The following is a 144,179-nucleotide window of genomic DNA, read 5'->3' on the forward strand; positions in this document are numbered from 1 at the left end:
TTAGAGTCAAGAGGTAAGGAAGCTTTCATCAATCGCCCTCCCACCCTGAGAACACCATCTTGCAGTACTGGGTCAAGTTGGAACAATGGATGACAATGTGGCAATTTGCCATGACTCAATTTTTGCATCTCATCTTTGAAGGCATTCTTTTGTGCCAATCTTACAAGCACGATACTGGCCTCTCATGTCTTCAACATTTATGGGTTGAACGGTTTTGTATCTTGCTAATTGCTGGATACGAACGATAACTTTCAATGCTGTGTGCCATTTTGAAAACCGCTTAAACCTCTCCAAAAAATTCTCATCTTCTACTACCTTTGTGTGTAGTACTTGTGTCGTTCTGATTTCAGGATCATCAACAAGCAGCTCTGGAGTTGTCTTTGGTGTGATAATTTCCTTTTCCCAAAGAAACTTGGGTCCCGTTAGCCAATTTGAGTTAATCAGATCTGACACCTTGAGGCCCCTGGAGGCATGATCCGCTGGATTTTCCTCTGAGTTTATATAATGCCACTGAGCAGAGTCAGTTGTTTCACGAATTCTTTGAACTCGATTCGCCACAAAAACGTGAAACCTGCGGGCTTCATTGTTAATGTAGCCTAAGACTACCTTTGAATCTGTCCAAAAATATTCTTGATCAATTTTGAGCTCCAGCTCCTCCTTTAACATGCTACTGATCGCTGAAGAGGTCACCGCAGCTATCAACTCAAGCCTTGGTATGGTCACGACTTTTGTGGGTGCAACCCTTGCCTTGCCAATAACAAAGGAGCAGTGCACTTTGTCTTCACTCAACACTCGGATATATGAGCACTGACCATAGCCATGACTACTCGCATCTGAAAAGTGATGGAGTTCAACCCTCTGGACAGTCCCTAGATGTTCAGGAGCAAAACATCTCATAATCTGGAGATTTTGCAGGTTCTTTAGTTCGTTCAGCCAGCTTGTCCACTGTGGCATTAACTCTTCAGGCAGAGGTTCATCCCATCCTATGCCCTTTTGGCACATCTCCTGCAGTACCTTTTTACCTAATAAGAGGAAGGGAGCCAGGAAGCCTAGTGGATCAAACACAGACGCCACAGTGGAGAGAATTCCTCGCCGTGTTGCTGGTTTTTCATCCAGGACAACCTTAAAGGAAAAGGTGTCACTATTTACACTCCACTTTACTCCCAGCATGGTCTGAACTGGGAGTTCATCAGAACCAAGGTCCACATCCTGAACTTCACTGGCTCTTTCGCTGACAGGAATTGACTCCAAAACCGTTCTGTTGTTGGACATAAACTTGTGTAGAAGCAATTTCCCTTTTGCACACACATTTCGGGCTTCTTGGATTAGTTTGACAGCTGCGTCCACATTTTCTACACTAATGAGCCCATCATCAACATAGAAATTCCTTTTGATGAAGCTGGCTGCTGCAGGATACTCTCTTTCATTTTGACATGCAAGGTATTTCATTCCATAATTCGTGCAGCCAGGTGAGGATGCTGCCCCGAAAAGATGGACTTTCATGCGATACTCCTTCGGCTCTAAATTTGTATCGCCGTTTTCCCACCACAGGAACCGCAAGTAATCTCTGTCTTCCTGGCTCACATGGAATCTGTGGAACATCCTTTCTACATCACAAATAACTGTGACTGGATGTTTGCGAAACCTGCAGAGTACCCCTGTAAGCCCATTGGTGAGATCAGGTCCAGTAAGCAAGTGATCATTTAAAGCGGTGCCATCATACTTGGCAGAGCAGTCGAACACAACTCTAATCTTCTCTGGCTTTCTAGGGTGATACACCCCTTGGTGAGGAATATACCAGACATTTCCTGCCTTGGGTTGATGTTCAGCTCTCTCAGCATCACCATCATTGAAGACACTTTCCATAAATTTAACATAGTCATTCTTGAATTTGGTGTTTTTCTCAAATTTTCCTTTCAAACGTTTCAGCCGCACAAGAGCTAGCCGCTTATTTTCTGGTAATTGTGGGCGTGTCTTGAAGGGGAGGGGCATCTCCAGGTGTCCCTCTGTATTCTGGTGAATTTTTCCATTCAGTAATTGCATGAACTGTATATCGTCTTGCGATATGCTCTTTTCCTTTGGGTTTGTGTCTCTAAAGTCTGATTCAAGGGCTCTGATGACAGCAACAGGAGTCAGTATTGGAAGTTCCTTAACAGATACACGATGACACAGACCTGTGACTTCTGTCGACTTTACAACCTGTGGTGAACTACCAACAATACTCCAACCCAGGTCAGTCCTGATGGCATACGGCTCATTATTACCTCCTGTGATGACTTGTCGAGGCGCTAAAGCTCTTGAGCAGTCATAACCTATCAGAAGTCCAACCTTACAATCCAACAGCTCTGGTATTTCCTGTGCTATTTTATTCAGATGTAGCCACCTTCTTGCGGTTTCAGAGGTAGGAATGTGGGAACGGTCAAGTGGGATGAAATCTCTGGTATAGGAAGGTGGCAAATTAATTAGGCCATGAGAGGAAAACCCCCTAACTCTGAGCCCACTAACTCTTTCACTTTGAACGACAGAATCCTTTCCCATTATTGTAGTAAGCTTTAACTTGACAGGCTCTGAAACTACCCCCATCCTCTCACATACCTCTTGGTCTACAAAGGTGTTGCTACTCTGGGTATCTTGTAGAGCATAAACTAAGGTCTCTCTTTCAGGATTGTCCATTGAAGAAATCCATACAGGCACTATCATTGATGTGCTCCCACCGTTACCACTGTCTATGCAACATGAAAGGGAAGATGTGTTTTCTTCTGTTTGCATAACACGAGAAAGTACTGCAGAAGACGGACGGTCTTCATGAAGTGGTGTTGGATGATGTTTCTTGCAAATACTACAAGTAGCTTTACTCTTGCAATCCTTTGAATTGTGTCCTTTCCTAAGACAGCCAAAGCACAGGTTATTGTCAAATATGAACTTTCTCTTGTCCTCCACAGACTTACTAGCAAACGTTTGACATTTGTAGATGGAGTGACTTTCCCCACAACACCTGCAAGTGACTAGGTATGAACATAAAGGAGCTGCGCTTACTTTATTGGGTCTGTTTGAAAACGCTGAGTTGCTTCCCTCAACACTGTATGTTTTCGGCACTGTGCTTGGTTTGTCTGATGCTTTCACATTTGTGATGAATGCATTAGCCTTTGAGCGCTTAACTTCTCTAGATGGCCGTTCTTCAGAGAGCTTCAAGGCGTGAAAGGATGTTACAGGGTTGCAGGCTATTTCTGCTTCTTGAGCCAGAAATTCAGCAAACTCCTTGAAATTAGGGTATTCCTCGGTTTGTCTTAACTGGATTGTAACATGGCGATTCCAACGAGATGTCACCCAATCAGGGAGCTTTTGTAGCATTTTTCTGTTCTCTTCACAGTCATTTAACACCTGAAGCCCTTTGATGTGTGGCATGGCATTGCTGCAGGCAGTCAGAAAGTCACTTAACTCTCTCAGTTTAACTGACTGGCTAGTTATTCAGTTTTTCTCTAAAAGCACTCTGAATTACAAATGGATGGCCATACCGAGAATTCAGTGCTTCCCATGCTTGATCATAGGCTTTATCGTCCTTTCTGTAGAAGCTTCCTTCCAATACAGATCGTGCCTCACCACTGACATATTTTTGTAAATAGAACAACTTATCAGCTGAATTTGTGCATCGCTGTTCTATCAATGCCTTGAAACTTGTTCTCCACTCTAAGAACTTAAGTGGGTCCCCTGAGAAAACTGAGGCCTCAGGTGCAGGAAGTCTGCTGAGAACCATTGTGTCATGTAGGGCTTGTACTACTGAGGCTTCCCTATCAGAATGGGTTGTTTTTTCCTCTTTAATCTCCTTAAAAGATACTGGAGAACAATTAACTACCTCACTGCGTGCTGTTTTACTTTTGTTATTGGGCTCATCTGAGTCAGCTTCAGAGTATGCCTTGAGCTTTGCAGCTATTACTTGAATATCTCGCTCATTTTCCAATCTTTTAAGTTCTTGTCTTTGAACAGCAATAGCCTCCTCCATCTTTATCTCTGCCTGCTTTGCAGCCAACTGTGCAGCAAACTCTGCTCGTTTTGCAGAGATGCTTTGCTGTTCTGATGAGTAGCTTGAACGGTGACTACGAATAGTAGACTTGGAGCTTGTAACTGAAAATATTGACTTAGCATACTCTTTGTCAAGCACCATACGAATTCTGGCCTCTTCTGCACTAGCATCAAATTCCTCTTGCCCCACTTCACTCATACGTACTTTCATCAGCCTCATCAAATCGGTTGTTACTGCTGTACAGGAATCAATTTTTCTTCTAATCTCAGTTGAAGGTACTGATTGAGATCGCATAAGTTCATACATATTTTTCACTTGAGTTTCCAGCCCTTCAACACTATCCATCATGTCACCCAAGTCTTGGTCAGAGCACTCATCCTTAAGTTTTGTACGTGCAGTTCTTACTTGTTCTTTCCAGCTTTCATACAACTTACTGAATTTACTCTCCTTCTGAGAAACTTCTTGCTGTTTAAGCTCTTGCATTTTTGGAGTTAATTTTCTCTCTCGTGAAGATTTCCTGGGTTCATCTCTTCTTGAAGTGGAAGCAGTAGGTTTTGCTATTTGAAGTGACTGTATTTTAGCATGAATATCAGCTATGAGTGACTCTAATCTTTCCCTTTCAGCATCATCATTTTGAAATCTTAACTGTTCATTTAAGCTAGTCAACTCTGCCTGAAGGGACTCAGTTATCTCACTTGATTCATCATATTGTGATTTTTCTCCATGAACTGACATTGCAAAGGTTTTTTTAGCATAACACTTTTGTGAACCTTGTAACTTCACCACTATGTCAATTGTAAAGCATACACACCAATTAGGCTGTAAAAATCAACAATATAAATACAAATAATTTATCTTTACTTTTTTCTTTTCTTTTTGACATAAAAATGTAAAAGCAGCACAGTCTAATCTGCTGTTAATTGCAGAGCAGCACTCATCTGCTTGTAACAGTGATGGAGTTAAACAAACACTGTTCTCTGTAGCCTGTAGAAAGGATACTTGCAAAGCTGTAGTCTACGCTGATAAATGTCGCCCTCTACTGGTCCGGTCGCGGTACTTCCCTGGCGGTGACAATTGCGTGCATAACGGTAAGCCTCGTCTCTGACGCTTTCTCTTTCCACGCGACAGTCCCGCGATCGTGCTTTCTTTTCGTATCCGACGTCTCTTCTGTACGTGATGCGCCCGCGATCTCTTCTCATCCAGCCGATGCCGTTCCACTCTTTAAGCTGTCGGCTGTGGCGTCACGTTTTCACTATAGCTGCACTGGTCTGACGAAATAAAGGCCACGCTTCATACAGATGTCTTCTGTTGTTTATTTACTCTCTCTTCAGTAGACACCATAGACACCGTGAAAACTACAAGAAATAAAAACATATACAAAATATGCATTTCTCAGTCCTTTACAAGTCTCTCGTGCCAATGTCCTATGATATGCAAGTGAATGACAACAGAAAATATGAAAATCCAATCAACATCATGAATAGCACATCACATCATGCACGTAAAATAATATAAAACAACATTATAAAATATATATAAAGGTAAATTACCGTGTACGCCTCTCAAACCATGCAGATTAGGCAATTCTTTTCCAGACTACATGTCGTTTCTCTGCATCCATGTTCATTGACCCCAAAATGACGCAGACCCGCTCCAAACTGAACCGGGTCATGTGACATCACGTTTTCTACGTAAATCCTCCTTAAAGAACCCCTAACTTTAAACACCTCAAAGGGCATACATTATAAATACCGGCTTCTGAATATCGTTTTGATTATTTTTAAATTGAATGAACTCAAATTGACATTAATTTATAACAAAAAACATAAATACAAATTTCAACAACAAAAAACACATGTCCTTTGACAGTTACAAGATTCATCAGCCAATCAGATTGATTTATTTGTTCTTGTGGGTGTGGTCTTTAGGATATGTGCCAGTCGAGGCCTTCTAGCTGGCCTTGTCACAATCACACTTTTAGTGACGTAATTTGAAAGCGGAGAGCGCGAGATCTGAGGAGTCAACTGTCACTGCTGGTATTGCCGTTGAGAAAGAGATCCTTATGGATATAAAAACAGGTGATGTTCTGCATGATCTTGTGATTGATTTATTAAATAGGAAAGGAGGGCTGATTTTCACTTCAAGTAAATTGTTAAGTTATTTTCACATCATTATAGCAACATCTGAAGTGTAAATTAGGCTGCTTGAGCATTCAGTGTCTGATCAAGTTTTGAAAAGTAACCGTGTATCCTGAAAAAACTACATTTATTGCAAGCAAAATTTAAATAGCAAATATTAGACATCCTTTTCTTGGTATTAGACCTGCTTGGGTCTGGCTTTCGTGCGTGGACGTGTTTTTAAAATGTCAATTGGTATTATTAGTTGACTGCCACGTAATATATGATGGGCATAGGGTGTCTTATTCATTGTGAAACTGTGTTTTCTTAATGACATGAATCACACTGAAGGACTATATTTAAAATGCATTGGCTGTGGCTGTATATGGCCATATGCCAGATTTAAATATTAGACTATGTAATAATGGCAACAGGCCTAATTATTGAATCCTCGTTTGTGCTTTTAGCTTACAGATTTATTGTACATCTAAGTTTTATTGCATTCTCTGAGGAAAAAAATTATAACACAAAAATAATTAAGGGTCTTTCAATCCCCACAGCTTTCACCTAAATATATGATATTTTTGTATGCATTTTTATTATTTAAATTTTTTTGTTGCTAACTGCATATTCAGTTATTATGCACAAAAATATTTACATGTAATTGCATTTCAAATGTAGTAAACACAATTACAGATGTACTGTATATAATGATGATTTGTGAGTTTTCACTGCAAAACAACCCAAAAAGATACAGCAAATTGCATTGCAATATTTGAGAAAAGCAGCAGCAAATTCAGCCATTTTGTAATTCCAGCTAGCCTAATTACTTGGCCATTTCTTAAATACAGCGTAATTTGATAACCAAACTATAGTTGTGGCAATGTATCTATTACGTTGCAACAAGCGGAAAAGTGAAATTCCTTTATTCATTGCCATAAGACAAAGGACCCAAATGCAGCGATGACCGTTCAATGGTTTTATTAACAAAGTTCTCAATGTCAAGATAAAGTGCACCTGATTCCGGCGGCAGAAGGCTGAAATCCAGTGAGCCGCAATGTGCTAGTGAAGGGTGTGTTCGTATGATAAATGTGTGCTTTGTGGAAGTCAGGAACAACCCGAAGAGAGTCCATTGATTGCGAAGCAAAGCCCAGATGATATTGTCCTTGAAACGCAGGCAGAGACCGAGGAATCCTCCTCCACATGAACACATGAATGAGGGTGATGGCAAACAGGAAGGTAACCAAACCTCTACAGAGTGGCAACCAACAGACACACGAGCATGCTACAAGAGAGAACAGTTAACATGAAAGAGAACAATAAATGGGCAAATAAGGAGGTGACACACATTGAATAAGTAGGGAGTGCAATCAGTGTGGAGCAGATGGTAATGGGCAAGTAAACCATTGCTGTGATCAGCATCTCCCCGAGATCTATCACCGTTCCCATGGAAACACTGATTGTGTGCCGGCTCCACCAGTGTGACACGAGGGAGAGAGAACAGTGAATCTGAGACTTTTATTTGTTCTGTTTGTGTGTCTTATATTTGAGAGGGTTGTCACACAATGCAGAGAAATAAGTAATAAAAAAGATACCAACGCACTATAGGCTATTGAAGGACTGGCTTTGGTAAGCTCGGACGTTATCGGTTCTGCTGTCAGTACTGGAGAAATTAAGAAAATACATTTATTATTGCTATAAAGAGAAAGTTCTTTTATCTCGCCAGCCATTTCTATGTATAATAATATGAAACCATTTGTCTGTGATGCAATTTAGCTATTCGCAGTCAGAGAGAGAGAGAGAGAGAGAGAGAGAGAGAGAGAGAGAGAGAGAGAGAGAGAGAGATCTCGTGCACAGCGAGCACAACAAGAGCCCCGCTTAATGAGTGACAGAACTAAACGTTCAAACGTGGCCTGGTTTAGATCTGTGATATTAGTCTGATTTTATTTTAGATTTCGCCTTCCAAAGATTATAAAAATAATATTTATACATAAGCCGCATTCTGTCTAGCAAAACTTCCTTCCCTTCACAGCGGTGCACTGACATTCCTCCCTAAAACTCAAACTTAACGTCAGAATCAGCACGATCGGTGATTGTTGTAAAATGCAGTCTAGCTACTGTTGCTAAACTGAGGGACGCGTTTAATAATAAAAAGAGCACAAGAGAGACCGTTCCCAAGGCGGCGCGCGCTCCGAAACACACAGCAACGAGACAAGCAAAGTATAGACTACTTTGGGTTTCATGTGCGCGTCTAAACGATCAACTATACACAAGAATATGTCAAAACGACCGGCTTGGAGATTCACTTAAACACAGTTTATGTCTTAAATGGACGTAGTTATGGAAATAGTTGGGAGAAAATATGGCGCATCAGGAGTCTATTAGACTCGGTCTTAAAGGGGAAGCTGTCTATTAAACATGTGACGATTGAGCCATTACTGCGAATCAAACAACAAAAGGCAAAGAGAAAATCACTTACAGCCCTTGAATGAATAACTTCTGCATTAATAAGCATTAATCTATCTATGATAAACTATGCAGTGTTATTTTACAATTGATTACTTTATTAGATTTCTTTTTAGACCACACCTGAACAGTAATGTTAGTAGACCTTCCTGAAATTAAATCACTGTGCCTATATAACGTTTATCTTTGTTTAATATATATAACAAAAAGAACCGTTAAGAATACCGTTAAAGTACCGGATCGATAAGCAGTATCGGTAAGAGTAATACCATTAAAACCTTAACGATACCCATCCCTAGTTATGCCTGTGCTTCTCTTGGATGCTCTGAATATTGGATTACGTGTCTGGATTGCCCCTTAATTAAAGCTGCATTTGGATCTCAACCTTCGTGTCTCGGATCAGTTCGGAACACCTGCTTCGTTTATTTAATATATTTGTTATACATTATTTATAAAATATGTTTTTACATTATACATTTTTAATTTAAGTGTACAAGTGCAGATTGGTCAAGTGTTCAATAAATGTATTTGTTGAGAAATGTTGTCTATCTTAAGTAATTATTTGTGTTACATTTTATCTTTCAAATAAAAGGTTCAAATAAGAGGTTAAAAACAAGCACATATCGGCCAAAAAATCGAATGCAGACTCAAAGTTAATGTACTTCATTTATTTTGACAGTGAACAGAAAAAAAAAAAACAGAATTGCAACGAAATTACAAGCCTAAATGACTTCTGTACTCATATTAAAATCTACTATCTATCTATCTTAACACCTAATGCCATGAATTACATTTGTTCATTTAATTTAAAGCCGGTTAATGGATGAAGAAAAATGGTAAATAACTTCATTACAATATAATCTTTAGAGCTACATATATTTTTCAATAAATAATTATATTAAATTCTCAAATTAATCAGCAAAAAATGTAAAATTACAATTTAAAATTGATGATAGATAGATAGATAGACAGACAGATAGATTGATAGATATATATGTGGACAGACAGACAGACAGACAGACAGAAAGACAGACAGACAGACAGATAGATATATTTAGCATGCATTGTGTGATTTAGATCAAAATTTACTTGTATGTTTTTTTCTTGGGGGTTAATCACATGGACGTGGCTATTGTGGGTCACGGTCATAGCGCCACCAACTGGCAGCAGGAAATGTGGAACTTACAACAGACTTTGAAAATGTTCTCTTACATTTAACCAAATTGCTTAAATTGTTTAGACACAGCTGATGGAAAATGTTGTGAAGTTGTAGTCAAACTGGAATGGTGGCACATGTCTATTACTCATATGATTAGGGTCCATGTTTACATTAATGTTGAGTTGTTGCTGTGTCCTCCTATTGTTTTCCAAAAGTGGAAATGGACCCATGATGCTTGGGCCCGTCTGCTCGTAGCTATATTTTAATTTATTTTTATTATTTTACTATTCATCTTTGCTAAGATTTTAAAATCTTTTTTTCTTTCTTTCTTTCTTTCTTTCTTTCTTTCTTTCTTTCTTTCTTTCTTTCTTTCTTTCTTTCTTTCTTTCTTTCTTTCTTTCTCACATTTTCTCCCTCTGTCTTTCTCTCTTAGATGGTGAAGGGAGACATTGTCCCCCTCCACCACCATTGTATCAAGGTTAATATGAGTTGTTGCTAGGCCTCTTTCCTGAAACAGTGGATTTCTTCTGTAACCACTCTTATGCTTTGAGTGGCAATGCACAGAGGACGTGTCAGCCTAAAGGCACCTGGACGGGCACCCAGCCCATCTGCATTAGAGGTCTCACTTCAAATCAAATCAGAGTTCACTGCAGTTAGAGATAATGCACCTTTGTAGACATTCTGTCTCTGTCAAAAAAATTTTTTTGGTGAATTCGGTAAAAACTTAATTGCATTCTCTGATAGAGTTGTTTATTTGCACTTCAGAAACTCTAGGGGGAAAAAAAGAAAGAAAAAAAAATCTTTGCCATACTACAATTATTGCAGCCACAATCAGTACCACTGCTCCCTATAAGCATATTACACAGTCTGCCTAGGGCACCAATTCCTTAGGGGCAGGGACGTATTACTGACCGGGCCAATGCCCAGGGGCCCTTGACTGCCCGGGGGTGCCCTGGGCTTTAAGGCTGCGCAATGTATTTTGGTGAAACCAGTTATAACCTATTACTTTTGTTCGAATAATTTTTTCATGAAACTAAAGGGTTTATCACAGTATATTTTTAGAACTACAATTTTTTTGTAGTTTTAAAAATTATTTAAAATTATACATGTGTTTTGATCCTGAAGGAAACTGCTGCATCACACATTTCTTTGCCTAATTATCTGTTGTGGATGTTGTATTCTCTGAATGAAGACTTTTTAAACAACTATGTATAATTACTACATATACATGCACGGCTAATTCAGATACAAGGAAAACATTATTAGTTATAAAAAGTACTTCTCTCAGTTGTTTCCAAATCTACACTGAATTATTGTGAGATATGATGCATTAAAACAGATTTGATGCTGCCGGGTTTTGATTCAGAAGCAGATCTTTTCAGATCATTTTACTTAACTTTGAATTAACTGTATGCTTGTTATGATTTCTATTGAGATAAACCGCTAATTCTTTGTTAATTTCAAGGCAAGTGGCTTATTTTGAGTTTATTATTCCAGAGCAGATTGTTTGCTTCTCTTGTGAGATCTGGCAACACTGCAATTGGTATTTCACACACCACATAGTGCAGAGTACTGTCATTTTAAAAAGAACGGTATTAACCATTCTTTTATTTTGTTCTAACAGGTAACTATTTGGAAAGCTCGCACCACACCTCGCACAGGGTCGGCGCCAGGACATACGGAACGAAGGGGCCTCGATGTGTCACTGGGGGGGCCTACCTCTCCCACCCTCAATAATAATAAAAATAATAATACACCCACTTTTAATTTAAATAACAACAACAACCATCATGCCACCATCTACCCGACGTGACGATACAGAGCAACGCTGCCTACAGCATTCTCATAAATAATAAGGACCAGCACTGACTATATAATCAATCAGTAACAAAGACAAAAAAGCAAAAACACATCCTACCTTTAGAAAAGCTGCAGTCGACGAGTGGAAGTGTTAAACTTCCTTAGAACAAGGTCTTTCCATTTGTTGCGTATTTTCTTTGTAAGGTCCCGCTCAAATGCAAGTTGCACAAGCCTTACGGGTGTGGTTTAGGGTGACCACCTGGCTATTGCTCTGTTGCAGGTCAGCAGACCTGATTTTGCGGGACAATGCGGGACACGAGGGAGAGATAACTTACTATTATTGTATTAGGTACCTGCACTCTCCTTTTTTAGGGTCACCTGTAACTGGTTTTAACCATGTATATATTTTCTCCAATTATTTATTATACGAACAAAGAAACATTTTCTTCTCGGGAGCTACGGACAGACCCATTTTTCTGTTGCAGTTTTTTTCCCCAGCGTTTTCCCGCTCTGGCAAGAAAAAAAGGCTGCACTGCACATGTTCAGAGTTTTCTTATTAACTTTTTTTTATAGTGAATTTGTAATTAAAGGACGATGAAATAAAATGATGCCGAAATAATAATAATAATAATAAAAAAGATAATACAGACAAAACTGAAATGCGGGACACTGCTTATTGCTTGCAGGAAAGCTTCCAATTTCGAATTGGAAGAATGCAGAATGCGGGACAGGTGGTCACCCTAGTGTGGTTCATTACTCGTTCTTGAGCACAGAAAATGAGTTCTCACACATAGCGGTAGAGGCCCTGAATGTGACAGCGAGTTTAAGTGCGGACAAAACACTTCAAGTAGGCCTACTTTGTGATGTTCATAGAGAAGTCTCCTAGTAGTCATCATCTGCTGGCTTTCCTCCGTTTTGATTCTGGAGATATATTGCTTTGCAACAATGCACTCCGTTTCCACAATGGTAGAATTAGTTAAATCCATGATGGGCTTTATGGACTTTACATCCGAAAAGGTCTCATTTTCTGGGTCAAGAGCGGCAAGTGCTGCGGCAAACTTTGAATTACGTTCACTGAAACGCACTTCTATTTCACCAAGAATATGATCCAAAGCACTGAAGTACAGCCTGCGTAGCTCCACTTTATCATTGAAGTTGGCTCCAGTTGTTTCTTCAATTACATACTCAGGTTCTTGTTTACCTGTCGACTCCATTTTGCTGGGACAGGTGTATCTTTCGTGCTCGCTGTAACTGTGTACCAGAGAATGCAGAATTAATCTTCGCTGCGGAGATTGCGCACACATACATACAAGCTGACGTAATTTAGTTAATCGCCTGTCAAGAGTGCAAATGCAAAGCTTATTTAATCATGGTAAAACTAAATACATTTACAAAATAGTAAAAAAAAAAAATATATATATATATATGTATATATATATATATATATATATATATATATATATATATATATATATGTATATATATGTAGTTAATTATAATATGTCAGGAATAAGAGGGCACAGTGGTAGCCTGCCTGTTGCTGAGACTCAGCGGCTGAAATCGCGTTACGAGGCAGGGTGGTGTGCTGACCAGAGGTGAGGGGGCACAGTGACCTAGGTGGCCGGGCCAGGCCCCCTGGGGCCCCCTGGGGCCCCTCATGGCGCCGACCCTGACCTCGCATCTCCATCGCACCAGCCCTAGCCATAAAAATATACTCAATCCATTTTAAATACACTTTTGTTAACTCGAGCAGCAATAGAGCAACGTTAATTTCATCAAGCAAATAGCTCTCATGTGTGTGAATCTGACACATTTAGCTAAAGTCCTCCTTTTGTTTATATTCATTGTCTTGACTCACTCATGTTTTCCTTGTCACATTGATGTCAAAAGAACGGTGCTACCAACTTACCTAGTCCTAGTTACCTAAAAATCCTCTGCAGAAACACTATTCAGCTCTTCATGGTCATTCACAGCCTATATCATAATAAAGTCTGATGAGCATTAAACCATACTGAACTTTATGTATATAGGTTTCTAATGTTGCTAAATCCTTACTAAATTCCTCAAATGTGTCCACTTTACATTTAGATACATTTTTATTGGTTACTAATGTTGAGTAATTCTGATTCTGAATAAGTAACATTTATCACCTATATTGCATTTAAGTCCCCTTTTTTATTAATGTTATAACCCCATATCAATGATTTATAATGCATTTGTAAATTACTTTTTAATTAATTAATTATTTAACCCCTTCATAAACCTGTGACAAAGGGAACATTACTTTAAAGTGCTAACGGTATAACTATTAATATACAAACGCACGGGGTTACTTACAGTACTGTGGGTGATATGTGAATAAGATGTAGGTTTTACTCTAAAATTGTATAACTGTTTAGAGAATTCACCCTTTGTTTGTAATGTGTCTGTGCCTTTACTCTGTGTGTGTGTGTGTGTGTGTGTGTGTGTGTGTGTGTGTGTGTGTGTGTGTGTGTGTGTGTCTCCTATGCCATCCTACCTCGATCTAATTCTCCAGACTTCTGATTAGTATTCTCACCTGTTCCCCTATCAGCTATTCATCTGTATATACACTGGTGGCCAAAAGTTTGGAATGATGTTCAGATTTTGCTTTTTCGGAAGGAATTTGGTACTTTAATTCACCAAAGTGTGACTGATCACAAAGTATATTCAGGACTTTACTGATGTAAAAAACAGCACCATCACTATTTGAAAAAAAGAAGGAATTTTTGATCAAATCTAGAGAGACCCCATTTCCAGCAGCCATCACTCCAACACCTTATCCTTGAGTAATCATGCTAAACTGCTAATTTGGAACTAGAAAATCACTTGCCATTATATCAAACACAGTTGAAAGATATTTGGTTCATTAAATTAAAACTAGATTAAAAAGTTTGAGTACAAACTTTAAGTTGGCTTGTGAAAGTTTGGACCAGAAAGTTTGAAGTTTAAAGTAGTTTGAAGTTTAAATTACTTTAAATTAGTTTATAGTTTAAAGTAGTTTATAGTTTAAAGTAGTTTATAGTTTAAAGTAGTTTGAAGTTTAAAGTAGTTTAAATGAGTTTAAAGTAGTTTATAGTTTAAAGTAGTTTATAGTTTAAAGTAGTTTGAAGTTTAAAGTAGTTTGAAGTTTAAAGTAGTTTGTAGTTTAAAGTTTAACTTAGTTGCTAGATAGATAGATAGATAGATAGATAGATAGATAGATAGATAGATAGATAGATAGATGGATAGATAGATAAATAGATGGACATACAGACAGATAGACAGATAGACAGATAAATAGATATTGACCCTCAGATAGATAGAGATACAGAGATAGATAGATAGACCCTCAGATAGATAGATAGATAGATAGATAGATAGATAGAGAGAGAGAGATAGATCGATAGATAGATCGATAGATAGATAGATAGACATTGACCCTCAAATAGATAGATAGACAACAGACAGACAGAGAGACAGATAGATAGATAGATAGATAGATAGATAGATAGATATTGACCCTCCGATAGATAGATAGATAGATTGATTGATCCTTGCTACCCTGAGTCCCATGAACAAAGCCAGAAGTCTTTATGTTGTTCTGTTGCAGAGATATGTGATTTGTTACTCGGTTGCTAGGGTAACCCCATCTGGTTGTTAGGCAGATACCATAGTGATACTTATCAAGTCTTCTTGCCATCCTGATTGAAATAAACCAACCCAGAAGTCTCTACGATTTTCTGTTGCAGAGATATGTGATTTGTTACTCGGTTGCTAGGGTAACCCCATCTGGTTGTTAGGCAGATACCATAGTGATACTTATCAAGTCTTCTTGCCATCCTGATTGAAATAAACCAACCCAGAAGTCTCTACGATTTCCTGGTGCAGAGATATTTGAATTGTTACTCGGTTGCTAGGGTAACCCAATGTGGTTGCTAGGCAGTTACCATAGTTATACTTATCAACTCTCCTTGCCATCCTGATTGAAATAAATCAACCTAGAAGTCTCTATGACTTTCTGTTGCAGAGATATGTGATTTGTTACTCGGTTGCTAGGGTAACCCCATCTGGTTGCTAGGCAGTTACCATAGTGATACTTATCAAGTCTTCTTGCCATCCTGTTTGAAATAAATCAACCCAGAAGTCTCTACGATTTTTTGTTGCAGAGATATGTGATTTGTTACTCGGTTGCTAGGGTAACCCCATCTGGTTGCTAAGCAGTTACCATAGTGATACTTGTCAAGTCTTCTTTCCATCCTGATTGAAATAAACCAACCCAGAAGTCTCTACGATTTCCTGGTGCAGAGATATGTGATTTGTTACTCGGTTGCTAGGGTAACCCAATGTGGTTGCTAGGCAGTTACCATAGTTATACTTATCAACTCTCCTTGCCATCCTGATTGAAATAAATCAACCTAGAAGTCTCTACGACTTTCTGTTGCAGAGATATGTGAATTGTTACTCGGTTGCTAGGGTAACCCCATCTGGTTGCTAGGCAGTTACCATAGTGATACTTATCAAGTCTTCTTGCCATCCTGTTTGAAATAAATCAACCCAGAAGTCTCTACGATTTTCTGTTGCAGAGATATGTGATTTGTTACTCGGTTGCTAGGGTAACCCCATCTGGTTGTTAGGCAGTCACCATAGTGATACTTATCAAGTCTTCTTGCCATCCTGATTGAAATAAACCAACCCAGAAGTCTCTACGATTTTCTGATGCAGAGATATGTGATTTGTTACTCGGTTGCTAAGGTAACCCCATGTGGTTGCTAGGCAGTTACCATAGTGATACTTATCAAGTCTCCTTGCCATCCTGATTGAAATAAATCAACCCAGAAGTCTCTCTGATTTTCTGGTGCAGAGATATGTGATTTGTTATTCGGTTGCTAGGGTAACCCCATGTGGTTGCTAGGCAGTTACCATAGTGATATTTATCAAGTCTCCTTGCCATCCTGATTGAAATAAATGAACCCAGAAGTCGCTCTGATTTTCTGGTGCAGAGATATAGTTATTGCTAAACGGTTGCTAGGGTACTCTGTTTAGTTGCTAGGGAGTGGCTTGACCATTGCCAATCATGAAACTCCAAAGGCTGCTTGTCAGTATGAATGATATAAACCAACTCCCATGCCTCTGTGACATTCAGAATGGAAGATATCCCTCTATGGATTTTGGTTGTTAAGGTGCTCGACAATGGTTGCTAGGGAGGGGCTAGGAAGTGTTGAGGTGATTCATGATTGGCTGTTTGCTGCCCCGAGTCAAACGAGATCACCCTTGTGTTTCTATGACACTTCTATCCGGAGATATCCCTTTGATATCTTTCATTAGAAGTCTATGGGAGTTGTTGCTAAGGTGCTTTAAATTGTTGCTAGGGCGTGGCTTGATAGCTTCACAATGATCCCGAGAGACTGATTGGTCGTCTGAGTAAAATGAGCCCGCCCCTTGTCTCTATGACACTGTGATCCAGAGCTATGTTCAATACAAAATCCAGGGCTGACAGGCCCTTTTTGTCTGTGTGTGTTCCCAAATTAATGACTCTAATGAGCCGGTTCTTTTGACTCTACAGTGTGAAACATACAGTGTGACCAGTGTAGTCTGATTCCCAAATTAATGACTCTCTAATGATCCAGTTCTTTTGACTCTACAATGTGAAACATACAGTGTGACCAGTGTAGTCTGATTCCCAAATTAATGACTCTAATGAGCCAGTTCTTTTGACTCTACAATGTGAAACATACAGTGTGACCAGTGTAGTCTGATTCCCAAATGAATGACTCTAATGAGCCAGTTCTTTTGAATCTACAATGTGAAACATACAGTGTGACCAGTTTAGTCTGATTCCCAAATGAATGACTCTAATGAGCCAGTTCTTTTGAATCTACAGTGTGAAACATACAGTGTGAGCAGTGTAGTCTGATTCCCAAATGAATGACTCTAATGAGCCAGTTCTACAGTGTAGTGTTAAAAAGTTTAACTTAGTTGCTAGATAGATAGATAGATAGATAGATAGATAGATAGATAGATAGATAGATAGATAGATATTTACCCTTAGATATATAGAGAGATAGATATAGATAGATAGAGAGAGAGATAGATATTTACCCTCAGATATATAGATAGATAGATAGATAGATAGATAGATAGATAGATAGATAGATAGATAGATAGATAGATAGATAGATAGATAGATAGATAGATAGATAGATATTGACCCTCAGATAGATGCTAGCACGTTTTTAGCATGTTTTAGCGTGTGGCTAGGAAGATTTTAGGTCATTACTTTTTGGCTGCTTGATAAAAGAAATCCTCTGAGGGAGAGAGAGAGGGAGAGATGCAGGGCTGACAGGCCCTTTTTGTCTGTGTGTGTGAAAATGTCAGTTGGAATTTGAATTTCTGAACATTCCGCAATGTTAAGTCAATTGGAGTTTTTTCCGAGTTTGATCGTCATTTTTAGGAAAACCGTAAGTCCGATCAGTTAGAAAAGATATAGCAACTCGAGTCAGAACAGTTTGAGTGTCTGAGCCGAGTTTGGAGTATGTGGAGTTAAAGCTCTAGGAGGAGTTAGATATAGAAATTTCACCGCTAAGAAGAATAAGCGGAATAATAATAAGTTTAAGTAGGATTTCAGTAAGTTGGCTTTCACAAGCCAACTTAATTAACATTGTTTTTGTGTTTTTGTTTTTGAGTTGCCACAGTGTGCAATAAACTGGTGTGTCTTATGGTCAATATTAGGTCAAAAATGGCAAAAAAAAGAAACAGCTTTCTCTAGAAACTCATCAGTCAATCATTGTTTTGAGGAATGAAGGCAATACAATGCTTGAAACTGCCTTAAAAAAAAATAGATTTCATCCAAAGGTGTAACTACAGTCTTCAAAGACAAATGACAACTGACTCTAACAAGAACAGAAAGAGATGTGGAAGACCAGATGTACAACTAAACAAGAGGATAAGTACATCAGAGTCTCTAGTTTGAGAAATAGACGCCTCGCATGTCCTCCGCTGACAGCTTCATTGAATTCTACCCGCTCAACACCAGTTTCATGTACAACAGTAAAGACTCTCAGGGGTGCTGGCCTTATGTGAAGCATTGCAAAGAAAAAGACACTTTTGAAACAGAAAATCATAAAGAAAAGGTTCGAGTGGGCAAAGAAACTCAGACATTGAACAACAGATAATTGGGAAAGAGTGTTATGGATCTTAACCCCAGTGAGCTTTTGTGGGATCAGTTAGACTGTAAAGTGTGTGAGAAGTGCCCAACAAGACAGTCATATCTATGGCAAGTGCTACAGGAAGTGTGGGGTGAAATGTCACCTGAGTATCTGGACAAACTGACAGGTAGAATGTCAAGATTCTGCAAATCGGTCAATGCTGCACGTGAAGGATTTTTTGATGAGAACTCTTTGAAGTAGTTGAAGTTTAATTGTAATTTTTCTTGTTATTAATGTCCTGACTACACATTGTGATCAGTTGAATGCCACTTTGGTGAATAAAAGTACCAATTTCTTTCCATAACAGCAAAATTTGTACATTGTTCCAAATTTTGGCCACCAGTGTATAGACTTCCTAGTTCAGTCAACCTTTGTCTAGTCCCCCATTATATTCACTGTGTGTATATATCTTCCTAGTGGTGTCTAGATATCCTCATTGTGGATTACTAGATTTGTTTTCCTACCATTATTTTCCTGTTATTGATTGTTCTGTTATTGCTTCACCAGTTGAGTCAACAAAGTCCCGCGATTGGATCCTACCTTCGCTTGGTTCAGTTCCTCTGTGACAGCATCTTCATAAATATTGACATAAGCTTTTGACCCTAGGATAAATTTCAAAAATTCATTTTTGTGTGTATTTATTACTTATAGTCTGTCGAGAGCCCAAGGTGTCTGTGCTGGTCAAAAAGAGAGTTCTACCTCCACAAATTACATCCAGGTCTAAATATCTGCACCATTACAGCTGAATCGTCTAGGTTACGTATGCAACCTCAGTTCCCCGATGGAGGGAACGAGACGTTGTGTCAGAGAACGACACTAGGGGTCTCTCTTGAGTGCCGATATTCACCTCTGTACTATGAAAAAAGGCCAATGAGAGTTGGCAGCCAGTATTTGCATGTCCCGTCCCCGGACATACGGGTATTTAAGCGGCGCAAATACGGGAGTTCATTCAGGATTTTTCTGAGGAGCCGGAAATGGTCCGGCCACAACAGGGGCTCGGCTCAGCGGCGTGGCAAGGGGGCACAGCGTCTCGTTCCCTCCATCGGGGAACTGAGGTTACATACGTAACCTAGGCGTTCCCCTTCTGTCGCTCTCTTACGTTGTGTCAGAGAGCGACACTAGGGGTCCACTTAAAAGCGCCATGCGCTGAGCCGTGTAGGTGATCCGCTGATACAGGAGCGAGCAGGTATTCCTACGTGCAGAGCGACCAACTGTATCAGCCGCGCGTACCCTTCCCCAATGCCCCATTTAAGCCATCAGGATTCCTTATCGTTACCCGGAGGAGGGAACAAGGTGACGGCCGCCAACATGGGAGCGGGCCAGCCTGGCTGGGCCTCTTTTCTCTCTATGTTTCTCGCATAGAGCAACTACGGCCGGGGCCCTTACGCGCATTGAGGGAAGGGGGTCTTAGCCCTTGGTAGGGCGGGGAAGACCCTGCGGAGGCCACACCTACCGGAGGGAGGCAAATTTGAGTGGCACATACATCGCATGGCCTATACCTAGGCCTTATCTTGGAACAGTAGTCTTGGTGGTACCACCAGCCTCAGAGAGGGGGAGCATACAGCACGGCACCTGAGGTAGCTGTGACTGCCTAAGGGAAACACGGCGTCAACTCACGTGAGGGGACAGAACCGTGGTTTTACACACAGGGGAGTCCGAGCAGGAGGCCTTACCTGTGGGGCCCCTATACCAGTACAGGGTAGCTAAGCGGTACCGCAGTGGTTTGGGTCGGCGAGTCCCTCCGCGAGAACTGCGACCCGCAAGGGCTAGGGAGGAGCCAACCAGTGTCCCAAGCCTGGGATCTCCTGGGAAGAAGGTGCACTGTTTCCCCTGGTTAGGGGAAGGAGCTGGGTGCAAGCGATCCACCTGGTCAGATCATCGGCGTGTCACCGAGTTCTACGGGCTCGGTACCTGAGAGAACACGGGACCGAAACTGACTCAACTTCGGAGATTGTAGAATCTCGCAAAAGTGTTAGGTGTTGCCCAGCCCGCAGCTCTACAAATGTCTGCTAGGGCAGTGCCCCTAGCCAGTGCCCATGAGGGCCTAACACTCCTGGTGGAGTGGGCTCGGACCCGCAAAGGGGGGCATGGCCTGGGTGTGATAAGCCAGGGAAATGGCATCGACAACCCAGTGGGCGAGTCTCTGCTTGGAGACAGCGTTCCCTTTCTGCTGTCCCCAAAGCAGGCGAAGAGCTGCTCAGAGCGTCTGGTGCTCTGTGAGCGGTCCAGGTAAATACGTAAGGCGCGTGCCGGACACAGCAGTGAGAGGGCTGGGTCTGCCTCCTCCCGGGGCAGCGCTTGCAGGTTCACCACCTGATCCCTGAAGGGTGTGGTAGGAACCTTGGGCACGTAGCCCGGTCGCGGTCTTAGGATCACGAAAGTGTCTGCCGGACCGAACTCCAGGCAGGCGTCGCTAACAGAGAACGCATGCAGGTCCCGACCCTCTTGATGGAGGCGGCGCGATCAGCAGGGCAGTCTTGAGAGAGGGCCCTGAGTCCAACTGAGTCAAGCGGCTCGAAGGGGGTCTCCGGAGTCCCCTCAGGACGACCGAGAGATCCCAGGAGGGAAATAGGTTAGGCCGGGAGGGAATCATCCTCCGGGCACCTTTTAGGAACCTGGCGATTAAGTCGTGCTTGCCAAGAGACTTGCTGTCTACCGTGTCATGGTGGGCGCGATAGCAGCAACATACACCTTGAGGGTGGAGGGGACAGCCTCCTCTCCAGCCTCTCCTGAAGAAACACGAGCACTGACCTAACTGCGCACTTCTGCGGGTCTTCGGCTCGGGAAGAACACCAGTTCGCGAACAGGCGCCACTTCAGGGCGTAAAGATGCCTGGTCGAAGGGGCTCTGGCTTGGTTAATAGTGTCTATGGCGGCTAAAGGTAGGCGGCTAGACCCTCCGCGTCCGTCCAGGGACCAGGCGTGGAGTTTCCAGAGGTCTGGGCGCGGGTGCCAGAGCGTGCCCGTCCCTGAGAAAGAAGGTCCTTCCTCAGGGGAATTCGCCAGGGAGGGGCTGTCATAAGGAGCGTGAGATCCGAAAACCACGTCCGGTTGGGCCAGTAGGGGGCCACCAGAGTGACTTGCTCCTTGTCCTCCCTGACCTTGCATAGCACCTGTGCAAGAAGGCTCACTGGGGGAAAAGCGTACTTGCGCAGACCCACGGGCCAGCTGTGAGCCAGAGCATCTGTCCCCAGGGGAGCCTCTGTGAGGGCATACCAGAGCGGACAGTGGGAGGTTTCCTGGGAGGCAAACAGGTCACCTGGGCCTTGCCGAACCTGTCCCAAATCAGCTGGACCGATTGGGGGTGGAGCCTCCACTCTCCGCCAGGCAAGGTTTGTCTTGACAGCGCGTCCGCTATCACATTGAGGTTGCCAGGGATGTGAGTGGCGCGCAGCGACTCCAGTCGCTGCTTACTCCAAAGGAGGAGACGACGGGCGAGCTGTGACATGTGGGGGGAGCGTACTCCGCCTTGGCGGTTTATGTAAGCCACCACCGTGGTGCTGTCTGTCCTGACCAGGACATGTTTGCCACGAATCATCGGAAGAAATTTCTTCAGGGCAAGGCGAACGGCCAGCAGCTCTAGGCAGTTGATGTGCCAGCGCAGCGAGCCTTGGTTCCACCGGCCTGCGACTGCTGCGCCCGTTGCACACGGCGGCCCAACCCAATTTGGAGGCGTCGGTTGTAACCAGAACGCGACGGGACACCTGCTGCAAGGGTACCCCTGCCCGAAGAAAGCAGAGGTCTGTCCAGGGTTTGAAGGTTTGGAGGCAGGCAGTGGTAATTTCCACGCCGTGCGTGCCGTGGCGCCATGCTCGTCTCGGGACTCGAGTCTGGAGCCAGTGCTGAAGTGGTCTCATATGCATCAACCCAGTGGCGCGACCGCCGCGGAGGATGCCATATGCCCCAGGAGCTGTTGGAAACGTTTCAACGGGACCACGGTGCCTGGCTTGAAGGAAGCGAGGCATTCCTCGAAGAAAGGTACTGGGGGGGCGAGGCTGTGAGCGGCGCCCCACGCCCAAAAACCAATCGTCTAGCCGTGATGGCTGCGGGGAGGATGGAGGGTTCCAATCCAGGCCCACGCTATTGGCTGCCCGGGAAAGCATATCGGACATCTGCGCGTCGGCCTCCTGCTGGGCGTGCAAGCCCGAAGGCGGCAGCCCAGAGGAGCCCTCAGCGTCAGAGCCCACGCCCTCCGATGTCGCGGCGAACTCATCTGCTTCCATCGCAAGAGGGTAGGCAGACTGGCAGACTGGCCCGTCCCCGCCACCTCGAGCGGGGACGGGAGTCAACGAGCGTGCTGGGGCGCGGGTGGTCGGAGGGGGCGTACCCGGCGGAGCTGAACCCGCTGCCATCCCCAAATCACCTCCATCGCCAGCCGCATCGTCCTCAATCCCGTGGGAAGAAGGAGCGACGCGGGGGGCGGCTGGAGTGGCTTGCTTACGGTTGTAAGCAAGCCGTGACCGCAACGTTGTCATGGTCATGTTCTCGCAATGAGAACATGAACCATCCACAAACGCAGCCTCGGTGTGATCGCTGCCCAGACACACGAGACAACGCCTGTGGCCGTCGGAAGCGGAGAGTACTCTACCGCATCCAGAAACAACACAGGGGCGGAAAGGCATCTTTAAAAAGACGGCGTCCTGAAAAGGACGTTCAACGCCGCTGTGTTTTTGCTCTTTTAGAGGAAATTACTCTTTTAAATAAAATCACTCTTTTATGAATGAAAGACTCGTGAGAGATCTTTCTATCTGCAACTGTCGATGCGCTCAGGGGCAGGAAGTGCACAGCCGTGCAACCAGGAGAAAGCCACTGTTGTGCGCCGCAGAATCCAACAGCATGCAGCAGAGGATAGCAGGAACTCGGTGTGTAGTAACGCAGCAGACTGCAAACACGACCATCGGCTCCGAAGAAATTTTCTGAATGAACTCCCGTATTTGCGCTGCTTAAATACCCGTATGTCCGGGGGCGGGACATGCAAATACTGGCTGCCAACTCTCATTGGCCTTTTTTCATAGTACAGAGGTGAATATCGGCGCTCAAGAGAGACCCCTAGTGTCGTTCTCTGACACAACGTAAGAGAGCGACAGAAGGGGAACTGTTACATCAACACAGATGTAGATGAAAAGCATGAAACATCATGGATCTTTTACTTACATGCTCTCTCTCCCTTTATAACACTCTGTTTCAAATATACCCAATAAAATTACTATAAGTAGACTATATGACTAGTACGCTGTATTCCAAGTCTTTTAGTAGTAAAAGGTAGTTTTTTCTTAACTCACTGGATATTTTCCCATCCACTGTAACTTTCTAACTAACAAACCAGGTTTGAATATGTTCAAGTAGTAATGAGATTTGTGTTTTGGAAGAGGAGAAGATTTTCAGCTTATAATAATAATGACTTAAATTCTGCTAAACATTTAGGAAAATTCCTCCTTTTGTCTTCAATGGGGAAAAAAAACATCCTATGGGTTTAGAACAACCGAGGGTGAGAACATGTTGACAGAATTTTAATTACAGTTAGATTTCTTACACTTACACTAAAGTGATACATTTATGTGGATCCAACAATTGTATGTAAGTTTCCCATATTTTAGGGTGAACCTATGAAAGTGGGACAGGAGGTTTTTATCAAGTGAAATTTATTGAATGAAAGCGTCACATACACACTCACACACACACACACACACACAAACCTAACCCTCACAAAAAAAACTTTCTGCCTTATTACATTACAAAAAAACTTTGTTTAGTATGTTTTATTAAGGGATTTGAATAATGGGGACACTAGAAATGTCCTCATAAACCACATTTATAGTATAATACCCTTGTAATTACCAAATTGTAACTCACACACACACACACACACACACACACACACACACACAAATTTTCCACTTTTAAAATAATAATCAAGTCATCAAAACTGAGAAATAACACAAATGATAGTATGGGAATTATTTAGTGACAAAAAAAATTAATAAAATAAAATTGGTAATTCCATGTAAACTCAACTAGAGGTCCCCGCCTCAAAATGTTTAGTTTTTAGATTTGTTTTGTTATTTTTACTTGTGAACTTGAATATCTGATGGTCAAAGCCAAAATTGTAAATGCCATTGATCAATAATTCATGATTTTAAGGAGGAGGCGGGTCAAAGTGCATATACATTTGGAGAAAAACTACAGCTTAAAATGTTATTTCCCTGTGAAATCCATATGAACATTTCACTCGGGGGCACTGAAGGATTCAGAGAAAATTCATGTATATCACATGTGATTGCAGACCATCCCACCAAGTTTTGATCCTTATGATTTATGGTTCCCCTTCTGTTGCTCTCTCCACGTTTTGTCAGAGAAGCGACACTAGGTGTCTCTCTTGAGCACCGATATATACCTCTGTCTTATGAACAAAGGCCAATGAGAAGTTGGCAGACGGAATTTGCATATTCCGCCCCCGGACATACGGGTATTTAAGCGGGGCGAATATGGGAGTTCATTCAGAAAATTTCTTCGGAGCCGATGGTCGTGTCTGCAATTGCTGCGAGTTACACACCAGTTCCTGTCATTCCTCTGCTGCATGCTGTTGGACCTTATGGCGCACAACAGCGGCTTTCTCCTGTTTGCACGGCTGTGATGACCGACATGACCGTGATTTCCCGGGCAGCCAATAGCGTGGGCTTGTATTGGAACTCTCCATCCTCCCCACAGCCATCATGGCTGGACGACTGGTTCCTGGGGTCTGGGCGCCGCTCACGGCCTCGCCCCACCCCAGTCCCGTTTTTCTCGGAGGTGCGTGATGAGCTGACGTCTTCGTGGAGAGCACCCCTCTCCACTCGTCACATCGCCACCTGCTCATACGCCCTCGCCACCCACCGTGCCACAGGTACACGGCGATTCCCCAGGTGGATCAGGCAGTTGTGCTCCGCTTATGCCCCGGAAACCTTACCACCCGGCGAGGCCGCCCTGTAGAGCAACATCCTCGCTGACAGCGAAGGCCTACAGCGCCGCCGGACGCGCTGCTTCCGCCCTGCATGCCATGGCTCTCCTGCAGGTCCACCAAGCCAAGGCACTCAGAAACATGCGCGGGGGTGGCCCTGATCCCGACACGCTGCAGGTACTGTGCTCAGCGACCGACCTCACCCTCAGAGCGACGAAGGTCACAGCGCAGGCGCTCGGGCAGGCGATGGCCACGCTCGTGGTCCAGGAGCGTCAACTTTGGCTGAACATGGTCGAGATGCGTGAGGCCGACAAGACTCGCTTCCTCAATGCCCCTGTCTCCCAGTTTGGCCTCTTCGGCGACACTGTCGAGGACTTCGCCCAGCAGTTCTCCACGGTGAAGAAGCAGACGGAGGCCATCTCACACATCATGCCCCACCACAAACCTGCTGCCATGGGCCATGCCCAGTCTGCTCGCCGAGGGCGCTCTCCCGCGGCAAAGAAACCTTCTGCTCCGCCTCAAAAAAAAAGAACGGGCCCAGCTCTCAGCCCCAGCATCGAGCAACCCGCGGGAAGCGCGCGCCCCCTGTCGCACGGACCCCCTCGAGGACCCGGAAGGCTCCCAGGTACTCCTGAGTCCAAGACGTTAGCTCCGGAGGTGATAAGACCACTCCGTCCCCCGGTGGAGGGCCGGGAGGAGAATCTATTCTCAATAAAAGAGCTATTTCCTTTGTCTCTGGGTCATCTGGCCCGCAAATGCCGTTCTCAATGCACTTTGCTACCAGATCTCAACAGTCCCTGCTTCCTATACGTGGTGTCCCCGCCCTCAGCCATATGACTGTTCCCCGGCCAGCCGGTTCAGACGAGTCCAGAGGACACCAACACCAGACCTCCTCCTCAGTCACGAACCCATCCCCTGCCAGGTGCGCGGAGCAAGGAAAGTGCTTTGAGTCTATTCTCAGCACCGGAGCCTCGGGCCGCTTCAATGCCTCCCGACGCCACATTACCTGTTCCGCACCGCTGCGAAGCCCCGCCGAGTACGTCCAAAATACTCGTCCCCTTGGTGCCCCTAGCGCGGAGTTTAGAGGCGTGGCTCTCACTGCCCAACCCATCACGCTGGCTGCACCGGACCATTCGACTCGGTTACGCAATTTAGTTTGCCAGGCCTCCGCCCCCTTCGTGGGCATCCATTTTTACGCAGTACACGGCGAACATGCCCAGTCCCTGCGTGAAGAAATCACCTCTCTTCTAATCAAAGACGCGATAGAGCCTGTCCCTCCAACCGAAACGAAGAAGGGTTTCTACAGCCCTTACTTCGTTGTACCCAAGAAAGGCGGCGGCTTACGACCGATCTTGGACCTGCGAGTTTTCAACCGCGCTCTGTCCAAACTCCCATTCAAAATGCTCACCCAGAATCAAATTCTAGATTGGTTCGCAGCGGTAGACCTGAAGGACGCGTACTTCCACGTCTCAATCCGCCCTTGTCATCAACCCTTCCTAAGGTTCGCGTTCGACGGCCAGGCGTATCAGTACAAAATCCTCCCCTTCGGCCTGTCTCTGTCCCCCCGCGTCTTCACGAAAGTCGCATAGGCAGCTCTTGCCCCGCTCCGAGAAGCCAGCATACGCATACTCAATTACCTTGACGATTGGCTCATCCTGGCCCCCTCGCGAGAGTTACTATGCGCACACAGAGACCAGGTGCTCAGGCACCTCAGCCACTTGGGGCTTCAGGTCAACTGGGAAAAGAGCAAGCTCACCCCGGTTCAGAGCATCTCTTTTCTCGGCTTGGAGTTGGACTCAGTCTCAATGACAGCACGTCTCTCCAGCGTGCTCAGTCGGTGCTAGAGTGCCTCGCTTCCTTCAAGCCAGGCACCGTGGTCCCTCTAAAACGATTCCAAAAGCTCCTGGGGCATATGGCATCCTCCGCGGCGGCCGCACCGCTGGGGTTGATGCATATGAGACCACTTCAGCACTGGCTCCAGACTCAAGTCCCGAGACGAGCATGACGCCATGGCACGCACAGTGTGGAAGTTACCACCGCCTGCCACCAAACCTTCAAACCCTGGACAGACCTCTGCTTTCTACAGGCAGGAGTACCCTTGCAGCAAGTGTCCCGACGCGTTCTGGTCACAACCGACTCCTCCAAACTGGGTTGGGGCGCCGTGTGCAACCGGCGCGCAGCCGCAGGCCGTTGGAACTGGGCCCCGCTGCGTTGGCACATCAACTGCCTAGAGCTGCTGGCTGTTTTCTTTGCCCTGAGGAAGTTTCTCCTGTTAATTCGAGACAAACATGTCCTAGTCAGGACAGACAGCACCACAGTGGTAGCCTACATAAATCGCCGAGTACGCTCCCTCCACATGTCACAGCTCGCCCGTCGTCTCCTCCTTTGGAGTCAGCAGTGACTCAAGTCACTGCGTGCCACTCACATCCCCGGCAACCTCAATGTGATAGTGGACGCGCTGTCAAAACAAAGCTTGCCCGGCGGAGAGTGGAGGCTCCACCCCCAGTCGGTCCAGCTGATCTGGGACCGGTTCGGCAAGGCTCAGGTAGACCTGTTTGCCTCCCAAGAAACCTCCCACTGCCTGCTGTGGTATGCCCGGACAGAGGCTCCCCTCGGGGAAGACGCTATGGCACACAGCTGGCCCGCGGGGCTGCGCAAGTACGCATTTCCCCCAGTGAGCCTTCTTGCACAGGTGCTGTGCAAGGTCAGGGAGGATGAAGAGCAAGTCATTCTGATGGCCCCCTACTGGCCCACCCGGACTTGGTTCTCGGACCTCACACTCCTCACGACAGCCCCTCCCTGGCGAATTCCCCTGAGGAAGGACCTTCTTTCTGAGGGACGGGGCACGCTCTGGCACCCGCAACCAGACCTCTGGAACCTCCATGTCTGGCCCCTGGACGGGATGCGGAAGATCTAGCCAGTCTACCATCGACCGTCATAGATACTATCTACCAAGCCAGAGCCCCCTCTACCAGGCATCTTTACGCCCTAAAGTGGCGCTTGTTCGCATATTGGTGTTCTTCCCGGGCTGAAGACCCACAGAAGTGCGCGGTTAGGTCAGTGCTCGTGTTTCTACAGGAAAGGCTGGAGAGGAGGCTGTCCCCCTCCACCCTTAAGGTGTATGACACCGCTATCGTGGCTCACCACGACACGATAGACGGCAAGTCTCTAGGTAAGCACGACTTCATTATCAGGTTCCTAAAAGGTGCCCGGAGGCTAACTCCCTCCTGGCCTAACCTGTAGAGAAAGAAAACGTCATGGTTACTGTTGTAACCTCCGTTCCCCGAGGAAAGGAATGAGACGTTGTGTCGAATTAAGTGACACAAAGGGTCTTCCTGGGACTCCAAATGTACCTCTGAACCTGAGAAAATGCCAATGTCAAGTTGGCAGACAGAATTTGCATGCCCCGCCCTGGACATACAGGTATAAAGGGAAGGGAGTGCCAGTCAGGATTTTGCACTGAGGAGCCGAAAATAAGGTATGGCTGTTTACTGTGGTAGGTCTAGTGCTGTGGCAGGAGGGATCAACCATCAGAATGGGGAAAAATGTGATCTCAGTGATTTAGACTGTGGCATGATTGTTGGTACCAGATGGGCTGGTTTGAGTATTTCTGTAACTGCTGAGCTCCTGGGATTTTCACACACAACAGCCTCTAGAATTTACTCCGAATGATACCAAAAACAAAAAACATTCAGTGAGCGGCAGTTCTGCGAACGGAAATGCCTTGTTGATGAGAGAATTGTTGGAGTTGCCAGAAAGGCTACGGTATCTCAGATAACAAATCTGTACAATTATGGTGATTAGCATTTCAGAATGCACAATACATACAACCGTTAAGCGGATGGGCTACAACAGTAGAAGACCACATAAGGAACTTTATTAGGACCATAGTGTCCCTAATAAATGGTAAATGGTCTGCACTTATATAATGCTATTTTAACCTTGGCAGTTTTCAAAGCGTTTACACTGACTCATTCACCCATTCACACACACACACACACACACTCACACACCAATGAGAGCAGAGCTGCCATGCAAGGCACTAGTCTGCCATTTGGAGCAACTTAGGGTTCAGTGTCCAAGGACACTTCGGCATGTGGAGTCATATGGACCAGGAATCGAACCCTGTGATTAGTGGGCGATCCGCTCTACCACCTGAGCCACAGCCGCCCCAAAAGTGCTCAGTTTTATTATTATATACAGTATATAAAAATGTTCTACTCCACTGTCCATGTTTGACAAATACTAAAATATGTTTGTTTTTTTTTTGCTCTTAAAGATGCCATTTCCTTAGTGTTTTGTTTAATTGTTCAATTATTTCATAAATAGTCTAGGATACCTATATCATGTTGATAAAGCAACTATTGAGACACACGTACGGTAGTTTGTGAACAGAACTTTCACAGATGGCATAATTGTAGTGCATGCCCTTCCCCCATTTCCAGTTTTATAGCTTTATTATTTAGAGGCTTAAATGCATCTTTAACAGAACAGTTTTCATGTGATATTTGGGAGCTTTATGAAGTAGGAGTGATTAATATAATCTCTGAGCTCAAACGTATCCTCACTCTCCTCTCTTCTTATGTTTAAGTTCTGTACTGCAGTTATAAAAAGAAACTCATTATCTCAGCAACAAAGCAGACAATGCGTGCGGTCATGTAAACTCAATAAACCGCGTTCCTTTATCATCAAAATGCCATAAACAGCTTATGAATAACCCGATCGACACGGGTAGATTTTTGCCCATTGTGCCAATTTACCACTACACTTTACCCCGTGTTCTTACCGGCTCATCCAATGTGACGGTTTGACGTCAAAAGTAGAGAATTTCAAATGTCATGTAACGAGGAGAACTTTTTTTTCAGTGAGTATATTGCAAGCAAAGTGTATTACTTTTTAGGCTCAAGGTAAATGTAATAATTATATATATATGTATATATATATATATATATATATATATATATATAAACAATAATAATTCTCAACTGGATTGCATAATTAAGTGCATGTAATGCCTTGCTCCTGTCAGCATAGCTAAATGCTCATCTAAACTGTGTGAAATGTGTGTTGTGTCTTATGTTGTTACTATAATTTCATGAATAATTTCAAAATAATAATATATTAATAATATTCCTATAAGATCATTTCACTGGTTTGACCAAAAACATTGAAAAACACACAATAAACTTCATATAGACTTCAAGTGCACAATAAAAAAGAGGAGTGGGGCTGTTCATGGAAGGGAAATCTGTAATATTGTACATATGTGAAATTACATTTTTATTTATGTTCTATCTTAGATAGCCCACACAGTGTGTTGTTGGCAGTGACTGGAGCAAGTGGATGTCAATGTGAAGACGTAAGGGGGGATGTGAGGCGGAGCAGGCGGAGTGTAAACACAGCCTATGTGCTCTCACTGAGGTAGTCTTCCTTCAGTGTGACTGTAGATGTGCTCGGAGCACCGGATTATCCAAACAGAACGCTGAACGTGCATCTCTTCCCACTGCGCGCTCCCAACGTGTCACATCTCACCAAAGTGCATGAGAGAAACCGAGCAGAGAGTGAAGAATACACGAACCCTTTCTTGAATCTGCCAGGTTGACAGCAAAGGTAAGTTTCTGCATGTCTGTTTTCAAAGTGGCTCCACATAATGTGCCAATCATAGATTCACTCATGCATTAGATTCACTGATGTTATCTGAATGATGTGTGTTTGAAATTGTTTTTTTTTATGAAAAATCCTCAAGGAGTAGACAGGATTTACTTTGGAATTTGTGTTATAATTTGGAACCAATCATAAATTATCCTAATTGGTTTCAAATAAGAATCTGGAAAGGAAAAAAATAAGATCCTACTGGAAATATTGAAATTCTGAAAGAAATACAAAATTGCCTTTTCACTTTAACCAGTATGATCTTATTTGATTGTTAGAGGATTCTTATTCGATTCTGTTGAGATACATTATGATTGGTTATAAATTATGATGGAAATGCCAATAACAATCCTGCTTCACACTTTTTTTTTTTTACTAGGAATGCTTGACTTATGTGTCATTTTAAAATAAATGTGAAGGAGCTTTCATGCAGATAATCAATTATGTTCATTCTGTTGGAGTTCAAAAGACTCCTGAGTGGCAAAACATTCAGTATAAGCCCTCATTCATTTTGTTCATGTACCTATGTGTGCGTGCATGGATGCATAGCATGTATACAAATGTGTTTATGGAGTCATATCTCTAGAGGAGTATTATTTGATCTAAATCTCTAAACACAGAATCCAGTCACAAATACAAAACTGAGTTATAATTGATGATGAAGTCCATTTTGCAGTCTGTTTCATATGTTGATTTGTGGATGGATGGAGCATTCTGTGTGAAAAAGAGACACCCCCCCCCCCCCCACCGCCCCCACCCCCGTCATATCTATGCTGGAGGTCAAAGGTCAGCCGTGAAGGCGGGTGTAATGGGGGGATGTGAGGGTGGGGGGTTGATGTTCTAGGCCAGGATCATTGTAAAGTATCTCCAGGGGAAATGAAGCACACTGTGTATGTCTCTTCACAGAAGCAATTTCAAACAGCTATAAAGACTAATGAGGCTTCATTTGTTTTGAATGTGGGGGTGCTATATAGTATTTATTATACTGAACATTCATTTGCTATTACAAACAGTATGTGAGATAAGAGGAAAAATAAATGAAGTGACGGGCTATGTTTCAAATGGAATATTAGCATACTTCTTACAGCATACTACACAGTATACTGCCTATTTATTTAAAAATAGTATGTGAAATAGTGATGCAATGATAAATGTTTCAAGCAATATTATGCAATGCAGATTATGTTTCTATCCAAGTTGTGAAGTTATTTAATGCAAAATATCGGAATATTACAAAAACAACTTGTGAGTAAAGCAGCATTTCATTTTTGAGGAAATTTGTGCAAAAATAGAAATAAAAATGGACATAAAACCCACTGTGGCTTTTTTGTTAAATCCAATAAATTTCTTGCGGTTTAGAGCACGCAGACAAAATGCTCAGACAAACTTCATGTTTACTAGAGTTCAGCGAAAGATGCCTTATGTCTGAGATCAAAACATGTCAGTTTTGGAAGGAAATAGCAGCCAGTAATTTTGATGACAATTTATTTGCATGTCTTCTTACCGAATAAAAAATGTATCTACCTAGAGCATATATGTTTATTTTGGAAACTTTATTCACATCTTGGTGTTTCCATCCAGTCTTTTTAGGCAATATCCCAACATTTTTATAATAATATGTGGATGAAATCCCAGCTATTGTTGTCACATGACCTCATCATGTTGTATCAGCGAGTGCCGACAAGTTATCAGAAAAAAATATCCAATAATGGCAGTCTGATCAAATAATGACTCAAGAAAAAGTGGATAATATCATTTCTGGCTCATTCGTCACACTGGAAACGGAAGGTCAAGTAGAACGCTTTCCATTGTGGTACACAGTATTCCACACGATGTGCTCTGTTGCATACTGCACATTTTGCCAAGTGTTATAGGTCATCTTGGTACTTCATGCATACAGAAAATGTGCATTCTTTTCACAGTAAACATTCTGTATACTTTAGGAATAGTAACATATGTTATTTCAAACATAACTATGGAGTAAGCGCTTGTGTATGAGGGTTCTGTGGGCATTTTATGAGTTGAACATTCGTGTACTCACAGCAGACTAGTGAAGTGTGAGAAAAGAGCCTAATTAAAAGTGAGAAGCAGGATGCTGAAAGAAAGATGGATAAACAGAAAGAGAGAGAGAGAGAGAGAGAGAGAGAGAGAGAGAGCAGAGAGAGAGAGAGAGAGAAATGTAAAACAGCTTAAAGGATGTTAGAAGTGAAAAAATTGGGGAAAAAAGGCTGGGAGACAAATAAATGTGTGTGTGTGTTTCAGGCTTAAGTAATCTTCCTGGGAATACGCCTCTGCTGCCAAAGTGCCATCCAGTTCCATTCTCTGTGCTCTTCATCACTCTCTATCATTCTTTCTTTCCTCCCTCATCCCAGCCCTTCCACGACCTGTGTAGAGTTCAAATGAACGTGCTCTTGAGAATCAGTAGAGATGGTGTTTTGCTCCTTTGACTGTCAGATCTCTTGTCATCTGAAGTGTTAGAATCATTCCCATGGGCCACACAGACACAAGGTTTCCCATAAATCTGTGTGAGTGCACCAGAACACAGATGGATTCTCTCACGGATGGATTCTCACAGATATATCTCTCTGTGCACGGTCCACATACGACAGACGACTTTCAGAAAACATTGTATCCTTTATTATAAATCACAGCGCATTTGCAACCTGACATTTTCTTATTCAGAATACAACTGAATTGCATGTAGCCCAAAACCAAGTCTCTGATATCAGTAAATGGTAAATATATTAGGCAAAAAAGTTCTAAACATTCATCAAAAGCAAAATATGATATAGCTGTTATTGCTGAAATTTTGAGATTGACTCATAGGTTGTTAAACATAGGTACAGCGTTTAGCATAATCAAATATGAACTAGAAAAAAATTTGCCAAAGATTTCCAGTAATAATTACAATCAAAAGTAGAATTGAGAAACTGTTGTTGGTCTCATTTGAGAAATGTCTGATCTTGCCTAAAGTGTTGGCTCCCAAGATTGCTTTCTTTAATTAAGTTATAAAACACAGCTTTAGCATAAAAACAAGACATTATAGGCAAGAAGATAATGTAGAGTCAACCTTGTTCACTCATACACAAATCATTTGTACAAAACATATTGTACATACCCACACTGCCCCCACGAATACTGGGTCAGTAATTTAGTTTGGCTTATCAATCCCTCATAAATGATTAACACACGAATCAAAAAAACATTAAACACAAAGGAATGAGCTACAAGATCATTTTAATATGCAGTGTTAGAGAAGTGCAGATTATTGTGTTGCGTAAAGTCGCTCACACCTCCTTCAACACACTCCCAGAATAGAACTGTGTGAATCAGTGTGTTAGATTTGATATTACAATGATCTTACTCGAGGCTCGTGTTGCTTAAACAATGATAAGTAAAAACAAAACGTGAAAAACATATGGATTTTTCAAAAGGACCTATCCCTTTTCTGCCTGTTTCTTGAAGAATTTTAAGGGGAGCACATTTTATTCAGGGCTTGTTGGCAGCCCCATTTGTCCCTCAGATTCATGAGGCCTCTCTCTGAAGTCTCTAATGGGCCTGTAAGGTAGCTTTGTGAGCATCTTTGTGTGCGCTGCCGGAGATTGCAGGGCATTAATTTCACTCTTGAGTATGTAAATAAGTAAATGTGTGGGAGTTACTCACTTCATCCGAGAGAGCTTTATCACCCTCTCTTGCTCTTCACGGACAAGCATGAGAATCTCATAATCACACAATGCCAGCTCTCACAATAGCGCCCTATGCCTATCTCCAGCAGCTTCCGGAGGGCCTCCGTCTCTGTGTCTTTCTCCCCCCCTTCCCAAACAGCCCCGGCCGAAGAAGCCGGGGAACACAGGGGCATGTTGTGTTTACCTCCGGTCGCATCCAGCGGAGCACAAAACAATCCCGTTCATTGCCTGTTTGTCAGCTCTGCCATTGAAAGCTGTAGAAAAAAGAGAGATGAAACAATGAAAAGCCCCTCCTGAACGCTGCACTAACAGTTTCCCAGCTCAGGGAGCCTGTGAACAGGCACAGAGCCTCTAAACTGCTCCATTATTCTCAGCACTTGGCATGATGCAAGATCTGCTTGTGTTTGAATGGCCAAATCCACACAGAGGGCTTTTGTGAGGAACTTGGCTCAGCGTACATGCACTGGTTCATTAAGATTTTTTATTCATTTGCTCTGTCCACCCATCCGTCCGTCTGTTCGTCTATCTATCTATCTATCTGTCTGTCTGTCTATCTGTCTATCTATCTATCTATCTATCTATCTATCTATCTATCTATCTATCTATCTATCTATCTATCTATCTATCTATCTATCTATCTATCACCTGTCTGTCTGTCTATCTATCTATCTATCTGTCTGTCTGTCTATCTGTCCACATATCTATCTATCACCTGTCTGTCTGTCTGTCTGTCTGTCTAACTATCTGTCCGCCTGTCTGTCTATCTATCTGTCATCTATCTATCACCTGTCTGTCTGTCTGTCTGTCTGTCTGTCTGTCTATCTATCTATCTATCTATCTATCTGTCTGTCTGTCTGTCTATCTGTCCACATATCTATCTATCTAACTATCACCTGTCTGTCTGTCTGTCTGTCTGTCTGTCTGTCTAACTATCTGTCCACCTGTCTATCTATCTATCTATCTATCTATCTATCTATCTATCTATCTATCTATCTATCTATCTATCTATCTATCTATCTATCACCTGTCTGTCTGTCTGTCTGTCTGTCTGACATAATGGTTCGGCCTGTCTGTCTGTCTGTCTGTCTATCTATCATCTATCTATCACCTGTCTGTTTGTCTATCTAACTATCTGTCCACCTGTCTGTCTGTCTGTCTGTCTGTCTATCTATCTGTCATCTATCTATCACCTGTCTGTCTGTCTGTCTATCTTCTATCTATCTATCTATCTATCTATCTATCTATCTATCTATCTATCTATCTATCTATCTATCTATCTATCTATCTATCTATCTATCTGTCTATCTATCTATCCATTTGTCCATCAATTCTGTCTTTATCTGCTGTCAACCAGAGCCATACAGAGAGAGAGTTGCGACAACGGAAGTTCAAAATGCTTGATCGTCACTTGATTCACGTAGACTTCAGATAGTTCCAGGAAGTGCTTTGGCGGGCATTTCAAACTGTTAGAGTAGAGTGACAGAACTGCGATTTCTGGTAATTAGTAGTCAATAAATGCATTTATTTTATATATTTATGTAACACACCGACATATGTATGTAGCATGAGTATGTTGTTACAGCGATGTTGTTTTTTTAAAGATCAAATCAGCTAATATTTGAGGATTAGTGTTCGCTTACCGTTATTTGCCTCAACTTATTTCAGGCTAGGGTTTCTGTTGCCTTTTTATGTTGCCTCATGTTCATTGTTTTCACTAATCTCATGGTAAATAATGTCATATTTATGACTTTTCAGATAGTACAGAGACAGGCTGGTGACAGGTGATGTCCAGCTCGCACCACACAATGGGTCAATGAACTATTAACTATTAGCAGCAGTTACGCAAGTGTAAAATTTAGTGAAATGAAGCTTATTGTTTACAATTCTTACAATTCTATATATAGTAATATAATTATTTATGTATTATAAATATTATATATCTAATGTATAATTCTTACAATACTTATTCATATACACAATATATTCATCTTTAAAACAACTTAATCATACTCGTATATAAACTGCCGTTCAAAAGTGATGAGGCTGAAAATTCAGCTTGGCATCACAGGAGTAAATTACATTTTAAAATACATTAAAATAGAAAACAGTTATTTTAAATTGTAATAATATATTACGATATTACTTTTTTTTTTAAACGATGGATGAAACTGAATCAAGAGAACAGATTTTACAATTAATAGGGTGTTCGTTACTAACGTTATACAGCTCCAATCCTTGTCTAATCTGTTATCCGATAACATCCCTTATCTCCTAATTTAATGAGTAATACTCAACTATAAGGTTTTAATTTACAAGTTATTTTTATTTAGATGTACTGATAATATACAGAATAAGATAATATTATTCTTTAAACGTCTCACCTTTTAAAAGTGCGTCGCAAACGGTTTGTTCTGCTGCATCTCTACGGCGCGGCATGTGTTTGCTGCTACTTCCGGGAACTATTGAGACGTTTTTGCTGTAAACCACGAGCCGACATTGCTGTAAAAAAAAACGTTCCATTGGAGTCAATGGAGTTGTCGCAACTCTCTCTTTATATGGCTCTGCTGTCAACATAATGATGCCAAATAATATAGCAATTCATCATTGATATCTCTAGCCTCCGTAGCTTTCTGTTTTACTACCATTTGACTACACTGAGTGTGTTTACATGCTCATCAATATCCTGATAACACCTGCACAGCAGCAGCAAAGCCAGCGTCTTTCTCGCTATTGAAGACCTGCAAGTAATTATATATAAAAAAAGAAGTTACACAGTGGCTTTATTAATGAAGGAAAACCTATGACCACATTTAGAGCACATACAGATTACTGGGTTCTAGATTTATTTGATAACAAATATTAACAACACATATTTTACACTTGAAAAAAATCATGATATCAAGTGTGTTGAGAGGGGTGTGGGGGTGGGGCAGAGGCCGTGGGGAATGAGCAGAAGGTTTGCTTGTTTTTTAGTGATTAGGGAAAGACCATCAATCTTCAGTGCTGTTATTTCTGTTTAACCAGCCCTCTCACACAATCTCCTTCATTTGAAGAAACATTTATTTTCCTGCTCAGGGTTGTGATGGTCACTCTCTCTAACTGTGTGTGTGTGTGTGTGTGTGTGTGTGTGTGTGTGTGTGTGTGTGTGTGTGTGTGTGTGTGTGTGTGTGTGTGTGTGTGTGTGTGTGTGTGTGTGTGTGTGTGTGTGTGTGTGTGTGTGTGTGTGTCTGTCAATGCCACATGTGGCCAAAGCGGTAAAGTGTTCTTGGGGCAAGAACACTTAAGAAGTCACGTGTAAGCTCCATTTTCGTGGAGCACTCTGTGAAGCGAGTTTCTGTTGTAAATGCATATATGAGGAATTACTGTTTTATAAAGTCTACAACCCAACCCTATACCTAACTTTAACCATTATTGTATGAAAATGTTAATGTTAGATGTGCAAATGCAAGCGGCCATCACTGATTATGCGATCGCGATTACTCCCTGATCACAACGGGATTTGATCCACTGTGTTCCCCGCTGACGTGACACGCATCCAGATGCGACATGCTTCTCGGTGCGCCACAAGGGAAAGCAATTGAGCTGGAGCTGTTGCAGACATGTCTGTGAGGACATGACAGCGGTCTGTGAGGCGGCATAATGCCACTGATCCTAGTGTATCGGAACTATCGGAAACAACATGCCGGAGTCCTGTGTGATCATGTTGGTATAGGATGGTGGGGGTTGGGGTGGTTGATTTAATGAGCTCATGTGGGGTTTAAGCTGAGATGATCAAATGCTGTGTATTTAGTATTCACTAAAGTCAGATAACAGATGGGCCTTGTTTAATGATAGCTGCGCTTAGCTGTTGTAACATATTGATTTCAGCATGAGATGAGAAAATGCCATCAATAATTAAGTTTACGTGCACTTTTTGAGCTGTTCTGTTAACGGCAAATAAAAAATAAAATAAAATGTTTGCAAAACTGTCTGTGTCCTGTTCGTTTCCATTCAAACGGCATTTTACTAATAACGTGACATTTCTTTAACACGTCGCATATGTTTAGTTTTAGTGCAACTAAAAGAGCGGTTTCTATATAGAATTTTGTGTATATCACAACTCGTGTACCTTTGGCATCCCAGATGTCCCCACATTTGTGTAAAATGGAGAGAGTATTGAGAGAATTGACCATTTTACTGTCATTTTAATTTCACATAATTGCAATAGTAGGCTATATCAGAAGACATCATTAAAATGGAAAAGTAGCTTGTCCGTATCTGCAATTATAAGAAGTAATTGATTGGAATACCTGGAATACGTCCATATCCCTTTTCTCTGATGTCTATTTTTTATCTGTGTATTAATTATTTTGGCACTTTTGTTTAATCCCCTTCACACTGAATGTTATTTCTCTTTTTGCCTTTCTGTTTGAAAACTCTTGTCTGTAATTGCAATACAATACAACAAAGAAGTGTCTTCTCTTTGGCCAACATCCACTTCAGATATTCTGAGAACGTAACCATAAATAAGGGCGTTTTGGTAAAAGATGGCGTAATCTTTACCAGCGTGTAAACACGCAGTCAATAAAAAGTCTGGAAAAAATTCTATCAAGAATAAAGCTTATGTCATTGTCTTTAAAGACATTTAGAAAAACTCGAGTCTTCTCATCAGTCCAACTGTACCTCTCTGCTATACCTTTTGTTGTAAGGACAGATTTGACAGATGTGCCATGTTTTTTTTTTTTTTTTTCAAATTCAAATTTTTTGTGTAAATACCATTTTTCTCAACAAAACGTGTTTCCAAACTAGATTTTCATGTAATTTGAAGTATCGAGATATGATTTATGCTCTAAATGTAAATGAAAAAATATGTTGACGCTTGTGAAATTTGTGTTTCCATCTGCTATATCGTAAACATATAGTAAACATTTTGATGCACTAAACCTTTTTTCACAAAACAATCCTTGGATGGAAATATAGTTATAGACTGATTACAGACTGACATCTCTTCAGTGGTGGAAAATGGATCTTTTTTGTGAATATTCCTGAATATATTATTTTTAGTTAATATCAATAGACAGCATTTGTGTACCAAATGATTTAGACCTCTTCAGTGTGTAAAAACAGAAAACATGTTTATAGTAATAAGCTTGCAATGGAAGTCTATGGGGCAATCCATTCTGCAGGGTGTAAAAGCAAAAATGTGAATGATTATATTTATTCAGTGCTTCCTGCATATCATTTTTACAAACATTTGATACTTATATGCTGTAAACTTTTTTAAAGCATCCTTTTGATGTGGGACTTCTTTTCTAGACAGCTGAACATTACAGATGGAATTGTTCTGGGTGGAGTTTGCACCATGTAAACAGTGCTTTACGGATTGTTATATTATGTGACTTTCCGGAATCCTTGTGCGGACACCAAGCGGAAGTGATCAGATTAACTTTTTTAGATTGTCATGACATGAGTTGAAGGATTAGATATATCTTTACACAGGTAAGTGATTCTAACCAATTTCATTCTACCACTTAAATGTTATGGTTATACTTTTAAAACTGTGTGATAGTTGAAACATTTATTAATGGTGCTGAATGACTTCTATTGTAAGTACATTTACTGTAAATGCATTTTCTGTTTACAAACTGAAAAATAACATGCAACAGATGCTTTCCATAGACATTACGTTAATGACCTGGAACATACCTGTGGGAAATCTTTGTGGGATCTGACAAAACACATGACTCGGAACCAAATGTGGAGAAAGAAAATAAGAGAGAAAGTGAAAGACAGAGCAGGTGAAACAGTGATTGGAACGGCCCCTAAAGAGCCTCGGTGTGAGCTCACTGTAGATGAATGAGAGCCTGATAACCCTTCAGCCAGAATGATCTGTGAACACATCATTACAGCTCACATCTGAAACCAGTGCACATCCCACAACTCCCTAATCAGCCTCTCATTACAGCCAGAATGAGATTTCACACACAATGAAAGTGCGTCCATGCACACCGATAGAGTGCACATATGGGTCACATATGGGTCAATCATGCATGTGTATTGTTTTCTGGGCTGAAAACAAAAAAGACAATAAAAATAGTTAGTTATGATTTGTCTGTATGGAAAACAGTATACTGTTTCCTCAGCAAAAGCTCAAATTCTGTTTTGTTTTTGGAAGGATTTTTTTGTTAGTGTTGAATTTTATTATAATACATTACAAACAAACTAAAAGTAGTGACACTACTAACTCAAACATTTTCAGTAGCATGACAGTAGCTCAGACTACAATTACAGCTGCCACAATGAATTAATCAATTATAGCAGTCCATGTAGGTCTACTAATGTTACATACGATTTTTAACATGTTTGAGCAGTGGTTGAGCATTATGACCAATCACAGACGAGTTGCCCCCTTCCATGGATAATTTATTCAAAATATTCGTTGTTTTAGTGCCACATAATACAGCTCTGATTATTCAATCAAATGATATCATCTGCTATAGACTGCTCTGTTAGATGGTAAAATGCCCCCTTAAATAGATTTGATGGAGTTAGTAACTTGTTTACTTGTAGTTTATCTAAACTTTTAAATGATGTATTATTCAAATACCATCAGTATTTTATTTACACTATAAAACGTTGTAAATATAATGTGCTGCATTTTTTACATATTGAGTTTTTAGACACTCCAGACAGACAGACTTTTCAAGAAAATAATCTTTATGGAGATTAATCAGATTTATTTGTTTATGTGCGTAAAACGCTTGATAAAAACCGAATTATTAACTACGTGCTCGCTGTCATGTTGACTCTTTTTCCTCTAAAGGTTTTCCATTTATCACTAAATGATTGTTAAAGAATATTTAGCACCCAAGATGGAATTCATCTAGTTTGATATTAAAATGCATTGTGTGTGTTAGTGTGATTCAGTCTGGAAAACTTAAAAATGCTTTATTGTCCTTGCCATTTGTTTTGACCTGGTGGGAATGTGTGTATCCTTGTGAGTGTGTGTGTGTGTGTGTGTGTGTGTGTGTGTGTGTGTGTATGTGTGCGTGTGTGTGCGTGTGTGTGCGTGTGTGTGCGTGTGTGTGTGTGTGTGTGTGTGTGTCCTCCAGCAAAGATTTGACCTTTGTCTAGACATTCATGTTCACTGTTGCCCCGAGACTTGACCCTAGAAAGGTCCTTGACCTAGAGAGGTTATGTCACCACAGTCATGACTTGAAATTTACCTTTGACCTTTACTAGCTGGTGATGGGAGATGGCACTTGGCATAGGTGATTGTTTTGATATAAAAAAACTAAACGTAATTTACCATGAAAAGTTGATTTTGGCTGTTTTTTATGCTTTAAATGTTTGATTAGTATAATATTAAAGTTTAGATGTTACTTTTCCCTTCACTATAGCCTAACTCTTATATAAAAATGGTTCAAGCTTTAATCTATCAGCTTTCTCAGACACTTGATGGTTGTGCATGAGCAATAACACATCAAAATATCCTGAATGTTCCAAAAACATACACTTTCTTCATGAATGATATAACCTGTCAGAGAATGACAGAGATGCAGTTTCATTTAGCTTTTCACAGCTCAGTTCACACATTGCAATCACACTTTTGTTTGCAGGTTCTGGAGAAGAATTCAACTTAATTTATGACAAAATATTCATATTTTAAAACATTGATGACTAAAAAAGACAATCTTGTTTCTGTGTTATTTTTCATAAACATTCAGACAGTAAGTCAGAAGTGGAAGAAAACTGTCTTTATATAAAGCAATGAAAGCAGAACATTATACAATTACTGATTTTTATTGAAATGCTAAAGAAATTCTGGTGATTAATAGCTTTATATTTACATTTCTCCAGTTCTTTATTCTATCATCTGCAGTAGAGGTCCCTCACTTTTAATCTATGAGTGTTTGTTTCAAAAAAGGCCAAATGGTTGTAATAGCTCTCATAGAGAGAGAGAGAGAGAGAGAGAGAGAGAGAGAGAGAGAGAGAGAGAGAGAGAGCAAAAAAAGAGATTCCTCACTCCAGGAAGGTTGCATAAAATTGGTATAATCGCTGTTGATTCTGCGGCACAGTGGGCTGCTATTCCTAAAAGATTAATTCATCCCAAAAGAGAGCAAACAGAGGAAGAGGAGAATGAGTCCTCATCCCCCTCCCAGCCCTTCCGCTCCTCTCCCACGGTGGGCATACGCATGACATCAGTGGCCTGAATGGGGCTGGCATCCTTCCCCATCCCTCTCCATGCCACATTGAACCCAAAAGGGACGGGGTAATGGCAGTGCCACTTTTTGGGGCAGGACAAAAGCCCTCAGATGGGTAACTGGGGAACTTCACATAGACGCAGCCAAGTGAAAAAAGAGTGAATTCTCTATTACCTTTCACTGGCCTCCTGTAGCATTGCAGTGAGTCACATCAAACACACAGACACACACTATGTGGCTACAGCATTCCACCTATGATGGCTCTCAAGTGCTGCCTGAAAGAGAATTTAAACTCAAGGGAGTCTGTCATGATATCCTCAGAGAGTATGTGAATTCCCTGCGGTCCGTCTGTTGTCCATTTGCATGCCAAATTCTTATAAGGGTTTTGATCATTATGACAGTTCATAGAAGTGAAACAAATTTTCAAGAAATCCCAATATGTTTGCATTATTACTGAATGCACAAATGATTTTAGTCTTAGTCTTATTTTAACAGTCAGTATAGAAGTATTATTTGCGTTCATTATGTAAGTCTGCCAAATGCATAAATGTAAATGTAAATGTACATACATTTATCATTACAGTATATTTACTATTAAACTATATTACTCATGCTTAAGATCAAGGATTTGGACCCAATTCATATTAGGTGTCTTTAACTACTACGAACTTAACCATTTTAAATAATGTACTTATATGTACATAAATGCTGTTTCATTGTAATTCAATTTTAAGTACTTGCATTTAATTACATTTGTAGTTACACTGTTAACTTTACCCCTAACCCAACCCTTACCCCAAAACCTAACTGTAACCCCTAATCCTAACCCAACCCTTACCCCAAAACCTAACTGTAATCCCTAATCCTAACCCAACACTTACCCCAAAACCTAACTGTAACCCCTAATCCTAACCCAACACTTACCCCAAAACCTAACTGTAACCCCTAATCCTAACCCAACCCTTACCCCAAAACCTAACTGTAACCCCTAATCCTAACCCAACCCTTACCCCAAAACCTAACTGTAACCCCTAATCCTAACCCAACCCTTACCCCAAAACCTAACTGTAACCCCTAATCCTAACCCAACCCTTACCCCAAAACCTAACTTTAACCCCTAATCCTAACCCAACACTTACCCCAAAACCTAACTGTAACCCCTAATCCTAACCCAACCCTTACCCCAAAACCTAACTGTAACCCCTAATCCTAACCCAAAACTTACCCCAAAACCTAACTGTAACCCCTAATCCTAACCCAACCCTTACCCCAAAACCTAACTGTAACCCCTAATCCTAACCCAACCCTTACCCCAAAACCTAACTGCAACCCCTAATCCTAACCCAACCCTTACCCCAAAACCTAACTGTAACCCCTAATCCTAACCCAACCCTTACCCCAAAACCTAACTGTAACCCCTAATCCCAACCCTTACCCAAAACCTAACTGTAACCCCTAATCCTAACCCAACCCTTACCCCAAAACCTAACTGTAACCCCTAATCCTAACCCAACCCTTACCCCAAAACCTAACTGTAACCCCTAATCCTAACCCAACCCTTACCCCAAAACCTAACTGTAACCCCTAATCCTAACCCAACCCTTACCCCAAAACCTAACTGTAACCCCTAATCCTAACCCAACACTTACCCCAAAACCTAACTGTAACCCCTAATCCTAACCCAACACTTACCCCAAAACCTAACTGTAACCCCTAATCCTAACCCAACCCTTACCGCAAAACCTAACTGTAACCCCTAATCCTAACCCAACACTTACCCCAAAACCTAACTGTAACCCCTAATCCTAACCCTACTCTTACTCCTAAACCTACCCGTACCTCAACCTCAGTAGCAGGAAATGTGGGTATTTTGCAGAACAAAGTGTTGTTACACAGTAAATACGTAGTGTTGTATGTATTTAATGTTAGTAACTTAAGGCCACCTAATATAAAGTGTGACCAAGGATTTTAACAAAACTATAACCTTTAGTATTAAACATAATTCATCCCACATCGTTTGTGCTACAGGCATGAAGGATACCTCAAATCATGCAGCTTGTTGTGTAGAGGTGTGCTATTACTAAGCAATCAGATTTTCGCCTGCCAAACAATAAAACAGGGGGGAAAATGTATATAGATTTACATTGAAGGAGGGGTCTGATCCGTTTTGAAGGAGGGGCCTGATCCTTTTTGAAGGAGGGGCCTGAGTCATTTCTTGAAACTAGAATATCTTAGAGACTTGGGGTAGTGCTTACTGGACTTCCATTGCCCAGCAAACATTGAGAACACCATACTGTAACAAGCACAGAGCCATGCCCTCACAGCTACCCAGAACACCTAAATGTGCATCATGATGGCAAGATTGGCATGAGGAAGCACCACTCATATATTCTTCAGAAAATGATGCTGTTTTGATATAATATAGCTTACTTCCTTTTTAATATTAGTTGGCTTTTGTTGTATTGTGAGAGGGTAAGGCATGTGCCCGTCAAGTAATGATTAAATAAGTTTAAAGATTCATGCATACATTAAATTTATCTCAAATTGGTATATTTAGTTTCTTTAACTTCTGTTTGTTGGCCCTGCGATGGACTGGCGACCTGTCCAGGGTGTCCCCCGCCTTTCGCCCAATGTTAGCTGGGATAGGCTCCAGCCCCCCGCGAACCTGTACACAGGATAAGCGGTTGACGATGGATGGATGGATGGATAACTTCTGTTTGTTTGTAGTGTTTTGTATGTGTGTGTGTTGGTTTGGCCAAAAGGTGCATTCAGCAGAGTTTAGTTCAAGTTCACAGAGACTAGAGGTGACAGATCTGACCCTGATGTTGTTTATACCTTTTGTCCAGCGGGTGGATTGGTAACCACTGTGCATAGATTTGTAGAGTTGCCTGGAGTCACACATTCTGTCAAAGAGTCATTTTAATTTTGGTGTATTTGTTATTTTCACTTTGTAATACTTTTACATGTTCATCACAGCATATCTATTCAAATGGTTCAAAAGTTTCAAATAAACAATATGACTTTGCCACACAAACAATTCATTCGAACAAACATTTGTGAGAAAGAAATAATGCAATAGGAGCAGTGTGGATTAATGAGAATAGTCTGCACACCACAGCTCCACAAATTCCACAACTCCACAACTTCCCACGTTCCACCTTAGAAGACATTTCGAGCCAACGGCTCTTCATTAAACATGCCAATATTAAATAAATGAATGCAGTGTTAAAAATGAAAACCTCATTAAGCATTTAATTTCCACTAAGTGTAAAATATTTGCCAAAAGTCATTGACATGATAAACAATTCAATTATTCCATTTTCATTTTCACTGTGACAGTGCTTCACCACTGTCAGATTAAAAACGAAATGCAATTGCTGATTTGACATTCCATTTTCATAAACATTTTTAAGGCAAGACTGCCAGTATTAAAATGAAAAAGCAAATGTGAAAAAGCAAATTAATTTTTTTAAAGTTAGCACAACAAAAGTGTCAGAATTCAAAATTAAAACGCAAAGTTCAGTTTCAAATATATTTTTTCGATTTCAATTTTCATTTTCAAAGCCGAGGATCCTTTAATACAGTGGTTCTCACATTAGGGGACACAGAGAGGTTGCAAGGGATATAGATGTATATAATAGATTGTTAATGATGAATAAATGATCAATTGTATGCCGTTATTGATTTCATCGATCAATAATAGTAATTAAACAAAATAAATGTGAAAGATTTATAGAATATACCATACTGAGGGTCTTATTTCAATGAGAGGAACACACCACGTATCCCCAGGCAATAGGACCCGGGGGATGCAGACTTCACTTTATCCACTGTATTAACATGAGAAGCATCTGTTGTTTTCATATCTGTTTATGTTTCATGAAGTTAGACAACAAAAAAGACATTATTTACAACTTATGTATAACTGTGTGTGCTTTCACGTATACTGTATGGAGACCTTTCCAATCGCTATAATGTTTTGACATAGTTTGACTTTATAGTTTATGGTTGTCACGATACCTGCTGTGTCACAATACCCAGAAGTATACCACTCGTGCTTATAGGCGGAGCGTGTGTAAGGCTAAGCACAGGCATGCCTAATATTGAGTATTAATGAAGATGGATATGGAGAGCGAATTCTGATTGCTGCTCAGGTGTAATGTTGCTCGTAACTGCTGGTCTAGGTCAGTTTTCTCACCTCAAATTCAAACATTAATTACAAGTGAGAACTGAAAAGCTGAGTCTAGATCAGTGTCTCTTGTGGAATTAATGTTACAATGCATCAGTGGTTTCGGCCGATCACTATGAGTACGCTTAAGGACAAAGTTTGAAATGTTATTATTTTTTTATTTTTACATCCATATTCAAATCAATAAGCATCCCAATTGAAACGAGACAACACCAAACTACCATATTCATTTATTCACATTCATGCACAGCATTGCATGTCAGTCCAGTTCAACCCTGTCACAGACACCTATAGACAAGCATCCCGTCATTTTATTTTAAAAGAGGTGTTTGCAGACATTTTCATCATATCAGTTGTAATTCCTCAAATAATGATCAAATGATGAGGAAGAGTGCTATAACATGTAATTTATCCAGATGCGCGGTGTTGTCAAGCGCACATTTGGAATGTTAAAGAGATGATTCAGGTGTCTGGATCACAGTGATGCTGTACAGTCATGGGGGTGTGTCAGGTAACGCTGGTCTGCTGCATCCTCGTCTTTATAGCACTCAGAATCAGGCCACAAGATCATAATTGCACATACAAATTGCTTTCAGCAGCTATTTCAAGCATAGGACTGGGTTTGAGCTCTGAGTTCCCCCTCCTGGACTATCGGACTAAAGTGAGAAATGTTAAGTCAATTTGAAATAATTGGTATAGGCATTATGAAATACAAAGGTGGAGATTGGGAGGTGGAGGGATGCTAAAAGTATCATTGCCGGAGCTAGGGAATAAGCCGCTTATAAATCCTTGCAATATGATTGACAGGCCTAGGTGAACAATATTCACTCACACTAATGTTTGGAAATGAATTTCATGAGTTTGATGGTATATAGTCCTAGAGATTAAGGTAAATGTATTTGGCGTGCTGTCCCCCAAAAAAGATGTTAAATAACTTGTGGACAGCAAGTCACACATGGCTTCAATTAAGTAGTATTTGATTGTGGAAAATGATTGTAAATGGATTATCATGAATTCCTTCCCCCAAAGTGCGCATCTACTTTAGATGTTGACCAGCCATGCAAGCCCCGAGAAACCCGGGACCAAAGGCCGGACCCGGGTGCACCATTAAATAGCAAGGACTGGGTGGTTGCCGCTTGCAGAGATAGCCTCATTTAGGATGTGCTCAGGGACAAGAAATAAGGGAGATTGAAATGGATAGGAGGGACTGGGACCGCAGTTGTAAGATAGGACAGTTAAGCAGAAAACACACCACAGATGCGGTGTCATGGGATGCTAAGTAGGACGGCCCGAGAGACACGCAGGACAGGGCAGCACATTTGTACTGCTAAGGAGATGTATTGAGCTAATAGCAGGAGTACCTCGGTTCCAGTGTCAAAAGACTTGCAGTAAGGTGCAATCATTGTTTATTTCGGACTTCATACAGTGATGTGCACTTCAGGAAAAGAACGTTTTAAATTGATTCGTTTTAACTGTGCAAGGACAATTTGATGCAATAGAGATATAATGGCTGTGACTTTCTTTTGATTGTAAGAAATGTTTCTGTGAATGAATCGCAAGCTCGAGGCAGAGTTGCTCGTATGTAGATTAGAGTAACTTGAGTGAACAATTACATCCTTATTAGACATCAGTTTCAAAGGCAATTCGTCTCTCAGCTCCACTAATTTGAAATATCAGCCAAGATTAAATCAGCTGGGGGATCGTATGTTCCTCTGGCTGTACAGTATGTGATAAGCCAATATTATTTAGCTCTTTTGAAAGTATGGGAAGAATAGTTGCAAGAAGAATTTAAATGTTTCACCTGCGTGTGCTTGAAGGGTTTGAACAAATCTGCTATTGGAGAGATAGTCTATATCATTAGAGGATATTAAGTACTGTAGTTGGGAGGAAGAGTGCCCAAAATATGGTTAAATTAGCTGCGTAGCAAGATCTCAGTATCATTGAGTGTGACAGAATCGGACTCAGGAAAGTAAGGTTTTAGATTGTGTTCCGACAAGGGTTGAGTGAAGTCAAGCCAGAGTAGATACTGTTGTGAATATTGTCGGGATATGATTGACAAGGCTAGATGAACAAGCTCCTCCTGAACTTTCGTTTGCAACTTCATTAAAACAACATGTTCTCATGGGGGAACCTGCAGCAAACCTTTGGCAACAAAGCTCATTTGCATGTGAAAATAATCAGTGACTAATTTGCAGAAAGTTTGCAGCAAATTTGCAAAGAACTCACAAATGTTTGTTAGGACTGTGATGTGACTGATAGCCTGTTGCGTCAGCAGAGTGGGAGATCTGAGTTGTTGTCCTGGTTGAAACTAGGAAATTATAATGTTCACAACAGTGACAAGCAGGATTCAGAAGTTCTATTTTCCCTATAAGATTACATTTTTACTCCACTGATGGTTAGGTTTAGGGTTGGGGTTTTAGGGGGGGAGTTAATAAAATATCCATTTCTCTTAACTGAATTATATAATTTAGAGATAAAACAACTGGTTTTACAACTTGTTTTTGGCACCCCCCATTGGGACATCTGGGGACACAATCACCTTTGGCTTGCTCAATGGGGTCTATATACAATAATTCTTTCCTTTTTTAAAGCACAATCTAGAATCACGTTTTATCAAACCACACAATGATGACTGTAAGACAGTAAAGACAGTACAGCTTTATTTTCTGTTGTAGTATAATTTTCTGTAAATCTGCTTTGAAAGCTGTTTTGACTTGACATTTCAACTAGAAAAACTGGAACTCACAGGTGCCCTTATGTTCAAAAACACTTCCTGTTTCCGTCACTGGGGGCAGTGCTTCGAATTTCAGTAACCACAGACAAAGTTAAGCTGGCTCTAACTAGCAAACTCATTTTGGCTGAGGGTGTTGCACATGCAGATGGTTTTTCAGTCAGATGTATGACACACTTGCCGATTAAAAATGTTGGAGGGGTGACATGTAACGAGTCACAGCAACTATCTCTCTCTGACAAAATAACTTGAGTAAAACTGCAATTGCTGTAGAGGGGTGTTTTCAGACCTGTAACTTGCTTGATTGTTCTGAAATGGGCTAAAATAGTTACAATGTTGCATTTTCTTCATGGTACAGTTGGCTTTCTCTAGGTTATATTTTAAAATGCACCAAAACTGTAAATTGTCCATAAACTTTATTTTATCTGTCATTATTTGCTTATACCTTTCTGCAGAATGACATAATCACTATGATTTTAATCAGCGTTTGTGATGAAATGCAGAGTGTGTTTGGTCAGTTCTTCTCAGTGACTGAATGCTTTTTTTTTCTCAAACAAAAGGGTTGCTCTTGGGAGCCCCATCTTTGAGAAAAGGCCAATGGCAATTGGCAAGTGGAATTTGCATGCCACTCCCCCAGACATACAGGTATAGAGCTGGCTCGCAACCACTTATTCAGGTTTCAGACCTCCGCCGAGGGCGCCATGTGCCCCAGGAGCCTCTGAAAATGTTTCTCACCCTGAATGACTTCAGGCAGTTCAGCACCAACTGCATGTGCTCTCTTATGAGGCGCACTATCATAGAGACTGAGTCTAACTCCATCCCGAGGATAGAGATGCTCTGAACCGGGAAAACTTGCTCTTTTCCCAGTTGACCCGAAGCCAATCAGCCAATCGTCGAGATAATTGAGGATGCGAATGCCCACTAACGGGGCAAGGCCTGCCTCTGCAACTTTTTTGAAGACGCGAGGTGACAGGGACAGGACGAAGGGGAAGACCTTGTACTGGTACACTCGGCCCTCGAAGGCGAACCACAGAAAGGGCCTGTGCTGAGGTAAAGCAAGATGTGGAAGTACGAGTCCTTCAGGTCTACTGATCTTGATGCCGAACACAAGCCAAAATGCATTTCTGCATCAGCATCTTGAAGGGGAGTCTGTACAAAGCCCGGATCAGAACTCGCAGGTCCAAGATTGGCCGCAACCCACCGACTTCCTTTGGCACAATGAAGTAGGGGCCAAGGGGCTGTAGAACCCTTTCTTCATCTCGGCTGGAGGGACAGGCTCTATCGCGTCCTTCTACAGAAGTGGCATTCAGGGCAGCGGCGTTCTCACCCTTCACCGTGGTGAAGCGGACACCGCTGAACCTGAGCGGGTGCCTGGTGAACTGAATCGCATAGCCGAGTCAGATGGTCCTGGCCAGCTATCAGGACGGGTTGGAGAGCCTAGCCACACTTCCTCATGGCAAGGGGCACCAAGGGGACAATGGCTTCTAACGTACCTGCGGGTGGGGCCTCGCGGTGGGGCAGAATAGGAGATGCCACGACGAGGAGCTTAGCGTCCCGTGCTTGTGGCTGTGCTGAGGGGAACCTTGAAGCACATATCTTGCTCTGCATACCCACCATAGGACCGCTCATCAACAGGGAGGAGGGAGACCGTCCACATGTCTCATCACAAATGCCTGATGTGAGTGTGCCGTGGCTGGGCACGTGAAGGTGAGGGGCCCACTTTCGTAGCGCTCTGGCTGCAAGTGTTCGGTGTCCGGCTGTTTTTTAATGTAACTGTAAACACCAGCTTTGTGACCCAGGGAGTTAGGAAACCGCAATTTTTTTTTAAATGTTTGTGTGCAACCCTTGGATGTGCGGTGAAAACAACACAAAAGTTGTTCTCCTATCGGACCTCCACCGGGGGATGGAGGGGTCTGGATACCAGCTCCAGGGTTCCAGTGGACCTCTTCCTCCCTGGGTTGTCCATCTCAGGGGTGCTTGGGGGCCTTCCTAGGGCTCTTAGTGCTAGACCGTGAGGCGGGGGGCATCCGTTTCCTGCGGGGGACTCTACACCGGGGCCGAGCGTTTGGCTCAGGCTGTGGTGGAGCCGCCTGAGTTGAAGCAGCAAGGGGACGCCCTCAGTGGTGAGCAGACAGGGTACGGGACCTTGAACGATATGTTGGATGGCCTCCGTCTGCTTCTGCTGGGTAAAGTCCTCAACAGTGTCGCCGAATTGTCCAATCTGGGAGACTGGGGCATTGAGGAAGTGGACCTTGTTGGTGTCCTTCATCTCAACCAAGTTTAGCCATAGGTGTTGCTCCTGGACCACCAAGGTGGACTTCGCATCCCAAGTGCCAGCGCTGTGACCTCATCACCCGGACGGCGAGATCAGTCACCGAGGGCAGCTCAATGCCTTGGCCTGGTGTACTTGGAGGAGGCTCCGCAACTGCCTTAACCACCTGAAGAATCTCCGTGTACCCCCAAGTCATCTCCAAAACTTGCATAATTAAGTTCACTTTACTTAGAATATAGAATGAACTTAACTATTTAATTTAAGATGGAAGTAAACTTAACTCAGATTTGCTATTTAAATTTAGTTGTTTCTTTATGAAGGTAAAATAGTTCCTAAATGATTTGCATGTGCAGTGTAAGATTTGTAAAAGCGTAAATGAAGTTACAAGCATGATAGAAAAATGTGCATGCTCTGAGAAGGTTTTGTAAAGGTGCAAATCAAGTTGCAAGCATAAGAAAAAAATTTTAGCAATACTTTAATGCTTTCTTAAGTGTAATTCATGTGTTGTGGATTTGCAATTTCATATTAAAACAAAGAAAAATTGGTGTGTATTCATCGGACATACTTTGTTTTTGCGCTTATACTTTTGGCACTGTTTTTGCAAATTGAAAATGGAGAGAAATGTAATGAAAATACAGAGACCCCGTTACATGCCCATTTTAAAGGGGGTGTTAATATGTAAATGTGTTCATATGAAATTACAGATTCACAACACATGAACACTTATGCAAAGCATTAAAGTACTGCTAATAATTTATTTTTATAATGCTTGCAACTTGATTTACACCTTTACAAAATGTTCTGTGTGCACCAGGCACGTGCCATGGGCTTTGAGACCGGGCAAGCATCAAAGATTTTTTAATACACATTATTAAACGTTGTTCCCAAAACACATTATATGGGTGAGTGTAATGTCATGGAAATGTTATAGACATAAATTGTTGCCTTAGAAACCACCAGTCAATGGAAAAACTTATGTCACAGTGATGAACTTCATGACCAAATTGTTTTAAATTGAGGACAGTAATATTGCTCATTTCACACATTAAAGATTGTCATATATTGAGTCGAGCATGTTTATGTCCATTAAATCATACAATGAACCATAGTGCCAGAAGAGCTTGTTCTGACATACAACAAAAAGAAAATATTACCAGTTATTGCCAGGCTATATGTTTCAACATCATAGGCCTCACACATCAAGCTTCCCACAGTTCAGAACCACTGGAATGGACAGCAGTAATTTACTAATCTGATGACCAATGATAACAATCATAACTTGAATGCAAAAGGCATATGAAATGTAGACACGGCAGTCTACATCCCTTAATATTACAACATAAATTAACCTTATAACAATGAAACAGACAACACAAGAAGGACATGATTGCCATATCACCACTTCATAGCCTCAGACTAACTAGAAACTATGACCTAGTATCTGCGACCTTGTATTAATAACACATCATTTTTATAAATATATATTAATTTACCATTACTTGAACACATAATCCATGTACTCTACTTGCAAATGAACATCTCTGTCACATTGTTGTAAATGTCGCCCTCTTGTTGAAATTTTGATAGCCTCTCTTTCTCAATTTTTTATTGAAATTAACTTTGCCAAATCCATGTAAGTCATCGATGCTTACACTATGTCCATTTTAGCACTTAATAATGCATTAGTTACGTTAAGATCAACTTGTTGACACAAAACAAAAATCTAGCCTATCAGAAAATGTGACTGAAGGAAGACTTCTGATTGGCTTACTCATTTTGGTAAGCGTGCTTACCTTGGCCATTTGCAGTAATGGGCTTGATTCAGTTTGAATGAAGGTGCAGTTTTGAATAAAAGAGCGGTAAGCAATGCTTTGAATCAGAGAAAGCATAACATAAAGCGCTTATACCTGATGGTGGCGCCAAAGCAAATAAATGAATATCTGTCTGTGCTGCTCAACTGTGATGAAAGAGTACAAATTTGAATGAAAACAGTAGTTTATATTAACAATTATATTTAAATATTTCATAGTGTCATTTTTCTTTTCACCCTTCTGTTTTAAATTTTCGTTGTGGGAATGACATCCTTTTCTCTTTTTGTGTACAGGTCAATATGTATACTTGGAGGTGTCCAGGATCATTTAACTGATCAATGATAAATCTAACAGTTTCATTCAAACTTGCAAATTTTCATCTGCAAAACCTATAATATTCAGAATAGGTTTTAGATGCCTTTCACTTATAATGTAAAATGTCTTTATGCCAGCTACCGCACTACATATTTGTATGTCATTCCTAATTCAAAATAAAATGTTATTTCATTAATCATCTCCATTTTTACTGTTTGTCCATGATCCGTTCATATATGAGAGGGGTACAGTTGGTTTTAGGTTCGACATTTGCTGGATATTCACCTACAGTGTGTAAGGGACAGTCTGAAATCTCCACACACTAAGCTAAAACATCACTGGCCTTAGAGCATTTATTCAATTGACTTGCATGTTCTATCATGAAACCGTCTCGGTTACTGACGTAACCTCCGTTCCCTAATGGAGGGAACGAGACGCTGTGTCACTGAGTTGACACTAGGGGTCGCTCCTGCGGAGCACGGCCATCTCTGATTTTGAGAAAAGGCCAATGAGAATTGCCGTGTGGAATTTGCATGCCACTCCCCCGGACATACGGGTATAAAAGGAGTGACACTGCAAATACACATCAGGTATCGCATTGAGGAGCCGAGCCAAAGACCCGGCGCTTTCAGCGGATGGTTCAGTATTGTGGCTAGCGGGAACACAACGTCTCGTTCCCTCCATCAGGGAACGGAGGTTACGTCAGTAACCGAGACGTTCCCCGTCTGTCACTCAGTCGACGTTGTGTCGCTGAGTTGACACTAGGGGTCCCATGGAAAACGCCACAGAGCTGAACCAGAGTTACGCAGAAAAGCGGTGCGAGACAGGCAACCCTCTGTGTGCCTTGTAGCCAGCGCAGCAAGCCGTCGCATAACTACCCTCAACACACTGGCAGGCATGAAGCGGTCCCCTGCACCTAGGGGGAACAGCTAACTGCTCAGAAGTATAAGGACTGGCTGGCCCAGCCAGGGCCTTCTCTCTATTTTTCTCCCCTGTAAAAGGAATGCAATCGTTTGGCTGGGGGCCAAATATAAATGGTCCAAGCTGGGGGGTGTCCCTCCAAAGAGGAGGACACCGCGGAGACCACACCCGGCCCCGAGAGGTGGGGGGGGGTTTAGGTGGAATACACACACGGTCTTACCGGCTAGCAGCGGAAGCACATCGTGTGGAACGGCACCGTGGTAGACCCTACCCAAAGGTGGGGAGGGGTTACTACAAACACGGCGACCCAGGGCAGAGGACCCTCTGTCCAAGGAAGACGCGGTTTGCCGGTAGGGAAACCATTTTGTGGGATATACATCACACGGGGTTGCTGAAGGGGGCAACCAGCACATGTGGAGCACTTACCTCAGCACGGGGGCCTAGTGACGCCAGTACCAGGGCGGCAGTGAGCCTCTCCGAAGACTCAACGGCCGCTAGGCTAGGGAGGAAGAACGTCCAGGGTTCACACTTCCTGCGAACGCAACTGGGGAAAAGAGCGCACGTCTTCACTCAAGGGAGGGGAAAGGCGCTTTGCACAAGCGATACACCCGGCCAGCTGACCCGAACTTACCTGTTTGTGTCACCTGATAACACACGGGATGAAACTGGCTCAACCCTGAGGTTATAGAACCTTGCAAAGGTGTTGCCCAACCCGCGGCTCTACATATGTCTGCTAGAGAGGCGCCATGGGACAATGCCCATGAAGCCACAACGCCCCTGGTAGAATGGGCTCATAGGCCAGCAGGGGGCGGCACGTGCTGGGCGTGGTATGCCATCGTGATGGCATCGATGACCCAGTGGGCGATCCTCTGTTTGGAGACAGCGCTTCCCTTCCGCTGTCCGCCAAAGCAAACAAAGAGCTGCTCGGAGCTTCTAAAGCTCTGCGTGCGGTCCAAGTAGATGCGAAGAGCATGCACCGGACACAGCAACGTAAAGGTTGGGTCTGCCTCCTCCAGGGGCAGCGCTTGCAGTTTCACCACTTGATCCCTAAAGGGGATCGTGGTAACCTTGGGCACATAGCCCGGTCGGGGTCTCAGGATGACATGAGAGTAAGCCGGACCGAACTCTAGCCGTCAGGAGGGCGGTCTTCAGAGAGAGCGCCTTTAGCTCTGCTGACTCAAGGGGCTCAAAGGGAGCTCCCGAAGGCCCCGAAGGACCACGGAGAGGTCCCACGAGGGAACGAGGCGTGGCCTGGGGAGGTTAAACCTCCTCGCGCCCCTCAGGAACCTGATGATCAAATCGTGCTTCCCTAAATACTTACTTCCACTGCATCATGATGTGCCGATATAGCGGCTACATACACCTTCAAGGTCCCTCCAACCTTTCCCGCAGAAAGGAAAGCACTGATCCAACTGCGCATCTCTGGGGGTCTTCACCATGGGGAGAACACCACTGAGCAAACAGACGCCACTTCAGGCCATAAAGACGCCTCGTTGAGGGGGCTTTCGCCTGAGTGATCGTGTCTACCACCGCGGGTGGTAGGCCACCTAAGTCTACCGCATCCCGTCCAAGGGCCAGACATGGAGATTCCAGAGGTCTGGTCGTGGGTGCCAGATGGTGCCCTTCCTCAGGGGAATTCGCCGGGGGGGGCTGTCGCGAGGAGCGTGAGGTCCGAGAACCAGATCCGGGAGGGCCAATAAGGGGCCACTAAGAGGACCTGCTCCCTGTCCTCCCTGACTTTGCACAACGTCTGTGCAAGTAGGCTCACTGGGGGAAACGCATACTTGCGAAGCGCCGGGGGCCAGCTGTGTGCCAAGGCATCTGTGCCGAGGGGGGCCTCGGCCAGAGAGTACGAGAGTGGGCAATGGGAGGATTCCGGGGAAGCGAACAGGTCTACCATGACAAACCCGCTCTCCGATGCCGCAATCGAAATCTCATCGTCGTCAGGTGCTCCAAACGTGATCGCGGGTCTGCTATGAAGCGAGCCGGCAACCGCGCCCCAGCGCTCGGTTGGAGCATACGAGCGTGGCGGGGAGTGGGAGATCCGTGGGGTTGTACCTGGTGGAGAGGCTCCCACTGAGGTCCCCATATCGCCCACAGCGCTAGCCGACACCGCCTCACCCGTAGGTAGAAGGACCGAGTCGGGGAGCAGCTGGGGTGCCCCACGCTCTTACCAGTGCGAGGCGCGACCGCAGCGTAGCCATGGGCATGCTCTCGCATTGAGAGCATGAACCATCCACGAACGCTGACTCTGCGTGGGTAGCACCCAGGCACAAGAGGCAGCAATCGTGGCCATCAGATGGGGAGAGAGAATGACCGCAACCAGGAAACACACACAAACGGAAAGACATCTTGAAAAAGACGCTTCACCGTTTGTGCCACTCTTTTAATGTTTTTTTTTTATATATATATATGTATACGAGAGTATAAATGTATATATAAACGAAGTTATTCACGCCATAACTCTTTTATCAGCTGTTGAAGCGCCCAGGGGATGTATGCTCAGCACAACGTAGTATGCGAGGGGGAGGACCGCTGGAAAGCGCCGTAAAGCCAACAGCTTGCAGAGATGACTGGAAGAGCAGAGGAATTCAGTTCTATGACTGCTCTCTTGGCTCCGAAAAAGATATCTGATGTGTATTTGCAGCGTCACTCCTTTTATACCCATATGTCCGGGGGAGTGGCATGCAAATTCCACACGCCAATTCTCATTGTCCTTTTCTCAAAATCAGAGATGGCCGTGCTCCGCAGGAGCGACCCCTAGTGTCAACTCAGCGACACAACGTCGACTGAGTGACAGACGGGGAAACACTGTTACTGAAAAACATTTCACATTATAAAGGTTGTAGAAGGCTGAAAGTGTGATATGAATTTACAGTAATAAGTTATATTATGAAAAAAAGAAAGTCGATTAAAGAAAGATTATTTTCACATTCCAAAGATTGTAATTAGTTTCCAGTGCATAGACTGACTGACTTTACAGCATGTGCAATTAAACGGATGCAGTATTCAATTATATTATAAAAAATATGACACACCAAAATGTATCTAATTTACATTTGCACATTTTAAAGGCTGTAGGATCAGCTGTGCAGCATCCCCTTTGAATTTGGGTTGAGTTTAATGTTTTTATAAATAGTGTTTGTTAATGCTTATTATATGGAACAACAATTCTCTGGTTAGAGTGTTTTTCTTACAAACAATGAGAGAACAGTCTAACCCTAATTCAACACTAACCTCACTTGTGCATGATCATGATCCTCAATGAGAGCAGGTTACCTGGAAGCCTTTAGAATGTGCTCATTAAGATGAGTTTTGTTTATAATATTTGAAAACTGCATCTGTATAATTGCACATGCTGACAAAATATCACATGTAGTAAGTCTATCAGCTAGGAACCTTCGACATCCCCTGGAATGTGAACATGACATGATCATTTTAGTCAATTTAAAAATAAATTATACTTGAATACTGTACTCATTTTATTAAACTTACTGTAATCATCTCAGCGGTAGTAAGTGAGTCTATCCACTGGGAAATTACTAAAATTTGGAATGTGAAAATACTGTACATTTTCTGGGTTTTTATGTTATGTATAGTGGGTGCAATTTTCAGACGGTCCCTTGCGTACCTTTACATTTTCATTTATGCAATAAGTGATGCACTGATGAAAGTGCATCAGTGCATTTTCAGTCATGCCTCAAACAGAGTTTGCAAGATCATCCCAGACCATCACAGACACGGTTTCATCACTTTACCTTATGGGTTCTATTGGCTATGATGCATGTAGACAGTTGTGCTTGAGATGAACAGTTTAATATATTCAGATGCAATGTGTTGGATGTCCGTTATGTGTAACCCCTGAAAATTAATTTTATAATGTTGTGGAGCTTGTCCATTCTCTTCAGATTGAGTTTCAAATCTGCCCCAACCTTCAATAACAGTTCCTTTGACTGGTTCACAAGCAATCCACACTGAAGACACATCCACATCCAGTTTCCAGTATTATCCTGCACTGAAATGCACATTGGTCAAAAAGCATATAAACGGTCAAAAGACATCCGTCCAGCATGTGATTTCATATCCAAACAATTAAAAATAGCGCAGATGGGTGAAAGAATTCGTCCATGATGCATTTGAGCTTAAAACAGCAAGAGACAGCAGCTGAATGACTGAGAATCGCTTCTCTTCAGAGTTGTAACTTGACACCATGTCTTTTAAAAGTGGCCTGAGATCTGTATCAAGCAGTCAAAGACGTCTGTTTGTTCATGTTTAAATAAAAAAATTATTTAAAATAGTCCAGATGAGTCACAGTAAGGCCTACAGAGGCAGCTGCCTTCTATGGCAACATCCTAATGTACTGAACTTCAGAAATATTAGCGATTTAAAACATACACAAGTAACACTCCTCACGCAATTGATTAGGAGATTGCTATTGATTACAATACAGGTGATGCGAGAGGAATTGTATATGTTTTTTATATTATTATAACTAATTTGTTAAACAAATTATATATTCATAATCAAAATGTATCGGGCTCTGTTCGCCATCTTGGTTTACTTTTCACCAAGCTCATTACAGTTCTTTCTAGGATTCACATCTCTGTAAATGATACGCACTATACTGCCTTAGAATTTGGCAGCATATCTTTGTAAGCAGCATATTAAGGTACCTACCTACCTTCTGAAACAGTATTCACATCAGAAGCGTGCCTTTGATGCCGAAAATTGTTGCCCTCGGAGACAGCCCACGAGGTTTTGTTCAGAACAGATCTATTGTTTGCATATCCTAAAAATGTGTCAAGGTATCAAAAATATTGACATTACTGTGTAAATCCCATTTACCCTTTATGTTAGTTTTTATTCACTGTAAATCTGTTTCTCTCTGATGTTCAGACAGCATGCCGAAGCACGTGGAGGTACGAATGCACGAAAGCCACCTGGAGCCCATCGAAGCCCGGCCGCGCTCCAAATTGGGTACAATATGCCAGAAGTTGTGCAAGAACCTGCTGCTCACGCTAACTGTGTTGGGTGAGTGTCCTTAAACCACCTGTCCACATATCACTGAGAAAATAGTAAGGAATAGAAATGAATCGCAGAAATATAAAAAATGTCACAGTAAACAGAGTATGCTTTGGATAATGTGACTGGACAGAGAGGCAAGTTTAGTTGTTGAATGGTTAGGATCAGTACAGTCAACAGTTGGTGTAAAGCAAGAAAAGAGTGACAGGGAATTTTAGTATAAACTTCATGTGCTGCTTGAACTTCCCCTTAAAGACTAGTATAAAGGATAAAAATGGTAGGAAATTAATACTTCTGCAGAGAGACTGCAGAAACACATGCCTTAATTTACTGCGTCTGAGCTCTGGTTATTAGCACTGAATACAGAAGAAAATGTTTTAAATTTTGCATCGATTAAATAGTGTAAAAGGTCAATTTATGAGGTTGTTATCTTGTGCTGTGGTGTAGTGGGTGCTGAAGAGGTAGTCAACCCTACCTCCTTCACCTGTCCAAGTCAGTAAAACCATGGTATGGAATATTTAAAACTAAAATCTATTTAAATTAACAAGTTTGCTTATATGTTCTTTTTATTAATAGTAATATGTTAAGTGTTGTGTAATATAATTAAGTAGCCTAATGTTATTATTAAACTATTATTTTATAATATCTGAGTTGTAACCTGGGGTTAAATTAGAATTTTGAGGAGGGGAAACCCCTAATCCTTGTGTTCCATAATGTGCTCTGTTCTCAGTTTTCCTACAAATTAATTCACATTGAAAAGATCTGATATATTATGAGAGAAAAAGTGAAAAAACATTTGATATAATTATAGAACAACAGGTAACTTGGCCTGGGTGCAGTCACTATTTTCACAATTTAATAACATAAGTTGTGTTTATTTTAAAATATGTTCATGTTTGGCAGCAAAGTACATTTACTGTGCATATTAAATATGACTCGCGCTGCTTGCACATCAGTATTTCACTGTTAACGCAAGAAAAGTCCCACCTCCTGTCCTGAAACTAGACAACATTCCTGGCAGAGTGTTCAGAGGATGTGCAGACCAGCTGGCGGACATTCTTACAGACATCTTCAAAATCTCTCAGAGCAGCGCCATCGTTTCAACATGCTTCAAGGCCACCACCATCGTCCCCATGCCAAAAATGTCTTCAGTGTCCTGCCTCAAGGACTACCGTCCCGTCGCACTCACACCCATCATCATGAAGTGCTTCGAGAGGCTCGTCATGAGGGACATTAAGACCCAGCTGCCCCCCTCACTAGACCCACTGCAGTTTGCGTATCATCCAAACCGTTCAACAGACGACGCCATCGCCACCACCCTCCATCTGGCTCTCACCCACCAAGATAAAAAAAACTCTGTTCGAATGCTGTTCATAGACTTCAGCTCAGCATTCAACACAATCATTCCTCAGCACCTGATTGGAAAGCTGAACCTGCTGGGCCTGGACACTTCCCTCTGTAACTGGATCCTGGACTTCCTGACTGGAGGACCTCAGTCAGTCCGGATCGGGAACAGCATCTCCACCACCACCACCACACTGAGCACTGGGGCCCCCCAGGGCTGTGTGCTCAGTCCACTGCTGTTCACTCTGCTGACTCACGACTGTGCAGCAATGCACAGCTCGAACCACATCATTAAGTTCGCAGCTGACATGACCGTGGTGGGTCTCGTCAGCAAGAACGACGAGTCAGCATACAGAGAGGAGGTGCAGCGGCTAACGGACAACCTGTCTCTGAATGTGGACAATACAAAAGAGATGGTTGTTGACTTTAGGAGAGCACATAGTGAACACTCTCCGCTGAACGTCAACGGCTCCTCTGTGGAGATCGTCAAGAGCACCAAATTCCTTGGTGTTCACCTGGCGGAGAACCTCACCTGGTCCCTCAACACCAGCTCTATTACCAAGAAACCCCAGCAGCGTCTCTACTTTCTTCGAAGGCTGAGGAAAGCACATCTCCCACCCCCTATCCTCACTACATTCTATAGAGGGACTATTGAGAGCATCCTGAGCAGCTGCATCACTGCCTGGTTTGGGGCTTGCACCGTTTCGGACCGCAAAGTCCTGCAGAGTATAGTGAGGACAGCTGAGAAGATCATCGGGGTCTCTCTTCCCTCCATCAAAGACATTTACAAAAAACACTGTATCCGCAAAGCAACCAGCATTGTGGATGACCCCACACACCCCTCACACAAACTCTTCACCCTCCTGCTGTCTGGCAAGAGGTACCAAAACATTCAGGCCCTCACTGCCAGACTGTGTAACAGCTTCTTCCCCCAAGCCATCAGACTCCTCAATACTCAGAGACTGGACTGACACACACACACACACACACACACACGTGTCCTGAGTTGCACTTTAATTATTGTCACTTTATACCTGGCTGCTACCTCAATAACTGCTATGTCCATAGAACACTATCTCATAGTATGTTACGTTTACATTTGGCATTTTTAGAAACTGTCATCTTTTGCACTACTGTGTACTGGTCAGCGCTGCACTGTCTCTTACTGTGCCTATTGTCCTGTTCATTTTTTGTAATTTATTGTACTGTCCTGTACTTTTTGCACACGTTTGCACATGCACTTTATATAGAAATGTTATTTAGTCTGTGTAGTCTCATGTGGTTCTGTGTTTGTCCTATGTTGTTTTTATGTAGCACCATGGTCCTGGAGGAACGTTGTCTCGTTTCACTGTGTACTGTACTAACTGTATATGGTTGACAATAAAAACCACTTGACTTGACTAATGTTCTGATTGGTTGTTCTGTTGAATCAGTCTATTTTCCTGCGGCTTCATATTAGTGTAACGTTAGCTCTGTGCGTTTAAAGAGAAATCACAAGTTACTGAAATGGGCTGCGGCATCGCCTCTGTAGTTTGTAAAGTAATGGGTCAGAAGCCAGCTTGTTGTTCTGGCAGCATTTTATTTGTAACAATACTTTCATTTTAGGTGAGCATATGCAAAATGTCCTGGTCGTTTCAGCCAAAATGAAAAGGAAATACAATCGATTTTTGCATACAGAAAATGAAGCCCATTTTAGGACCATTATAATTTTTTTTATTAATCACCACCATCAAGATATATAAAATATGTTTCTTTAGGATTACAAACCCAGAAAGTAATCTGCTGTAGCTAGGGTGCATTAGTGCTGTAAAGCAGTAAACATTCTTACTGTAGGTTCATGTGAGGCTGGGTGAGTCTTTGTACTGTGACAGTAGAACAGATTACTGTGGCTTTCTGAGCTGAATGGCTGAATAACAGCAAGAAAGAGCACATTATTTCCAGGGAAGGAATATCTCTGTTCCAGACACATTAAATTAGTTGGACACTGATGTGGAATATGATGCAGTATACTGTATCTCCACAACACAAAGTTGTGCAAGAGTTTCCCTACATGATGGTACCTAACCGATTTTACAAATATTTGTCTCAGTAGTAGGAGGTGGCGAATTCATAACCAAGTTATATACCCACCAATATGAGATGCTTCCTGTGGGTCCGTATAGTCCCCAATCTTGTTTGTTTTTTTGTGTTAATCCAAAACTGTGTTTTTGGAACATTAACCCCCAAATCTTATCTCTAAACCTAACCATATAGTGTAACACCTTACCCTACCTAGAGCTTAAAAATAACCATGATATAGACTTGCCACAATATGATAATTTTCACACTATTACCGCTGGTTGGACGCTAAGTGGTACTATAGGGTAATTGTCGTTAAGCTATAGCCTCCACAATAATACAAGGCAGCTTGATTTCAAACTTTGACATTAATTTATTTATTTTAACAAAAACTTCAAATGAATCTGAAAAAAAGTGATGTTAAAATGTGTGTTTTTGAAAGATGACTTTTCAACAGCAAAAAAACCTACTTCATCCGAGCATACTCTCCATCATGTTCTACCAGTCGGGTATTTCTTTTGTCAAATACATCACTTATTGTGGGTTGTTGCGGGTTTAATGTTGATGTTTTATTACCTTTCATCCCAGGACCCAATTAAGCTGCTTCGGAAGGATAATGACTTTGTGTGTGAATAAATTTGTTTTGTTCTCTCCTAGGGCTGAGCAAAATTGCACTTCAAACTAAACAATAAAGCAATTAAAATAAAAAAAAAAACATATATAACCATCTTTCCATTTATCGTAACGCAAATATCCGACTATGACAACAGGTGGAAAATTACTAATACAAATTAAGATCTAAAAACAATTCTAAATGTAAACATAATAATTAAAATGATGATAATTATAACTGAAATATAAATCATTGTTCGAGGTGAACGTGTTTTTGTATTATTTTATGATTTAATCACAGATGTATAGGCAATATATATAAAGTGACCCTATAGAGTTGTGCTCACAATGAACTGTTCTGTGGAAATAAAGTGAACTGAACTAAAAGCATCTCCTGAGCTGAGATGTCTGAGGTCATTTGCAGCATTCTCATAGACGATACTATTATTGCAAAAAAGATTCAGAAGACTGAAACAAAGAAAGAGTGAGAACCTTTTACATGCATGTGTTCTTAAAAATATTATAAAGTGTGTTTCTTCAAGCGAATGTCTGTGTGTCTAACAGCATTTCTTCTGTCATTCCAAATCCGAGACATCTTACAGTTACCCACAATGCACATTATATTCGCTACCTGCAATTAAATGTCTTCTGTCAGTGTGTGTACTTTGCTGCCTCTGTAATTTGATCCGTTGGTAAAGAATATCTGGCTTTCAATGCATCATTTAGGTTTATTTATCATGGGTCACAAACTCTTCATTAGGCAACACATGTGTAATACAGAAGAAAGCAAAACTTCTAGGTTAGGGTGCACGTCCGGGTAAATTATAAGTATGTTTAGGAGCATTTCAATACATTGTTCATTATTAATACAATTAAATTCTCTCTGACACTCTCACTCATTACAGGTGTGATTTTGGGAGCTGTCTCTGGTTCGCTGCTGCGTTTTGCTTCCCCCATCGATGACAACATCGTCATGGTAATTGCCTTCCCTGGAGATATTCTAATGAGGATGCTAAAAATGCTCATCCTTCCCTTAATTATCTCCAGCTTAATCACAGGTAACATAAACCTCATCTTTTTATAAACTTTCAGCAGAAAAATTGGAAATGCTAACAGTATTGCTGAGAACAACAAGTGATTGGGTGTTTATATTATTCATGACTGATATGTGCTTTTTATTATTAAGTTATTATATTACATGCGATTTTGATTATATAATAATAAGAACAATAAATTTAACTGCAAGCAGCAATAACGGGGACAAGAACTGAAATGGCAAGCATGGTACCACACTAAGCAGGATAAACAGAACACATAGACACAATATGACACATAAAGCAACACCAATTTGCAAGTTGCCCCAGGGCAGGATCATACCCATTCCTCACCACTTCATATTTCTGCACACTACGCACTGCACCATGCTACCAGTGTAATAAGAGCCACTGAAGGGACATACTAAGCTGAGAGTCAACACGGCCAAGTACAGTAGTCACTACAGTCAACTTGATATTGCCGTAACTTATCAACAAAGATGAAAATCATAATTTTGTTAAGTAATTTCTGTGCGACATGGGCATAAAAAACATAAACGCCCCAATCTAACATGGCGCCACTGTAATAAGTGGAGTTCTTTTTTTTTATTTTTATATTTTCTTTATTGGGTTTTTAACAGTTACAATTACAATCATCTTCCCATCCCCTCCCACCTCCCGCTTAAAAAAAATAAATAAATAAAAATAAAAATAAATTAATTAAATAATAATAATAAGTAAATAAATAAAGGGATATACTCCCTAGAAGAATTGGCACATCTTCATAGAATATATAAATCACACTTTATAAAGCTACTTGTCCAGATAACAAGAATACTGATGCAAAAATAATAATAATAATATAGTGATTTCAACAGAAACTTTAAAAAAAAAAAAAACGTAAAGATGATATAACAAGGGGAAATTGAGGCAGATTATTGCATCTTAGAGGCAGGGGAGCTCTTCAAAATATCTTATAAAGGGGGACCATGTGTCTTGAAACTTACGTTTCGAACCTCGAATCATGTATTTAATCTTTTCGAGTTGAATGCAAGACATCACTTCTTTCAACCAGCTTCTATGTGTTGGAGGGTCTGCCTTTTTCCACTGAAATAATATTAAACGCCTTGCCAGTAATGTAGTGAAGGCAATAACAGAACGAATATCTTTCCTGAGTTCTACACCATCGGGAGCAACACCAAAAATACACATTAAGGGATCTGGGTCAATCTGGATGCCATACATATTTTTATATGATTCGAAAATCCCTCTCCAAAATTCCTCCAACCCAGGACAGAGCCAGAACATATGGGCAGTTGTGGCAGGCGATTGCGAACACCTATTGCACCTATCTTGTGACTTGCACACCCAAGTATTTGAACCCCTCACGTACTACTCTGAACGGGATAGAGGAAGAGTCTCTACAAGAGGCCGGAGTGATCGGGAAAAACTCACTCTTACTCATGTTAAGCTTATAGCCAGATAACTTGCCAAACTCCTTTATTAGTGAAATAATTTGAGGTATTGAGGAGGTTGGGCTTGATACATATAATAAAACGTCATCTGCATACAATGAAATTATATGCTCTGTACCATGCCGTGTAATACCTTTAAAATTTGCTGACTGACGGAGGGCAGCAGCCAAGGGTTCAATTGATAGGGCGAATAACAAGGGAGAGAGAGGGCACCCTTGCCTGGTGCCTCGATGCAGAGAGAAGTATTCAGAGTATACATTGTTTGTGCTCACTGAAGCAGTCGGGGAGGTATATAACAATCTAATCCACGAGATTAAGTCTGCAGGAAAACCAAACTGTTTAAGAGTGTTAAAAAGGTATTCCCACTCTACTCTATCGAAGGCCTTTTCAGCGTCGAGGGAGAGTACTGCTTCAAGTTCGCCTGGGGGAGAATTTGTGTATATTATATTATATAGTCGTCGTAGATTGTTAAATGGGTTACGGCCTCGAATAAATCCTGTTTGGTCAATCGAAATTATAGTAGGGACAATGGTTTCAAGGCGTAACGCAAGAATTTTGGATAAAATTTTAAAATCCGCTTTCAGAAGAGAGATTGGTCTGTATGATTCGCAACGAGTAGGATCCTTACCCTCCTTTGGGATAAGAGAAATTGAGGCCTGCGTGAGCGTTGAGGGAAAAGTGCCTGTATTGAACGACTCATTATAAACAGCCACAAGAAGCGGGTCCAGTAAGGCTGTAAACTTCTTATAAAATTCTATCGGGAATCCGTCAGGTCCCGGAGCTTTACTGCTCTGCATTGCCGCAATAGCCTGCGCAACTTCTGCTGCAGCCACAGGTCTGCCTATGTCAGAGTTAAGGTCAGAATTAATAGTTGGTAAATCTATTTCTTTAAAGAAGGAATCTAAAATTGCAGAATCATTTGGGTACTCTGAAGTGTATAGGGTAGAATAAAAATGAACAAAACTGTCATTAATATCCTTCAGATTATGTACCATGGATCCAGATGGGGCCTTAATATGAGTTATCATTTTAGAGTTATTTAATTGACGAGACTGAAAAGACAATAATTTACTGGCTTTGTCCCCAAATTCATAAAATGTATGCCGCGTTTTTAACAACCTCTTCTCTTCATGTGCAGTTGACAGCAAGTTATACTCGGACTGAAGACTTATTCTTTCTTTGTATAAGCGAGGGCAGGGAGAGATAGCGTACTGTTCATCTAACCTGTTAATAGCGTCTGAAACATTTCTGAGCTTAGAGAGTTCTTGCTTTTTAGCATAAGAGGAGAAAGAGATTATTTTGCCCCGCAAATACGCTTTCAATGCCTCCCATAATACAGATCTAGATATATCATGTCTGTCATTTAGCTCCAAATACATATTTATCTCTTTAGTTAGAAAAATAATGAATTCTTCATCTGCCAAAAGCAAAGTATTTAGTCTCCAGGGTTTAAAAGAAGAATGCTGATTTGGTAAACTAAGCACAAACGAGGAAGGAGCATGATCAGATATAACAATGCTATGATACCTACTAGAAGAGACAAGGGGCACGATACTCTTATCCACTAAGAAAAAATCAATGCGACTATACTAGTGATGAACGGGAGAGAAAAAGGAGAATGTTCTGGAGGAAGGGAAAAGAAATCTTCTGGGGTCTAATAGACCAACTTGGTCACAGAAATGTTTAATGTTTATAGCTGCCTTAGAAGGCTGTATGACTCTAGAGGAGGATCTATCCAGTGATGTGTTCAGAACGCAGTTGAAGTCCCCACCTATAATTAAAGCATAATCATCAGCAGCTGGGATAGATGTGAAGACTTTGCTGAAAAAATTGCCATCATCAAAGTTTGGGGCATAAATGTTAACAAGGATAACTTGTCTGTCGAGTAAGCGCCCAGTGACGATAACGTAGCAACCAGAGGAGTCACTAATAACCTTTTCACTTGTGAAAGAAATGCTCTTTGTAATAAGAATAGCGGTGCCTCTGCCTTTTGCATTAAAGCTCGAATGGAATACCTGTCCCCCCCAACTCCGCCTAAGTTTAATTACATCTGAGTTAAGAATATGGGTTTCTTGTAGAAACACAATGTCTGCGCTTAATTGTCGCAAGTGAGAAAAAATCTTGTTTCTTTTAATGACATTGTTCATGCCTTTCACGTTCCATGTTATAAAATTTACATCACATTTATTAAAGTTGGACATGTTATCAGAAAGTAATTGTAAATGAATAAGGCAAATATAGTGAGTCTGTTACAACACAACGCATGAGCACCTTGACTCCGGACAACGTATGCTGAGAAAAAAAAAAAAAACATTGATTCCCCTCCGCCCCCTCCCCAAACAACGAACATCTGCTGGTATACTAAGAACCATAACTCACCAGCTCGTGTTCCTGCTCCTTGAAGCTAAGCTGCTATTGAAATAGCAAAAATAAGTGACATTTATATGAACAAAAGAGTGTGGATCAGTTCAAACTTAAATGAGTCTCTTCGTTCTCATCACCCACTCGAGCCATACAGACCCTGCACTCAGCGGGAACCAAGGTGGAGTCACTTAGGTCTACATTATCTGCAGTGATGTGAATTCCTACTCACTCGTTGAAGGGGGGACAATCCCCCTCACTAATTCCAAAGCCCGCTGCGGAGAATCAAAAAAATTTTTCGTTCCGTCAATGCTGATCCGTAGACGTGCAGGGAAAAGGAGGCCGAATTCAATACCCGCTCCTCTAAGTTCAGCCTTTACCTGGTTAAATGCCGCTCTCCGCTTTGCAACATCAGCGCTAACATCTGGGTAGAAGTGTATTCGCGATCCTTTGTATAACACCTGCCCCCTTTCTCGTGCCAAGCGAAGAATCAGTTCCCTCATCTGGTAGTGATGCATTCGCACGATGAACAGCCTGGGGGGCTTGATTAGCTTTCAGCGGGGGAGCTAGAGAGCGGTGAGCTCTGTCCACCTCCGGCTTTTTGGAGAAACTCTGTTCACCGAATACCTCGAGTAACAGTGCTTCAATGAATGCAGAAGGATGAGAACCCTCGGAGCCCTCGGGGATACCGATCACACGTATATTGTTCCTCCTGGATCGATTTTCCAAGTCATCGAGTTTGGCCCTCAGTTTCTCATTATCTTTCGACAGCGCTGAGCATGTAGATTCCAGGGCAGTAACGCGACCATCCACGTCGGTAAGGGATTCTTCCACATCCTTCAGTTTCTGTTCTTGCTCTAGTAATGAAGTTTTCACCGCAGAGATAGATGATTTAAGCTCTGCAAGGATCTCCACTCTGAGCGCCGCTACCTCAGATCTAATCCCACCAAGGAGTTCTCTGATATCATCCTGGCTCAAGGCGGCCCCGTCCACACTCTGCAAATCACCAGCAACCTCAGTAATATCGGCCGTCTTTTTAGTGTTGTTTCTCGGCATGATTCTACTGAGGATCGCGAATAGTATTTCAAACTATGTCACCCAATAAATGTTGAATAAGTCGTTAAATAACAAGAAACGCGAGGAGCAGAAAACTTTACGACTTCTCACGCCGCCATCTTACCGGAAGTGATAAGTGGAGTTCTAATGTAAGTGAGGCATTTAAATCACCATGAGGAGAATAATCAGGCATTCTGACTTACAGAAGTAACCCTCATAGTGACATAATCTAGTATCGACCATTTTTCTTGTGAAGTTATTTGCACATGTGATTCAATAGCAACAACAACAACAACAAAATCAACAATACAGATGGAGGAAACTGGAATCGGACCTACGCTTTTGTTAAATGCTTATGCTGTTTTAAACTAACTTTAGAATGCATAGTCAGCTGCCTAATCATTTAATGGTTTAAATGACAGCGTTTTTGTATGATTTGTATGCTGAACAGTTTATTTCATCATCCACCCTTAAGCCCTATACACACATGAATTGACTTTATCGCTTGATGTTTCTAGTCTCTGTATTATAAAGTCACCAGTAGGCATTCCTACTGCTGTCACTCTAACTTTATAGGTGGACAGCACATCAGGCCATGTCTTTTGAAAATATGATCACAGATGAGGCATTTTGCTCATAAAACTATGATTTCATTCTTATTTGATAAGGAATCAATTTTGTTGACCCTAAAAAATTGCATATTCTGCAGTCAAGAGTGTTTTTATATGAACTGCAGCAGTGCTCATTGCATAATATAATTAATAAGATGAAGGAACTGTCAATGTATGATCAAACTCACTCAGACGCCTGACAGTTTCTTTTCCATGCATCATTTTTTCTTATGTCCATGTTTGTGGTTACAGGTGAATAATGTAGAACAGTGAAATCACTCACAGAAACTTCTCTGTCTTACCTGCACTCAACTCTATTATCTCAAAGGAGATGGAGGACATGAGCCCCACTGACATAGTCTTCGCTCCTATTGGTTGTCACTCCGAAAGTTGCTCCTCATTTGCATAAAGTTTAACTTTTCTTAACTTTGTTAAGGTGCTGCTACACCCACATCTAGTCGCCAGAGGTCGCTATTGCTCTGTGACCAGAAGTCGCCAGCTCTCATTGACAATGAATGCGATGAGCATTGTCCTGTTTTCTGATGCAGCCTGTGTCTTCAGATTTCAGTTTAAACTGGGTGTGTGTGGTGTTACTGCAGCCAGAGTGAGAGAGGGACGAGGTGGCGAAAGCATTATTAAACCATGCAGCACACACTGAACTCAATTGACAATATGTTGAAAATGTACTATTGACCTATTCATCAACGCAGCCTTTTACAATGTAGACTCTGTAAAGTATACAGGAAAGGAGGAGGCAAGAACCGGCTTGACAATATAAATAATAGTTTTAATATAAAACTGAACAAAAAGACACAAACACACACATGATGGTCAGCTGCCCGTAAACGATCTCTCTCTGTCGCACCACCATCAGCAGTCAGCCTTTATCCCTCTTGGAGGCTTAATTAGCCTGATAAGAGACCGGGTGTGCAGAATCACCACCCAGCCCCGCCCTCCTCCCTGTCACAGACTTTGACTCAACATTAAATACTGTAATGAAATACTCACTAATTTCCTTAATAAAGACATCTTGATGCAAGTTAACCATGCAGTAACAATACTTCTCTGATGTAAACTAGATTTCATGATGGTTTAGTGTACAATAAACTTAAATTACTCACTCTTGATAAACATGTAATTATTTACAATCATCATCCCAGGAAAAATATGTTGTAGTCATCCAGAACTCCCTGTATTTTTCTGTAGTCACACATTACAAACAGTACAGATGCAATAAGAATTCAAAGCATGTCTCCCGATGAAGTAACACACACACTAACACACACGTTGAAAATGGGTGAATCTCTTTGGATATGTTTGAAACAGAAAAAAAAGGTTAGACTGGGCAAAGAATCACAAATAATTGCAAAAGAGTGGATTTTAACCCCATTGAGCATTTTTGAGATCAGCTAGACTGTAAAGTGTATGAGAAGTTCCCAACAATACAGCCACATCTATGGCAAGTGCTACAGGAAGTGTGGGATGAAAGGTCACCTGAGTATCTGGACAAACTGACAGCTAGAATGCCAAGGATCTGCAAAGCTGTCACTGCTTCACGTGGAGGATTTTTTTATGAGAACTCTTTGAAGTAGTTTAAAGGGGTCATGACATGAGAAACCAAATTTGCCTTGATCTTTTGGTATATAAGAGGTCTTTGTATCATTAAAACGTCCTGCAAGTTTAATATTTTAAGACGTCCTCCCCATTCTAAACGAATCATTTATTTAATCAAGCTCAAAATACAGCTCGTTCTGGATTCATGGTTAGAAGTGACGTGTCGGTTAGAAGTGACGTAACAGCGTTTGCATATGACCGCCTCCAGCACAAGATAACTACGCTTTAAGCGCCAAGACAACTACGCTCATTTCAGTATCGCCGTCGCCTCACAAGTGTTCAGTCGATGGACAGCGAGCTCTGACAGAGACTACTTGTGAACAGAAAAAATTACGATGCCACACAGATGTGCTGTTCCTGGCTGTGGTCAAGCAAAAACTCTGAATAAGCTGCCGAAAGATCCAGACGTCAGGGAAAAATGGATGCAGTTTATTTTTTGCGGACGTCCCAGTCACAGCAAGGTTAACTTAAGCGTTTGTTCTGTACATTTTAAGGATGACTGTTTTGAGAACAAATCTCAATATGATGCTGGTTTTGCCAGAAAACTGTTGCTGAAAGATAAGTCCGTGCCGACTATTATGGGAACAACGACGACGCAAACTGTAAGTAATCTATTTTAAACTTTAAACTACTTTTTAAAGCGCAATTTCATTCATTATGAATAATCACAGTGTTTTTACTTAGTTTACTTGCATATTGTTCTGGCTGGGGGCGTCAATAATTGATACATAGGCACTGACGTTAGCCAATCATAACACTGGGCGTTAACACTGAAGTCTTAAATGGAAAACGCCCCCAAAACAGACTGTTTGAATCAGAGGATGAGAAACAGGGTGGGAGAAGGTCATAAATCACTAGATTTTAAAAGTTTTTCTTAAAAAAAAAAATATTAATACTATAATTGCACCTAAGGGAACATAATAATACAATAAAAAAAACCCATGTCATGACCCCTTTAATGAGTTCTGAAATCTTTTTTCAAATTGTAATTTTGTGTCATCAATACCCTGACTATACATTGTGATCAGTTGAATGCCACTTTGGTGAATAAAAGAACCAATTTCTTTCCATAAGAACAAAATCTGTACATTATACCAACATTTTGGCCGCCAGTGTATATAATGTACAAAGCAATCCCACACTCTTCCACAGCCACCAAAGGAACATACCAAGCTGAGAATCAGCACAGCCAAACACAACAGTCAGCTAGTAATAGGCATTACTTTTCAACAAAGATCAAAATTCAAATTAAAAAAAAATTATAATAATCTGTCCAGTAATTTTTGTGTGGCTCGGACTAAAGACCATTAGAGATTTTTGAGCTGGTGCACTATAGAATTTACCTAGAAACCCTAAACCTTTTCTGGGGGCTATGAAGAACCCGGCACAGACTGCAGCAAGGCGGAGGATGAGGTGGTGCAGTGAGGTGGGTGGTCTGGAATGCAAAGGTGTGATGGAACACCCCTAGCGAAGTGAGCGGGCATGGAGAGCAGTGGGCGATGACACAGGCAATGAGTAATCCAATGGGGACAAAATCATTATATAAGGGCGCTCTTGAACAACGTTACCTTGTCCTTTCACAAACTTAGTTTTCCTGTCTCAGCTAAACCGTCAGTGTCAGATTGGCTGTCAGACACATGCAGATAGTTTCCATTTGCTTCACTCGCATTCTCTACGCTGTGTCTTAGCAAAAGATGCCGGTATGCATCTTGTTGTCTTTGCTATGGACTGTCATTAAAATAACTGCAAAAGCAACTCCCTACTCACATCAATAAGGGTGAGAGGTGAGCAAAATAACACAAATTTGGTTTCGGTGCTAAAGAAAATAAAATATTCAAGGATATAATGTATAGTCCCGAAAGCCAGAGTTATCTATGCACCGGAGTGCTTGTGGTGCATATCTCTGTTCATTATAACAGGAGCGCACACGCTTACAGTGCTCTCTTTTGGCATGTCTGATTGCATGGAGTAGATGAAACCTATTGGGGGTCCAGATTGCCAGGGTTGGCCGAACTTGTGATTGGGATCCGGGCCTGATGTGGCTTTAACATTAATCAGTCAGTATTATGCATTAATCATAGCTCTTCCGCAGCTTTCTCTACTTGATGAACAATGTAGACATGGCAATGACAAATAACAACATGCCCCTCCTATTCAGTCGGTTAGTATATGTACCAGGCCAGTTTGTTAATGAATAAGAAGTTTCACGAGTGCCGATTCTTCAGAGCCCTTCACGCTCCATTCCTGTCAGATGCAGAATCACTGTACACGCGCTGCTGTAAGCCTGCGAGATGGGCCGTACATGTAATCTATTTATTATTAATTTTTATTATCATTTCTTGTTCTTAATTGGTTATAAAATTATTTTAATGTATATTCTTTGTAATTTTTATGTAAAGAGCTTTGAATTATGGTTGTGTATGAAATGTGCTATATAATTAAACTTCCCTTGCCTTGCTTAATTAATCAAGAGGTAGCCAAGCATGCGATCAGAGTATGAACAAAACAAATCTCTTTGGTTCCGCATGAATCACAAAAGTGACCAATTTTGGTTTCAAAAGGATGAATTTCGGAACCACTGAAAAATAGTACTATATTATAGTAAATAGTAAAATAATAATAGTAATAGTAATATTCCATCCAGCTGCGTTTGACCACAAGAACTTTCCTCATCCTGTGCTGTCTGCTGTCAGTGTAGTTTGTTGCCTGTACAGTTGGAGTTGTGCTTACTGCCCCCTGCTGACTGGGACAAAAACATGAAGGTGGTACATAAAACCTGAATTGCTCCATTGGTAGGAATATTCCTTATTACAGTCCGGGACCTTGAGTAATTGCGTTAATATTTAATGCTTTGTTTTATTTTTATCCCACTGAATTAGCACATTAAATTAACTAGAAATATGTAAACAAAGGAAACAAATTTGTGCTCATCAAAAATATTTAATATGGTCTTTAATAATCATGCCTTGTACATCAGTTTTATGTGTTATTGTGGCAGCATGTTGCATACATTGACACATTTAAAATTGGATTAATAAATGTATATAACAGACAATAAAGGTACTGAAAAAGAGAACATTTGTGCTTGTGAATATACAACATTGACAAACCATAAAATAATCTGCCAAATTTCATTATAAAGGTCTCGCTGGTCTGGATGCAAAATCGAGTGGTCGATTGGGTTCTAGAGCCATGATCTATTATATGTCCACTACTGTCATTGCTGCTGTGCTGGGAGTTATCCTGGTCTTGCTCATTCACCCTGGAAATCCAAAACTGAAGGAAAATCTAGGAGAAGGAGCAAAGAATGATGAGGTCTCCAGTCTTGATGCCTTTTTTGACCTTATCAGAAACCTGTTCCCGGAGAACTTGGTTCAGGCTTGCTTCCAGCAGGTAAGATCCAAAGATTTGGGCTCCCATTCGAAACGTATTAGCATATAAATGCACAGATGTTTGATGATGTTTGTTGATGTTCAAATGCACAGATCCAGACTGTTGTGAAAAAGGAAGAAGTTCAACCTGATTTTGACGACAACAACAGCAGCACGGTTGACTACCTCTTAAACGCCACGAAACCTCCACCCATTTACATAGACAAGAAATCCCTGCAGTATAAGAGTGGAATGAATGTTTTGGGTATGGCAAATACACTCTCACCTCAGAAGAATTCCTTACCATTTTCTCTTTATCTCATTCAGTTCTTCTTTTAGTTTTTTAAATGTTTGACAATCACTGTGTTTCAGGTGTAATTGGATTCTTCATTGCCTTTGGTATTTGTATGGGCAAGATGGGAGAGAAAGCCAGACTCATGATTGAATTCTTCAACATTCTCAATGAGATTGTCATGAAGCTGGTTATTATGATCATGTGGTCAGTTGATACTCAGTCTATAATGGTTACATTGTTAGTGTGTCTCATGAAACCTGGAACAGGTTAAATTTCACCCCAAAATCAAAATAAAAGTATAATGTTATTATGAGTCCTAAATATAACAATTAGTAAAATTATTATTTTAAAAAGTCTACTTTGCTATTGCAATATCTTAAACACTCAAACAGTGCATGGCCATGAACACGTTTTCAGGGTCAAGGCAATGTTCCCTCTGCTCTGCTTGCTGATCGCATGACTGCTCTAAAAATCTCCAAACCACAATTTGATGTATCACATGCAAAAAATAAAAAGTGATCAAATAAAATGCGAGACATTGTTTATGCCTTGAAAGTCTTGTGAATATCTATATTCTTCAAGAGCAGCTTTTCCAACTGGGGGATTGTTAAAAATATTTGCCAAGAAGTCAGCACATGATTGCATATCTTGCTGGAAAATATGTCTAATAAGAGAAGGGCCACAATGTAGGTTATATACAAAAAAAATATTCCATCTGATTAAAACTAGAATTAAGAATTGATGTAAGAAGTAGTCCCCTGTGAGATTTAGATGAAATTGTTAAATTTGGGATGTTTTAGTATTACAAGTTTTTGTTTCCTTTTGATTTTGGGTTGAAATGTGACCTAGATGTGAGATCACATTAGATTCACTCCAGTACTGCTGTAACGATAAGTGATGGATTCACATAATGGATTGATTTATAGGTACTCACCCTTTGGTATCGCCTGCTTGATCTGTGGGAAGATCATCTCCATTAAAGATCTGGAAGTGGTGGCGAGGCAGCTGGGGATGTACATGGTGACCGTTATCGTTGGTCTGATCATCCATGGCGCCATATTCCTGCCTTGCATCTATTTTGCAATTGTAAGGAAAAATCCCTTCTCGTTCTTCATGGGGATCTTCCAGGCCTGGATCACAGCTCTGGGCACAGCTTCGAGGTATGATATTGGTATTTGTAGCTTGTTAGCCTGCTTAACACTGCTTATTCCTCTATGTTTATTGTTTTATCTTCACCATTTTACCACGTGCTTCGATTTTTGTACCACTTTTCTACTGTTTCAACTGCATGTTTATTACCGAGCACTCCTTTTTTCCGCTTGTCAACATCTCGTATTCTATTGCGTGCATTCGTTTCTCCTCTATGTTTTACACTGATTATTGCATCAGTCTCAAACCTGTGCTGATCAGGAACCACCACAACTACAGCAAACAACTGCGTGAGGGATTTGCATCAATCTCAAACATTTGCTGCACAAGAACAACCATAACAACAACAACAAACAATAGCAGTAAGTCATGGCATCCGCTCATGTTACTGCTTCCTGCATTGCATGCCACGTGTTTACTAAAGCTTCTTCCATCAGCAGTGAGGGATATACATGTGATAAATGTAAGGAATTAGTCAGGCTGATGGAGAAGGTTAATGAGTTAGAGACATGAACCCGAACGCTAGTGGAGGTCAGTGAGAAAGAGAAGCTGGTAGATACTGTTTCGGATGTGGGTAGAACAGCGAGCAACACACACACTTTGGTTCTGACAGTAGAGCCCCCGTAACAGGGTGTTCGAGTGACGTCTCGGCAGCATACTCAGCAAAGTGATACCAAACTCTTGTTCGAGTTTCCAAATGATTCTCACCACTCAGTCATGCACCCACTGAGAATCACATTGAAAGTGCTCATGTTATAGGAGATTAAATTGTAAGGAACGTGGATATAGAGACACCAGCCACTATTGTTAAATGCATTTTGGGGGCTCGGGCATCTTACATCAGATCAAAAGTAATGACAAATTTTAAACGTAGATTTTCTCAAATTGTTATTCATGTCAGCACTAATGATGTCCGGCTTTGCAAATCAGAGATCACTAGGGATAATATTATAGTGTTGTGTGAACTTGCAAAAATGATGTCAGACAATGTAATATGCTCTGGCCCCTTCCCTGCTCATCGTGGTGACAAGGTTTATAGTAAATTAGTGTCACTGAATGGCTGGATGTCTGAGGGGTGTCCAGAGACTAGCATAGGATTTATACACAATTAGAAGAGTTTTCAGGGTAGACCTGACCTCCCAAAGAGAGACGAACTCCATCCATCCAGGGAAGGTGCCACTCTCCTCTCTAGTAATTTGGATCAAAGTCATAATAGTGATAGTATTTCACTATCTGGGGACCAGGTCAGGAAGCAGGCAAACTGGCTAATCCAAACGTCTGATAGCTGCCTTGAGACGTTACACAGGTCACATAAACTATAACAGATAGAGACTGTATCACCTAGATATCACAGAGAGACTGTGTCTGTTCCCCAAACTACCAAACACAACCCCACACTAAATCATTTAAAAATAATTTATCAAGGTAAAACTTGAAAAAACATGAAGATAAACATCATATAAAGTTAGGGCTACTAAACATCAGCTCTTTTTCAACCAAAGCACTAACTGTAAATAAAATTATTACAGATCATAGTTTAGAGGCACTCTGTTTGACTGAAACTTGGCTTAAAGCAGATTAATATATTAGTTTAAATTAATCTACTCCCCCAAGTTATTGCTATTAACATGAGCCTCGACTGAAGGAACAGTGAAGTTTTTGCTCAGAGCACAGTTTATAAGTTTAAGTCTTTTTAACTAATAATGCTTAATATAACACTGACAGATACAAATACAAAATATTTTCGTCTTTTGCCCTTGCTACAGTATATAAATGACCTTGGCTGTATTCTGATTTCCTTGGTGAATTTGCTAATTTTCTATCAGATCTAGTAGTTACTGTGCTTAGAGCATTGTGGGATTAGCATTTATCAATATTCTCAACTCTCTCTGAGTCAGACCAAATGTGACTGGACCATCTGATCACCATAATCATATGTTAGATTTAATTCTGCCATATGAAGTTGTTACTATTAATATTCTGCCGCAGAGCGATAACATCTTAGATCATTACCTCGCCTCTTGTATGCTGCAATCAGTAATGCTACTCAATCTACACCAAGTTATCATTTAGGTAGAACCATATTTTTTCCACTAAAGATAGCTTCACTAATAATCTTCCAGATTTATCGCATATACTCAGTAAGCCAAAAAGTCTAGAAGAACTGTAATTTAATAATATAATGTAATATGTAATATAACTGTTGATGTAATAACAGAAAATATAAATAAAGTCTTCTCTACCACTCTTGATAGTGTCGACCCCCTTTGATTAAAGAAAATTAAGGAAAAAAGTCCCACACCATGGTACAATGATCACAATCATGCTCTCAAGAGAGGATCTGGAGCGCAATAGAAAAATACAAAATAAGAGGTATTTCGTGGAGCATGGAAGGATAGTGTCTGTACATACAGACAGACACTAAAAGCTGTCAGGTCAGCATATTTAAGCAAACTCATAGAAAATAAACACAACAATCCTAGGTGTTTATTCAGTAAATTGGTTAGGAATAAAGCCTCGACTAAACCAGAAATTCCGTTGCAGTACAATAGTCAAGTCAAGTCAATTTTATTTGTATAGTGCCTTTCACAACACACATCGTTTCAAAGCAGCTTTACAGAAGATCAGCATTAACAGACGATAAAACTGTAATGTCTATAAAGTCGATTAATCATCATTGTGTAATTTAGATAAAATACGATTTTTAAGTGTTTAAAAATAATTAAATGATAATTGTATTAATAACCCCAGTGAGCAAGCTGTAGGCGACTGTGGCAAGGAACACAAAACTCCATAAGATGTGGATTAATGGAGAAAAATAATCTTGGGTGAAACCAGACTTACTGTGGGGGCCAGTTCCCCTCTGGCTAACATCATGAATGTAATGTAAATATTAATTATGTACAGGTAAATTCATGGTTTAAAATTATTAAACTAAGTGTTAAGGGTCAGTGTTTAAACATCGATTGTGTTTGAACTGTAAGATTAATGACCAAAGTCAATAGTAATGACTTCATTCATATCTTTACTAATGAATTTGAAATTATCCAATCATCTGCCACAGTGCCTCGGAAAACAGTGTCTCGTAATTTTGCTCACAAGCAACTTAAATCTTTTGCTGTCATTGGTCATGAAGAGCTAACAAAACTTATCAAAACATCAAAAGCCACAACATGTATGTTAGATCCAATACCAACTTAACTTTTAAAAAAGGTACTCCCTGTAAAATCTCAGAACCTGTAATGATTAACTCCTCACTCGCCTTAGGACATGTCCCAAGAAATTTTAAAATGCCAGTTATCAAACCGCTTATTAAGATTATTACAATAATCTGGATTATTGTAAAATTATAGACCGATTTAAAATCTCCCATTTATATCGAAAATACTAGAAAAGGTTGTGTCCTCCCAACTATGTTAATTTCTACAGAGAAATAGGATATATGAACAGTTTCAGTCAGGATTTAGGCCCAATCACAGTACAGAGACTGCATTTATCAGAGATACAAATTACTTGCTCTTATCATCTGATTGTGGCTGCATTTCTCTTCTAGTGCTTTTAGACCTTAATGCTGCAATCGACACCATAGATCACGATATTCTCTTGAATAGGCATGAGAAATATGTTGGCATTTGTGGACTTGCATTAGCATGGTTTAGGTCCTATTTAACAGACCGCTACCACTTTATCTGTGTAAACAAAGAATTGTCAAATCAAACAAAAGTTAAGTATGGTGTGCCACAGTGACCAGTTTTAGGGCCTCTGCTTTTAACCTTGTATATACTTCCCCTGAGAGATATTATCAGAAACCATGGATTAAGTTTCCACTGTATTGCCAATGTTACCCAACTTTTATATTTTTTCGAAACCTGATGAAATTTCACAGTTATCCAAATTAGCTGAGTGTATCAGTAAAATCAAAGATTGGATGGCCAGAACCATTCCAACATTTTGGCCTGTTAATAGTTCCTACAACAGAGGTCGGCAACCTATGGCATGCGTGCCTCCATTGATCGCGATGCATGTTTTTATGAGCTGAATGGGAGGCTAAACAAAAAAGAGACTGCAGTATACCCAACAGATACGTGCAGCGCTTGCAAGCCATTCGCACATCACACATCTGCACCGCTTAGTCATCAAAGCACCCGCTTTGCTTCGGTCAAACTGTGCAAATGACAGCCTACATTCTGTTTCATTTGTTTATTTTTACTTTCAGAACAACATGTTATGTAATAAGGAAAACACCACTATTTATCCTTGAGATTTTCAACCCAACATACAGGTAACAAGTCCTTAAACCATGGTCACACTCAAAATTACATTAAACGAATAAAAGAGAAAACATAAACTCACATTGTGAGGTTAAAAAAGTCTGAGTCTACTCAAAATATCAATTACATTTACATTTATGCATTTGGCAGATGCTTTTATCCAAAGCGACTTACAGTGCAATTATTACTGGGACAATCCCCCCAGAGCAACCTGGAGTTAAGTGCCTTGCTCAAGGACACAATGGTGGTGGCTGTGGGGATAGAACCAATGACCTTCTGATTAACAGCCCTGTGCTTTAGCCACTACGCCACCACCATCTCCTAAATTAAACCTAGAAATAAAGTTTTAGGATTTTGCAGGTGCGATTCACCGAAAGGGGTGCAATACAATTCTTGTCACACTTTAATTGTGTTTAGTCTCCCATTCAGCTGATGAAAACAAGCAGCATGAGGAAGGACTACATCAAAATGTAGATTTGAATGCAGGTCAGGTGTGAAAAACTTCATATAAATTAAATATATTGCTCCTCTCTCACTGTTGCTTGCATGCTAGTGATTACACCTCTGTGTGATTTTGAAAAATGTATGACATAATATAAGGAATATTTTAAGATTCCACACAATTACGTGATCAGTAATCAAATAATCAAATATGTGACATTAACTGTTTTTAACTCATTTTGTTCAAAAGGACATGTTTTCTTTCATTAAAGCACTTAATGTTCAATTCACAGAGCAAGTGTTTCATCTAAACTGTTATGCTGATAATATAAATTGTAAAGAAAATAAACGATTAAAATAGAAAAATGCAAAACAGAAACATTTTAGTCTGCAAAGCCATTGACCAGGAAACTAAAAAATGGCACTCCATGTCAAAAAGGTTGCTGACCTCTGTCCTAGAATATCAAAATCCACAAAAGGAGGTATTATTTTCTATTTGGCCCCTAAACTATGGAATAGTCTCCCTAACACTGTTCGGGATGCAGACACACTCACTCAGTTTAAGTCTAGACAAAAAACTAATCTGTTTAGCCAGGCATACACCTAATTTATTCATCAACTCACAATTAGGCTACTTTGGTTAGGTCTGCCTGAACCAGAAAAATGTTTCATGCTCTATATCACTGTGAAAAATATAATGGCATCTGCGCTAATATATTTGCTTCCCTGTCTCAACCTCGGCATTCATGTCCCGAGGTAACCAAAGCTGGCCAGATCCAGTTCAGTTCATACTTGGCGTCAGACTCCACTGCTATGTGTCTCTGAGTGATGATGACTATATGCAGCTGGTGCCAGCCAAACATCACTTCAGTCTATTACAATGGACTTCAGAGGATAAACTGATTCCAACTCCAACCATAAGACATGGGATACTTCTTATGCCACTGCCTGAACCTTGGATTTAGGATAGACCTCACCTAAATGACCTGCCGGCTAAACTGCGATGCACCTCAATGATCTCTGCCTGCATCACCTTGGTCTAATGATGGACTACACTTTTGAAAAGGACTACAGGCGGTTGTTAGGGGCCGGATCATGTTATTGGTTGGATTAAGTTACTTTATAGACACCTGGTAGCGACAGGACAAACAAATGGATTCATTTCAGATTATTTTACTCTGGATAGGGGCACCCGACTGGGTTACCCTCTTTCCCCATTATTGTTTTGTCTTGCCCTGGAACCAATAGCAGCTGCGATAAGAAAGGAGGATTATTTTCCAGGAGTGGTGGTGCATAAGCTTTTAATTTATGCAGATGATATTTTATTATTTGTCTCTGAAACTACTAGATCTATGCCTTGTCTCCACAGAATTATTAATTCAGCTGGGCCACTTGCTCTGTACTATTTTTGGGAATAGCTTAAACCCCCTAAAGCGGCAGATACTGTCATGTCTTGTCCTGTCTTGTCATGTTATGTCTCACTTCTGTTCTTTCCCTCTACTCTGTCGCCCTCTGGTTTTTGTTATATGTTTCTTTCCCTCTCCTTTTCTCCGCTTCCAGCTGTTCCTCATCTCCCCTGAGTTCCTCGTTAATCCTCTACCCACCTGTTCCCTCTTTCCTCTGATTAACTCTCTATTTCTTCTCCTCGCTCTCGCTACATTCTTTGTCGGATTCTCACCTTGTGATACTTTCTCTAGAAGCAAACTACAGTCCTGTTTATCTCTACCCAGAGTCCTGTCCTGTTGGCATCTGCCGTCACTTCTAACTGTTCACCGCTAACCATCTCCTATATTTGTGCCCAGTTACCTGATGCCACGAGAGAGTGGTAAGCTACATCTGCCCTCGACTTCGGTCGGACCGTGGGAGAGACCCGCAGCCTGTTATCGCTTCCCGCTTACCCTGTCAGCTACCCGTGGACTTACTCCAACTCTAAGGAAGCACCTGTTTGTTTCAGTTTTGTTGTCGCCCTCTCTGCGGGCTGTTTGTTTGTATTCCTCCCAAGGAGAAGACTTTGTGTTTGACATTATTCCCTGAGCTTCATTAAAGACTCTGTTTTTGCTACATCGCTTTTGGGTCCTCACTTACCTTCATAACAGAAGAATCCGACCAAGATGGACCCAGCGACCCCGGCCTCGTTCCAATCAGCCCTCGAGCTCCAGGGAGCGATGTTGGGCAGGCACGAGGCAGAGCTGTCTGCTGCACGACACGCCATTGAGGGCTTGGCTGCCCAAATCACCGAACTCTCGAGGCAGATTCTTCTCCCTCGTCCCGAGCCACCGGTCACCTCCAGGGCCCCCGAGCCTCCAGAACCCGTGCCGTGCTTTTCTCACCCAGTGTGACGTTGTTTTTTCCCTCCAGCCCACCACTTACTCCCAGAGCAGAGCCCGTATCGCCTACGTAGTTTCTCTCCTTTCTGGACGGGCTCGAGATTGGGGAACGACCATCTGGGAGGTGGGGGGCTGAATGTACTAACTGTTATCAGGATTTCAGGGAGGAGATGATACACGTTTTTGGCCGCTCTGTTTTTGGGGAGGAGGCATCCCGGGTCCTATCGTCTTTGCGTCAGGGTAAGCGGTCAGTTACTGACTATTCCATTGAGTTCCGAACTCTCGCAGCCTCCTGTGACTGGAGCGAGCCGGCACTGCTCGCTCGTTTTTTGGATGGTCTCTGCACGGAGGTGAAGGAGGAGATTCTTTCCCGAGAGGTACCCTCCCGCATGGACGCCGTGATCGAGCTCGCTATTCGCCTAGAGAGGCGTTTCGATCGCCGTCGCCGAGCTCGCGACCAGGAGTCTACATTTTTCTTTGCACCCCTCTCCGCTGCACTACCTCCCTCATCCACCACCTTGGCTCCTGAGCCCATGCAACTGGGGGGCATTCGCATTTCGGCTAAGGAGAAGGAGAGGAGAATCACCCACCGTCTCTGCCTCTACTGCGGTTCTGCTTCACACTTCGTGACTTCCTGCCCGGTAAAAGCCAGTGCTCGCCAGTAAGAGGAGAGCTACTGGTGAGCGCTACTACTCTGGTCTCTCCTTCGAGGTCTTGCACCACTCTTCCTGTCCATCTCCGCTGGACTGGCTCTGCTGCCACCTGCACGGCGTTGATTGACTCTGGCGCGGAGGGCTGCTTCATGGACGACACCTGGGCTCGGGAACATGGTATCCCCCTCATGGACTTATGTAAGCCCACGGCCCCGTTTGCCTTGGATGGCAGTTCCCTTCCCAAGATTCAGCGTGAGACGTTACCTTTGACCCTCACTGTCTCCGGTAATCACAGCGAGACCATTTCTTTTTTTATTTTTCAGTCCCCTTTCGCCCCTATTGTTTTAGGCCATCCCTGGTTAGTTCAACATAATCCCTCTATTAATTGGGCTAAGAATACTATCCTTTCGTGGAATGTCTCTTGTCATGTTAAATGTTTAATGTCTGCTGTTCCCCCTGTATCCTCTGTCTCTGTTTTTCAGGAGGAGCCTGGTGATTTGTCGGGGGTACCGGAGGAGTATCACGATCTGCGGACGGTGTTCTGTCGTTCCCGGGCCACTTCCCCCCATCGTTCTTATGATTGTAGTATCGAACTTCGTCCGGGAACCACTCCCCCCCTGGGAAGACTTTACTCGTTGTCGGCTCCCGAAAGTCAGGCTCTCGAGGATTATTTATCCGTAGCTCTCGATGCCGGTACTATTGTCCCCTCCTCTTCTCCCGCCGGGGCGGTGTTTTTTGTGTTCAGAAGAAGGACGGTTCCTTGCACCCCTGCATTGATTATCGAGGGTTGAATGACATAACAGTTAAGAATCGTTACCCGCTTCCTCTTATGTCATCAGCTTTCGAGATCTTGCACAGAGCTAAGTTTTTCACCAAATTGGATCTGCGTAACGCCTACCATCTCGTTCGCATTAGGGAGGGGGACGAGTGGAAGACTGCGTTTAACACTCCGTTAGGGCACTTTGAATATCGGGTTCTTCCGTTCTGCCTCGTTAACGCCCCTGCCGTTTTTCAGGCACTAATTAATGACGTCCTGAGAGACATGCTAAACATCTTTGTGTTTGTTTATCTCGACGACATCCTGATTTTCTCTCCGTCTCTCCAAATTCATGTCCAGCATGTGCGTCGCGTCCTCCAGCGCGTTTTAGAGAACCGTCTTTACGTGAAGGCTGAGAAATGCACTTTCCATGCCGCCTCTGTTAGTTTTCTCGGCTCTGTCATTTCTGCAGAGGGTATCAGAATGGATTCTGCTAAGGTCCAAGCCGTTTTAGACTGGCCCGTACCTAAGTCGCGCGTCGAGCTGCAGCGCTTTCTCGGTTTCGCCAATTTTTATCGACGCTTCATCCGTAATTTCAGTCAGGTGGCCGCCCCCCTGACTGCCCTTATGTCTGTCAAGTCGTGCTTTAGTTGGTCCGTCTCCACCCAGGGGGCTTTTGATCTCCTCAAGGACCGCTTTACGTCCGCACCCATCCTTGTTACACCTGATTTGTCCAAACAGTTCGTGGTCGAGGTTGACGCGTCAGAGATGGGTGTAGGAGCCATGCTTTCCCAACGCTCTCGCTCGGACAACAAGGTTCATCCTTGCGCGTACTTTTCTCATCGCCTATCGCCGTCTGAACGTAACTACGACGTGGGTAATCGTGAGCTGCTCGCCATCCGCCTAGCTCTAGGCAAATGGCGACAGTGGTTGGAGGGGGCGACCGTTCCTTTGTCGTTTGGACTGACCACCAGAACCTAGAGTACATTCATTCTGCCAAACGACTCAACGCGCGCCAGGCTCGTTGGGCTCTGTTTTTCGCCCGATTTGATTTCGTTATTTCCTACCGCCCTGGTTCCAAGAACACCAAGCCCGATGCCTTGTCATGTCTCTATTCTCCCGAAGTCTCCACGGACCCCGGGGGGATTCTCCCCACGGCCAGTATCGTTGGGTCAACTGTCTGGGGAATAGAGAGGCAGGTCAAACGAGCGCTCGCTCTCACTCCCTCCCCGTGCACCTGTCCTAGACACCTCCTCTTCGTTCCCGCCCCTACCCGCCTGGCCATTCTTCAGTGGGCTCACTCGGCCAAGTTGGCCGGTCACCCCGGCGTTCGGGGCACGCTCGCTTCCATTCGCCAGCGTTTTTGGTGGCCCACTCGGGAACGTGACATGCGTCGTTTCGTGGCGGCTTGTTCCGTTTGCGCACAGACCAAGTCAGGGAACTCCCCTCCAGCCGGACTTCTCAGACCACTTCCCATCCCCCCTCGACCTTGGTCACACATCGCCTTAGATTTCATCACCGGTCTCCCTGCGTCGGCGGGCAATACAGTCATTCTCACTGTCATCGATCGATTTTCTAAGGCGGCCCATTTTATCCCCCTCACTAAGCTCCCCTCCGCCAGAGAGACGGCACAAATAATCATCGAAAATATTTTCAGAATTCATGGCCTCCCCTCTGATATTGTTTCGGATAGAGGTCCGCAATTTACGTCCCAGTTTTGGAAGGAGTTTTGTCGCTTGATTGGGTCTTCCGTCAGTCTCTCGTCCGGCTTCTACCCTCAATCTAACGGTCAAGCCGAACGGGCCAATCAGACTGTCGGCCGCATCTTGCGCAGCCTTTCCGTAACCCCGCGTCCTGGTCCGAACACCTTCCCTGGGCTGAATACGCCCATAATTCGCTTCCATCGTCTGCCACCGGCCTGTCTCCTTTTCAGAGCAGCCTCGGGTACCAACCTCTGCTGTTCTCGTCGCAAATTGCCGACTCCAGCGTCCCTTCCGCTCAAGCTTTTGTCCAACGTTGCGAGCGCACCTGGAGGGGTGTTAGATCAGCTCTCTGCCGTTATAGGGACCGGAGTGTGAGGGCTGCTAACAAGCGTAGAACTAAGAGCCCCAGATATTGTCGCGGCCAGAGGGTATGGCTTTCCACTCTCAACCTTCCCCTTAAGTCTGTCTCTCGTAAATTGACTCCGCGCTTCATCGGTCCGTTCCGCATCTCGCAGGTTATTAGTCCCGTCGCGGCGCGACTTCTTCTTCCCCGCTATCTGCGCCGCGTCCACCCAGTTTTCCACGTCTCCTGTGTCAAGCCCGCCCTTCGCGCTCCCGCTCGTCCCTCTTCCCTTCCCGTTAGTGTTGAAGGCTCCCCTATCTACAGGGTCCGCAAGATTCTAGACATGGGCGCTCGGTGTCGTGGTCATCAGTTTCTGGTTGATTGGGAGGGTTACGGACCCGAGGAGAGAAGTTGGGTTCCCTCTCGGGACGCGTTGGACCGTTCGCTTATCGATGATTTCCTCCGTAGCTGCCAGGTATCCTCCTCGGAAGCGCCAGGAGGCGCTCGTTGAGGGAGGGGTACTGTCCTGTCTTGTCATGTTATGTCTCACTTCTGTTCTTTCCCTCTACTCTGTCGCCCTCTTTTCTCCGCTTCCAGCTGTTCCTCATCTCCCCTGAGTTCCTCGTTAATCCTCTACCCACCTGTTCCCTCTTTCCTCTGATTAACTCTCTATTTCTTCTCCTCGCTCTCGCTACATTCTTTGTCGGATTCTCACCTTGTGATACTTTCTCTAGAAGCAAACTACAGTCCTGTTTATCTCTACTCAGAGTCCTGTCCTGTTGGCATCCGCCGTCACTTCTAACTGTTCACCGCTAACCATCACCTATATTTGTGCCCAGTTACCTGATGCCACGAGAGAGTGGTAAGCTACATCTGCCCTCGACTTCGGTCGGACCGTGGGAGAGACCCGCAGCCTGTTATCGCTTCCCGCTTACCCTGTCAGCTACCCGTGGACTTACTCCAACTCTAAGGAAGCACCTGTTTGTTTCAGTTTTGTTGTCGCCCTCTCTGCGGGCTGTTTGTTTGTATTCCTCCCAAGGAGAAGACTTTGTGTTTGACATTATTCCCTGAGCTTCATTAAAGACTCTGTTTTTGCTACATCGCTTTTGGGTCCTCACTTACCTTCATAACAGATACCCTGGGCGTGGTGATTACAGCTTTTGGAAAAGGTCATGAGGCATCAGTGTATTCCAACAAGCAGTAATCACAACTACCAGTGTATCTGCTGTTTTAGGGGGTTTAAGCTATTCCCAAAAATAGTACAGAGCAAGTGGCCCAGCTGTAAATACCTAAAAAACTGAGATATGGGGATCCCAAAATGTTGAACCATATTTTCAAAGGATCTCAATGCTCCAATCTCTTACAAGTCACTGAGCATACTAACCTCCCTCACAATACACTCTGACAACAGAAACGGGATTTATTAATACATAATTTGGGGTCAAGCCATAAACTCGAGGCATAATTTAAATAAATGTCTGACTTAAGCACTCTGGACACTTTTGTCCATACCGAGTGCAAATGCAAGATAATGGGGTGTAATTTAACTTCTCTGGTTAGTTTGATAGAAAAGCTTTGTAATGGCAAAATAGGGGCAAGATCTTCCTGTTCAATACAAAACCAGGGAGGGGCTCTTTCAGGTGGATGCGACCTATGAGCCAAATTTCTGAGACTGAATGCATAATAATAAAACAAAATCTTGGGTAGGCCTAGCCCACCATTGTCAATCAGCCTATGCAGCTTACTGAAATGTAATCTGGGACGTTTCCCATTCCAAACGAAGGACTTCGCTATGTTATCAAATTGCATGAAATAAAAGAGGGGGACATCTGCAGGGAGAGACTGTAGCAGGTAGTTGAAATTTGGAATGCAATTTATTGTAATAACATTAACCTTCCCAGTCATCACTAAATGTAATGAAGCCCACCTGTCCACATTGCTCAAAAACCTTTTTATTAAAGGGTCAAAATTAATACTGGGAATAAAATACCCAAATACTTAATGAACTTTTTGGACCACTGAAAGGCCCCTGGCTGAAAGGCCATTATCTGCCCAATACCAATTGACTCTGTATCCCGTGGAGGCAATGCATAGATCTATTAGGGTAAGAGATGAATAATAATATATCATCTGCATAAAGAAGAATCTTATATGCCATACCTCCCACCTTTGCCCCTGTAAAATCATCCTCCTTTCTTTTTGCGGCTGCTATTTGTTCCAGGGAAAGACAGAACAATAATGGGGAAAGAGGACAACCCTGCCAAATGTACCTGTCTAGAATAAAATAATCTGAAAATAATCAGTTTATTTGTCCAGCCTGTTTGAGGCTGTCCCCCTCCACCTTGAAGGTGTATGTAGCCGCTATCACGGCCCACCACGATGCAGTGGACGGCAAGTCCTTGGCTAAGTACGACTTGATTATCGGGTTCTTTAGAGGCGCCCGGAGACTGAATCCTCCCTGGACAAGCCTGTTCCCCTCCTGGGATCTCTCAGTGGTCCTCTCAGGCCTTCAGAGACCCCCCTTCGAGCCACTTGACTCAGTTGAGCTCAAGGCTCTCTCCTTGAAGATAGCCCTCCTGATAATGCTAGCTTCCATCAAGAGGGTTGGGGAAATGCAAGCGTTCTCTGTTAGCAGCTCTTGCCTGGATTTTGGTCCAGCAGATACTCACGTCATCCTGAGACCGCGACCGGGCTACGTGCCCAAGATTCCTACGACCCCCTTCAGGGATCAGGTCGTGAACCTGCATGCGCTGCCCCAGGAGGAGGCAGACCCAGCCTTTTCGTTGCTGTGTCCGGTATGTACTTTGCGTATCTATTTGGACCACACGCAGAACTCTAGATGTTCTGAGCAGCACTTTGTCTGCTTTGGTGGACAGCAGAAAGGCAACGCTGTCCCAAACAGAGGCTTTCCCACTGGGTCGTTGATGCTATCGCATTGGCCTATCCCCCCTTGCGGGTTCGAGCACACGCAACTAGAAGTGTGGCATCCTCGTGGGCACTGGCCAATGGCACCTCCCTAGCAGACATATGCAGAGCAGCGGGCTGGGCAACACCCAATACCTTTGCAAGATTCTACAATCTCAGGGTTGAGTAGAACTCGGTAATACGGAACAGTGACCGGGAGCCCTTCACCAAGTTGATCCAGTGTGCTTCCTCTCCCAGGTTAGCCACTGAGCTTTCGCTTCCTGGATGTTCTTCCTCCCTAGCCTTCTGGCCTGCAAATTCAGTGGAGCAATTTGCCACCAGACCCACTATGAGCCACAAGTGCTCTGTACTGGGGTAGGGCTCCACAGGCTTAATTCCCTCTTCAGGCAACTCCCTGTGATGTATTTTGGGCAGTCCCACTGCCCCCGGTCACTGTGTTTGTAGAGCTCCTCCCTCATCATGTAGGACCTACCACCACACCAGCCCACGTGGTGTATTGGCCACATATCACCTCCTCCTAGTCTGGACAGGATGCAGCCTCCACAGGATCTTTTCCCTCTGAAAGAATAGGATCGGGGAAGACCACCTACCCTGATGCATTTCATAGCATCAAGAGTGTAAAGCCCCAGACGCTTTACACTCTATGCAAGAGACATAGAGAAAGAAAAGGGCTTGTGGCAGCGGGGGCGTGGTCAAGCGCCCGTCCGGGGTAGAAAGCGGTAAGGGCGCTTGCACCTGAGCCAAATTATGTCTAACACCTGTCTCTAATTTGAGTGAGCATGGGGAGAGCGTCATAAAAACGGCAACAGAACCTCCAGACGGGAGAGAGAACAACGCGTCAATCCAGTGTTGGCGTAGACAAATAATCAGAAAGATTTATGTTATACAGAGAAGACATAAAGATTTGTAAAGTATTGCTGTGGCCATTAAAAAGAACCCTTACTTCTGAAGAGCTCTGCGTCTTTGTTCCCTCCTTATTTGACCCCATGGAGCAAAGGAAGGCTTTCTTGGCCCCATGGAGCCCTCCCTTGCCAGCTTGCTTCAGATGCACCAGCAATCCCTGATTGAGCTGCGCCAAGACCGGGACGGGCGCTTGACCATGCCCCTGCTGCCACAGGGCTTTCTCCCTTGCTGGTCATGTAGCACCTGTTCCCCCCTCAGGGGGGCTTGGAACCTAAGGTCTGTATATGACACCTTTTCTGGCGGCGTTGGGGAGGGTTACGTGCAGCCTATACAGTTGCTTCTAGCATGCAGTAGCCTGCTTGCACCTTTGTCAGCAGTTCACGTAACATGGTCAAGTGCATGGCGCTTTTGAATGGGACCCATTGTGTCACTTCATTCGACACAATGTTGAGTGAGTGACAGAAGGGGAACTTCACGTTTACTGTTGTAACCTCAGTTCCCTAAGGGAGGGAATGAGATGTTGTGTCCCTTCTGCCACGACACTAGACCTACCACTGTAAATGGCCGTACCTTATTCTTGGCTCCTCAGTGCAAAAATCAGATGCACGCCTGCTTCCCTTTATACCCATATGTCCAGGGTGGGACATGCAAATTCTTTTTGCCAATTTCTCATTGGCCTTTTCTCAAGTTCAGAGGTACACGAGGCTCCCAAGGAAGACCCCCTTGTGTCACTTAATTTGACACAATGTCTCTTTACCTCCCTCAGGGAATGGAGGTTACAACAGTAACGTGACGTTCTTTAGCATAATATCTAAAAAAAACCTCTGCGGCAAAGCCATCTGGCTCCTGATCCTTGCCTGTAAGAAAGTTCTTAATTACCTCGCCAAGCTCTTCCAAGGTTAAGAATCAAGTTTATTTTTTGTCTCAGTCTTCATTTTAGGGAGTTCTAAAGGTTCCACAAAATGTCTAATATCTTCATCAGTAGACGAAGACATAGAACTATAGAGATCAAGATAGAATTCTTTAAAAGCATTATTAATATCAATGGCTGAAGTAAAATTTTCACCACTAGCAGATTTCAATGAGGGAATGGTAGAAAAAGACTCTGCTGTATATATCTAGCCAAAAGCTTCCCTGCTTTGTCTCAAAATTGTATTATGTCTGTATTTCAATTGGGTCAGTTCTCTGATGCCATCAGGTGACAGCTCTGCCTCAGCAGAGCTCCATGAGTTCTTGTGTTTTGGATTTTTTTTTCTCCCCTTTTTCTCCCCAATTTGGAATGCCCAATTCCCAATAAGCTCTAAATTCTCGTGGTGGCATAGTGACTCGCCTCAATCTGGGTGGAGGAGGACGAATCTATATGATTTCTTGTTCTCCATATGTGGCAACACCTCTAAATACACCAGGGAGTGATCTGAGACTAATACGTTTCCAATTGAGCAATCAATAACACATGAAATGAGGGAAAAAATCTATTCTAGAATAAATCTTATGGACTGATGAAAAGAATGTATAGTCCCGACCATATGAGTTCAAATGTCTGCAAATATCTGCAAGACCAAGATTTATACACAAGAATTGTCAATGTTGCTCTAGGGGGCTTACACACTTTTACTTCACTATGTTCAAGGACTGAGTCCATCAAAAGATTAAAGTTTCATTCCAATATTATGTCATGAGGGATGCCAGAGCCTTGAGCATCAGCATTAGGTGTGTAAATTTTAGCCAAAATCAATCTTTACCCCTGAATGTCTGGTAAAACTATAATGACTCTTTCTAATTTATTGTATTGATTTAATTAATTTAATTGTAGATGTTTACTTATCAATGTAATGCCTCTGCTGCTCTTACTTGAGCCAGCACTTAAGGAAACATGCCCTCCCCATATCTTCCAAAATGTTTCAGCTTCCTGCAGAAAAAGATGTATTTCTTTAAGAAACACTATGTCATATTTCTTTTGTTTAAGAAAATACATAACCTTCCTTCTTTTTATGGGGTGCCCAAACACATTCACATTAGAGAGAGACAATCCACTCATGTGAACATTTTGTCAAGCCCACTTGCTGCAATGTGAGAATCACACATACTTATTACATTATATTTATGAAGGACAATGCTTGCTGAGTGTATGCAAGTATTTTGTGGCCATCCTTAGTCTCTCTTCTACCTGGGCCAGGAACATCAGTTCAAAACAACCTTCCATTGATGTAAGATATTCTTGCATTCCTTGAATCGATCACATTTCTCTCTTGTCGAATTCGCAATGTCTGGGAGCAAGAAAATGCTGTGGTCATTCCAAGAAAGCCTTCCTTTGCTCCTCGCCTCACGTAACACGAGATCTTTATCTGATGATCTCGGAAATTTGACCACAATTGATCGGGGCCGGTCTCCCTCATCGGATCTCCGAGCCGGAACTCTGTGAGCTTGCTCGATTTCCAGCTTATGACCTGTTATGTCGAGCAGACTCGTGAAGAGCTCATCTAGAAATTTCACCATATCTTGGCCTTCATTCTCAGGAATTCCAACATTTCGGACATTATTTCGCTGGATACAATTGTCAAGGTCTTCTAAGTTTTCCCAGATGTGCTGAAAATCTGCCTTGGTTGCTAGCAGGTTAGCAGCTACTTCCCTCTCTGATGACTTCAGATAATCTATCCATTTCTCAATGTCCCACATTCTTGTAACCAACTCAGAGAATTTTGTCTCCATGGCAGTGAGCCATTGACATATTACAGCTTGTAGCTTGGAAAGATCTTCCAAATCTGCAATGACCTTTGCCAGTATTGCCAAAATGCTCGACAGTTGATGATGAAACTCTCCCGTCGCACCGCCCAAATTGAGTCTCTGGTCTGCGGCCCTGTCAGGGGCATCAGCTTGAGCATGTAAGTGCCTTTAATGTCTCCAGAGCCTGAGGATTTTGAATTATTGGACATATTGACTTCATTGAACAGTTATAGAACAGGGAGTATCGAATCTCACCAGTTTATGACACAAAAGTTATTAAAAACTAGCAGAGTGCACAGAGGTCACTGTTCGACCCTCGCATGACGCCAAACAACTCTTTCATAGTGTAGCATTATTGTTGTTTTGTTAATATAATCCAAAAATATCTGACTGCACCAGGAAACAAATGTTAACAGCATACATTTTAAAGTAATGAGGTTACAGATTGCAGATATACAGTATTTATAACATCTAAAAAAAATTCTCTGTCAACTAAGCAAGCAACAAATGCTAATATTTGCAACATAAATGAAAAACTACTTAAACATTTGATTTCTTCTAGTGCTGGCACTCTTCCCGTCACGTTCCGTTGTCTTGAGGAGAACCTGGGCATTGACAAGAGAGTCACGCGTTTTGTGCTTCCAGTTGGAGCAACGATTAACATGGATGGAACGGCACTCTATGAGGCTGTGGCTGCCATTTTTATTGCCCAGATGAATGGAATTGACTTAGATCCTGGTCAGATCATCACTGTCAGGTAAGACTGAATACTTAGTATAAATATATTATAAAGCAACTTCTACCAAACCCTTTTTCAACATTTTCATAACTAAAACAATTCGTACAGCTGAAGTGTGTCATTTCTGCACCAAACGGAATTGCAAAAATAAACATTGTTTTCAAACAGCATTCCTGTACACTATGCTAGTCTGCCATTGATCGAACATACAGATAGTCCCGCCCCAAACTCATGACATTCGTTTGGATAAGTCAACATTGCTGTGTTGATGAGCAAAAACATTATGACCACTCACAATTGAAGTGAATAACGTTGATCATCTCCTAACAAGGCCACATGTCAAGGTCTGAGAAGAATAGACATTAAGCGAACAATCAGTCCTCTTAGTCAACGTGTTGAATGCATGAGAAATGGGCAGGATTAAAGACCTAGGCTAGATGACTGGGTCAGAAATGGCAAAGCTTGGGGTGCTCCCGGTCGACAGTGGTCAGAGGAGAGAAAAACTACAAACCAGCTACAGGGTGTTGGGCACCCAAGGCTCATCAAAGCTCGAGGGCAACAAAAGCTATCTTTTCTGGTTCAAACTGACAGATGGTCTACTGTGACAGAAGTCACAGAAAATTTGAACGATGGTTACGGGAGGAATGTGTCACAACACACAATGCATCGCACCCTGCTGTTTATGGGGCTGCGTGGCCGCAGACCAGTCAGAGTGCCCATGATGACCCCTGTTGTCATGGCAGATCCTTCAAAACAGAAATCGAAGCATAGTCGAGTCAAAAACTTCTAGGATTTGCAAAGTTTCTGATTCCAAAGCTAGACTTTATTATAAAAATAACAAAGCTGAGATGGTTAATGAACCATCTGAAATGACACTTTAGAACATGCCTTTTTATACAATTTCTGTTCTCTTTGACGATGGCCTATGTTCAATAAAATTAACCTATAATATATCCAATAATATACTCCAATGAAATCTTAAGCCGCGATTATTTACGTCATCACTCCATTACTTCAGAGGTGGCAAAAGCATAACTATTTCAATTTCTATGCAAAAATCACACTATAATCACTTCATATGGTTACATATTTTATATTAACTAACAATCATTACTTTCTGCATTAATTTGATTAGTATGTTAATTGATTTCCCCTATTTCAGTTTATTGGTCACACACAACACATCCCTGTGAGATGGAGAAGTGTGTGTGCTGCCACAGGTGTTCCTTCTTTTTTATCCTTGAGACTCCCTATACCTCTTGACACATGCAATGCGATTCATCCCAATACTCCCTATTCCACATATTGTCTGCATCAAATCATGCATTGTCTGATTCTATTCTATTAAAAACATTCACAGAAAGGGCCTTTACATGGTTCAAAGTGACTGTGAATCTGGTTAAATGAAAAAATACCATACTATCCACTGTCGAAAGCACCTTGGAGCAGTGGAGGAAGGTCTTCTGGTCCGATGAATCACATTTTCTTTTACATCATGAGGACGGCCGTGTACATTTGCACCGTTTACCTGGGGAAGTGATGGCACAATGATGCACTGTGGGAAGACGACAAGCCGGTGGAGGGACTGTGATGCTCTGGGCAATGTTCTGCTGGGGAACCCTTGGTCCAGCCATTCATGTGGATCTCAATTTGACACGTGCCACCTAACTAAACATCTTTGCAGACCAGATAAATCCCTTCATGGCAATGAATATTCCTCTTTCAGCAGGATAATGCACCCTGCACATGTTGTTTGGGAATGGTTTGAGGAACATGATGAATTGTTCAAGGTGTTGCCCTGGCTTCCAGATTCCCCAGATCTCAATCCGAGATCTCAATGCTGCTAATGTCTTGGTGCCAGATACCACAGGCCACCTTCAGGGGTCATGTAGAGTCCATCCCTCAGCGGGTTGTGCTGTTTTGGCGGCATGCGGAGGATGAACAACATATTAGGCAGGTGACCATAATTTTTTGGCTCATCAGTGCATATTTGTGCTATGTAAGAAAATATCACTATGTAATGCAGTCACATAACTGTTTAAACAAATGTTGTCAAAATGAACAATTCTGATTGTATCATTTAGTCATGTATATCAGTGGCGGCTGCTGGTCTTTCAAAGAGGGGAAGCTCATTTTCGGCCTACATTATAAACTTATTTACCCTATTTTTTGCACTAAATCAATCTTAGGTGTTGATCTGCCCTGCTGTTTAATTCTAATTTTTTCCTCGTAAGGAAGACTTTCAAATGGCTTCGCCAAAATCAGGTCGACAATATTAGCACCGTCTGCCATCGATGCGCAGTTTCACCCGTACTGACGCTAGCCTAGCCTACTGTATGAATGAATGAATGAACGAACGAACGAACAAACGCTCTAAAACAAAATATATTAAACTTGGTAAAACTGAAACAAGGAATGTGGTGTATAATTGTGTGAAATGTATTATGCAAATTGACTATCAATTTCGCCAAACAAATATAAAGAAATAGGTTGCAGCAGTTTGTCTTTCGACTACATTTGAGAAATCCGCGATGGGACTGAGCGCGAAATAGCTTCAGTGACTTCTTATAGTACAGATTCGCTGTCAATCAAAAGGAGATGCAGTCTTTCGACAGATCCTCCAATCATCACGTGGAAGCCCGGAGTCCGAGCCAGCCCACTCCTCATTCACCCCCAGAGACGCTGAGCGTCCGTGGGCGGGACATAATTGCAGCATTTTTCCAATGACCGTCTATTTTCGGAGCACTGAAAAAAACTGTTCAGAGCAGCCCCATTGAAGTCAATGGACGCTGGGCTTCAACAGGGAAATGCACTGACGCTACGGGAATGTATGAGAAGTAAATCGAGTCAGCCGACCTGCTATATGTAATGTAGCTGATTCTGAACGAACTCGTCTTCGAGATGAACGTGTTCTAACGCATTTTTAGTCAATAAATTGTTTACACAATAGTACATATTTGACCATTATTTTTTTGACATTATAGGGGAAGCTGAGCTTCCCTTGCAGTCTCATCCCCACTGATGTATATCTTCTATTGTTATACATTTGCTCAAAACCCTGCATGTGACTAATTAAACATGACAACATCTAAACACAAAATCCATCTTCAGATTGACCCATTATTAGCTACGTTACTGCTAACGACAGTTGACATTTGCAAACAATGACATTTACATAATTTTGTGTAGAAACCACCATGGTGACCCCTTGGGTAAGACCCCCTTCCCACGATGCGTGTAAGGGCCCCAGCCGTCTGGCTCTATGCGAGAAACATAGAGAGAAAAGAGGCCCGGCTAGGCTCGGCCCGTTCCCCTGTTTAGGGTAACCAGAAGGATGCCGATGACTTTTATGGGGTATTGGGGAAGGGTAAATGCAGTCTAACACAGCAGGTCGCTGTGCAGGTCTGCCCGCTCCTGTGTCATTATTTCCCCACTTTTATACCCGTATGTCCGGGGGCGGGGTATGCAAATACTGTCTGCCAACTTCTCATTGGCCTTTTTTCATAGATCAGAGTATAAGTATATTCGGCGCTCAAGAGAGACCCCTAGTGTTGCTTCGACACAACGTCTCGTTCCCTCCATCGATTAAAAACATCATAAAAGAGGAGTTTTGAACAATTAGTTGTGATAGTGTATATCTTTATACAGCAAAAAATGCAGCACATTCCATTAAAAGACTGTAAGTCTATCCCTCTCAGCCTTCTTTTTATTCTTTTCCAAATAAAACATGGTGCTACTGTGATAAGGTATATACTCTACAGGGGAGAAAGGTGCCTGTATAAGGTCTGACAGGCTGCCCAGCCTTTGGAGCTGATAATTAAAGAGTTAGGTGATTAGCTGTCAGGCAGAATAATTAGATGGCATAAATTCTGTGTATGTGTACATCATGTACAACATATAAATGTTAAGTAGTAGCAGCTGTTAAGTCATTTAAAAGACATGAAAAGTAAAGCACTAAGTCACTCTGGATTGAAGTATCTGCTAAATGCCATAAATGCAAATCTTAATCGAAGATAAGTGCCTGCATTCTTATTCCCATCATTTAGTCTTACAGCAACACTTGCCAGTGTTGGAGCGGCCAGTATTCCCAGTGCTGGTCTGGTCACAATGTTGCTCATTCTGACAGCAGTTGGGCTGCCCACTCAAGACATCAGTCTGCTAGTAGCTGTTGACTGGCTTCTGTGAGTATTCTCAATCCATGTTCATTTAGAACAGTTAAGTTAAGCTGAAAATATATTTATAAGATTTGTTCAATTTCTTTTAAAAGTTTTGACTGTCAACTATGGTAGAAAGCCAAAAAATTCTAATTATTGCCTCATAAATGAAAATATTCTTTGCAACCTAAATGCAAATGATTTGTTTTAATAACTGTCATATTTGAGGATATTCTACTCTTTTTACCAGCTGTTGTATTTTGTCTTAAGGGATCGTTTCCGTACCTCAGTCAATGTAGTTGGAGACTCGTATGGAGCTGGTATTGTGTACCACCTGTCCAAGGCGGAGCTGGATGCCCTGGATGCCCAGCACGGGAAGTCCGATGACATTGAGATGATGACCAAGACCCAGTCCTACTACGATGACCTCAAAAACCATCACGAAAACAACTCCAACCAGTGCGTCTTTGCTGCTCAAAATTCAGTCTTGGTAGATGATTGCAAGGTACAAGTCACGCTTGCGGACATAGAGACTTCGATATAACACATCACTGCATGCACTATATGCCTCTCTTTCTCATGTGTTTTGCATGTTTCTGTATGTATCTATATTTACGCTCATGTGTGTATGTACATATATGGTTTGTATATGTGCACATATGTACTAATATTTGTTCATTTCTTTTCTTGGAGCAGATTTTGTGTCTTTTTCATTTACTATTACATAAACTCTCCAACATTGTGTATTTGTGAGCAACGTGCTGTAAAATCCATACTAAACAAATTAGTAAGTGCATTATGATAAATACAGTCAATTCACATAAATCCTTTTGTCCAAACATTTAAAATGCATTTCTCAGTTCTTCTCAAGATTCCTCTCAAATCATAGTACATGTGACAGATATGTCATATTTCAAAAGATTACTTTAATTGAGATTACTTTAATTAAGTAAATTAAAGCTGCACTACGTAACTTTGTGCTCTCTAGCGACACCTGTGGTTGCAACTAATATATATATATATATATATATATATATATATATATATATATATATATATATATATATATATATACAGTATATATATGTTTTCATAACAGCTTTCTAAATATGCCTCCCATCTGCGGTTGGTCAAACAAATAGATAGTCCCACCCCCAACTCATGTCATTGGTCGAGTCAATGTTATTGTGTTTGTATAGATGGTTCGCTCAAACAGAGCAGAACATCAGAGAATTTTCATAGTGCTAATGAGACACAGTGTTTACAGCTTTCATGAAAATTTACCTATGAATGGCTTTCTTATAGTTGTCTCTGCATATTACGTTTGGATAGGATAAGTTATTTTAACAAAGAAATTTAAACTTCCATTTACTTCCATTTAAACTTTAAATAAATAAAAATACATTTCCATTATCTCACAGTGTTACCTCCAAGCAACACAAATAAAATTATAATATTAAATAAAAAAAATTTCAAATGTGTTTTGATATTGAGGCCCATTTTATGCAAGAAAAAATATTTTAAAAATATTGATTTCACAGTGTGCTATAGAGGACTTGACACTTTTGCCAAATATGTTGTGAAAACCAGTGGTTCAACACATTCAGTGGTCAATGAGATTTAAGTTAATTTATCTGTTGGTGTGTGATATAAAGTCTGCTCCTGTTATGCTGCTGTCTGTTTTGCTTGTATGCTCTTATGTTAATAAATATTAACAAATCTAACCAGATTTATATAAAAATGCAAACCATTGTAGAAGCTTTGCAAAGTAACCACTCACAAATGTAAAAAAAAAAGTACCTTGTTATTGTTTATCGTAATGGAAAATGTTTGTGTTTTATAGCATATTATTACAAAAACCCTGAACTGCAAGGTGGACATTTTTTTTGTTGAAATTTGTAGGCATCTTAGTGCATTTTTTATGATGTTGCAATCCGTACTCTCAGTTTTATAAACCGTGCCCTCATTTTATTCATCTGAACTCTTACATTTGTAATCCATACCCTCAATTTTGCAATCCATTCCCACAGATTCATAAACTGTATCCGTGGTTTCGCATTCCATACCCACGGTTTTGCAAACTGTACCCACGGATTTGTAGCCCCTCCCAGATTGAAGAAATCTGAGCCCAGGATTAGACATCGACTAATTTAGACTAATTTATTAGTAGGCCTCTAATTTTCTAATTAGATAATCTTATAAGGAATCATACAGGCTACTTCATTATCTTGCTTATTTTATTTACATTATTTATGTTTAAAACACACCAAACAACAGCTGTCCTGATACTTAAATATATATATCTTATCATCTACTGTGCATAAAAGCATCTCGGTTACTGTCGTAACCTCTGTTCCCTGATGGAGGGAACGAGACGTTGTGTCGATGAAGTGACACTAGGGGTCGACCTTGAGAGCCCGAAACACCTTCAGATCTTTGAGAAAAGGCCAATGAGAATTTAGAGTTGAATTTGCATGCCACTCCCCCTGACATACGGGTATAAAAGGGAGGCCGGCAGGCAAGTTTATTCAGGTTTTGCACTGAGGAGCCGAGACAAAGGTCATAACATCTAGAGGGACATAACATCTCATTCCCTCCATCAGGGAGGGGAGGTTACAAAAGTAACCGAGACATTCCCCTTCTGTCACTCACTCGACGTTGTGTCGATGAAGTGACACTAGTGGTCCCATATACAAAATGCCACAATGACTGAACTAGTCACGTGACCTGCCTATGCAGATGTAGGTAAGCTACTATGAGCGTAGGAACAGATGCACTCTGGCTGCATGGAGCCTCCCCAGATGCCCCAAAATGTTGTGTGCTTCCCCATAACCCTGGGGATGTACCAAATATGGGAGCAGGCTGTGTCAGCCGTGGCCTTTTCTCTCTAAGTTTTCACTCCATAGAAAAATAGATTCAGCTGGGGCCTAAAAAAATTTCATAAAATGCACCGGGGAAGTCGTTCTTTTCCTTTCCTATTCTTTCAGGGCGAAAAGACCCCGCGGAGGACACAGGAGGAGGAGGAGGGGAGGGTAAAGGAGTGGCAAATACACCATACAGGCCCAATGGCCAGACATGTTAGAGGCGTGGTGGTAAGTCCTGTCCTTCGTAGGACTATTCTATTCTATTCTATAACACAGCTATTCTATTTTATAACACAGCGACTGGGGCAGAGAGGGCTATGCCAAGGGAGACGCGGGTCTACCACAAGGGAGGGGGAGACCGTGCTGCAGAAGATACATCACAGGAGGTTAACAAGGAAACTTAAAACCTGTGGAGCACTTACTCCAGTACAGGGCATGTAGCACAAGTACTGAGTTTGAGTCTGACCACAAACTCCTCCACAGAATTCATGAGTCAGAAGGCTGAGGAAGAACATCCAGGGTTCAAATGCCGTGAACATGCATTGGAGAGAAGAGCACGCGGCTTCACCTTCTTGGAGGGGAAAGGAGCTATGCACAAGCGGTACACCCAGCCAGCTGTCCGTGTAATGAAACTTACTTACCTGCTCACACCTGAAAGAACATGAGATGAGACAGGCTCAACCCGGAAATTGTAAAACCTTGCAAAGGTATTGGGTGTTGACCAGTCCGCTGCCCCTGCTTATGTCTGCTAGAGAGGTGACGTTGGCTAGTGCCAATGAGGATGGCACACTCCTTGTGGAGTGTGCTCGAACCCACAAGGGGGCGGGCACTGTCTGGGCCAGGTAGGCCAATGCTATGGTGTTCACGATTCAGTGGGCAAGCCTCTGTTTGGAGACAGCGTTCCCTTTCCGCTGTCCACAAAAGCAGACAAAGAGCTGTTTAGAGCTTCTAAAGCTCTGCGTGCGATCCAAATAGATGTGCAAAACGCGCACCAGACACAGCAACGATAAGGCTGGGTCTGCCTCCTCCAGGGGCAGCGCTTGTAGGCTCACCACTTGATCCCTAAAAGAGGTCGGGGTAACCTTGGGCACGTAGCCCGGCCGGGGTCTCAGGATCAAGTGAGAGTCTTCCGGACCGAAATCTAGGCACTCCTCGCTGACAGAGAACGCTTGCAGGTCCCAGACCCTCTTGATGGAAGTGAGCGTGGTCAGGAGGGCAGTCTTCAGGGAGACTACCTTTAACTCAACTGACTCGAGGGGCTCGAAGGGGTCTCTCCGTAGGCCTGAGAGGACCACGGAGAGGTCCCATGAGGGAAAGAGGTACGGTCTAGGAGGGTTCAGCCTCCTGGCGCCTCTCAGGAACCTGATGATCAGGTTGTGCTTACTGAGGGACTTACCTTGAACCATGTCGTGGTGTGCTGCTATGGCAGCTACGTAGACCTTGAGAGTGGTCTGAACCAGGTCTGAGTGGACCAGTGCGGAGCCACGAGGGTGACCTGCTGCTCGTCCTCCCTGATCTTGCACAGAACCTGTGCAAGTAGGCTCACTGGGGGGAATTCATATTTGCACAGCCCTTGGGGCCAGCTGTTTGCCAGCGCATCTGTGCCGAGGGGAGCTCCTGTCAAGGTATACCAGAGCGGGCAGTGGGAGGATTCTTGGGAGGCAAACAGCTGGACTGCCTGAGGGTGGAGTCTCCATTCTCCTCTGAGTGTTACCTGCCATGACAGAGCATCTGCTGTGATGTTGAAGTCGGTTCAGGACTCACAGTTCCAGGATTGGGCACAGCCCACCGCCTTTCTTGGGAACAATGAAGTAAGGGCTGTAAAAGCCGCTATTCATCTCGGCTGGAGGGACATGCTCTATCGCGTCCTTTCATAGAAAGATGATGATCTCCGCACCAGAACGGCAGCACTCTTATCCTTCACCGACGTGAAGAGAACGCCGTGGAACCAGGGTGGACACCTGGCGAATTGAATCTCATAGTCGAGTCGGACAGTTCTGGTCAGCCAGCGTGACGGGTTGGAAAGCGATAACCATGCACCCAAGCTCCGGCCGAGGGGCACTAAGGGAAGGATTGCATCTGACGTTCCTGGGGGTGGGGCCTCGCAGTGGGGGGAAGCAGGTAGAGCCACGTCGTGGAGTGGGGCTCCAACCCGAGGAGGGAGCGCTGAGGGGACCCCCCAAGCACTTACCTTGCTTCGTGCATCTGGCACAAAGTGGGCCGGCGACTGAGGAGGAGACAATAAGCTGGCACTGAGGCGAGCTGCCTGTCTCATCCCAGAGATGGACGGAGGCCAGTGAGTGCGCTGCTGGGTGGGTGGCCCGCGGGAATTACCCGGCAGGACCGTACCCAGTGAAGCCTGCGAAACATCTCCAGCGTCAGCCATTTCGGCGCCGTACCCGTACATAGGAGGGCCGGGAAGGGGGACGGCTGAAGAGGCGCTCCCTCGGAAGAAGGAGAGCCACACTCATAAAGGAGCCATGGTCATGTTCTCGTAGTGAGAACATGAACCATCCATGAATGCTTCCTCAATGTGACATGTTCGTGACCGTCAGAGGCAGAGAAGTAACAACCGCATAGAGGAACTGCACAGAGACAGAACGGCATCTTTAAAAAGACGCGTCTTTAAAAAGTCGTTCAGCGTCACTGTGCACACTCTTTCAGGAGCTCTGTCAAAGCGCCCAGGGGTGTAGTCTGCAGCGGAGTGTAGAGTGGAAAGCGTCGCAGATCCAACAGCAACGCTCTAATAGGGAAGGTGAGCAGACGACTTCAGCTTGCTGTAGTGCGACCGGTCGGCTCCGAAGAAGAAAGCTGAATGAACTGGCCTGCCGGTCTCCCTTTTATACCCATATGTCGGGGGGAGTGGCATGCAAATTCATCTAGTCAATTCTCATTGGTCTTTTCTCAAAGATCTGAAGGTGTTTCAGGCTCTCAAGATTGACCCCTGGTGTCACTTCATCGACACAATGTCGAGTGAGTGACAGAAAAGGAACTTAGTATATGCACACCATTTTATATGGAATTGAAATAGAGGAAATTAATTTATTTTATTTTATTATATTAAAATGAAAGAGGCAAGGGTGAATGACATTGGGATGGCATAACCAGTTCAGGCTGCACTGCAAATAATAATTAGCCAGTCCAACGGGACTAAGGGACTAAGGCTGTGTTTCCTTAAATGCTAAGAACACAGTTAGTCACACGTTAATAGTATTTCATCTCTATACAGAGCTTTTCCCAAAAGTATTGTTATCGAAGTAGCACGTTTGTAAATAAACGAAAGCCTCTGACCACTCACCAAAGGGATATTTAGACTAATAGATTATGCTGTATAAATATACTGTATTTTGATAATTGAAAAGCCATTGTACACTATTGTCAGCCTCAGTTTAGCACCTTTTCGATAAGACCTCTCCCATAAGACCTCTCCCAAGCAATCTACATGCTGGTTTGGATAATAGCCATTAGTGCATCATAAAATAATGTATGACATTATTTACCCAAGCCTGTGTTACAAAACTTTACATTATGATTATTTATTATATTTGTATTATTATATTATATTTTCATGATAATTACATTATCTACATAATTACCGGTATGCAATGCAAGTTATGTACATTTAATATCATCTTGTTATAGCCAATATTTAATTTAATTATTCATAGCATAAACTACAGTTTTACGTGGACCAAACCCAACTATTCATGTGCAGGCATTATTTCCTATATCACTTTTGAGTCATAGTCAAGGACTGTAAGGAGTATGTTGAAACTGAAAGGGAAGAGATAGTTACATGAAATGGGAGATCGCTGTATAACTACCCAACTCTTCAGGATATGTAAGCTTAATTGTAGTTCTAGTAGGAAGATCTTGAGATTCATTCTCTCAGGCATCCATCCAATCACAATATAGCCTCCGCTCAGCTGCCTCACATTGTTTGCATACATTGTTTTCGCTCCCCTACACCCCATCACCACCGGTTTAGGTCCAATCCAGGGCGGGGTAAGCTTCACTCCCCTGCCCACATCGTCTCCAGCATGATCTGGCAGTTCAAGCAAGCATCGGAGTGCTGAACCGTAGGACGGGGCTGATGCGATATTATATAAGTATCTTTTTTTTTATTCATTCTAACAATCTCAAATCTTTCTGATAGAATAAGCTATGGTTTCTTAATAAGCAGTTTGTAACTGCCTAATCTTAAAGATTCTTGGGACATGCATTAAGGATAATGAGAAGTTAATAATATTAAGAAGAGGTTCTGAGATTACAGGAAAGGATTATTGTGGTTTAGAGCCTTTCTATCCCTTTCACTATCCCTTCAAGCATCACGAACCTCTAATTTTGTACTCTTCCACTTGCAATCCATTTTCTGAGCTGCTCTCTTGAGATATAATTATTGCATCCTTTCTATAGCATGTCTTTCTAGCATACGTTCGGTATCTCACCTGGGATATTGCCTTGGGCGCATCTGATCTGGAAGCACCAATGACACCACATCTTGTCAGCTGATAGACCAATCACAGCAGTGATAGGGGTGCCATACCTCCTTCACATACAGTGCATTTAGAAAGTATTGAGACCCTTTAATTTTTTTTTTCATTTTGTTTGTTTGTTGCTAAAATGCTTTACATATTTTTTATCCCATAATGACAAAGCAAAAAAAAATGTTTTTGATAACTATTTATTACAAATTAAAAACTTAAATATCACAATGACACACTGTAAGTATTCCTACCCTTTGCTGTGACACTTGAAATTGAGCTCAGGTGCATCCCATTTCTCTGGATCATCTTTGAGATGTTTTGACACTTTGATTGGAGTCCACCTGTGGAAAATTCTGTTGATTGTACATCATTTGGAAAGGCACACATATACGGTCTCATAAGGTCTATATAAGGTCTCACAGATGAAAATGCATATCAGAGCAAAAACCAAACCATGAGGTAAAAGGAACTGCCTGCAGAGCTCAGAGACAGTATTTTGTCAAGGCACAGATCTGGGGAAGGCTACAAAAACATTTCAGCTGCATTGAAGGTTCCCAAGATAACAGTGGCCTCCATAATTCTTAAATGGAAGACGTTTGGAACAACCAGGACTCTTCATAGAGCTGCCCGCCCGGCCAAACTGAGCAATCAAGGAAGAAGGTCCTTGGTATGAAAGGTGAACAAGAACCTGATGGTCAAAAAACTTGCAAAAGGACAAACATCACTGCAACACTCCAACGATCTGGGCTTTATGTCAGAGGGGGCAGACAAAAGCCTCTCCTCAGTGCAAGACACATGAAAGTCCACTTGGAATTTGTAAAAAAAAAAAAAAAAAAAGCACCTAAAGGACTCTCAGACTGTGAGAAACCAGATTCTTTGGTCTGATGAAACAAATATTAAACTGTTTGGCCTCAATTCCAAGCATCATGTCTGGAGATATCCAGGAACCACTTATTACTGGCGTAATACCATCCCAACTGTGAAGCATGGTGGTGGTAGCATCATGGGGTGTTTTTTCAGCGGGGGGACTGGTCAGGGTTGAAGGAAAGCTGAATGCAGCAAAATACAGAGATATCCATAATGAAAACCTTGAAGGTTCACCTTCCAACAGGACATGACCCTAAGCACACAGCCAAGACAATGAAAAATTGGCTTAGGGACAACTCTGTGAATGTCCTTGAGTGGCCCATCCAGAGTCCAGATTTGAACCCAATGGAACATCTCTGGAGAGACCTGAAAATGGCCCCCATCAGTCCCTATCCAACCTGACAGAGCTTGAGAGGATCTGCAGAGAAGAATGTCATAAAATTAGAAAATTCAGGCTTGTAAAGCTTGGCGCATCATACCCAAAAACTTGAGGCAGTAATCGCTGACAAAGGTGCTTCAACATAATCTTTATCTAGAACTTTATTTATGTATATATCTATATATATATAAGTTCTAACAATTCTGGGTTTTACTTTTTCATTATGAGGTATGGAGTGTAGATTGATATGAAAAAAAGTATTTAAAGCATTTTAGCATAAGGTTGGAACATTTAAAAAGATTATGATTTAAAAAATAAATAAATTAAGGGGTCTGAATACTTTCTGAATGCACTGTAAGTCAGTGCCACAGGTCTCTTCTTTCTCTGTCTCTTTCCCATTGAGTTCATTGGAAGCTATCCATAGCAGCGCTTGCACTGGAGTGGTCAGTAAACTATTTGTTAGATGAGTCGTTCAGGTACACCACAGAACGTGATTATTCTTCTGTGAGGATATTTAGTGTCAGGGTAAATATTTATTCAGCAATATTTATTACATATAAAGCTATTATAGCTTCATACTCCAGCACGCTGTTGTGGTGTGATTGATTGGCTGGTCTTTTCACATTTTATAAAAGAGCATCAATAAACCAAGTGGCACGTTGTGGTGAACTTGATTTATGTATTCTAAGTTTAAGACTCTGTCATGGCTTCAATCAGAGGAGCGAAGAGGAAAGATCCCTCCCAGCCATGCAGGTGTTGATCACTGATTTCTCCAAAGAATTCCCGCCCACTGTGTTTGGCCCGTCTGTGGGTCAGACACGTACAAGACACACTCCCTAATCCCGAGTGTTGCCCGCACCACTCTTGATTCTTGTCGCAAGTTTTGGGTTGTGGCCATGAATAATGGGGATCCATGTTTTTCTCCACTGTCCGCAGAGAAAGAACCCTATCTCCAGACTCAAGAATGGCCCAATCCTGATGGATGAAGTCTCTCTTCACCATCTTCCCCTCTTTGAATCAGCCCCTTTGGCAGGGTAAAGAGAGGAGGAAGAGGATGTTTATAACTATGATTATCTTTTGGAGGACAATGGGAATGAGGAGGACACTATTCTCCCTTTTAATCCTTCTTCCCAACCAGACAGCACATTGGAGTCCCCTTCCCCTATCCAGGGAGAGTTGGATTTTTTTTCATCCCCTTTTCTCCCCAATTTGAATGTCCATTTCCCACTACTTAGTAGGTCCTCAGGGTGGCATGGTTATTCACCTCAATCTGGGTGGCAGAGGACAAGTCTCAGTTCCCTCCGTTTCTGAAACTGTCAATCCGTGCATCTTATCACGTGGCTCGTTGTGCATGACACCACGGAGACTCACAGCATGTGGAGGCTCATGCTACTCTCCACGAGTCCACGCACAACTTACCACTTGCCCCATTGAGAGTGAGAACCACTAATCATGACCACGAGGAGGTTACCCCATGTGGCTCTACCTTCCCTAGCAACCGGGCCAATTTAATTGCTTAGGAGACCTGGCTGGAGTCACTGAGTACATCCTGGATTTCAACTCGCAACTCCAGGGTTGGTAGTCAATGTCAATACACGCTAAGCTACCCAGGCCCCGAAGAGTTGGATTTATTCAAATGTGCAGAAAGGCAGTGGCCAAGCTGTCCATTGGCTGGCTGTCACAGCAGGCGGGCCAGGGAACAGAGAGAGATTTGCACAAAGTTAAACATCTGCCATCCCACGCTATCCCAGTCAAGCAGCTTATACCAGCCATTCCTTTGTTTGTTGGGAGATGCAATGTTTTTGGGACAAAACATTTTCACCATTTTGCCAAAAGGCTTATCCAGGCTGTACATAAGCGAAATGGAGGACATGGGAATGTCTAGCCCAGCCACCCCTACCACCACCCACCCCCATCAAACATTGGTAGCGAATCATCTCCATCCTGATCGCCGGGAAGCCATTGTTTCCGTCCCCCCTGTCATTACTGGTACAGACATAAACACTGTCAGCCTCCATATTCGGGGGAAACAAGTTATCTATTTGAGGACAATGAATTATCTATCTATATTTCAAAAGATACACCGGTCTTCAGTCCTAGCCATTAAGGCACTTAATACCTAACTCCTCATAGCTTATCAAGCTGAGCTAATGGAGGAAATGGGGAGGCAGATTGTTGTGGGAGTGGCAGATTATGTGTTGTGGGAAGTGATCTGTGTCATTGCAGATCTAAACCTGCACACATCGTGAGGTGCCACAATGGGATCTTTGACTGGGTTTGTCTAGCTTGTCTGAAAGGGAGGAGACAGACTTCCGGATGCCCCGGTGTAACTGAAAGCCCTTTTCAGGGCTACAATGTCCACAATGTGGCAGCAATGCGATTTAAGAAAGAAGGATGATGAGGCTTTTGAAACTTGCCTTCACCAGTTCACTCCTCAAGCCCCTCAGCTGGTTGGTTCCCAACTCATTTCAAAGGTGGGCAGTCTGGGTTTATTTTTTAAACCTGCTCCCATCCCCAGCAGTCAGTGTATGGAGGAGCACAGCCAACACAGCTGCAGTAGAGAGGCAAGAATTATTTTGCAGTAGCGGTGGCTAAACATCACCTGTCTAACCTTAGGGGAGCAATATACAGTGATCTGATACAGGATGTGGAGTGGGTGAACAGCACTCACAGAGTCTCTGTGGTACACCTCAATCAGGAAGAGAGAAGAGAGCCAACAGGACTCGGAAAGAGAGTCAAACTGTACGTTTTGTAGTGCACAGTTCCTGGAGAACAGTTTAACATGAGTGTTGGCACCAGTTCATCCAGTGCCTCCCAGTTTAAATCCCCTCTCCACCCACAGGGTCAGAAAAGAGAAGAGGATAGTTTACACAAAAGCATTTGCGTAACAAAAATAAATCTCTGTGCTTCCAGGCAGTGGGCCGAGGGCACAGCATTGTATGAATATAAGCACAAAAACTTACAAAAATAATGTCCAATTTAGAGCTGCAGTCCTCAGCTCTGCAACTAGATTGTGCCACAGTGCCATCAGTGAAAGAGAGCTTGAATGCGCCATTCACACCTGGGTTTTATCTATGATAAAAATGTAGTTATTGGCTGCAGTTTGCTGTAAAACCGCCCCTTTCACCAGGGTGTTAATTTCAACAGGATGTTAATGCCAACAGCGGAGGGGGAGTCAGCTCAGATTTTGGAGGAAGAAATAGCCAATTTGTTGAGTAAGTGAGCAATAAGGGTGCTGCTGAAGGAAGACAGCCATCAGGGCTTTTACTCCAGGTATTTCATCATCTCTGAAAGAGGAGGGAAGGGGGTTTCCATCCCATTCTGTATTTGCCAAATCTCAACAAACACCTCAGAAGGTACAAGTTCAAAATGCTTACGCTCAAAACTCTCTTTCCGTTTATTCATCCCAGAGACTGATTTACGTCAGTCAATCAGAAGGATGCCTAATTTCATTTAGGGATTTATCCATACACAGATAATTCCTCAGTACTTGTAATGTACTTCTCTATGCTCCGTTGTGGGCGAGCTGCCATACGTAGATCTCTTCGCATTGCACGAAAGCACTCATTGCCTTCTGATCATTTCTCTGGAGAGAGACTGTGCTCCTGCGGGTGTGGATGCTTTAACGCATCTTTTGCCAAACACACTACTCTATGCATTTCTACCACTGAGTGGTAGATCATGCAGATCAATTTCTCTGGAAACCACTGGAAAGTTAGTGAACTTCCATGCTTTGTCAGTTCATCACTCTTGTTTGTATTTTGTTCTGGATTTGTCAAGAGTGACTCTTAAGACGAATCCAGCCTTTGTTACTAGGTGAGGGACTGCACACTTAGCTGTAAGCCAGTGGACTTGCAGGATTTTCACCCACTGCCTCGTTCCTCATCAGAGGAAGAGCGGCTTAATTGTCTCTGTCCAATTCGCGGTCTACATTTGTACGTGAAAAGAATAAAGGCATCAAAGAATAGTAATCGACATTTATAGAAATATAAATAAAACTTTTCATTCAGTACAGAAACCATACTCTCCTCTGCCATGTTGAATGTTTATGACTCCTCACACCTCGGAAACTCGTATTTAGATAATTTCGATAACATGTGAAGGCAGCATTATTTCTGATTGTTTGATGACCTTCACCACTAGGTATATTTAAGAGAACAAAACTGTTTCATTATTATTTGTCCCGTATTTTAGTGTCCTATACCCAAGCTGCTGAGAAATTGACCTGAAACACCTTTGAAGTTGTGTGCGATATAGGGTGTTAAACATTACACAGACACCACAATTGACAGAAGCAGATGGGTTCCAAAACACTATTTACTGCCTAATAAGGGCACTGATCAGGGAGTCGGCCATTTTAAAGGGTTAGTTCACCCAAAAATGAAAATTATCTCATGATTTACTTACCTTTAAGCATTTCCAGATATATATTACTTTCCTTTTTCAGCAAAACCGAAGTGAAGATTTTTATAAGCATATGTTAGCTCTGTTTGTCCAAACTATACAAGTAAGCGGGTGCCAGTAGGCTGCTTGCTATTTGATGGTCCCAAAGGCATATTTAGGTAGCATTTAAAAAAAATCATGGAAAACAATATTCAGAGAAAAAATTTTTGAGAGAAAGAAAAAAATCTTTTTTGGCATGTTTTTCTAAGATACCCAAGAAATAATTTCATCTTGCTGTTCAGGGCTTCCGTATATCATAGATCAACCTGTGTATTTGTCATTGAATGTTCTCATGTAGGTAAAGCAGTTCAATATTTAAAATATAATTTTGTATGTCATTACCAAATATGTTGGCAAGTTGGTTTTAAGTACAATGATTCAGAAAAATGTATGTGTGAATGTGAACAATATTGTTTAAAGATTTTTGTGTGAATGTGAACCATATTGTTTAAAGACTCGTCATTTTTTGCTTTAAACCTCCAGACAGGATTCATGTGTATTGTACATATATTGAACATTCACAGGACTTTGCACTCAGATTTTGTTGATAATTGTTTCAGGTAACCTTGGCAGCCACAAACGGCTCAGCTGCAGAGTATACACTTGAGGAAGAACCGCGGAAAAACAATTAATGCAAGCACACAGACCCCCGGCACCCAAAATGTGGAAAAAAACAGACCTATTGTCATGCACAAATGATGGGTTTTGTAGTTTGTTTGTTTTGTTTTTTATCCATTTTTTAACATGTTTAACAATATATTCTGGTTGTCTGAAGTAACACAAGATTATGAGGCCAAAAGCTCACACATGCAGCTGAAGTGATAATATGAGGCAGTTATGTAAATTATTCATGATGCTAATATATGTAAATATATATATGAAATTCCAAATCTATGTATGGTGTGGAAGGGTTTTTCATCAGGGGAAAATTTACAAATAACTCCATTCACTAGATTTATTTCATGCAGAGTCATTACCCTACCAGCTGCTCTTGATATGAACAGAATCAAAAAAAATAACAGAAAGCACCCCATTCGTCTGCCTTTAGTTCCTTTTGCCTCATACTAAGACAAATGAAATACCTTGCACAACACCTCTTTCTTCAAACAAATATTTAAGCATTACTCTCATAGAGTAATGTGGTGTTGCTAGGATACAAATGTAGAGATGGAGGCGACTGCAGACAGATGGAACTTAAAGCACAAGCATGTTTAGACGTAAACCCTCCCCCTCCGCTTTATCACATTGCTCAGAGGGGTGGGATTATTTGTATTCTGTCAAGAATAGAATGGTTGATAGGGTGTTGCTTATTAACTGTATGTTGGAGAGCCTGTAGCACACATACACAAAAGCAAAAGATCCTTTCAAGCACATTATCAGTCTACCATTTAAGGTCTTTAAAAAGCCCTTAACCTCATTCAGATTTACTGAAATATAATAAAATATGCAATGTGCGCCTTATTTTAAGTTCATGTAAAAGCACAAACTGTCTATTTTTGTTGTACAACCAAAACAAAGCCTGTGCATGTGCATGTCATACACCAGTGTGAAAAACAGTTTATGGAACTCTCTACATTCCTGAACAGCATCTTTTTAAATTGCATTATTTTATACACCGTTTTGTGGTAAACCTATGAAGGTAAAATTTTATTTATTAATTAAAAAAAAGTAGAAATACGTTTTGTAAAGGTGCAAATTAAGTTGCAAGTGTAAGTAACAAATATTAGCAATAGTGTAATTCATGTGTTGTGAATCTGTAATTTCATATTAATTCAAAGTAAATGTGTTATGTGGTATAAATGTGTGTATTCATCTGCCTTAATTTTTTTTTGCGCTTACACATCAAAATGTGGCCAAAAACACTGCAAGCCTGCAATCAGAGATATGTATGCAAAGAAAGGGTGTCATGAACATCAAAATGCATAGAATCAGTCTGTATGAGTAAAATAAACTACTGCAAACGTGTAAATGACTTGTGTTTGTGGCATAAATATTTTCCAGAAATAATCTTATATACACTGTTCCATTTTCCCTTTTGTAGCACTCACATTTTTGGCAGAATTTCTCACTGAAAAGAGTTTTGCAAGTGTGAGGGGGGAGAGAGATCTCCCAGCTTCTAGTCACCAATCAAATGAGGTTTTCCTTGAACAGTTTACTCTGATCTGATTCGTTGAACAATGTGACAGACAGCTTCTTCTTGGCTCAGCGTCATTCCTCTGGGTATCTCTCCTCTCTTAAATATTAAACTGAAATATTTATATATACACATTTTTTATTGCAAGTGTAAAGTTAGACTGACAACATTTATTGATATAAAGTTAAATCTGGTGTTCTTATTGTTGCTGTTCATTATTTGAATAATATTTACTTTTAACTATCATTGGCAAGGTGGATGGATGGATGGGTGGGTGGATGGTTTGGATGGATGGATGGATGGATGGATGGATGGAAATTGCTGGTATCATTGAACACATTCTAAAAAACTAAATTATAAGTAAATTCGATGTATCTATCTGTGCAGAGAGTTTCATTTTATTTGGCTTACTTCTAGCAGGAGTTCTATGATACCAGCTGATTCCATCTATTCACCAAAATGCCTTGCCAATGATAATTATTAATAAATATAATTAAATTGTGTATTAATATTTCAGTTTAAAATTTAAGAGACAAGAGATATCTAGAGGAACGATACTGAGCCATATGAAGAAGCAGCTGTCTGTCACATTATTAAACCAATCAGGTCAGAGTAAACTGGTCAAGGAAAACCTCATTTGATTGGTGATCAACACCCCCCTCATGCTTGCAAAACTATTTTCAGTGAGAAATTCATGCCAAAATTGTGAGTGCAACAAAAGGGAAAACGGAACAGTGTATATCAGATTATTTCTGGAAAATATTTATGGCACAAACACAAGTCATTTACACGTTTAAAGTAGTTTATTTTACTCATACAGACTGATTCTACACATTCAATCTTCACATCTTTCCAGTCACTTACTGATTGCAGGTTTGCAATGTTTTTGGCCACGTTTAGGCACAAAAAACGGTGGCAAAAGTGTAAGCGTGACAAAAAGGAAGTCAGAAGAATACACACCAAATTTACTTTGTGTTAACACAAAATTACAGACTCACAACACATGAATTAAACTTATGCAAAGCATTGCAGTATTGCCAATATTTTTTCTTACGCTTGCAACTTGATTTACACCTTTACCAAACGTTCTGTGCGCATGCAATTTATTTTTACGTTTGCAATTTGATTGACCCTTTCTTGCTCTGTGCATGCAAATCATTTAGGCATTATTTTTCCTTCATATAAACCTAGATTGGTCATCATTGGTGACTCATTTAACAATGTGTCCAGTAGTTTGAGAGAATAAAAGTAGTTAAAAAGAGCGCTAAAGCAGCCGTCATCCTTTGATCCAGATACAAATTCAGTTTATATTCTGAATTTGCTCTAAATTTAGGTTCTGACCAAGGTTCTGTTTTTCCTCCTTTAGAAATATTTACTCAGGCATAAAACATATATGATTTTGTCAGGGACAAAACATTCCTATTTCAGGCAGATTGTTTTTCTTAAGGCCCTATTAACATGCTGGAGAACACTATTGACCTGTTTTTACAATCTAAGTGGGTTTACATTATATTTCTAAATACTGTACCTAATGCCTTCTTATGTTTTACTCTCTCGGATTTCTTGCATTATTTTCATCCCTCTTAAATGTGCTAAAGTTCTTCTTACCTCAAAGACAAATTGCCAAGGCTATTGCAATTTCCTTTTTTAATAGCAGTTTTTGTTTTGAAGCTCTAAAAATTGGCAAATGAAATACACATCAAGTAAATCATAATAAAGAGGAGGATCTATCTGCGAAGCTGATCCAAAGCACTACCTCGGGATGTATCATCCACTTATACATCTCTGTCTGCATGAGAACGTGTGAGAGAATGTCTATGACTGTTTTAGCCCCGACATGCTGTAAAAGCCTGATACATCCAACTCACCGTCACTTCCTGCCAGACAGAGCAAGCATTCACATACCTCGGCCAATCTGTGATCCAAGTAAGAAATCCAAATTCAAACACATTGATTCATGGATCTGTTTCTTCCCCATATATATATATATATAAATGGATGATTTTTAATAATTGTTTTAAACACAACTTTAACTTTTATGAAGCTTAACACAAATATGTATAGAATGCTGTCCCTAATATTTTTATTAGACACTATAAAGCTTTGCAAACTAAACAGCTCTTAGTTTCAGTGTTATTTTCTTTGTCAAGAAAAGAAATGCCATATGAGCATGAGTTCATGTTGCCACATTTACTATAGTTAGTGGAATGAGAACGTGAGTTTTAGATGTTGTGAGTTTGTTGCTTGACAGAAGGTAGATGTCTTGACATTCGAGATTGTTTGGTCATCTGGTTGAGCATTGAGTAACTGTTGTGTTTTATTTCACTCTTATTAGACGCATGGACATTCAGTGTTTTTGCACCAGTTTCTTAAAAGCATGACGTTAAAGTGCCTCCTTGCACTTTGTGTACATATTGTAGGTAACATTTGTCTTATACTTTTCAGTTGTAGATACATGGAGATAGTGTTTAGTTGATGTGACAGTTTAATTGAGGTGTTCTTTTTTTTTAATCCTATAGAAAAATATATATTTGTGCTGCATAAGATCATATACTATAGTAAAATGTCTAAAACTGTAGTAAATTGCATGATTTTAATTCAGACTAGTTGTATGTAGCTCTCTCAGCAATTGCATTTCCATTCTTGTATCTGATGTATGTTTGGAATGTTTTTCCCCAAATAAATTAATGTGGCATTAATATTTACACTGAATATCATACTATCAGATACAAAAATATATTTGTAGACATTTGCATTATGCATAGCATTTCACAATATTCTTTATTTTTGAACATGCTATACAATACACATACTTTTTGTACCTGATAGTCTGATATGTTTTATATAAACAGTATGATTCTGTGTTATATGTACATAAAAGGTTTAAGTCTGGTGACTTAAAATGAGAACAAAATTGATTTAACATCTTATAAAAATATATAATTTTGATATTATAAAGCACACTGTTTTATAAAGCACACTGTGTCGAGCCACATCCACAGTATCTGTAAAACGTTTCTCAGTTCCATGATGCCTCTTCTGTCTTTGGGTGACTTCACTTGAGTTTTTCCTACCTTTTTTTTTGTTGTAAATGCACACATGCACACAAAGACATTTACAGCCACATTTTCTCATGTGAAATATTATTTCTAGAATAACCAGGTTTATTTTTCTTACCTAATTGAGTATGTTTGGAATCATCATTAGTAGGTGGTTTACATTTCTGACATTGGTCTTACATTTAAACTCATCTGTTGTGTTCCTATTTTCTCTCGTCCTTTTTGTGATGTGACTTTTTTAATGTAAAAGGGAGAGAAAACGTTAGTCAAAAGGAAAGTGTTTAAAAGATTTCCTTTGTCATAGCTGTGAAATAAAAGTATGTTCATGCATATCAATATGTGTTGTACCATTGGTGTTCATACAATTATTATAACTAATAAATGTTGATTCATAACTAATTAGGCTTTTTTTATTTCCTTGACATTATAATTTAACAACATAAATCAGTGCCTCTTGGGTGATAAATATTGTGTGTGTGTGTGTGTGTGTGTGTGTGTGTGTGTGTGTGTGTGTGTGTGTGTGTGTGTGTGTGTGTGTGTGTCTGTTAGTGAGTTCATTTCTTAGTTATTTATTTATTACAGTTTCCACCAACCTCTAGGCTTCCGTGAATAGGACAATATCACTGGAAGAGTGATAGTTTACCAGGGGCTATAAAAAAAAACTTTTATAGCCTTTAATCCCAATGGATCAGAACGCAGCTTTTTTTTAATTAAATTTCATATTATCAGATACAATAATATATTCGTAAATATATTGTTTTTTTAAATGCATGTTAACATGGTCAATGTCTTGACAGAATAAACTATGTATAAAGAAGAAACAATATAAAAGTCACGGCGCAGTCAAATGATGTCTACACAGCAAACAAACAAGGAGCTATGCTTCTAACCAAAGGTGGAGAGCTGTAGTTCCAATCACACAACTTAGCAATGCCGTTTGTGGAAGTTTGTTTGAACTATGGTTTCAGGAAACACCAAAACGATTAATTGTGTTAGTAACAATGGAACATGCGACCATAGTTTGCTAATGATGCTTTTGGGGAATGTGCCCTAGGTCTGTAAATAATCTTTAAATAAGATTAATTTGTCTGCAGCTTGACTGCCACTGCTGGATATGTGTTTAAGGAATACACAAAAAAACTGGATAAATGCCACGCAGGGCTTTAACTTGTGGGATGAAAGGTGGTAATGAATATAGGGGCCCAAAGGTCCAGGGGGCCCCACAACAGTTTCTACTGTCTACTCTGAACTGGTAATCTGGCATACAGGGCATTTTCCCGGTGGGCGACACCCTTTGGGGCCGATCAGGTGTGGACTGGCCGTCGGAAGAACCAAGCGGGCTGGTGGGTCGGCCGCAAAACGGACTGAATGTGCTGCGATAAGCTATAATGAGCCACCACGTTATGCAAAACAGACCACAAAACGGCACCACGATATGCAGAAAAGGAACGCAAATTTCTCTTCCCACACCAGCCCTGGGGCCCAGATTACCTTACTACGGTCCTGGCTGGATGGAGCGGTTTGATGCAAAGAAGCATTAACAGAAGCATACATCATTCTAGGTTCTCTGCTAATTTCAAGTTGGAGTGTTGGATATGTTTGAGACACAAGTTCTATGGTGGCCAAGTGGTGCAAAACATAATCACATTAGCAAAGCAAATAGAAGCTAAAGACACAACACAAATAAGCCGCAACACAACAAAATTAAGCCACAACACAACGAAAAAGCCACAGCACAACAGTACACAGTAATGGAAGCTATTCTTCTTTTTGCCAAACCAGCTTTTTGGTGCATTTTCCCCACCTACTGGGTTGGAGTGTCGAGCACTGATGTAAGGGAAAAAATAAGAAAATAACACCCTATCGACTAAATCCTACCATACAAACTTGTTTCCTTAAAATAGATTAAAAGAGCATTATAAACGTTTGAAGAATTATAGACTCACAGTAAATACCCATTGACTTTATTTCTTCTATTATCTGAAATCTTTCTCTGTCATATGCAACACAATTTAACAGGACATGTTCAACTGTTTCAGAAAGACCACATTTATTGCAGCAATAAACAAGCCAGTTATGCCCTCCGCAAAACTCAGAGCAGCCAAACGCCAGTACAGGAACAAGATTGAAGGACAGTTCAACACCACCAGCACTAGAAGCATGTGGCAGGGAATTAATATAATCACAGACTTCAAAAGGAATAAAAACTCCGCCGGGAACACCGTTGCCTCTCTCCCAGATGAGCGGAGAGAGCTCCCGTGGTCGAAGCTACTCAGGTTAGTTCACTCTCTGTCTCTGTAGTGTTAGCATACCTGTCAATATTTGGGTACCAAAATCCGGGAGACCTCTGAGCTGGGGGGTGTTGCTGGTGGTGCTGGATGACAGGGGCAGGTTAAATATATACATATTGCACTGTTGTGATTTAATGTGCTGAGTAACGTTATTTTTGATAACGTCCGATATTAAAATCAGTGCGACACACTTGCAAAAGGCGTGGCCATTGTCGATATAGCTTTGAGATATTAAATTTAATTCTTCTGTCCAGCTGTTGTTAAATTTATATGTAAATTAGTTTTTTTCGCTGTAGCACCATCTGAGTCTTCTCCCATCTACCAGTGATGCTTGACTCAACTTCCCACGCCTACTACCTGCGCAGATATCAACAGCGCAACTGGGTTGTAGGTTGCCAGGCTGAGGTCATAAATGGGTTGAAATGTGTATGATGAGTCGATTGTGTGAGTAGGATGCGTTTCATACAAGATCTGGCAACTGGACAATCAGTTGCCAGACATGACGAGGTTTGGGCCATACAAATTATGGGAGTTTCCCGGAAGAATTAACAAAACGGGAGGGAGACAGGAGATGGGTGTGAAATACGAGAGACTCCCATGAAAAACCGGGAGTGTTGACAGGTATGATAATCTGATTCTTCTGATGGATGAATATCCGTAAAGCCGTGGGTCCAGACGTCACACATCATCAGAGGGTGTGTGAACCAATTGGCTGGTGTTTTTATGGGCTTTTTATTTTTATTTTTACTTTGTGTTTATTAAGCTTTTTCAGTTTTTTCTTGAAGTGACAGATTCAAGATACAGAACAAAAAGAAAATAAACAAAATAAATACACACAACATATTAACATAGCCAGGTATTAAGGGGTGGGTGTTCATTGTCCTCAGTTATTATTTCAGATGTTAGGATTGTCCCTGTTTCTCTCAATACACATTTCCACCAGTCATGGTAAAAGGTGTTTTGCTTCAGTCTAGGGGTATAGGTACATTTTTCCATCTCAAAGATTTCTTCTTTAATCCCGAGCCATTGTTTACAATTCGTAATGTCTTTAAACCAGTTCCATGTTACAGTCGTTTTAATGGCCACAAGGAGTATTTTACAGAGATATTGATCACTTCCTGGTATTATTCCTTTAATGTTTCCAAAATATAATAATAAACAGATTTTAGGGATTCCATAACCGAATATCTCACGCGTGGTCCCATGGACCTCTTACCAGAAAGGTAGAATATGTGTGTATGGTCTGCCATCTGCTGACCACACTTTCTCCAACATGTCTGTGATGTGGAAGTTTGTTTGCCTAAAATCTTAGGGGTTATGAAGAAACGGATTTGATTCTTCCAGGAGAATTCCCTCCACATCTGTGAGCTAGTGGTAGTGTGATGTGTTCTCCAGATGTTGTACCAGATTTTTTCTTTTCCTTTTTATTCCATTTCATTTTGATACATAATGTGGATGAGGGGATCATATTCTGCCAGTCCTTGATATATCTAGGATATTATTCTGGGTAAAGGATTTCTGTACGCATCTGATATCAGTTTGATGAGATGGTGCAGCTCCTGTTTATCTCTTACTTTTAGTTTTATTGTATAGTAATCTCTCAGTTGAAAATATCTCAACTGATATTGATTTCCTAGTTCAAAACTAGTTTTTAAATCCTGAAAACTCCTCATTTCACCCTTTTGAATTATATTGCACATCGCTTGAATTCCCTTCTCACTCCATTTTTGGAATGCTGGATCATTTTGTCCAGGTTTAAATTCTTTGTCATGCGTTATCCATTTTAGTACTCCAATCTCTTTTCCTATTTTAATTTGTTTGATGATCGAGTGCCAAATCTTTAGAGAGAATAGCGCTACTGTGTCTAGTTTCACCTTAATATGTCCAGGGAATTCCGTTTCCCCTATCAACATTTCTATTTTAATATCCAGAATTTTTGTTTCAATTTCCTTCCACCTAGCCACATAACTATTAGAGCACCAACATAAAAGAGGACGTAGCTGTGCTGCATACATAATTTTTTTTTATATTTGGTAGTCCCATACCTCCCTTTTCTTTGGATAATTGTAGTGATGTATAACGCACTCTGGGAATCTTACATCCCCAAATATATCTACTTATTAGTTTATCCCATTTATTAAATTGGTCATGTGAGATATACACAAGGAGTGATTGAAATAAATATAATATGTGAGACAGGATATTAATTTTGACTCTTTATCCCATCACTTAAGCCCATAGGTATGTAGACCACCTCTCTATATCCTTCTCTATATCATCATTAACTTCTCCATAGTTGGCTTCACATAATTTATCTAGGTCTTTAGTTATATTTATATGCATGTATTTCAATCTTTTTGCTTTCCATTTAACCTCATATTTTTGTCAGAGTTTCTCATTTGGTATGCTATTAAACATAAGGATTTGAGTTTTTTTACATTTATTTTATAGTCAGCATATTCGTTGAATCGTTCTAATACTTAAATTTTTTTGAAATTATTTACTGGCTCACTTAGTTAATTTATTAACACAAACGTACACATTTTATGCTCTATACCATTAATTCTCACCCCTGGTATCGTTGAATGCTGTCTAACAATTTGGGCCAATGCATTTACATTTACATTTATGCAGACACTTTTATCCAAAGCGACTTACAGTGCACTTATTACAGGGACAATCCCCCCGGAGCAATCTGGAGTTAAGTGCCTTGCTCAAGGGCCCAACAGTGGCATTTTGGTGGTGCTGGGGCTTGAACCCCTGACCTTCTGGTCAGTAACCCTGAGCCTCAACCACTGAGCCACCACTCCCCAATGGTTCTATATACATGGCGAAAAGAGAGAGGGACTAATACAACAGCCTTGTCTTGTTCTTCTCTCTAACTTAAATCTCTCTGTTAGATATCCATTCACTCTTACTCTGGCTGTGGGGTTCCAATAGATTTAATACGATGTATTGATTTATCGTTGAAACCCAGCCTTTCTAGTGTTAGATATAGAAAATCTCAGTGGACCCTATTGAAGGCCTTCTCGCCGTCGAGACTAATTAGGGCGACTGGTAGCTTATTTCTTTCGATCTTGTCTTTTATATGAACGAACTTTTTATATTGTCTTGCATTGGTGACCTTTAACAAAACCTGTTTGGTCCTCATCTATCAGGTCTGATAAAAAGTACTGCTGTCTGGAAGATATGATGGAGCTATAAAGTTTATAAACAGTACTGAGGTATGATATTGGTCTGTAATTCTGACAATATTCCTTATTTCTTCCCCCTTTTGGGATAGCTTAGATTAAAGCTTCCTTCCATGATGAGGGGTTTTGCCTTCTTTTAGTATCCAGTTAAAAGTATTCCTTAAGGGTGGTGCCAGTTCTTTATCAAACACTTTGTACCATTCCATTGGGAATCCATCAATGTCTGGCACCTTACCAGATCTAGATTTTCTTGTGGCTTTGTGGAGTTCTTTTGGGGCTATTTTAGCAGTCAGTAATTTGTCTTGTATATTGCAATAGATGGTAGATCTGATGATTCGAGAATGTCTTCCTGATTTATGTTTGAGGTCTATAAATATAGTTCCTTATAATAATTTTTTTATATTTCTGTGAGAAATATAAATTGTACATGCTGTCTTTAGTTTGACATCTAACTCTGTATGTATGTGTGCGAATCACAGAATCACACCACACGCACGAAGAGTCCTTGACCTTCATAGATGCTGTTAGTTTCTCTTGTCTTATCCTCTTTTGGAATGTTTTGTGCTCCAACGAGCACATACTCCTTTTCCTTGTGCTAAATATCTCAGTCGGACATAACAAATATCTAGGACTGCTCGACCTCATATGATTACCATTCCCGTGCTATTCCGGTCAACATTAATTGTCCTTGGCTGTCTCGCAAGTCTTGCTATCACTATACTATTGGCTGTTGGTTGTTCTTTGTTCTATGAAATGTATAAATATTATGCTTGCTGTAATAAACTTTGAGTAGATTGAATAGAAGCAACTGTGTGTTGTCGTTCTTTCTTCTCCCTTCATGAAGTCTTTCAAGATACGTGGACTCCCGACTGTACTTACCTGGGCATGCACTGAAAGGGACCGAGGAATTCTTGATGGTAGAAGTGTTGTGTGCTAAACTACAACGAGATCCAAATTTTATTCCTAACAATTTCCAATATCTCTCAATTCATATTTAAGTTGATTTGTTCTTTGTTTGCATTCATCTAGCTAATAATAGTGTGGCCTTCGGGCCCGCTTCATAATAGGTCTGTTTTAGATATCTTGCTTTTTTCTTAACCAATCTGTAATAGCTCATTCATTTTTTTCTCACCTCCTATGTGATGCATTATTCCTTTCTCTGTGCCTTGTTTATGTTTAAGCTCCAGTTGCCTTAATTCTGCAGTAAGCTTCTCATATTGTACTATTCAATCTTTTTTAAAGGTGCATGTAATTATTCATTTCCCTCTAATCACCACCTTGAGTGCATCTCATATGGAGGGGTCCACTTCCCCGTTATTATTTTCTTCTAGGTACCATTGAATTAAAATTTACATTTCTTCTACTATCAACTTATTATTTAAAATACCTAAATTTAATCTCCACAGTGTATTTACTCTCTTAAAATAATTTTCAGATAAATTGCAGTGTCATCTGATATATCTGCTACTCCAAGTCAACATTCATTAATCTGGTTTCTATTTTCTGCTTGTGTGAGAAAATAGTCTATTCTTGAATAGACTGAGTGAGTAGCAGGGTAGTGGCTGTAATAAATCTCCGAGGGATGTAGTTCTCTCCAAACATCAATTAGTCCCATTTCTGTGCATGTTATTCATAAACTTTGAAATGTGTTTTTATTCCTCTTAATAGTAGATGTATCTAAATCATAGTTGAATACTAGATTGAGATCTTCTCCACATATGCAGACTCCCTCCAATTCCACTGCCACTATGTCAAACAGTGTCTTTGATATAGTGCTTATTTCTTTCTGATGGGGCATATATATTTACCAAAGTTACCTTATTATTATCGATTGCTTCCTTAATAATAATATATCTCCCTTCCTTATCTTTTATTTCTTTATAACATTCAAAATTAATGTTCTTCAATATTACAGTTGCTACTCCTCTTTGGCGGCTATTTGGGCATGAACTGTAATATATATTTTTAAATCAAAATGTCCTTAATTTTTCATGTTCCTTCTTTGATAAGTGCATTTCTTGTAATACATTTTTTTTTCAACTTGGTTATTGTTCTAGCCCTTTTGACTGGGTTACCTAATCCATTCAATTAAGGTACTGTAAAGGGATTAATGGAAAGGAGGAGGCGAGAATCGGCTTGACAATACTCCACTACGGAGCATCCCTCCTCCTTCCTGGGTACTGGCACCAGTGTAAACGGATTAATGGAAAGGAGGACGCGAGAACCTGCTTGACAATATAAATAATAGTTTAATATAAAACTGAACGAAAAAGACAAACACACACACAGGTGTCGGACAGCTATCCGTAAATCTCTTTCTCTGTGGCATTGCCATCTTCAGTCAGCCCTTTTCCTCTCGAGAGCTAATTAACCTGATTAGGGGCCGGGTGTGCGGAATCACGACCCGGCCTCGCCCTCCGACCTGCCACATTGTCCCAATTTCTTGCATTTTAATTTCCTGAGAACTTTGTACAAGTACAACCCCCCTGGCTAAACTTTGAACAGTTTGATCACTTTGAATACATCTTTTTACTAGAACAGATTTTTGTACTTTGGTTGGAATAACATCAACTTACCTTCAGATGGCGGTGTTCAGCCACATTCTGGGGTAATGAGTCACTGTCTCTAGTAAGGGGGAAATCCTTATTTGTAAAGAGGGCCTTCTCCTATTTGGGAGATATCACCTGTTCCCAGTTATAGTACTAATACTAGATTTATGATGATTTCAGTCAGCAGTCTGTCTCCCGCTCATCACTGAGATCCATAGGAGTCCCTGTTGATACTAGTTAGAAAGTTTCTAAATTTGCTGTTGTACCTCTCCAGTCATTTCTCCAATTATTTTCTGCTCCGTATATTTATGTATCTTAATTGTTATCTTCTTTTGCATGCAATACCTTTTATGATGTTGTCGGACTTTTATGTCGAAAACCTTGCTGCCGTTTAAGTGACCTTTTACTTGTCTCCATGTTTTTCTCTCTGCCCACTTTCTGCCAGGCAGAGGAGGGAGACTCTCTTCACTGGGTTCAGCTAGTTGATACCCTCTGTCTGACAGGTCTTTTTCTACCTCTTTCGTGTCATTATATATTGTAATCCCATCATACCAGTTGAACCGCATCTTAGTAAATGGAGTCTGGAATCGAATGCCTACTTCTTTCAGAGCTTTTTTGGCTTTAGCATTGGACTTTCGCTGTTGTACCACGACTATCATGTAATCATGGTCGAAGACAATCCTCTTCTCACCCATCATGATTCTCTTTTCCCAGACCCTTCTCAAGACCATCTCATTTGTTGAGTATTGTAAAAATTTCACAACAGTGTCCTCCAGTAGTCTGTAAATGCGCATATTTTTTCTTATGGACCACGATTCTAGGCCATCTAGCTTTTCCCGTATTCTTTTGTGTTCTTGTACAAAGTCTTGCAATATGTTATCCATCTCGGAGTTCCTGCACTCTATTTCCTCTACGCCCGCCAAAGTAGCTTCAACTTGAGCAATTTGCTCCTTTATTTCATTTGTTGTTGATGCCAGTTTTTGCTTAATGTCCTCTTTGAATTCCTCCAGCTCGCATTTCATCTGTGTTTTAAGTTCATCTTCGATTGTTCTGAGCTCAGATTTTAGTTTGTTTTGGAGGTCTTGTACAGGGTCGGCGCCAGGACATACTGAACGAGGGGGCCTCGATGTGTCACTGGGGGGGCCTACCTCTCCCACCCTCAATAATAATAATACACCCACTTTTAATTTAAATAACAACAACAACCATCATGCCACCATCTACCCGACGCGACAATACAGAGCAACGCTGCCTACAGCATTCTCATAAATAATAAGGACCAGCACTGGCTATATAATCAATCAGTAACAAAGACAAAAAAGCAAAAACACATCCTACCTTTAGAAAAGCTGCAGTCGACGAGTGGAAGTGTTAAACTTCCTTAGAACAAGGTCTTTCCATTTGTTGCGTATTTTCTTTGTAAGGTCCCGCTCAAATGCAAGTTGCACAAGCCTTACGGGTGTGGTTTAGGGTGACCACCTGGCTATTGCTCTGTTGCAGGTCAGCAGACCTGATTTTGCAGGACAATGCGGGACACGAGGGAGAGATAACATACTATTATTGTATTAGGTACCTGCACTCTCCTTTTTTAGGGTCACCTGTAACTGGTTTTAACTCTATTCTCTCGAACAAAGAAACATTTTCTTCTCGGGAGCTACGGATAGACCCATTTTTCTGTTGCAGTTTTTTTTCCCAGTGTTTTCCCGCTCTGGCAAGAAAAAAAAATTGTGTTACGAGGCAGGGTGGTGTGGTGATAAGAGGTGAGGGGGCACAGTGACCTAGGTGGCCGGGCCAGGCCCCCTGGGGCCCCCTCGTGGCACCGACCCTGGTCTTGTATCTGTCTGCTTATATTCTTCAGGCCTGCACGAAGCGAATCTGTAGCATCCCGGTCGCCATCTTCTGTCTTTTCTTGCATATTGTCTGTCTCTGCTCGACTGGAGTATTCATCTTGCCTCTCAGGGTTTTTTTTAGATTTAGCTTTTGTTCCTCCGCTCATCCTGAAATGTTATGAAATATTTCAACATTAGTTTTCGAGTTTAGATGGATTTTTTAAACTGACTTGTGAGAGCTCGCTATTTAGTCTGCCATGTTGTTTCGTTTCCTGACCAGAAGTCCTTTTACGGATATTTTCAACCTTTCTCTCTCCTTGTCTGTGGTCCCCACATGCCACCACATGCCAATGGTGGACATTTAAAATGTCCACCATTGCGCCTGTACAAAAGCTATAGAATAACTGGTGTCCTGTTGCTCTGACCCCCATCATCAGCAAATGCTTTGAGAAGCTAATCAGAGATTACATCTGATCTGTGCTGCCAGCCTCACTGGACTCATTGCAGATTGCTAACTGCAACATCCGCTCCACTGATGATGATATTGTATCTACACTACACACTGCTCTCTCCCACCTGGAAAAAAGGAACACATATGTGAGAATGATGTTTGTAGTCTGCAGCTCCAAGTTTGATGTGAAACTCCGGGCTCTGGGCTTATACAGCTCACTGTTCAGCTGGATCCTGGACTTCCTGTCAAGCAGACGGCAAGTGGTTAGAATGGGCAGCAACATCTCCTCATCACTGACCCTCAAAAATGGAGTTCTCAGCCCACTCCTGTATTCCCTGTACACACATAACTGTGTGGCAACACATAGCTCCAAAGCCATCTTTAAGTTTGCTGATGATACAACAGTGGTATGTCTGATCACTGACAATGATGAAACAGTCTACAGAGAGGAGGTGCACACTCTGACACGCTGGTGTCAGGAGCACAACCTCTCCCTAAATATCAGTAAGACCAAGGAGCTTGTGTTGGACTTCAGGAGAATAGACAGAGAACACAGCCCCATCACCATTAATGGAGCACCGGTAGAGAGAGTAAGCAGCTTCAAGTACCTCTGTGTCCACATAACTGAGGGACTTACATGGTCTGTCCACACTGAGGCCGTTGTGAAGAAGTCTCACCAGCGCCTTTCCTTCCTGAGACGGCTGAGGAAGTTTGGAATGAACCACCACATCCTCACACGGTGCTACACCAGCACTGTAGAGAGTATACTGACTGGCTGCATCACTGCCTGGAACTGCAACAGCACCGCCCTCAACCGCAAAGCCCTGCAAAGTGTGGTGCGAACTGCCAGACACATCATCGGAGTTGAGCTTTCCTCCCTCCAGGACATCTATACTAGACGTAGTGTGAACAAAAAGCTTGGAGGATCATCTGTGATTCCAGCCACCCGAGCCATGGGCTGCTCTCACTGCTACCTTCAGGCATCAGCATCAGGAATCGCACCATTCAACTTCATGACAGCTTCTTCCCCCAAGCAATCAGACTTTTGAACTCTTGTTCGCTCACGAAACATATAACAGCACCGCACATTATTAGCCTCAGACTGGACTCACATTTTATACTTCTCTTAATAACACACTGGAAACTGACTATCAACCGACAGCTGAATGTCAACACAACATTGGGCTCCTGGGCCCTGACCAGTGGCACCTCTCTAACAGATATTTGCAGAGCCAGACAGACAGACAAAAATTAATTTATGCATTTGGAATTTTGCAACTGGTTGGCGTAAGTTTGCTGTGTTGTAATCCAACCACGTTGGACTGTTGTGTATTTACGCCATCGCGGATGAGACCGGCACACTGTGTTTATCCATAACAGTTGCCTTCTCTCCCACGATCTTGAAACCGGCTTCGGCGCCACCACTTTCACTCTCTCTCTCTCTGTCGTACTAACCACACACACACACACACACACACACACACACACGCACACACACACACACACACACACACAAGTCGTACAAGTGAAAGACACACCGCACACGGGCAGACGCCATTAACTGGCTTCTCTCCTCCCACATTCGTGGCCTTACTCTCTGGCTGGAAATCTCACTTGACGTACTCTCCACGGGAGTCACGTCCACCATTTTGTGTGAGTCACTCCTCACACACACACACACACACACACACACACACACACACACACACATACCGTTCTCTCATGTATTATAGGCTTATTTTGGTTACCATATCTAATCACGTCACTGTTTAGTTTGTCGTTGAATGTCGGAAGTTTATTGACTGCATTGTACTGATTATTAATTGATATTATATTTTCAATAAACTTCATTATAATTAAAAGAGAAGTGTTTTAGTTTGTTTTGCATACACATGTGCCAAAGGCTGGCAGGGGATGCCAGTGCTCGAATTCAACCCTTCGTTGTTCCCTTTTTAATCTTGATGATCTACGGACATCAATTTTCCTAAGAGAACAATCTAACATTGAGACTGTTATACTGTCTGGTTATTAGTCCCTGATTCCAGGGTGGTGCCCCGTCGACATTAATCCTAATTAATATTCTATTGATTTTGATAATTTACAATTATCTTTGACGATTGTTGAATTTGAATGATTAAAAAGCTAACATTGATTCTAATCAATGTTCTATTGATTTTAATAATTAATGATTATCTATGATAATTATTAATTATTGCTAATAACCAAACCCGCTCCTAAACTGTGAGCCCTACACCCCTATAGCTGCATAAATGTCCTTCATCTTAACCTTCCACCCAGAGGAAGGTGGCCTCCGCACCCGGCTGCTTCAATACAGTTTACCATAATCGAGCACTTCTATAAATCATCTATAAAGCATTTACAATTTATCCATGTGTTCGCTGTACTTTATTGTAAGCATTTTTGGGGGGGGTGAATTTAGAGCTCCAGTTGAAGCTGCTTCCTCGAGCCCCTCCACCTTGGACAGTAAGCCAAATAAGTTTAACCTTAATAGAGTCAAGATTATATGGGCAAAATAACATTTTGCCCATATAATCATTTTGAAATGAGAATATGATAATAGGTTATTTATGCTGCGGAGAACAGCTAACATGCTAACAATAATGCTGGGGTGAACATTGATTTTGTGAGTTGGAGATTCAGATTAAGAGGGGAAAGGTGTTTGAAAAGTAATTGTCGGCAGACATTATTTTTCTTCAAGAAAAACACATCAAACCTACTGAACAGCTGCGGCTTAGGGTGAATTGGATTTCACAAGTTTATCAAGCTACTTTTTCCTCAAAACTAGAGGGGTGGCTATACTTTTTAGGAAATCTGTCTGAATGCACTCTGTGGTGACTGACCCTGCGGGAAGATACATCATAGTATCAGGATTTATTCATAATTGTCTGATTAAATGTGTAAATTTGTATGGCCCAAATATAGATGACCCATGTTTTTTTAGGAAAGTCTTCAGGCTCTTCAGCGGGGTACATGGCAGGGCTGTTGCTTCAGCCCATTGGTATTTGACTTAAACCCCTTGCCATTTACCTTCACAATCATCCTGATATTAGAGGTATATATGTATCTTGTGGTCATACAAAGGTCAAACTGTCCTTATATGCGGACGATTTACTTTTATATATGTGTGATTCTCCTTCCGCTATGCCTCCTTTAATGGAATTACTTGAGGTTTTTGACTCTTTTTCAAGCTATTCTGTGAATTGGAAAAGAGTTTATTCATGCCCTTAGGTGGAGGACTGGATGCTCGATTTCTAAATTCATTATCATTCAAAATCACAGATCACTTTACCTACCTAGGGGTTAGCCATTTCTAAAAACTCAAAACATATTTTCAGTCTTAATTTTACTGAAGGCATAAAGAAGTTGAAAATATCTGTTGAGAAGTGGAGAGTATTTTTGCTATCTCTAATTGGTCAGGTCAATGCTATTAAAATGGTTTCTCTGCCTCGTTTTGTTTACCTTTTTCAAAACCTACCCATATACTTGCCTCGCTCTTTTTTCAAACAGCTACACTGTTATTTTGCCCTCATCCTTAAGGAAGTCCCAATGTAAGAATTTAATTGTACTTCACTCTATAGAATTTTTAATCAATTTAACCCATTTACGATAATCATAACTTTCCGCTTGGCCAGTCGGATAAGGTATTTTCATTGTGGAAATGCAAAGGGCTAGCCAAGGTAAAGGATTTTTATGTAGATGGCAAATTTGCAGCGTTCGACCACTTATATAAGACCTTTGATCTCTCCCAACCTCAATTTTCTCAGTGCATCACTACATAAAACATTCTTTTTCTGTGTTTCAGGACCGTTGTATGTATAACCTCCTGCGTTAACCACCTACTGCCAAGCACTTAGTGATGCTGTTTATTTCCTTGTTTTGCTCAATATCTCAGAAGGCATTTGGGAAGAGGGACTGAAGCGAATTCATATCTGCTCTATTAATGCTAGACTACAACTTATACAGTTTAAAGTGAAACTTGTGTGTGGCAGGGCAGAGGATGGGACCGGGTGTGTAGGATCACGACCCGGCCCCGCCCTCCGCCCTGCCACATTAGGTTACATTATTCGAATGTTAAACTCAACAAAATGTACTCTTCATTATTCCCTTTATGTGATTGATGTAAGAGCTCAGAAGGGACTCATGCTCACAATTTTCGGTTTTGTCCTGAGGTGTTTTGGAAGATATGTTATGTGGTACTTGCATGCTTTTGAAAAGGATATCAGTCCAAATGTTGAATGAGCTCTATTTGGATGCTCTGCTCTTCTACTAGTATTGCCGCATTTCCAACAGCTGTCTCTTATGTTTGTTATGGTGGTGGCTAAAAGGGTGATCTTGATGGAATGGAAGTCCCCTTAGCCACCTAGCTTTCATAAACTGCTGACTGAGATGGTTGCTTCTCCAAGCTTGAAAGGATTTGATTTGATTGGTACTTCCAAACATTTTACAGAATCTGGGGCCCCTTACTCAGATATCTTTTTAAGAGCTGAAATGGATTGTGCACTTGCTATGTAAGATGGATAACTTTATTTTGTCTTATATTCATAATATTTTCAATGTGTTTTTTATTTTTAGATTTGGTGACTAGGACCATGGATGGTCTTGTTTAAGTTGTATAATATTTAGGGGTCAAGGCCGAAGGGGCGAAAGACCCCTATTGTTTTCGTTAGTCTTCTTATTATTAGGGGTCAATCTGCGAAAGGGCTAAAGACCCCTATTGATTTAATTTCTTTTCTTATTAGGGGTCAAGCCCCAAAGGGGCGAAGACCCTATTGTTTTCGTTAGTGTTTCTATTAATATTATTCTGCTTCCGCTCATGAGTCTATGGTGGCCCATAGAACCACTTGCTGGAAAGTTAGGAAAATTGACACACAGAACTGTTACCACAGCAAATTTGGCGTATCTACCTCAAACCCTCTAGCTCTACCAACTGCCCAAATTTGCACTCATGTTTATGTTAATATCTTTTGAACCGTGAGTCCTAGAAACAAAATATTTTTTTTATTTTATTCGATTGCACCATATGACGTAATTTTCCATCATGAAAATTATTCCGCCATTTAGAATTTTCTGAAAAACCCACTTAAAAACCTACGTTTGTCCGATTTGCACGAAAATTGGCCTGAATCATCTAGAGCAGGGGTGGGGAACCTTTTTCGTATCAAGGGCCATTTTCATTTTTATAATATCCTTTGAGGGCCATACAAAATTATTGAACACATATATCACTAACCTCTCTAATGCGATGGTTGGAATTGCTTTTCTTTGGCGATGCGTCTTATGGCAGATGGCAGTGATGATGCTACTCTCAGCCGGTTTTCCAAGTTTGGGTCAGTCAGTCTTGAGCGGAATCGAGTCTTTGCAAGAGTCAGTTTTGAAAAGAACTGCTCACAGCAGTAAGTTGTCCCAAACAGAGATGCAAACTTCAGTGCATGTCTCCTCAGTATGGGAAAATCCTCAGAACGTACATACAGTTTATAGAACTCGAGCAGAGGGAGGTTGTTGTACCTAGCTTTGAGCTCATCATTGCTTTGCAGCTCAATTATTTCGTGTTGTAGGTTGTCAGGTACATCAGCTGGCTCCACGTTAAATGGTGTAGCAAATATCTTCAGTTCATTTTGTTTACTTTTCATGTCCTGAAACCTTTCTCCAAATGCCTGAAGCAGTTTTGCACACTCACCAGCATATTCGGATGTCAGTGCAGGCTGTTGTTCTTGCAGAGTAGGAAAATGCACAGTGTTACCCTTTTCCAGTTGCAATTGCCACAGCTTTAATTTCACTTCAAATGATTTCACGTTTGAAAGCAGAGAGCTGAGAAGCTGGTTTGGACCTTGGAGCTTGACGTTCAGCTCTGACAGGTACTTGGTTATGTCCACCATAAAGGCCAAATCACACAGCCACTTGCCATCACTGAGCTCCACGACAGGTTTTCCCTTGATCTGCATGAATTGTTTTACTTCTTCCCTCAGTTTGTAAAACCGTGTGAGCATACCTGCGCGACTCAGCCATCGCACCTCACAGTGGTATACCAGATCTCCGTAATCGGACTCAAGCTCACTCAGTAACTCTTTGAACTGGTGGCAGTTTAGCCCTCTGCTTTTAATGAAATTTATGGTGGAAACGACAGTTGTCATTACATTGTTGAGCTTCAGGGAATGTGCACACAGACTCTCTTGATGTATATGATACAGTGGCATACAGTTAAATCACTTGGATCGAGATTGAGACGACTCATTTCTTTTTTGACCAATGCAGTTAATCCCTTTTGAGGGCCAAGCATGGCTGGGGCTCCATCTGTAGCAAGGCCACTTAACTTTTCAAATGATAGTTCAAATTTGTTCATCGCCAAAACAACTTGCTCAAACAAATCCTCACCTTTGGTAGTGCCATGCATGGCTTGCAAAGACAGTAATTCCTCCCTCGTATCAAACTCAGCAGTAATTCCATGCACAAAAATGGCTAGTTGGGCGGTATTTGTTATGTCTGTTGTTTCATCGCCGGCCAGAGAGAAAAACTGGAATTTTTTTGCTGCGTCCTTTAGTGTTGTTTCAATGTCTTGTGGCATATCAGTAATTCGTTCTGCAATGGTTCTTCGAGACAAACTGACACTTTGGAACAGTTTTACTTTATCTGGTGCAAGCAGCTCCACAGCGGCAACAAGGCACTCTTTCACGAACTCTCCTTCTGATTGAGGTTTAAGCTTCTTGGCTATTAGCTCGCTCACCACAAAACCTGTGTGTATGACATTGTCTCTGTCAGAATGTGGTCTTGTGAAAACTGCTTGTTGGGAACACAAAACTTCCGCCTAAGAGAATTAACTTTATCCAAGCGCATTTGTCATTGTGACCCAGACAGCATACAGTCTGAAGACACCACACGGAAACCTGACGCTACTATTTTATTTCATTTAATTTTACGTTAGCGCAGGAAAATAAAATTGTAATAAAATATATATATAAATGTTTTTGTATTCATGAATTGACACGGGGGCCGTATCAAACCGTCTCGCGGGCCGCATACGGCCCGGAGGCCGGACGTTCCCCACCCATGATCTAGAGGCACTCTCGACAAAATGTAATTAACAGAAATTTGATAAACCATACCGTTTTGAATAGCGCTTCGATGAATTTGACGAAGAGCACGCCAAAATGGACGTGAGGGCATATCTCCGTAATGCTTTAGCATTATCATACCAAACTTACACCATGACTCGAGGGTGCCTGCTCAGGAACAGTGCCACCTAGCTGTCACGAAATATGAAAGAAGCAGTTTTTTGCTTATAACTTCTGAACAGTTTGTCATAAAATCATAACATTTCTCATAAATTCATCAAAAAGATTCAGTGGGGTATTGCGAGTCTATCGATATGAAAAATTCCTTCCTATTTTATGAACAACTTGGCGTATCGCTACGAAACTCACTATGTGTCTTTGGCACCATGCCAAAAAAGGGACTCAAAAGTTTCGGGACAGCAGCACCTTGCAGTCAAAAAGTATAATGCTATTTCTGAAAATGCTAATATCATGCTCTTCCCCTAAACAAAGCAAAACTGATGCGTGTCCCTCTCGGCAATAGAGCGTAAACAAGGGAACACGCATTGTTTGCTCTGATTCTCAGTCATTCTCTCTCTATTTATATATATATATTTATAGAAAGCAGAGAAAGGAGAAAAGGTTCATTGCACACTGCCTAACCAAATTCTAACTCCTAGTAGAGGAAAGAAAGTTTGTGACAGGTTTGTGAGGCACACACACACACAGAATGGGCTCTGAAAAAAATTGATCTGACGACATGCTGGTGACGCGTCTATTTATATCCTGGCCACAGGTATATCCAATGATCTCACCAGCCGAGGCTATAAATTCCGGTCAATGTTCATTGACGTGTTACACACATATTCACAGCTGGGCACACACATGAAGGTGTTCCCAAAACGCTTTTCTCAGCGCAGCATCCTAGTGAAGCTTTTTGTAAAGGGAACACAACATATATACATTGACTTAATATTTAACCCTCACTATTACCCCTCCCCAATCACCAAACCCACCCTGACCCACAACGAACACCGCTGTGGTCACATATAAAAACACACACACACACACACACACACACGTTGGTCTACCTATCATTATGAGGACTTTCCATAGACATAATGATTTTTATACTGTACAAACTATAGATTCTATCCCCTAAACCTAACACTCACAAAAAACTTTCTGCATTTTTAAATTTTCAATAAAACATTGTTTAATATGTTTTTTAAGCTATTTAAATTATGGGGACACTAGAAATGTCCTCATAACCCACATTTATAGCATAATACCCTTGTAATTACCAGTTTGTAACCTAAAAAATTGTCCTCGTAAACCACTTAAACATGTCCACACACACACACACACACACACACACACACACACACACACAAAAGTTCCACCCAACTTCCATCCCCTTCAAATAACCTGCCTACCAATCATAACACTGGTCAGAACCCAATCTGTTTATCCCCCATATTGATGACTGCCCCATCGCCCAAAATACAGTCTGGGGCAAAATGAAATTTGAGTGCCCAATACGTCACACAAAACTTCAACTAAAATTCTTGGATCTTAACACACCACCAAAAACATGGGTTGTGTCTCCATCTTCTGATTGGCATCGCCAGCAGGTGTGTGTGTCTTTAAGACAAACCTATACAATTAGAGGGGGTCCAATAGAATCTATGTAAAATCTTGAATTGCATAAGGTGCACCCTTGCATCTCTGGATGCAGACTTGAAGTTTTTAAGAATCCTAGGCCACACTCCAATACCAAGTTAAAATCTTTCTCCCATAATCTCTTTAGAGAAGTTAAAGCTTCGTCCCCCAGACACTGAATTAGCAGGGTGTAATACACTGATGCCTCATGACCTTCCCAAAAGCAGTACTCACCTCTTCCAGAGTATCTGGATTATCCAGTACAGGCACAAGCTTGAAGGTCAGTTCAACACCACTGACTCCAGAAGTATGTGGCAGGGAATTAACACCATCACGGACTACAAACGGAATAAAGACTCCTCCATGAACACCGCTGCATCTCTCCCGGATGAACTTAATAAATTTTATGCTTGTTTCGAGGACAATAACACCGCTCTCGCGGAGAGAGCACTCGCGGCTGACGCTACAGAGGTTGGTTCACTCTCCCGATCCTTCCGACGGGTGAACATCCGTAAAGCCGCAGGTCCAGACGGCAGTTCGGCTCCTGCGTCTACGTCAGGGGAATAGATCCCTGGAGGAATATGTGGGGGACTTCTGCTCTCTGGCCAGCGAGGTTGACTTCAATGAGGTCGCCCTCAAATACTGTTTCCGTATCGGACTGATTGAGCCAATCCTCTCATTGGTGCCTGGCGGTCGCAGTTCCCTCAGTCTGGTTCAGTGTATCGACCTTGCCCTACGGATTACTGGTTCTGCATTCGCTGTGGGGGAGGCGGATGCTGAGCCAGCATCCTACGTCATAGTCGACAAGCCAACACCCACATCTGCCACGGCCAGTGCCCACGACTGCCATGGCCAAGGAGCTGCCAGCCTCGGCCTCCCGGAGAAGGAGAAAGGCTATTGTTTCCAAGTCTCTGCCCATGTTTACGACCACGGAGGTCATTTCAAGTCTCTACCCATGTACATTGCCCCACATCATGGCCGCCACACCAGAATCAGCTCCAGGCCATGTCACAGCCACACCAGAGTCAGCTCCAGGCCATGTCACAGCCACGCCAGAGTCAGCTCCAGGCCATGTCACAGCCATGCCAGAGTCAGCTACAGGCCATGTCACAGCCATGCCAGAGTCAGCTCCAGGCCATGACCTTGACAATAAGATGAGCTGTGCTGCCCTGTTCATCGACTTGTCAAAGGCTTTTGATACAGTTGATCACTGTATTCTGCTTAAGAGACTCCGGGACATTGGCTTGGGCACTAAGGTAGTTGATTGGTTTAGAAACTATCTTGCCAATAGAACGCAAACTGTAGTTATCGATGGGCATAGTTCTGCCCCACTGGGGGTCCGGCGAGGTGTCCCTCAAGGGTTTATCCTTAGTCCGGTCCTATTTACCATTTACATAAACACCATTGCCACTGTAGCAGATAATGGCAAAATACACCTCTATGCAGACGACACAGTACTATATTGTTCCGCCCCTACCCTAGCTCAAGCTTATCATTCATTACAGCGATCTTTTAATTTATTACAGGCCATCTTCATTGATCTTAGATTGGTTTTAAACGCTGGTAAAACTAAGGTGATGCAGTTCACAAAGTCTCGTACAGTACCCGCATCAACCGCCCTAGCCATTTCCACACTGGATGGGAAGTGTGTTGAAAATGTTTCATCTTATAAATGTGGATTGATGAAAAGCTAACTTTTAAAGTTCATATTGATAAATTAGTGAGAAAGCTGAGAGTAAAGCTTGGTTTTTATTTTAGAAATAAATCCTGTTTTACTCTCCAAGCTAGTAGGAATTTTATCAGTGCTACTTTCTTACCAGTCTTGGACTATGGGGATGTTATTTATATGCATGCTGCCTCTACCACGCTGCATACACTCGACACAGTCTACCATGGTGCATTACGGTTTATTACTAATGCCAAGTCATGCACTCATCACTGTCGTCTTTATGAGGCGACTGGTTTTAGCTCCTTAGGTCTCCGTAGATGGTTTCACTGGCATATTTTTATTTATAAAGTCATTAATGGTAATTTACCCAGTTATCTTACTAGTTTGTTGACCTGGAATCATTCCATCTACAATCTCCGCTCCGTTAACATTCTGGCTCTAAATATCCCACGTATAACAACTGAACTTGGTAAGACTGCTTTTAAGTTATGCTGCTCCTTGGTGTTGGAATTTGCTCCAAAAAGTATTGAAGTTTTCTATTTTTATCCCACTTGAACATTTTAAACAGTTACTTAAATGTTCCAAATTTGAACAATGCACATGTTTTCAATGACCCCTTTATGTCATTCTTAAATTGTTTTACATGTACTGTAAATCTGTTTTGTTTGGGACATCACCTGGTAAAATAAAGGATAAATTAAAAATTAAAAAAAATATGTCACAGCCACGCCAGAGTCCGCTCCAGGCCATGTCACAGCCACGCCAGAGTCCGATCCAGGCCATGTCACAGCCACGCCAGAGTCCGATCCAGGCCTTGTCATGCCTCTGCCTGCTCTATGCCATGTCACATCCACACTTCCGCCAGCTCCATGCCGTGTCACAGCCACGCCTCCGCCTGCTAAATTCTGTGTCACGGCCGTACCTCAGTGCAAAAACCTGACTGACAGACGCACGCCCGCTTCCCTTTATACCCATATGTCCGGGTGCGGGACATGCAAATTCTGTCTGCCAATATCTCAATGGCCTTTTTTCAAGTTCAGAGGTACGCAAGGCTCCCAATGAAGACCCCTTGTGTCACTTCATTCGACACAATGTCTCGTTTCCTCCCTCAGGGAACGGAGGTTACAATAGTAACCGTGATGTTTTTTCAGTTCTTAAATTAAATGAAAAAATGAAAAATAAAGTGTTTTCTTAATTTTTATGTTTCTTCTGAAAAACGAGTAAATTGTTAATTGTTTATTCAATTTTGAAGACAAAAACGAATTATCTGTGTACTTTTGCGTCCATTCCTTTTTCTTTTTCAACCCAAAAATTTACAAATTTATAAAAAATACAAATTATTTATTGGTTTTAACACTGATAAATAAAATAAGCAGATACAAACTAATTTCCTGTTGACCATTTCATTTTCTATTTAAAAAGGAATAAACAAGATTGGGGGGAAAGGCGCAATAAGTTTTACTTCAGTGTTTAAAACATTTATTTACGCCTTGAATATTTGATATGCACAATTTGAGCAGCACTGAAATGCCTCGTTCATCTGATTGGTCAACTTGCCCTGTCTTCTGTATCCTACTGCCTTCAGCTAGAATTAGAGTTGGTATTGCTCAGCAAATTTGTCTCAATTTTCTTTAAATGTTGTCCCGAACCACCACTAACTGTAAACTATGCATGACATATGTGTTAGAATATTGCTGCTATTGACATCATGGTGTTGTTGTGAGTTGCCTTTAATGGATGATGCATGAGATATCGCAAGCCACATCACTTTGCCATATGCTGACTAGTATTTGGTCTATTATATATTATTTTTATGTTTAATAACATTGTATGATTTTTTAGTTACTGTAGTGTCGCATCCCATTGATAAATGTCATTTTAAAAAGTTGCATTACTTTGTATAAAAGCCTCATGAGTTAATATGGCTAGCAAAGATAATTTATCTGTTTATTTGTGTGTTTGTGGTTATTATTATTCCATGTCATATTCTATTAAGCTCCTTGGGGGAGAGATTTTCTTTTTTTTCTGCACTCATGTTGTTTGCATTTGTATGTTTTACACGCTCATAGATATTATTACATGAGTGAGTTCACTTTGATTTCTTGGAATGTCTTGATTTTTTGCGTATGAGAAAAGATTTCAGAATAAACATTTTAGACTTCTTGCAAGCTCAAGTGCTTTGAATAAAACCAAAGGTGTACTACTTTTATTGGATAGGAAAATAAGTTTGCAGATACATCAAACTGGAGGGGATTCTAGTGGTAGATGCTGTTATGCTATAATCACTGAATTCTTCTAAATATATACTAATGTCGGTTTATGCCCCTAATACATTTGACCCAGTTTTTTTTCGATAATATAAAAACAGCTGCTGACTTTAGATGATATTCCTATTATTATCTGTGCAGATTTGAATATTGCAGCAGATAGTATGATAGATCTGGGCTCTGTATTCCTAATCAGACCGTTGTATAAAAAATTGTCAATGCTTTTATGGATGATTTAAATGTTGTGGACTCCTGGCGCACTTTGAATCCTAATGTAAGGGATTATCCTTTTTTTTTTATTGCGTCACAAAACTTTTTAACTAAAATCTAGGACTGATTGTGTTTTAGTTTCGTCTGTCTTACTGAACTCCTTTCAGAGTGCTGAAATGCTGCCAAGGGTTATATCTGATCATGCTGCAGTCCAGCTTAAATTGCATCAGTCTCATGTTCCGCCTCATGATAAGTATTGGCGTTTTAATGTTTAGCTTTTACAGGATGAGTTTCTGGAATATATCAAGAAAGATCTTGACGACTTTAATAATATAAATAACACTCCGGATGTAAATCCTCTTTGGGAGGTAACGAAATGTGCTATTAGAGGTAGTAGTTTTTCTTATTCTTCTAAGGTTGCTAGGGCTACTTAGAACTAGACAGCTGTATTTTTAACAAGCTAATAGACCAAGTAGACTTCTTGCTCTGCGACTCAAACAATCAGAGACTTTTGGTGCAGTCATAACTAATCCGTCTCATGTTAATACAGTGTTTCATAATTTCTATACTGAATTGTATACATCTGAAGCTCCAGATGATTGTGCTGATATGGAGGATTTCTCAATAGATCAGACTGAACAATTGGATAATCCAATTACTTTAGAAGAATTAAGAATAGCTGCAGTCTCTATGAAGAAATACTGGACTCTCCTGGACTTGACGGTATACCTCCAGAACTTTTGTTGCCGCTTTGGGACTTAATAGGTCGTTTACTTCTAAAATCCATTGAGTACTCACTTGAGGTCGGTTATTTCCACAGAGATCAAAGGGTTTCCTTGATCTCATTGCTGCTGAAGAGTGGAAAAGATCCACTGGACTGTGGGAGTTACAGACCTCTGTCTTTATTTAATGTAAACATTAAGTTACAGGTGAAACTCGAAAAATTAGAATATCGTGCAAAAGTTCATTAATTTCAGTAATTCAACTTAAAAGGTGAAACTAATATATTATATAGACTCATTACAAGCAAAGTAAGATATTTCAAGCCTTTATTTGATATAATTTTGATGATTATGACTTACAGCTTATGAAAACCCCAAATTCAGAATCTCAGAAAATTAGAATATTACATGAAATCAATAAAAAAAAAAGGATTTTAAATACAGAAATGTCGGCCCTCTGAAAAGTATAATCATGCATATGTACTCAGTACTTGGTTTGGGCCCCTTTTGCATTAATTACTGCCTCAATGCGGCGTGGCATGGATGCTATCAGCCTGTGGCACTGCTGAGGTGTTTTGGAAGACCAAGATGCTTCAATAGCGGCCTTCAGCTCTTCTGCATTGTTTGGTCTCATGTCTCTCATCTTTCTCTTAGCAATGCCCCATAGATTCTCTATGGGGTTCAGGTCAGGCGAGTTTGCTGGCCAGTCAAGCACAGTAATACCATGGTCATTGAACCAGGTTTTGGTACTTTTGGCAGTGTGGGCAGGTGCCAAGTCCTGCTGGAAAATGAAGTCAGCATCTCCATAAAGCTTGTCTGCTGAAGGAAGCATGAAGTGCTCTAAAATGTCCCGGTAGACGGCTGCGTTGACTCTGGACTTAATAAAGCACAGTGGACCAACACCAGCCGATGACATGGCTCCCCAAACCAACACAGACTGTGGAAACTTCACACTGGACTTCAAGCATCTTGGTTAGTTTTATTTTTATTATTAGGGGTCAAGCCCCGAAAGGGTGAAAGACCCCTATTGTTTCTGTTAGTTTTCTTATTATTGTTAGGAGTCAAGCCCCGAAGGGACGAAAGACCCCTATTGTTTCTATTAGTATTCTTATTAGGCAAGGCAAGGCAAGGCAAGTTTATTTATATAGCACATTTCATACACAATGGTAATTCAAAGTGCTTTACATAGAAGAGATTAAAATAAGAATAAAAAAAATAAGAATAATTGACAGTTTAGAATATAAAATAAAATAAAATACAGTACAAACAGTCGGACACACAGTGGCACAGTGCTCATTCAGTAAATGCAGAGCTAATCAGATATGTTTTGAGTCTGTATTTGAATGTGACTACTGTAGGAGCACATCTGATCTCTTCTGGAAGCTGGTTCCAGCTGCAGCTGGCATAATAGCTAAAAGCAGACTCTCCTTGCTTAGAGTGAACCCTTGGTATTTCTAGCTGATGTGATCCTAATGATCTGAGTGATCTGTTGGGTTTATATTCAGTGAGCATATCTGCAATATAGGTCCTAGCCCATTGAGTGATTTATATACCAGTAATAATACTTTAAAATCAATCCTTAATGTAACTGGGAGCCAGTGTAAAGACCTGAGGACTGGTGTGATATGTTCATATTTTCTGGTTCTGCTCAGAATCCTGGCAGCAGCGTTCTGTATGAGCTGCAACTGTCTTATGGTCTTTTTGGGAAGGCCAGTGAGGAGTCCATTACAATAATCCACCCTGCTGGTGATGAAAGCATGCACAAGTTTCTCCAGGTCTTGACTGGAAACAAAGCATCTAATTCTTGCAATATTTTTCAGATGATAGAATGCTGATTTAGTTATTGCTTTGACATGACTACTGAAACTAAGGTCTGACTCTAGAGACACACCAAGATTCCTGACTTGATTTTTAGTTGTTTGACCCCTAGCGTCAAGGTATGCATTCACCTTGAGAACTTCATCTTTGTTTCCAAACGCAATGACTTCAGTTTGTCTTTGTTTAACTGAAGAAAGTTTTGGCACATCCAAATGTTAACTTCATCAATGCATTGGCACAGGGAGTCAATGGGGCTGTAATCGTTAGGTGATAGGGCTAAGTAGACCTGTGTGTCGTCTGCATAGCTCTGGTAAGCAATTTGGTTCTTTTTCATTATTTGGCTCATTGGGAGCATATACAGGTTGAACAGGAGTGGTGCAAGAATTGAACCTTGAGGGACTCCGCATGTCATGGACGTCCACTCAGACTTATGGTCTCCTATACTCACATAATAACCTCTCCCTTCTAAGTATGACCTGAACCATTTTAGGACCATCCCAGAAAGCCCCACCCAGTTTTCCAGCCTGTCAAGAAGTATGTTGTGATCGACAGTGTCAAATGCAGCATGGAGGTCGAGTAGTACCAGTACTGATAATTTGCCTGTATCAGTATTTAAGCGAATATCGTTTATTATCTTTATGAGCGCTGTCTCTGTGCTGTGATGCGATCGGAAACCAGATTGAAAATTGTCAAAGGATCCATTCGAGTTCAAGAATTTGTTCAGCTGATTGAAGACGTTTTCAATGATCTTGCCTATGAAAGGAAGATTTAAGATCGGTCTATAGTTGCTTAATATGGCCTTATCCATGTTGTGAAAGGCGCTATACAAATA

At 41.6% G+C, this 144,179-nt stretch overlaps 1 protein-coding gene across 2 annotated transcripts; it reads left to right on the forward strand.

Annotated features, from left to right (window-relative positions):
* Positions 1-31,145: 31,145 nt before the first annotated feature.
* On the forward strand, positions 31,146-114,405 carry slc1a2b (solute carrier family 1 member 2b). Of its 2 annotated transcripts, none has more exons than XM_052119172.1 (11): positions 31,146-31,314; positions 60,361-60,495; positions 65,406-65,558; positions 75,794-76,044; positions 76,137-76,287; positions 76,395-76,521; positions 77,244-77,477; positions 95,076-95,270; positions 99,299-99,433; positions 99,677-99,911; positions 113,007-114,405. In XM_052119172.1, exons 2-11 carry the CDS (start codon positions 60,366-60,368, stop codon positions 113,076-113,078), a joined length of 1,683 nt encoding a protein of 560 aa, XP_051975132.1. In that variant the 5' UTR covers positions 31,146-31,314; positions 60,361-60,365; the 3' UTR covers positions 113,079-114,405. The 2 variants fall into 2 exon arrangements, with proteins under 2 accessions (XP_051975132.1, XP_051975134.1); XM_052119174.1 differs by having other exon boundaries at positions 99,677-99,865.
* The last annotated feature ends 29,774 nt before the right edge of the window (positions 114,406-144,179 follow it).

This window comes from Xyrauchen texanus, chromosome 46, assembly GCF_025860055.1.
Source record: "Xyrauchen texanus isolate HMW12.3.18 chromosome 46, RBS_HiC_50CHRs, whole genome shotgun sequence".
Taxonomy (NCBI): domain Eukaryota; kingdom Metazoa; phylum Chordata; class Actinopteri; order Cypriniformes; family Catostomidae; genus Xyrauchen; species Xyrauchen texanus.

What these genes read in the sequence shown, in the direction of transcription:
- slc1a2b (XM_052119172.1), top strand. Translation starts at nt 60,366, where the DNA reads ATGCCGAAGCACGTGGAGGTACGAATGCACGAAAGCCACCTGGAGCCC. An exon ending in GAGTGGAATGAATGTTTTGG is followed by an intron (nt 76,288 to 76,394) that starts GTATGGCAAATA and finishes ACTGTGTTTCAG; the next exon opens with GTGTAATTGGATTCTTCATT. An exon ending in GTAGCTGTTGACTGGCTTCT is followed by an intron (nt 99,434 to 99,676) that starts GTGAGTATTCTC and finishes TTTTGTCTTAAG; the next exon opens with GGATCGTTTCCGTACCTCAG.